The following is a 144,179-nucleotide window of genomic DNA, read 5'->3' on the forward strand; positions in this document are numbered from 1 at the left end:
GAATTCTCCAGAGACATGGAGGCATGTTATCTAAGTGCAATGGAGAACATGCATTGTATCATGAACCAGAGATGGACAACAGTAGGATATGTACAATAACACCCCAACATTTGGACATTAAACAAAATACTTCAGAAAAACCCATTGTCCAAGAAAAGTTTCACACACAAAAAAATAGTTTAAACTGAAAGAAAATTTTTTAAAAACTTAATAAAATGTGGGATGCAGATAAATCGTTTCTTAAAGGTACATTTATAGATGTAATATATTGAAAATAAAAGGCTTCAATCAATGACCTTTAGGTTCTTTTTTAAGAGGCTAAAAAATGAGCAAAGTATATCCAAATTAAGAAGAAGGAAGATGATAAAGATAAAAATGTAAACCAACAACATAGCAAATAACAAAAGGTGGAGCTAATTAATATACCCACAAATTGGTTCTTTGAAAAAAATTTTTTTAATAAACAATGGCTAGCAAGATTTATCTCGAAAAAAATTAGAGAAGCTACATAATGTAGATAATGGGAATTAAATAGAGGATGTAACTACAGAACCTACAGACATCAATATAATTATGAAAACTTTAGGCCAATACATTTGACAATTAAAATAACATGGGAAATTATTTGTAAAACTAATTCCTAAAACGGATGCAAAATGAAATAGAAAAAGTAATAGCTTCTCTATGTATTGAAGAATTTTTTTAATTTAAAAAGATTTCTATAATTATAGGCTACATGCTTTCTTAGGTGAATTCTATCAAACATTTAAGAAAGTACAGAGAATCCTCAACTTACAGTGGTTTGACTTGTGCTCTTCTGACTTGATAATGGTGCTTTCATCTGTGTACATTAATGATGAGCATCAATATGACCAGTTTTTCACTATCAGTATAGTTTTCAATAAATTTCATGAGATACTGAATATTTTAAAATGGGCCTTGTGGTAGATGATTTTGCCCAATTGTAGGATAATGTAAGTGTTCTGAGCAAGTTTAAGGTAGGTGAGGCTAAGTCATGATATTCAGTAGGTTAAATATATTAAATGCGTTTTAGACTTACAATATTTTCAATTTAGGATGAGTTCATTAAGACATAAGACAATTGTAAGTTGAGGAGTATCTATAATATCAATCTTGAACGGACTCTTTTTAAGAAATAGAATTTAAGGGCCGGGCACAGTGGCTCACACATGTAATCCCAGCACTTTGGGAGGCCAAGATGGGCAGATCACCTGGGGTCAGGAGTTTGAGACCAACCTGACCAGCATGGAGAAACCCCCGTCTCTACTAAAAGTACATAATTAGCAGGGCATGGTGGCGCTTACCTGTAATCCCAGCTCCTCGGGAGACAGAGGCAGGAGAATAGCTTGAATCTGGGAGACAGAGATTGTGGATAGCCGAAATTGTGCCATTGCACTCCAGCCTGGGCAACAAGAGTGAATCTCCGTCTCAAAAAAAAAAAAAAAAAAAAGAAAAGAAAATTTAAAGGGACACTTCCTGTCTTATTTTATGAACCCAGTATTGCCGATTCCAAATCGAGACAAAGGCATTATACAACTTTGATGTTTATCCCTCATAAACATAGACTCAAAAGTCCTTAAAACATAATAACCAATTGAATGTAGCAGTACATAGAATGGATAATAAACTGTGAACAAATTAAATTTCTAGCAAGATTGCAAAGTTAATTTATTATTTGAAAGATCAGTTTAATCAATTTTATTCACCTGGATGGTTACATCTGGCAAAACTCAGCAAACTGTACACTTTAAAATAGTATTTATTTTATGTAAATTATGTTTCAATACAATTGATTTTTAAAAAAAAAAACGTTTCCCAGAGTGATCAAAGTGGAGGGCAGGGAACAGTAAACATCAGTGCTTATGTTATAGCTACTAGAAGCCTCCCAATTCCAACGACATGCTTTCAAGCAGGTCTGATCCTTCCCCTGGAGGATACCTCTGACCCAGGGGTGCTACAAATGCATTGCCCCTAGTTGCTTCTGTCACCTTAGTGATGGAAGTGACAACAGGGTACTGGAGAAAGAAAAGGTGTACAAGGTTCCAAATGCACATTCTATTTCCAAAGGACATTTGTGAAGCCAGTGGAAAGCGAAAAAACAAGCTGCTAAATAAGTCACAAGTGTGTTCTCATACAGTTTTGCGATTAACTAAATAGGACATTCAACAGATAAAATTTGTTTTACATAGTTACTCCTCTAATAGGATGAACTTGTGGATTGTGAGATAGGGCTGATATAACCTGTTTTCTCTCTGCCTCTTTTTTTTCCCCCAAGTTTTGTGTGCAATACATTAGGAAAAATATAATTGGGCTACAAAGCTACAAAAATGGCTTCCTGGCAGTTCCATGCTTGTTTCCATGTGGTGCCTATGTTTGGCACTGTGTTCTCATTTGCAGTTTCCTACTTGATTAGTTAATGTATGAAGGACAAGCCTGATCTCTACTGTGAATTTTTACCAAGGTATTCTAGTAGAAAAATGAGTATGTAATGGTGCTGTGGAATGCTAAAGTGTGTAAAACATTAAGAATCTAAAAATATGCTCATTTCCAAGTTTTGTCCCAGAGCAACTGTGCACTCTGATTATATCGCTACTGCTATTTAAAGTTATCCATTTGCATGTCTAAAAAATAGATTCATACTGATTGTCCCATTTTGATCTCAAAAAACTCCTGAATATGAGAGTCGTGATCAAGGGACGCTTCATGAAATGTTCCAAAGTTAAAGTGTGCAATGAAACCAGATTTATCATAGCCTTATTTAAAATAATTATTTCTAAAATTGTTATTGTTTAATTATAAACGGTATCCTTTCAGGATACTTGGAAGATCCATAGCAGTGTTTGTATTTTCACAGAACAAGCATAAATTATTTATGAAATAATAACTCAGATACAGAGATTACTTCCTATTGGCCTTACATATGAATATAAATAAATACATATTATGAACATGAGCATACTTATTTTATAATTATGTAAATGTGTGTGTAATGTTATATATAAGTTCAATAAATTCATGCTTATACATGGTTTCAATTCATGCTTCTAAAAACCACTCAATGTAGTCATTATCATATGTTAATAAATAATCTCTGAAAATGTGCTTCTAGTAGTTGCACAATATCCCATCATAAAGATTGTCATGCTGTTTTTAAGTCATACTTTTGGGTATATAAGTTATATCTGATATTTTTCTGCTACATATATACTATTATAAATCTATTAGTAGCTGATTTTTTGTCAACTCATATGATTGTTTCCTCACAATAGTACAAGAGTTGGTTGTAACTTTATTTCCTTCCAACATTTATTTTAGGTTCAGCGGGTACATGTGCAGGTTTATTATATGGGTAAAATGTGTGTCAATGGGATTTGGTGTACAGATTAGGTAGTCATCCAGGTAGTGAACGTAGTATCTAATAGGGAGTTTTTTGATCCTCACTCTCCCCCCCACCCTCCACCCACAGTAGACCTTGTGTCTATTGTTCCTTTCTCTGTGTCCATGTGGACTCAATGTTTAGCCCCCACTTATAAGTGAGAACATGCAGTGTTTGTTTGGTTTTCTGTTCCTGCATTAATTCACTTAGAATAATGGTCTCCAGCTCCATTCATGTTGCTGCAAAAGACATCATTTCATCCTATTTTATAGGTGTGTAGTATTCCATGGTGTATGTACGCTGCATTTTTTTAATCCAGTCTTCTGTTAACAGGCATCTAAGTTGATTCCGTGTCTTTGCTATTGTGAATAGTGTTATAATGAAAATATGCATGCATATGTCTATGACAGAATGATTTATATTCCTTTGGGTATATACCCAATAATGGGATTGCTGGGTTGAATGGTAGTTCTGTTTTAAGTTATTTCAGAAATCTCCAAACTGCTTTCCACAATGGCTGAACAAATTTACATTCCTGATGAAACTGGAGAGTTCCCTGACTCCCCTTGGCAGGATGTGCAACAGGGGTGTGGCTTGTCTGGCCACCGTGTTTGCTGTCAAACCCCTTACTGGGCAGGGGAGCATGCAGACAGGCAGTTGCAATAGGCAGGGCAAGTGGCCATGGTACTGTCTTAGGGGTGGGTTCCTGCGACTCCCACAGCCCAAGTGGGCATGTGTTACAGTGCACTCTTTTAGCTTTGCCATCCACAGACGGTTTAAGTGTTAACCTGTTCAGTGCCCTCTTGGTACCCAGTTCCTTGTCCAGCATCCAGAAAGAATTAAGTTGCACACAGACTTGAGGATGGTGAATGTGGGGGCTTTATTGAGTGGTGGAGGTGGCAGTCAATGGGATGGATGGGGAGCTGGAAAGGGGATGGAATGGGAAGATGATCTTCCCTGGGAGCTTTGCCATCCAGAGGCTGATCTCTCCAACCACTGCCAGCCAAACTCCTCTTGGCATTCAGATGCTCCTTCTCTTCTTTCTGCCACATCATTCTGCAATTCTGCTCTTCTGTTCATCTCCTCATCTGCTTGTCTGCTTCTGGAGCCTGGGGTCTGGGGCATATATGGGTACAGGACAGGGGTTGCATGGTGAGCTGAAAGACAACTTTTGGGTGCAAAAGCAGGAATGCCTGTTCCCATTTAGGGCCATGGGTTTCCAGGCTTGTGGGCAGGGCTTTGCCAGGGAACCACTCTCTTCTACCCAGTATTTCCCTGTCTCCTTTCTATATCACCACCAGCAGTGTATAAGCATTCCCTTTTTTCCACAAACTCGGCACCGTCTGTTATATTTTGATTTTTTAATAATAGCCATTCTGGCCGGTGTGATATGGTATCTCATGGTTCTGATTTTCTGATGATTAGTGATGTTGAGTATTTTTTCATATGGTTGTTTGCCATACATACGTTGTCTTTTGAAAATAGAATCCACAGATGGCTTAAGTGTTAACCCGTTCAGTGCCCTCTTGGTACCCAAGTCCTTGTCCAGCATCCAGAAAGAAGTTGCACATGGACTTGAGGATGGTGAATGTGGGGGCTCATGTTCTTTGCCTATTTGTAGTGGGTTTGTTTTTTGCTTATTGATTCTTTATACATGCTAAGTATTAGACCTTTTTCAGATATGTAATTTGAAAATATTTTCTTCTGTTCTGTAGGGTGTTCTCTGTTGATAGTTTCTTTTGCTGTGCTGAAGCTCTTTAGTTTCGTTAGGTCCCACTCGTCAATTCTTCTTGTTGCAATTGCTTTGGAATCTTCATCATGAAATATTTGCCTGCGTCTATGTCCAGAATGATATTTCCTAAGTTTTCTTCTAGGGTTTATATAGTTTTGGGTCTTACATAAGTCCTTCATCCATCTTGAGTTGATTTTTGTATATGGTGAAAGGAAGGGAGTGTACATGCCCCTGTGATATTGTTCCTAATATCCAGGTTGGGAGAGGATATTATACTCAATAGTGCAGGAAGTGTCGACCACCCTGAATATTGCTTTTACTATCCGGGGAGAGAGGGTGATATTACTCCCAATATCATCCTCTCCCCCCACACCCTGCATAGTACAAGCAATATCAAAGGGGGTCTGTGCAACACGTGCAATATTGGGAGTAATATCCTCCCCCAACATGGATATTAGAAACAGTATCACAAGGGGTTGTACACCACCTGTGATATTGGGGAGTACTATCATTTTCTTTCCCCATGGATATGTAGAACAATATCACAAAGGTGGTGTACAACCCCTGCTATATTGGGAGTAATACTGTACTTTCCTCACCTAGATATTAGGAACAATATCACGGGGGGTTATACACCACTGCAACATTGGGAGTAATATCATCCTTTCCCTCCCTGGATATTAGGAACAATACCTCATGGGTGTGTACACCCTGTTCCATATTGGGATTAATATTTTCTCCCTTGCTGGACATAAGGAACAATATAACGGGGGGTATACACTCCTTATGATATTGCCAGTAATATTATAGACTCCCCAAAGGGATATTAGAAAGAGTATCAGAGAGGGGTGTACATCCCCTGCGATATTGGGAATAATATTCTTTCTTTCCCTGGATATTAGGAATAATATCACAAAGGGGTTGTATACCCCCCGTGACATTTTAATTAATATCATCTTTCCCACTGAATATTAGGAACAAATTCCCAGGGGGTGGTACACCATCTGCAATATGGACAGCTATATCATTGTCTCTCCCCCGAATATAAGGAACAATATCACAAGGGGGTTGTACAACCCCTGTGATATTGGGAGTAACTTTATACCCTTTCCACATGGATATTGGGAACAATATCACAGGGTGGGTGTACACCCACTGCGATATTGGGAGTAATATCATCCTCTACCCCCTGGGTATTATGAACAATATCATGGGGAGGGGGTGTATGCCCTCTCTGATATTGGGAGTAATATCATCCTGTCCCCTCTGGATATTAGGAATGATATCACAGCGGGGCTGTACCTTTTCTGCACTATTGGGAGTGGTATCACCCTCTCCGCCTATGGATATTAGGAACAATATCACAAAGGGGGTGTACACATCCTGTGATATTGAGAGTAATATTGTCCACTCTTCCCTGGGATATTAGGAACAATATCACAGGCAGAGTGTACACCCCCTGCTATTTTACCTGTAATATTATTCTCTCCCAACCTGGATATTAGGAATAATATAAAAGGAGGGGTGTACACCACCTGTGATATTGGGAGTAATATCATTCTCTCCCCCTATGGATATTGAGAACAATATCACAGGGGCGGTTTACACCTCCTGCGCCATTTAGAGTAATATCATCCTTTTCCCCCATGGATATTAGGAACGATATCGCATGGGAAGTGTACATCCCCGCCATATTGGGAGTAATATTTTCTCCCTTGCTGGACATTAGGAACAATATCACGGTAATGCACACACCCTGCGATATTGCCAGTAATATCGTAGTCTCCTCCCAGGATATTAGGAACAATATCACAAGTGGGGTGTACATGCCCTGTGATATTGGAAGTAATATCATCGACTCCCCCCACGGATATTAGTAACAATAACAGAAGGGGTGTACACCCCTTGCGATATTTATAGTACTATCGTCCTATACCCCCTGGATATTAGGAACAATACCACGGGGGTTGTATACCCACTGTGATATTGGGAGTAATTTCATCCTCTACCCCTTGGATGTTAGGAGCAGTATCACAAGGGGGGTGTGCACCCTCTGTGATATTAAAAATAATACCATTCTCTCCTTCTCTGGATACTAGGAATAATATCACAGTGCTGGTGTGCACCCTTTACACTATTTGGAGCAATATCACCCTCTCCCCAACTTGATATTAGAGACAATATCATGGGGGGTGGCGTGTAACACCCTGCACTGTTGGGAGTACTATCATCTAGTCTTCCCCTGGATATAAGAAACAGTATCACAGAAGGGGTCTACACCTCCTGAGATTTTGGGAGTAATATCATCCTCTCCAAATCTGGATATTAAGAACAGTATAATGGGGTGTGGGGAGTAATATGGTGGGAGTAATACAATCCTCCTCCCCACTTGATATTAGGAACAATATCGCAAAACGTGTGTACACCCACTGTGACATTTGGAGTAATATCAACATTTCCCCACCTGGTATCACGGGGAGAGTGTACACTCCTTACGATATTGGAAGTATCATTGTCTCTCACTCTCGATATTAGGAAAAATAGCACAGGGTGTGTATACACTTCCTGTGATTTTGGGAAGAACATCATACCCTTCTGTCTTTGATATTAGGAACAATATCACAGAGGGGGTTTACAACTTCTGTGATATTATAATATTCTTTCTTCCCATGGATATTAGGAATGATATCCCGGGGGGCTTGTTGTACACCCCCTGTGATACGGACAGTAATATCATTGTCCTTCCCCCTACATATTAGAAACAATATCACAAGGGTGGTATACATCCCCTGGATATTAGAAACTATCACAGGGGGGCTGTACAACCTCTTTGATACTGTGAGTAATACCATTGTCTCCCCTCCTGGGTATTAATAACAATATCATAGGGTGGGTGTACACCCCCTGCAATATTGGGAATAATATCATCCTCTCTTCCCCGGGATATTAGGAACGGTATCACAGGTGGGGTTTACACCCCCTGCAATTTTGTCAGTAATATTACTTCTGGATGTTATTGAATATATCACAGTGGGGGTGTACACCCCCTGTGATATGGGGAGTAATAGCATGCTCTTTCCCACTGGATACTACAAACAATATCGCAGATTGTGTACAACCTCCTGTGATATTGTTCACAATATTTAGGGAAGGAGAGGATGATATTACTCCACATATCGCAGGGAGTGTTACATCCCCTGTAATATTGTTCATAATATTTAGAAGACGACAGGATGATATTACTCCCAATATAGTAGGAAGTATACACTCCCCTGTGATACTGTTCATAATTTTTAGGGGATTAGAGGATGATATTACTTCCAATATCACAGGGAGTGTATACTGGTGATATTGTTTATAATTTTCAGTGGATTAGAAGATATTATTCCGAATATCACAGGGGTTGTACATCCCCAAGTGATATTGTTAATATCCAGTGGGAAAGAGGATGATATTACTCCCCATATCACAGGGGATGTAAACCCGTTTGTGGTATTGTCACTTACATCCGGGGGGGAGAGGATGATATTACTCTGCATATCATAGAGGGTGCACACGGCTGTAATGTTGTCCAAAATAACATCCAGAGGGGAAGAGAATATTATTCCCATGTTTCAGAAGGTGTACACACCCCTGTGATAGTCTCTGTAACATTTAGGGAAGGAGGGGATGATACTACTCCAGATATTGCAGGGGGTGTACACCCCCCTGTGATATTGTTCGTAACTTTTAGGGGGAAGAGGATGATATTACTCCCCATATCGAAGGGATTGTACATCTCCCTATATATTGTCCATAACATCCAGGGCAGGAGAGGATATTACTACTCCCCATATCACAGGGGGTGGACAACCCCCTCTAAATATGTCTAACATCCAGGCGGGGACAGGAGGATATTTTTCCCCATAACCCAGAGAAAGTAAACCTCCTGTGATATTGTCCATAACATCCAGTGGGGAGAGGATGATATCACTCCCCATATTGCAGGGGGTGCATACTCCACTCTGATATTGGCCGTAATATCCGGGGAGGTGAAGTATGAAGTCACTACACATATCGCAGGGATTATTAGTATCAGATTGTTTGAAGGGCTCACAGTAAGGGTAGTAGTAGGGCGAATTCTAACTCAAATGGGGAAATGTGATGGCTACTAGAAAGAATTTTATGGAGAAGGGAATGTGGGCAGAGGATAGAGGGTCAAATCTGCATTCATAAGGGCTAGATTTTTCTATATATATTTATTTTATACATATATATATATTTTTCTCTCTCTCTACATATATATATTAAGTTGTGGGAGCCAAAATGTAATAATTATTAGTAACAGGGCTAATAGGGTGTTGATTACTAGGGTTAATGTTAGGTGAATTACTGTTTTTCGGATGCTATCAAAACTTTGGAAATCATGGTACTATTTACACTAAAAGAGTAAGATCCTCATCAATAAATAGAAACATACAAGAATAGTCATACTACATCTACAAAGTGTTGATATCAGGCAGCGGCTTCAAAGGCAAAGTGACGACTAGATGTAAAGTGGTATTTTAATTGGCGGAGAAGGCAGATTGAGGAACGTTGATCCAATAATGACGTGAATTCTGTGAAAGCCTGTAGCTATAAAAAAATGTTGAGCCATAAATACCATCAGAAATAGCAAAGGGAGCTTTGAAGTATTCTGAGACTTGTAGGAGGGTGAAGTAAATATCTAATATAATTGTAACAGGTAGTGCTTGGCTTGCATGTTTTTGATTATTTTTTGTTAGGCTGTGATGGGCTCAAGTAATTGAAACTCCTGATGCAAGTAATACAGATGGATTCAGGAGAGGTACTTCCAGGGGGTCAAGGGGAGAAATACCTGTTGGGGGTCAATGCCCTCCTAATTCTGGAGTAGGGGCTAAGCTAGAATGGTAGAATGCTCAAAAGAATCCAGCGAAGAGGAATATTTCTGAGATAATAAATAGGACTGTCCCATATTGGAGGCCTTTTTGAACAGTTGTTGTATGGTGACCCTGAAATGTACTTTCTCAGATACAGAACACCCTTGGTCAATTGAATACAGATCAATCACTTTAAGTAAGCTAAGTCCTTACTAAATTGATGAGGCTTAAACCCATGAAAACTTAACAGCTAAACTCCCTAGTCAACTGGTTTGAATCTACTTCTCCAGCCACTGGGGGAAAAAAGGTGAGAGAAGCAGGATTGAAGCTGCTTCTTTGAATTTACAATTCAACATGAAAATCACCTTGGGACTGGTAAAAACAGGCGTTGACCTCTGTTTTTAGATGTACAGTCTAATGCCCTACTCAGTCATTTTACCCTTTTTTCTCACTTCATTTATGTTGGCTGACAGTTGACTAATCTCAACCAACCATAAAGATATCGGGACATTATATTTATTATTTGGCACATGAGCAGGGATAGTCAGTACAGCTTTAAGCCTTATTCGAGCTGAACTCTACTAGATGATCAAATTTATGTCATTGTTATAGCCTATGCATTTGTCATAATTTTCTTTATAGTAATACTATAATTGGAGGTCTTGGCAACTGATTAGTCCCCCGATAATTGGCGCCCCCGATATAGCATTTCTCTGCATAAATAATATGAGCTTCTGACTCCTCCCACCCTCCTTCCTATTATTACTTGCATCCACTATAGTAGAAGCCGGCACTGGAACCGGCTGAACAGTCTCTCCTCCCTTAGCAGGAAACCTAACACATGCAGGCGCCTCTGTAGGTTTCACTATCTTTTCACTCCACTTGACAGGTGTTTCTTCTACTTCAGGGGCTATTAACTTTATTACCACAATTGTTAATATAAAACCCCCAGCCATGTCCCAATATCACACACCCCTCTTCATCTGATTAGTCCTAATTACAGCAGTTCTTCTACTCCTTTGTCTCCGAGTCCTAGCCGCCAGCATCACTATATTGTTAACTGACTGCAATCTTAATACTATTTTTTTCTACCTGGCTGGCGGAGGTGATCCTATCTTATTTCAGCATTTATTCAGATTCTTTGGTCACCCTGAAGTCTACATCCTCATCCCACTGGGCTTTGGGATAATTTCCCACGTCGTAACATACTATTCTGGAAAAGAACCATTCAGGTATATGGGCCTAGTGTGAGCTATAGGATCAGTTGGATCCTTACGGTTTATTGTATGGGCCCACCGTATATTTACGGTAGGGATAGATGTGGATACATGAGCCTGCTTCACCTCTGCTATTATAATTATTGCTATTCCTACTAGCATCAAAGTTTTTAGCTGACTAGCTAGCTACACTTCACGGCGGTAATATCAAATGATCCCCCGCAATGCTGTGAGCCCGGGGATTTGTTTTCCTTTTTACAGTAGGAGGCCTAACCGGCATTGTATTGGCCAAGGCTTATATTATGGTTCATTCATATATTTAGAAACCTGAAAGTTTCTAAATAAGTTGTAAAAAAGTTGTAAAAAAACCCCAGCTGAAATAACTACGAAGGTGCCTTTAATATTCTGAAGACAAAATAGCTAAGATCCAAACTGGGAGTAGATACCCCGCTATGCTTAACTCTAAACTCAAATAGTTAGATCAAAAAAACTGTTCGCCAGAACACTACAAGCAACAGCTTAAAACTCAAAGGACTTGGCGGTGCTTTATATCCCTCTAAAGGAGCCTGTTCTATAATCGATAAACCCCAATTTACCTCACCACCTCTTGCCCAGCCTAAATACCCCCATCTTCAGCAAACCCTGGAAAGGCTGCAGAGTAAGCACAAGTATCTACACAAAAACTTTAGGTCAAGGTGTAGCCCATGAGGTGGCAAGAAATGGGAACGTTTTCTACATCCAGAAAAATGTCGCGACAACCGTTATGAAATCTAAGGGCTCAAGGAGGATTTAGCAATAAATTGAGAGCAGAGTGTTTAATTGAATAAGGCCATGAAGCATGCACACACCGCCCATCACCCTCCTCAAATATATTCTAGAAACTCATTCTATACCCCCCTGTGATATTGTCCATAATATCCAGGGAGGGAGAGAATGATTTGATTTTTTTTTTTTTTTTGAGACAGAGCCTTGCTCTGTCACCCGGGTTGGAGTGCAGTGGCCTGATCTTGGCACACTGCAAGCACCGCCTCCCAGGTTCACACCATTCTCCTGCCTCAGCCTCCCTAGTAGCTGGGACTACAGGCGCCCGCCACCGCGCCTGGCTAATTTTTTGTATTTTTAGTAGAGACGGGGTTTCACCATGTTAGCCAGGATGGTCTCGATCTCCTGACCTCGTGATCTGCCCGCCTTGGCTTCCCAAAGTGCTGGGATTACAGGTGTGAGCCACCGCTCCTGGCCAGAGAGAATGATTTTACTCCCCATATCGCAGGGGATTTACATTCCCCTGCATTATTTCTCGTAATACCCAGGGGGAAGATGAAGATGTTACTCCCCATATAGCATGGGAGAACAATTCCCTGCGATATTGTTCATAATATCTCTGGGGGGAAAGAACTGTATTTCTCCTTTTATCACAGGAAGTGTACACCCCCTTGTGATATTGTTTATAATATCTAGTGGGGGGGAGGATGATGCTACTCCCCATATTGCAGGGGGTGTACAACCCCCTAGAATATTGTTCATAATATCCACGCGGGGAGGAGATGATGTTACTACCCATATCGCAAGGGTGTACTGCCCCCTGCCATATTGTTTGTAATATCCAGGCTGGGAAAGGATGATATTACTCCCTGTATCACAGGGGATGTACACACCCCTGTGATATTATTAGTAATATCCATGGGGGAGATAATACTACTTCCAATACCATAAACACCCTGTGTGTACACCCTCTGTGATATTTTTTGTAATATCTAGGGTGGGAGAGGAGTATATTACTCCCTATAAGGCAGAGTGTGTTTACACCCCTCTGTGATATTGTTCATAATATCCACTGGGGGATATGATGTTACTCCCAATATCATAAACACCTCACATGTACACCGTCTGTGATATTATTTGTAATATCCAGTGGGGGAGAGGATGATATTACTTTCCACATCGCAGTGGGTTTACACCCCTCTGTGATACAGTTTGTAATATCTAGAGGGGGAGAGTGTTATATTACTCCTCATATCTCAGGACATGTACACCCCCCTGTGATATTGTTTGTAATATTGTTCCCAATATCCTTTTCCCCCATGGATATAGGAACAGTATTGCATAGGACGTGTACACCCCCTGCCATATTGGAAGTAGTAGTGTTTTCTCCCTCACTGGACATTAGGAAAAATACCATGGGGGTTGCACACCCCCTGTGATATTGACAGTAATGTAATCCACTATCCCCTAAATATAGGAACAATATCACAATGGGGATGTACACACTTGGCGATATTGAAAGTGATATGATCCTCTCCCCACCTGGATATTAGGAACAATATCACAGAAGGGGTGTACACCCCCTGCGATATTGACAGTAATATCCTCTCCCACCCCCGGATATTAGGAGCAATATCACAGAAGGGTTGTAAACTCCCTGCGATATTGACAGTAATATCCTCTCCCCCCCGGATATTAGGAACAATATCACAGAAGAGGTGTACACCCACTGTGATATTGACAGTAATTTCCTCTTCCCCCCCCCCCCCCGGATATTAGGAACAATACCACGGGGGGTGTACACACCCTGCTATATTGACAGTAATATCATCCTCTCCCCCCCAGATATTAGTAACATTATCACTGAAGGGTTCTACACCCCCTGTGATAGTGACAGTAATATCCTCTCCGCCCCCCAGATATTAGGAACAATACCACGGGAGGATGTACACCCCCTGTGACAATGACAGTAATATCAACCTCTCCCCCCACCCCGGATATTAGGAAGAATACCACGGGGGGTGCACACCCCCTGTGATATTGGGAGTAATATCACCCACTATCCCCTAAATATTAGGAAAAATATCACAAGGCGGGGAGTACACCCTCTGCGATATTGGGAGTAATGTCATCCTTTCCCTGCCCCTGCATACTAGGAATAATATCACAGGGGATGTACACCCCCATAAGCTATTGGGAGTAACATCACTCTTTCTTCCCATGGATATTAGGAACAATATCACAGAAGTGGTGTACACACGCTGCACTGTATAGAATAAAGCAGGCGGAGGAAGATGGGATAATCTTGCTAGGTGAAGCTTCTGGCTCTCTTTTTTTCTTCTTCCCGTGCAGGACACTTGCTTCCCTTCTTCCTGCCCTCGGACATGAGACTCCAGGTTCTTATGCCTTTGGACTCTCGGACTTGCACCAGCGGCTTTCCCGAGGCTCTCAGGCCCTCGGCCTCATACTGAAGACTGCACTGCGGGTTTTCCTGGTTTTGAGGCTTTTGGACTTGGACTGAGCCACTACTAGCTTCTCTCTTTCCCTACCTGGCAGACAGCCTATTGTGGGACTGCCTTCTAACCGTGTGAACCAATTCTCTCTCGTAAACTCCCTTATACATATACGTGTATCTTGTTGGTTCTGTACCTCTGGAGAACCCTGACTCATACATTTTGTTTATTTTTTCTCCATTGCCCTTTCCTCTGCTTCTAGGCTTACCTAGACCACCACCATTCTTTCCCCCTTTCTAAAGTAAAAGCTGTTTTTTTCTCACTAAGTGCATGGTATTCTGCCCGTTTTCCATGGCTTCCCTCAGCCCTGCTCTGTTTATTCTTGCTATCTTAAGAGGAAATCCCTGCCTCTTCCGTGGCTTTTCCCACTTGGTCTACATACTGGTTTCTGTTGTTCTCAGAGACACACTGAGACCTTTCACATCTCACTGTCACTTCTTGGAAGGGCTCTCTACCTCGCCTGCCTGCTGAGCAACCTCTTGGGGAGACGCGGGCCCTCTTGAGTCACTGAACTTGAGCTATATGGTGTTGGTATGCTAATTTATCTTCTTAGACCACTTACCACTTCTTTAACTTCAAAAGAGAAGAATAAGTATTATTTTCCATGGTTGATATGAAGAGTAGAAATAACTTATACAAAATGCATTGCAGTTAAGTGATAATAAATGGCCGTGAATGCCCTTATTAATGTTATTCTATCAGTCTCGGCTCAGATACCATCTGCTCTGTAAGCTCTGCTCTGAATCATATCTGCTTCTTCTCTGGGTTCCTTGTGCTCTGTTCTTAACTACTTTAAAGCAGTAATTGTTCTGATTCTAATTAGTGATCCTTCCCAATAAAATTTTAATTTTGTAGATCTCTTTCCCCTACCCCTGTCCCAGCCTAACCAGTGTTTTCTTACTTTTTTGTGTACAGGCTACATCACTGGTCTTTTATTTGTGGCTAAATAAATGTTGTGTTAGAAGAGTAAAGAGTTCCCAGTTACATGGGATCTATAGTTCTACAAAATGAATGTATACGGCCGGGCGCGGTGGCTCACGCCTGTAATCCCAGCACTTTGGGAGGCCGAGGCGGGCGGATCACGAGGTCAGGAGATCGAAACCATCCCGGCTAAAACGGTGAAACCCCGTCTCTACTAAAAATACAAAAAAATTAGCCGGGCGTAGTGGCGGGCGCCTGTAGTCCCAGCTACTTGGGAGGCTGAGGCAGGAGAATGGCGTGAACCCGGGAGGCGGAGCTTGCAGTGAGCCGAGATCCCGCCACTGCACTCCAGCCTGGGCGACAGAGCGAGACTCCGTCTCAAAAAAAAAAAAAAATGAATGATACATAATCCATGTAAATATTTCACTTATTTTAAAACAATTTTTTAATTTTTAAATTAAATTTAATTTGTGCATGTGTGAGAGACCAGAGTGAGACCAGAGATGGCAGCGGTGAGGGGCGGTGGTCTCACCATGTTGCCCAGGCTGGTCTTGAACTCCCCTTCAAGTGCCCCCCTCCTCACCTGGCCCCCCTCACCTTGCCTCCTCCCCCTCACTCCTATGCCAGCCCCTGCCATTCCCTACGCCCTCTGTTGACCGCAAGACTCAACAAGTGACTTGCTGAGCAAACCCTGCTGAGAAGAGATCTGTTTAGGGACACAGGAGGCCAAGTACACAAAAAAGCAAAAGAACTAGCATGCCTTTTTCAATGGATGTCTATTTTACAGGGCTGGCTTCAGATTATTGTTATAGCTTTAAATAAAAGGACCGTTTTGTCATCTCGGCCCATGGCCTACATTATTTCTTTACTGTCCATTGCCCTGGGCTCTTGACTAATAATTTAACAGCAATTTTTTTAAAAATTTTAAATCATGATTCATTGCATTGCTGTAAGAGTAATTAGAGGTAAATTAGGGCTTGAAACTGCCTGTAGTGGGTTACTTTCTGAGATCTTAACATAATTATCAGGTGAGAGGGTGAAGTTTTAATTAGCGCTAAGTGGGATAGAAATTCAATGCACTGAAACTGCAGTGTCCAATTCAGTAGGCACTAGCCACCTGTAACTGTTGAGCACTTGAAATCCTGGCTAGTCCTAATTGAGATGTGTTGTGTTATATATACTGGATTTTGTCATTGGAGTGGGAAGAACAGCGTAGAATATCTGCTTGATAATTTTTTATATTGATTACATGTTAAAATTATTACTATGATTACTATTTGGGACATACTGAGTTAAGTATATTTAAAATTAATTTCACCTTTTAATGGGGTTTACTAGTACATTTAAAATTACATATGTGGCTCACATATTTATTGGACAGCACGGCTCTAGAAGTTTAGGAAGAAATAAGAAAAATATTGAGAATAGGTAGCGACAGTAGGAAGTTTGACCTCCTGTAAGACTGATTCCAATAAAACTAATAGGTGATAGTTTTAATTGGCTTTTTCCTACTAGAAAAAGTAAGTGTACTTTACGTGTCTCTTTGTTCTCCCTCTTTCCCCTTCAATTTAGTGGTTAGCGTGTATTTACTATATCAGGCTTAATATTCACTAAGCAGTGTTAAGAAGACTTAGGTAAATGATTCCCTGATGAACACACTTGATTTTCAAAGCACTTTCCTAACCCATTTTTAATTGGAATAGAGTCAAAGGTAGATGGCTTATTAGTAGTCATCTCATTTAAACCTCATGGAATTTTCCTGCTAAATCTCAAAGTAAACAATTTGTTATAGGCTGTTTTGTCAAGTGCATGGAAGGGACAGCATAAGACATGTGGTACTTCATTTCAAAATTGCTTGAGATGGTTTTCATTATAATCATACATTATTTGCTTCTGGTTTTCCGGAAAAGCCAGCTAAACCTGTGGTTCATTTAGATATAAATGAAATATCTTCAAAGGATTGCTCAAAGTGACTTATGCAACTTGAATATATATTTTTTTCTGTAGGGTGTTTATTCCAAATTATCTGGCCATTTGTGGCAATTTGCAGTTTTTTAGAAAACACCAAATATTTTTCAAGTTAGAGATGTTTTAATAAAAACAGTCATATTGAACTGGAAGCAGCCAAATAAAATGGCCCTTTATTTCACAGTTGAGAATTTGAAATTGGAAGGTAATTAACATATGTAAGGATGATGTATTTGCTGCCTGGCTTATAGGAATGAGCCAAGGTGTTTTTTGAGGGATGTTGTTGCTGTGTATGTCCCACCTATTTTGCTTCCTTAATGAACAATGCAAGTTTGAGACAGAAATATTTGAGAACATTTTTATCAGTTGCGACATTTTGATAGTGAACATTTTATATCTTCTGTCAACTTAAAATGTTTGCATCTTCTGTCTGCTTAAAATGTTTAATTTGTTATAGCCAAATAATTTGGCTATAATTGATTTTAATTTATCAAATTAAATTGCTTTTTTTCCCTTTAGACTTTCTTCAGTCACATCTGAATAAATCACTTAGAAGTAAGCTAGATGTAATATAATGAAATGCTTAAAAGGGCTGTTTATCTTCATATTACACTTACAGTGATTTTCTGTTGTACCCATTATATTCTACCTGCAGCTAGTTGAGGTAAAGAGAGGGCATTTAACTGTCATGGGAACCTGTGAGGAGACTGTAGAAATCTGGAAAGTCTCTTGGGTCTTTGAGGGATTTTGGGATGCAGAGAGTGGGGCTGGGATCTCTGGCTAGGTTGGAGCCAGCCTGCATTTGTATCTTTATCTTGGAAGCAAACTTAGAATGCAGAGATAGATGTGGCCTGGATGCTGCTAATTCTAGCCAACCACTAAATCTTAAGGTGGGAGAGATGCAGGCTTTGGCTGGGTGCTAAGCTGCTGTAGCTGGTTGAATGTAGAGGTCACTATTTTTTCTGAATACTTGTAAGTAAATTAAATCATTCTCTACTCCTGTATGCCTGCCAACCAAATGGGAAATCGCTATAGAAAAGATGGTTTAAATTTTAGTCTTTGAAGTGGTTAATGCACGTTTCTGGAATCAAGATTTAATGTGGACTTGGATTGGATATTGAATATTTTTTATTTGTCTACTTTTCTCTCCATAGGGAGCTTATAGCTTCATTGCACTGTGTGTGGCATTTGGGTCCTGTTTGGCAGCAATGACTGCCTTTCTATTTAGTGTCTGTGTGCTATGAAGATTGCACACAGGGGTCCAGATGCATCCTGTTTTGAGAATGTTAATGGATACACCAGCTGCTGCTTTGGATTTCACCCATTGGCGGTTTCTATAAAAACTTTAGACACAGTGAGCCACTCTTCTCAGGGAATGGTGGAAACCCTCCCAATTCCAATTTCCTAAACACCAGCCAAGGGCCAGCCTTGCATGCAGGCCTTTCTAAGGATGGCAGTCTCTTGCCTGTTATATGAAATCTTTTCTGCACACTTTGTATAGCCCCAACTTAATTTTTGGTGTTGTTTTAAAATTTCATTTTAATAACATAATATTATAAGATAAGGTAACTTGGTACTAATTTCTGTTGTATGATCCATCTTAAGTTGCAGCGCTGGTTACTTTTTTGACTTTCAGTGACGAACAGCTATTTGTACATAAGTTACCATAGCAATGTTAGGTAATTATAATCTGTCCTATTTATCTCATTTACCTTTCAGTAAAATTGTTAAATAAGCAAAATAATTTCTGAGTTAAAATTAGAATAAAAATTGTCTTTTATTTGGATTACATGAATAATCTAGTTTTCATATTGTGCTAAAGCCCTGCTTAGAATTATGAAATAAGATAAAATATTCAATCATTTTTATCAATATTTTCTTACCTAAGCATGCAATTAAATTTATTTATTTTATATATTTTATATACTTCAATTTGAGAAATAATGACCACGTGTTGTTACTTTGGTCTTCAATGATCTCTAATTTTTAGGGTCACCGTGTCTTGCTTAAATATATCATAGTAACAGGTTCAGTGAATATCTTTATTTTTAATTTTATTTACTTATTTTTTTTTGAGACAGAGTTTTGCTCTTGTTGACCAGGCTGCAGTGCAATGACACAATCTTGGATCATTGCAACCTCCACCTCCCAGGTTCAAATGATTCTCCTGCCTCAGCCTCCCAGGTACCTGGAACTACAGGCATGCACCATCATGCCCAGCTAATTTTTTATATTCAGTAGAGATGAGGTTTTACCATGTTAGTCAGGCTGGTCTCGAACTCCTGACCTCAGGTGATCCACCCACCTCAGCCTCTCAAAGTGCTGGGATTACAGACATGAGCCACTGCCCCCAGCCATCTTTTTTATTTATTTATTTTAATTGTTGTTCTGGAGATCCTGGGATGCATAGACAGTGAATATCTTTTTTGTTTTTTGAGACAGAATCTCACTCTGTCTCCCAGGCTGCAGTGCAGTGGTGCGATCTTGGTTAACTGCAACCTCTGCTTTCTAGGCTCAAGCGATTCTCCTGCCTCAGCCTCCCAGGTAGCTGAAATTACAGGTGCCAGCTACCATGCCCAGCTAATTTTTGTATTTTTATTAGAGACGAGGTTTTGCCATGTTGACCAGGCTGGTCTTGAACTCCTGACCTCAGGTGATCCACCCACTTTTGCCTCCCAAAGTGCTGAGATTACAGGCATGAGCCACTGAGCCCAGCTGAATATTTTTTTTAAATCAATAACCTTATTTCTTAGAGTAGTTTTAGGTTCACAGCAAAATTGAGAGGAAGGTACAGAGATTTCTCATATATCCCATGCCTCCCACACACGCATAGCCTCCCCCATTATTAATATTTTCCACCAGAGAGTGGTCCATTTGTTACAACTGATGAACTTACATTGACATAATCACTTGAAGTTCATAGTTTACATCAGGCCTCACTCTTGATGCTGTACATTCTGTGAATTTGGACAAATGTATAATGACATGACATGTATCTATTACTGTAATATTATCGACAGAACAGTTTCACCGCCCTAAAAATTCTCTGTGCTATGCCTGTTCATCTCTCCCTTTCTCCCTAGCAACTCGTGACAACAATTGATGTTTACTCTGTCTTCATAGTTTTACTTTTTTCAGAAGAGTCATATAGTTGGAATAAGAAGAATGGATATCTTTTTGAGTAGTTAAAAAATTAAAGCTCCATGGCAGTTGAATGTAGTCATTTAAGATGTTCTTTGTCCTTTTGTTTTTCTTTTGCTTCTTTATCATTGTAAAGAATGATGTATTCTGTTGAGATATGATTTACATACTTAGAAAACATGATTTGTATAGATATGTGGCACATAATAGAAAGGGTTGAGGAAAAGGACACCACGCCGTACTACACAGCACAACCTGGAGCATCTTGCTCTGTGAGGTGGGTCCAGATAGACTTTTTAGCAATGGAAGGGGACAAGTGCAAAGGGTTGTGCTTTATAAAACTGGAATCACAAAGTCTTTCATACTTACCTTCGGTTGGAAATAAGACCAGGCAGTGAATGCTATTAGGTAAATACATAAGTTCCTCACTGATCCTCTTCCTTTGAGGGATGAGGTTGACAACAGCCTGTATTATGATGACATGACTCACCTACAACTAGATTCTGTCATGAGAGATGACAAGGGAGTTTTGCTTTATGCGAGGTGCAAAAGTTTTTTTCTCCTACTAGGGAGATGGGCAAGCATTAGAACATTCTGGTAGTAAAAGGGCATTGATAGTTTTCTTTCTATATATTTTTTCACATCAGATAATATTGCCCGGCAGCCTGCCATACCTCCCGAGTGTTTATTCAGCTTCTCTCTGAATGTGGATAAGCTCTTAACGGAGTGATCTTTCCAGTGGTTCTTTCGTGGGAGGTAAAATGGCAGGTGAATTTGGGCCTTGTTATACGTAGGCCAGAGCAAATAGCTACAACTAAGGAAACCACCCAGCACCTTACCCAGAAGAGTATTAGCCAGAGTAACACACTGATCTCTCTTGAGATCTTCTCCACTGGTGGCTGGAAAGTCTTTGCAAGGATTCCTGTTTCTGGTCTGATTCCTATGTTTTGTTGGTTTCTGGCGATAGCATGTTTAATTCTAAACTAAACAGTTTGAACTGAAGAGCTAGAGAGGCTGTGTTGTGTTATAACAAAATAAGTGCAGTAACTACATCTTAACTGTGGGAGATACATTCCAAGACCCCCAGTGCATGCATGAAACCATGAAGAGTACTGAATCACAAGCTGTTTTTCCCTATACATACATATCTATGAGAAAGTTTAATTTATAAATTAAATTAAATCTGATGTTATCTGTAGATAGGGTGTGAGAATTGAATTGTGTCATCAGCAGGAATGATTGCTTGTTTGTTGGTGGGGAAAAACTCTCCACACATTTGGTCACAGAAGCCTTCTTTGTTGATGATTGTTGCTGTGGTGTGACAACAGAGAAAAACGTGTCAAGTATGTCTTTCTGCGCATATAGTGGATAAGGGGTACTAGTGTATACTCTGTTGTAATGGCCCCTCATATTTTGGTCCAGAAATCATGCTCTTTGACACTGTTGACTCATCACACCTGTTCTGCTAACAATACCATTTTTACTCAATCTCATAGGCTTTGGCTAGGATGACTTGTATACTGCAGCTCACTTGTAGATACCAAATTTTAATAAATTTATTCTTCTTTGCATCTAATAAACACAGAGGGAAGAGTTCTTACTGCATTAATTACCTACCAATACGTATAATGAATGTTAATTCTAATAAGATCCCAGGCATGCTCCCAAAGGAATGCTTTGTAACAAAGCGTCAGTCTTATGCTTTAAAAAACCAAACCAAACCAAAACAACAACAACAACAACAACAACAACAAACAGGATGTAAAGCATACACACAAGTGTGCACAATTTTTTTATGAAGGTAGAGTCTTATTATGTTTCCCAAGCTGGTCTCAAACTTCTGAGCTCCTCAAGTGATCCTCCTGCCTCATCCTCTCAAGTAGTTTGGATTAGAGGCATGCATCACTGTGCATTCTTATGATTTTAATATTCTGTACATTTATTATTGATTTAAAATGCATTTTACCTTTTTCTTTAATAGATGTTGGAATTCCTGATGAATCTGCAGTCAGGTAAGATTTCATAGATTTAAAAAATTATGTTAACTAAGAAAATATAGATGGAAGAAACTAATATCTGTTGAGTGTTGTATTCTGGGCTAGACATCCTAATATGTTCTATGCATTTATCATCTCATAAAGCCATCATAACATCTGTGTTCCTATAACCTACTGTTAAATAAACAACTATGGATTAGAGCTGATTAATTGCCTCATGATCCCATAGTTAACAAAGTAGCTGGCCTACAGTTTGACCATCAGCCTACCTGCCTTCCAAATCCTTTCTCTTGCTCCTCAGCATAGATTGATAGATATCTGTGCAGTCCTTGGATCAAAGTATAGGTCTGAATCAGATCAATCGGATTCATTAATTTGATTAACTTCTAAATTAATGAGAGTTTAAATACCTTGAACTCTCATTTAAGTTTATTGTTAGAATGTGGTTAGTCCTAATAAATTTGACGATTTCAGTGGTAACCAGTATCTTATTTTTACCTTCAAAGGCTCTAGGGCAGATCTGACTTAGCTTTGGCCATAGGACTGTAAGTTTTACCAAAGCAAGTTTAGGCAAGTCTTAGAGACAAATTATTTGACTTCCCAGTTTGGTTTTCCATTTAGGCAAGTATTTCTGCTTACTTCCATAATACATTTTTTAGTCTTGTTGCTTTTTCCATGACTTTTATATAATCTTGTCTTCATTTTTTAAAACTTTCTTCTCTGTTTTTCTTGGTGTTTCTTTTGTTCTATTATTTTTTTCAAACTCTGCTGCCTATGTATTCCAAGTTTTTCTATAGACAGAATCAAGAGGACATAGAATTACAGAATTTTAAGGAATCTTGGAATGAATTAAAATACCTTCTAGTATTTTTATCTGCATTGAACATTCTGGTCAAGTGATTCTCTAGATAGAGAATGTGAGGCTCAAAGAGATTAGGAAGCTTTTTTTTTTAGACATAGGAATTGGCAGAAATGAGATTTGAACTCATGGTAAAGCCCAGTACTCTTGCTTCTTTTTATGTCCTATTGGCGTGTGTTTTAATAATACAAACGGGAGTGAGCCTGTGGATAGAATGAGAATGGAATTAGCTGGTGAACCCAATGGAAGTAGATAAGAATGGAATGAGCAGGGGAAGTCCAAGTTTGAAGATAAACAACACTGGACTGGATAGGAGTACGGACTCTTCTACAAGAGATCAAAGTATTGGGGTTTATGACAAGTTTGATAAAGATAAATTATAAAAATGAAGGACACAAGATGTTGGGAATTATCTACAAAGGCACATTAAAATAGAAGGTTCAAGGGAGCTCTAAAAATTTTGCTGCTTTTTTTTTTTAAATCAAGGACTGACAAACTTGAAGATTTTTACTGAAAGATGCCAAAACATTTTGAGACACTGGGAAGAATGTCTACAGCAGATAAAAATGTGGTGTCATCTACTTCCATCCTGACTTACAAAGGGGTGGCTTAGAGCCCCTGGAGTACTAAGGGGCTGGAAATTGCTGAACTACATAGATGTGTGGCACAGGACAGGTGTCTCCTCACCTCTGCCTCTTTTCACGGTTCACTGATGTCCTTCCCATGTCCATGTGGGCTGGGTCAGGGGCATGATTAGCTGGCAAATCAGTCATGGAGTTCAGTTGGGTAGTTGGTAGTGTGTATAGCTGGTGGCAGGTGATGGAGACTCCAGTTAGCTTGTTTTTCAGGAGCAGGGATATAGAGAGCTCCTACTCCTGGTCATTTGAGGCCATTCTTTCAGGAATCTGTGCTTTCATACACTGAAGATTTGAAGATTGGAGACTTCTGTGGAACCCTGCAGAAGTAGAATCTGGAAGTGGGTGTCCATAGGAAGAAATATACTTAGATAGTACTTAGGGAAATAGAGGTACAACTATCATGACTCTGTTTCTTTCCTCGCAGTCTCTCTCCTTGGGTGTCTGAGTGCCTATGAAAATTTTTAAGGGCTTGCTAGTTTATGTGGACCTGAATAAGGTAGGACCTATAGAGTGAAAATAATGGGATTTTATAATTGTTAATATTTTAATATTTCTGGGAAAAGTATTCTCAGTAAGAACATACACCTTTGCTATTTGACTTCTGTACATTTAGCTTTCATACATTTCAAATATTGTGGGGGCTTTCCTGTACCAATTTAGGGTAAAGGAAAGCAATAGGACCTTCCTAAGTTGGATCCATGCTGAGGAATCAAGACTACCATTTTGAAGTGATGTAGATTAGTCTTTTATCCAGAGACAGATCACAGAAAAGAGACAGTGGATCTTTCTACCTTGTTTTAGGTCATCAGTTTTATTCCAGTTTAGGGAACAAAATTTATGTCATCCATTAATTGAATTTTAAGTTCAGCTTCAGGACAGATAATTTGTGAGGGCACATTATTGTCAGGCTCTGCCAATATATTGACTGTCACTATTTGTTATAAACCTCAAGGTAAGTTTTCATTGAATATTTTATAGATTTAGACAGGTGGAGGCAGAAATAGGTAACTAAAATCTATTTTTAGAACAGAGGACATATTTTAATTATATCAAGAATCATAATTTAATATATAGATCACTGACCTTTCCCCAGATTATGTTTTCCTTTTTTTGAGGGGGAAGCTGGATATAAACTGGCAGTTAAAAAAATTGTAAAGAAATCAACTTGCTCATTTTCATTGTGTATTTTTGCTCTCAAGCATTTTGCATAAACTGTGTGTGGATTCATTGCCTACATTGGATGATGAAGACTTGAGTGTTGCTACTAAGGTAAAGTGGTCTCTTGTAAAATTAATCTTCTCACTCTGAGTGTAGTTTTGCATAGTATTTACTTTTCAAATTTAGCAGTGGTTTACCTATCATTGTTTTATGGTGGTAATGGAAAGCTGGTCAGAGAAAAACATACACATGGCTAGTTGATTCAAAAAATGTGTTTAACTTTGGTAACTAATAAAGATTGGTAAGTACTGTGACAGGGTGGGAGCTGAAAAATAAATGAACTGGAAAACAAGTAGTCACAGGAAAATCACATTAGGAAATGCTTTCTCCAATAGAGGAAATATGAAATTTGGTTAAAGTTTATTTGGATAAATACTACTACTTTGACTTTTAAATCATACGAGTGTGACTTTCTTAATATTTATTCCTGTATAAATCTTCAGTGGATCAAATTGTTTGCAGTAATCATGGAATCCTCCTGGTAATTTTTAGTGGCAGAAATGTTCAGCACATAGCATATAGCTTTTGTTCTTGGAAACTTATCATTTTGGTGTCATATAGTTTTTAGGAGAGATTGTTTCTCTACTTATATTATTGGTTCTGTAGTGAGACTAAAAAAGTATTAAAAATTGTAGAAAAATAGCTGAGTTTGGTGGTGTACACCTGTAGTCTCTGCTACTTGGGAGTTTGAGACAGTAAGATTGCTTGAACACAGGAGTTTGAGAACAGCCTGGGCAACATTGTATCTGATTTAAAAATATAAATTGTGGAAATGTAGAAATTTAAATTTATGTTCTCAAGATTTGTATTGCAAAGGGATTTTTATGTGATTTATGAGTTGTCCATGAAGAGTTTATATAAAACACTTCATCTAATTGAATAACTTGTATTTTCCTGCAAATAACCAGTTCTAGAAGCAGAGACTCTTAATACCAATATGGTAAGTCTTTATCATCATAATTTTGTCATTGTAGTTTATTTAAAATATTTACTTGGCCAGGCGTGGTGGCTCACACCTGTAATCCCAGCACTTTTGGAGGCCGAGGTGGGTAGATCACCTGAGGTCAGGAGTTCAAGATCAGCCTGGCCAACATGGTGAGACCCTGTCTCTAAAAAAAAAAAAAAAAAAAAAAAAGCACAAAAATTATCCAGGCATGATAGTGCATGCCTGTAATCCCAGTTGCTCAGGAGGCCAAGGCAGGGGAATCGCTTGAACCCAGGAGGCAAAGATTGCAGTGAGCCAAGATTGCACCATTGCACTGTAGGCTGGGTGACAGAGCAAGACTACATCTTAAAAAATAAAATAAAATAAAATAACCACTCAAAGTCCTTATATCATATTCTGAAAGTTTGAATGTCAGAAGGTTTTCTATTTAGTTTTTTAAATGATCATTGGAAGCTCCTGCATACCATAAGCTACTGGAGGTCAGTAAACATATTTGTGTGTATCCTGGAGTACCTAGAATACAGTCTTCCATGTAAGAAGCATTTTACTTGTTGTTTTTTGAGATGGGGTTTCACTCTGTCACCCAGGCTGGAGGGCACTGGTGAGATCTTGGCTCACTCCGATCTCCATTTCCTAGGCTCAGGTGATCCTCACACCTCAGCCATCCAAGTAGTTGAAACAATAGAGCTATGACACCATAGACCTGTGTCACCATGCTGGGCTGAGTTTTGTAGAGATAGGGTTTTGCCTTGTTGCCCAGGCTCTTCTTTAACTGTTGGGCTCAGGTGTTCTGCTCGCCTCAGCCTCTCAAAGTGCTGGGGTTACAGACATGAGACATTCAGCCTTAATAGTTGTTTAATCTGAATAAATAAACAAATGAATTTTTATATAATGGAATGTTATAAGTAATATAATAAACCTAATGTATCTAATCATTAAATATTGTATTTAAAATATTGCTTACATTGTATTATTTTTTAATATTTAAGGGTGTATAAGTTTTGACATGTTATGTTGAGAAATTATGCCATAATTAAAAAGGAAATAAAAGAGAAATAGGTCATCGGTAGCAAAGAGGGTTACAATATATTTTCTAGTATCATTCAACTGGAATCTTAACATTGAGATTTTAGATTAACATTTCTTAAGCTTTTTGTTAGACCCAACTCATGTTCCATTAAATATACTGTTTCAAGCCATACATTACTCTTTATTATTATTATTATACTTTAAGTTCTAGGGTACATGTGCACAACGTGCAGGTTTGTTAAATATGTATACATGTGCCATGTTGGTGTGCTGCACCCATTAACTCGTCATTTATATTAGGTATATCTCCTAATGCTATTCCTCCCCTCTCCCCCCACCCCATGACAGGCCCTGGTGTGTGATGTTCCCCATCCTGTGTCCAAGTGTTCTCATTGTTCAGTTCCCACCTATGAGTGAGAACATGTGGTGTTTGGTTTTCTGTCCTTGCAACAGTTTGCTCAGAATGATGGTTTCCAGCTTCATCCATGTCCCTACAAAGGACATGAACTCATCATTTTTTTATGCTGCATAGTATTCCATGGTGTGTAAGTGCCACATTTTCTTAATCCAGTCTATCATTGATGGGCATATGGGTTGGTTCCAAGTCTTTGCTATTGTGAATAGTGCCACAATAAACATACATGTGCATGTGTCTTTATAGCAGCATGATTTATAATCCTTTGCATATATATCCAGTAATGGGATGGCTGGATCAAATGGTATTTCTAATTCTTGATCCTTGAGGAATCTCCACACTGTCTTCCACAATGGTTGAACTAGTTTACAGTCCCACCAACAGTGTAAAAGTGTTCCTATTTCTCCACATCCTCTCCAGCACCTGTTGATTCCTGACTTTTTAATGATTGCCATTCTAACTGGTGTGAAATGATATCTCATAGTAGTTTCGATTTGCATTTCTCTGATGGCCAGTGATGATGAGCATTTTTTCATGTGTCTGCCATACATTACTCTTTAGAATTCTGGTGACCAATTCTTTTTCTGGGTGGAAAGTTGATGGAAAGTTCCAGTTTTCTCTCTCTGTTATAATAATGTTCTTTCAGGTAATGGTAGATGACCATATTTAGCTAATTGAATGTCTTATAGTAAGAAACACTATCACAGAAGTACTTACAAAAAACTAATTGCAGCATAAATATTAATTAGTATTATCAGAGTTATGAAAGACCGAAGGCTCTGTTATAGATCTATTTCCCCATGTACTTTATTATACTTCATGTTTTTCGTTTTCTTTCTTGGCTTAAGCTCATATTTCATTGACTAATTAGGCTTGTTTTTTGTTTGTATCTCTCTTTGTTCTCACATTTTAAATTGAAATTTTTGGGGAGGCAGGGTCTTGCTCTGTTGTCCATGCTGCAGTGTAGTGGCATGATCTTGGCTCACTGCTGTATCCACCTCTCAGGCTCAAGTGATCCTCCCACATCAGCTTCCCAAGCAGCTGGGACTACAGGCACACACCATCATGCCTGACTCCTTTTGGTATTTTTTGTGTAGAGATGTGTTCTCATTATGTTGCCCAGGCTGGTCTCCAACTCCTGAACTCAAGCAATCCACCCACCTTGGCCTTGCAAAGGGCTGAGATTACAGGTGTGAGCCACCATGCCTGGGCAACATTGAGATTGATTTAAAGAAATTGATTAGGGCTGGGTGTGGTGGTGCACACTGCTTATCTCAACACTTTGGGAGGCAGAAGTGGAAGATTTGCTTGAGCCCAGGAGCTTGAGACCAGCCTGGGAGGTATAATGAGGCCTTGTCTCTACAAAGATAACAATAAAAACATTAGCATGACATGATGGTATGCACCTGTAGTTCCAGCTATCCAGGAAGTTGAGGTGGGAAGATTGCTTGAGGTCTGGAGTTTGAGACCACAGTGAGCCATAATCAGGCCCCTGCATTCTAGCCCTGGGTTGACAGAGTGAGACCCAGTTTCATAAAAAGAGATTGATAAGAAACTCTTGATGCAACTCATTATAATTTTAAATGGAAACTAATTCTTGATATTACCTTAGCAGTGTGTCCCCGAGAAAGTGTCAGAGCCTTTACGTGGACCTTCTCATGAAAAAGGAAACAGAATAGTCAATGGAAAAGGAAAAGGTGAGAACCGTATTTTATTTAAAAAGTCATTTGATGGAGACCAGGCGCGGTGGCTCACGCCTGTAATTCCAGCACTTTGGGAGCCCAAGGTGGGCGGGTAATGAGGTCAGGAGATCAAGACCATCCTGGCTAACATGGTGAAACCCCATCTCTACTAAAAACACAAAAAATTAGCCGGGCATGGTGGCGGGTGCCTGTAGTCCCAGCAACTCGGGAGGCTGAGGCAGGAGGATGGTGTGCACCTAGGAGGTGGAGCTTGCAGTGAGCGGAGATCGTGCCACTGCACTCCAGCCTGGGTGACAGAGTGAGACTCCATCTCAAAAAAAAAAAGGCATTGATGGAATGTTTCTTTTAAAATATGAGCACTAATAGAGTTTAATAGCTAAAGAAAATGTCCTATTAACTGTATCATAAGTAAAAGAGAAATGAAATGGTGATAAGTGGTGTCTCTAACCAAGGGTCAGCAGTTGATTCTATTGGAAGTACCACTAAAGGAGCTGAGTTATGAGTTCCATTTTAACATACTCTAAGACCTGAGGCAAGTCAGGAGAGAGGGAAGAGGAAATGAATAAAAGAGAAAGAAAGAATGAGGAGGGAAGAGTGTACATGGAATAAATAAAAAAGAGTGGATGTATGTAATGGAGGGTAGTAAAGTCAAATTGATCTGTAGAAGAAGGAGGAACAGGGTGTTAGAAATAGGAAGGAAGATAAAGTGAGCTTCTAGTACCAAAATGTGTCATATAATTACAGTAACATTTTCCTTCTCTTGCTGTCATTCTCGCTACTGGGGAGGCATTAAGGATTGAGGTACTTTACCATGCAGACCTGTGTTTTATCTACCATAGATGAACATCACTGTAAATGGTCAGCCATGTATGGCTATAATTTGTTTTTATAGAAAATGAAAAGAATAGTGTTGGGTGATTTATTGGGAAGAAATTAATTAGAGAAGCTTTGCCTGATTAAAAGTTCATTAGAAACATTATGGTTTATAACGTAGTATTAAATTCAGGGACATAATAAGAAAGAAGTTGAGGCTAGGCCAAAAAGGCCAGTTAGGGTAAACCAATATGGAAGCACACCAGTGTGGAACAGGGCATTCAAATTGTCATGAATTCGTTGAGGAGCTTCTGGAAAGTGCACATTCTGACTCAGCAGGTATTGGAGTCTGCATTTCTCATGAGCACTCAGGTGATGTTTGTGCTGGTCCTTGGACACAGCTCTGAATAGCAAGGGAATAGCTTTCCTTTAGAGAAATCTGGAAAAAGAACCACTGGAGAGCAATTTAAAAAATAACAGAATCCAGGGAAAGCTTTAATTTCCTTTTATTTCTGAGCATGATTCTAGCCACAGGGGAAGGAAAATGAGATGAAAAAAGAGAGATTACAGGTGTATACTACTGCTGAATACAGATGAAAAAAGTGGTCACAATCATCCATAAAAAGCAGTTAGGAAGGGAAGCATCAGGATGACAGTTCTGATAATCATTTTTTCAAAGGAAGAGGGATGGTGAAAGGACACAAAAGGAGGAAAGAAGGACATTTGCTGGGGTCTTGGGAGTTAAAGCCAAGTAAACTTGAGACAACTCACTTCCAGTTGCTTCAGCATATGCCCAGTCTCACAAAAGAGGTTATTGCTGTGGAGAGTACTGGAGACAGGAGGGAGTGCTAGAGTTGGGGTAAACCACAGCAGCTCATTTCACTTGATAACTGTCAGGCCTCAGGGAGAGAAGTTTCACTGACATGAGTGAATAAGATATGATTAACTTGCATATAGATGCTTTGGTGAAATTTTTTTGAGACAGCCAGTTCTTTGATATGATAGCTGTTTTATAAAAGTCCTTTACAGTGTAAGATAATATACCAAACTTAGTTAATTTTAGAAGTAATCATAAAATTCATTCCATGAAAACCAAAATTATCATTTTCAATAAATACTGCACTGATTTTGAAATATAAATATGTATTAATATCCAGCAAGTCTGTGGTCATTCAATGTTTTCTTTTTTGATAAATATTTTGATATCAGAAGCTTATTCGACATGGTTTATTTGATGTGTTTTATGGACCACCTTGCATGAGTGGATCAAGGAGCTCTAATTCAAGGCCAAATGAGGGGATAGGAGAAATGTAGGTGCTGCAGTAGCCCATGTGATCATGGGAAAAATGAGTAGTTTGATTAGCTGTTATTTCATAAGTGTGTATCCTAGCTGATCAATGTAGAACCCTTTCTTTGATGAGAGGTGAATCCCACATTCATCTGAACTGTCATCCCAACTGCGTATTTCCTCAGTGACAAGACAAGGGGAATTTATTTGTGCTGTGCTGGCAGCAATGCCTCTGGTGTGTGGAGTTAAAATACTCTGTACATTCACCATCAGCTTTGACATTGATTCTCTCAGGTTTAATTTGCCCCTCTGTTTAATGGTCCCTTTTCTCCTTATCAGTCCACGTGTTCACGGTTATATCAATGCTTTTCTATTTTAAGTATAGGCATTTGAAACATAATCTCACTACCGAAATGTAAACTGTGCATTTTGGGAATCCTATATTCCTATTTTCCTCATTGTGTTTCTGTCATGTTGCTGTCCTAGGCAATGAAAAGAAGAAGCCAAGAAGAACCCTCAAAACCTTAAGTAATTATTTTTATAGCCAGGCCTGAGAATTCAGCTCGACAGTAACACTGCATGAATGTTTGGTTGGCCCTGTCATACTTACATATAATTGATGACATATCCCCTTTGCTTTGTAGGGCCTCCTGCAAAACATCCTTCCTTGAAGGTAATTAATTATGTATATTTTTGAATCACTAACTCCATGTTGTATAAAATATATATGATTTATGAATCGTTTTCTTTTAAAACCCATTCAGCCTAGCACTGAAGTGGAAGATCCTGCTGTGAAAGGAGCAGTACAAAGAAAGAATGTACAGACATTGAGAGCAGGTACATTTAATGGAATACTGTAAATAAAGTACATTCAATGATTGGATGTACTCATATTATTCTTATTCCTAATTCTATTTGTTCAATATTGAACAGAAGGCTTTGACATAAATGTTATTGTTGGTATCCATATTTGAATAAAAACAAATTTAGAAGCATAAAAAAGATTTTAAAAATGTAAGCTTTAGGTCAGATGTTTCTGTTTTAATGTTTTGAATAGCATGAAGTTTTCAGTATAAAATTTTTATACTTGTCAGGGATTCAAAGCAGTGAATTTTGAGACTCTTAAGATATTTCCAGTGAGTTAAGTGCTAGTTGGAGTTCTGATCTTTACCTAGAGGAAAGCTTTACTTATTAAAGTGTCAGTTTCTGTTTTAACTTCAGAGGCTTGCTGCTAGTGTTATTACACTGATGATCTGAAGCCTATCAGATGTTCTAATGAGTAAGACTGTGTGTGTAGGTGTATATATAGATGTGTGTATGCGTGCGCTTGTGGCATCTTTGACTACTACAAATGATGAAAGTAATGATTCATTTATGACTGGTAGACACAGCCTTTTAAAATGGTGATTTTGAGCCTTTTTGGTGTTAAAGTTTTTAAAACATGATTGCATAGAGGCTACCAACATCATAAGTTGGTTGTTTTTCATTTCAATGCCCTTTTGAAATCTTTAACTACATTGTGATGCTCAGAAATAATATGCAGAATTTTTTGTGTCCTAAAATGGTATGTGAGTGGTTATACAGTTTATATACCTTTCTGCCACTTTCTTTGGTGTGTTTTGTATTATACTTTCCACTTGTACCCACATTGGTGTGATTATCTCTGGTTTAATTCATTTTACACTGTTCATTGTATTCCCTCATACCACTTTACCACATTTAGTTAGACTCTCCTGTTGCTGATAAATGAAGAAATAAAAAGAAAAATAATGTCAGATTAAGAGGGCTTTTCTTTAATCGGTTTGTATCTATTAGCATTTACTATATGAGAGTTTAAACCTGAAAAGTTCAGAATACAAGCATGCACCACCATATTTTATTAATGCCCTTAGAACTATGACTCATGAGCCTTTAGCCTATGAAGTTAGGACAATTCATTTCTCTGAAGAAGAATGCTGGGCTGTTCTCAGAAAAGAAAACTGAAAATAGCAAATGATATTGTCTTATTTTACCTCTTGGACATCCTTGAATGAAACTGCTACTAAAGGGATACTCGGATCAAAATTCAGATCTAATGTTTTGAACAGTATAGTTTGTGAATGTCCAGTGATCATGAGCCCTTGATGGGGAAATGACCTTTCGAGTTTCACTTTTGCATTTTTTGCTCTTTTCGTTGACTTGTCTTGAAAGCTTAAATTCAACTATTTTATTTTTACAGAAACCAGGAATATAACTTTTAAAATATATGTCTGTCCTGTCTCACGGTGTTGTGTACTCTTCAGATCTTGTATGAACATAGACTTATATGGGAACAATTAGGTTTTTTGTTTGTTTGTTTGTGTTTTTGAGGCAGAGTCTTGCTCTGTCACCAAGGCTGGAGTGCAGTGGCTCAGTCTTGGTTCATTACCACCTCTGCCTCTCGGGTTCAAGCAATTCTCCTGCCTCAGCCCCTCGAGTAGCTGATACTACATGCACGTGCTACCATACCCTGCTAATTTTTCTATTTTTAGTAGAGATGGGGTTTCACCAGTTTGGCCAGGCTGCTCTTGAACTCCTGACCTCAGGTGATCTGCCCACCTCGGCTTGCCAATGTGCTGGGATTACAGGTGGGAGCCACTGTGCCAGCTACAAATAAGATTTTTAAGGCTATTATATTTTATACAATTCTTTGGTCTATGTGAATTCTGAAGGTATTCATGCATTGAGGGAAGATTATCTCAGTTTAATGAAAGCAGTTTTTAATTTAACGTATATTCATTAAATTTTTTTTGAAGTTTTTGTCTCTAGTACACAGAAACACACAATAATGTCATGGGTATTTGACCTTAATGTGTTTATGCACAAACTTAGTTATTCAAATATTTTCTTATCCCTGAAGAATCTTAATTACTAATAAACAAATTTCTCATGGAAAACAACATATATAACAGAGATGGTTGAGTGATTGAAAGTAAACTGTAGTAAATGCCAGAAGCTTAGAACAAGTTAAGTAAACTTGTCTGAGTTAATAGCAATTACAAGACTTTTAAAATACATTAGACCACGGGGGAGTAGTGCATTTGTGGGGTAGAGGACAACATGGTACTGCTTCAGTGAAGAAAGAACTTTTACACCTTATTACAATTTGTATTATTATTTACATTCTAATAAATAAAAACTTTATTTTCAGATATTTTACATCATGTTTCTACTAGTTGAACCATCAATAGTAAGACTTTTCAAAGATTTGGGAAGTTGTGAGTTGATGATAAATATCTGTATCACCATCAGTGATCAAAAATCAGACAGCAACTACCACAGATTTTGGACACGCGAACTTCATAGTTAAAGAAAGGATTAATCTTGGAGCTGTGTTTCTATCAAGGAATTACACTCTTCATTACCTGTGTGAATCGCAGTTATTAGAGTAGAAAGAGAGCAAAGAAGGAAAAGAAGCATAGAAAATTTTATTGTAGATTACCTCGTTTGGCTTCATGCTACCGTAGTTCTGACTTTTAAAGAGTCATTTTGTGGTCAAATGTACTTTGTGTTCACTCCCCTTATGCAGCCTACAACCAAACAGAATGGTTCTTAGCAAGGCATTTGTATTCTTCCCTTAAGGAAAGCAACATATAAATAACAAAAAGAATGAGAAGAAAGAGTGATTTTATTGAGGTTGGTATTTAACATAAATTTGAGTGCAGGTACCATGATTATATTTAGAATTTTTTGGCTGGATGGGAAAACCAGCTAGATGTCTATAGATTTCCTACTCAAACACAATGTGCCTTTGTTTTACTTTTACGTCTCTAATTTAGCAATTATTAGGTACAACTGTATGCAGTGTCACTAAAAATACCTCCCAAAACCAAATATTAAATAATGTCTATGGCTTTCTGTTTTATAGTGTTGATTTTCCCAATATTAATGGGAACCACTGAGCATTTGCCTTGTGGTGTCTCCTCCGCTGTATTCACATATTCCATCACCTTTTCTTAATGGATAATCATGCGCTATGAGTAAGGGTTTTCAGAAAAGCTGTGTCATTTAAAGATAACACAGGAGCATCAAATTTAATTCTGCTAGGACGCCTGGTCTACTGATTAACTGCAGCTAATATGAGGTCTACTTCACATCCAAGTTAAATTCAGTGCCCTTAATCAGTCATATGATGAGGTCAACAGTAATAAATTATGCAATATTTTTTCACCCACCCCTATAGTTTTAATTTCTTTTTCCCCTTGTGTCTGTGTTTAACATTTTGCTTTGCAAAACATGATGATAATCTTCTAGAGTAGTGAGGACAAGCTATAAATCCAAAGTTTCTAACCTATGCAAATGACTTGTTTGCTCTATTTTCTCATGAGCTTGGTAGATCCAGGAAACAGAACTTTTAAAACAAAATCACCATATGTTGCTGGGTGCGGTGGCTAGTGCCTGTAATCCCAGCACTTTGGGAGGCTGAGGCGGGCAGATAACCTGAGGTTGGGAGTTTGAGACCAGCCTGACCAACATGGAGAAACCCATCTCTACTAAAAACACAAAATTAGCTGTTCATGGTGGCACATGCCTGTAATTCCAGCTACTTGGGAGGCTGAGGCAGGAGAATCGCTTGAACCCAGGAGGCAGAGGTTGCCATGAGCTGAGATCACACCATTGCACTTCAGACTGGGCAGGAAGAGTGAAATTCCATCTCAAAAAACAAAAACAACCACAACCACAACCACAACAACCACCACAAAACCCAAATGCATTTCCTTGGCACAGTAAAACTGAAACAGAAAAAGGGTAAAGTAAATACAAGTAACTGAAAGAGTTTATGTATATTATTTTACTTCTCATTTGATTGATAAAATTTGTAAAGTAATGAGCAGAGTGTATTTCTCCAGGGACCCAGATATATACATTTATTTATTCAATAGAAATTCATTCTTATAATGGCCACTGATACCTATATCCTAAATATTTCTGAAAACATCTCCTCAGGCCTGCATCATCTTTGCAACATTGCCTTATATTTTATCTTTGTTCATTGATTTATATGCCTCAGAATTTTATGCTCCTCACAGTATTTAGAGTGAATTATCCCTAATGCAAATAGATCCGTGAACCGGTCCTGAATACCTAATGTCCAAGCATCTTAAAGGTTTATATAAGGATTTCAGAAACTGACTTCTGGGTAGGGCACGGTGGCTCATGTCTGTGATCCCAGCACTTTGGGAGGCTGAGGCAAGTGGATCATTTGAGGTCAGGAGTTCAAGACCAGCCTGGCCAACAAGGTGAAACCCCATCTCTAATAAAATACAAAAATTAGCAGGTGGTAGTGGCACGCACCTGTAATCTCAGCTACTCAGGAGGCTGAGGCAGGAGAATTACTTGAACCTGGGAGGCCGGGTTGCAGTAAGCTGAGATCATGCCACTGCCCTCCAGTCTGGGAGACAGAGTATAACCTTGTTCCAAAAAAGAAAAGAAAAGGAAACTGATTTCTGCCCAAATCTCCATCTGTATCCCTTTCCCCATCTGCCTTTTTCTCTGGAATTACCGAGCTGCTGGTAATGGCCCCCTCACCATTCCTCTTCTGCAGAGAAATACATACTCTCTTGGAGGCTTCTTGTCTTCTCTTGTTGCTGCCTGGCATGTGCTCACCCTTTCCTGCCCTCTGCCTCGCTTAATCTGGCTAACCTCACTCTCTAAGTCTCAGCTCATGGATGATCTTTAGGAAAGCCATCCCCGACAGCTTCTATTTTCCTTCCTTATTCCCCAGTGCCTAACACTTAGCAGGAACTCAATAAGTAATTATTTAGCAAAATTAAGACTGTTTATACAAAGATGATTCAAAAGATTGTCCTCTACAGTCTAGCAGCAAAGGGGTCAACATGTAAAGACATGATGTGCATGTCAGGTGGTAAAGTGACACTAGAAAAATTGACAAGGTACTAAGGGACCCCAACGAAGCAGACACCTGTGTGTGTGGAGAAAGATAGCTAGAATCAAGGAAGATTTCACAAAGCATTCTGAGCCTTTTTTTTTTTTCCTCTTTTTGGAGACAAGTTCTTACTCTATCACCCAGGATTGGAGTGCAATGACATGATTGAGACTCACTGAAACCTCAGACTCCTGGGCTCGAGGGATCTTCTCATCTAAGCTTCTTGAGTAGCGGGGACAACAGGAACATATCACCATACCTGTCTAATTTTTTGTAGAGTCAAGGTTACCTATGGTTCCCAGGCTGGTCTTAAACTCTTGGCCTTGAGCAATTCTCCCATTTTGGTCTTCCAAAGTGCTGGGATTACAGATGTGAGCTATTATGCCCAGCCTACTTTCTGAGTCTTAAAAGATGAAAATAAATTTTTCAGAATAGCAGGGGAAAACATTTGTGATGTAAAAAATGGGGTGCACACTAATTGAGGTATAAAGAACAATAATTTTGCAAATTATTAGTAACTGCCAACTCAATTAGTGTCTTGTTAAAAAGATACTGTTATGAAGTATAGTAAAGCATTACATTGTATATTTTGACTGTATTTCAAATTTCTGTTTTGTTTCTAACAGTTTTGTTGACTTATGTTGGGTGGAACAATTTGTGAGTGACCCTGAGATTTTGCATGGCTTGAATCTGGTGATATCTGGTGTCTCCCCAAGTGGTTTGTTGAAGTTTTGGATAATTAGAAGTATTTCTTACAGAAGTAAATATTTCAGTAAACATTGTTTCATTCAAACTCTCAAAATATAAAATACAAAGAAATGTTATTCTCTATTTATTTTTATAAAGATTATAGTCTTTAACTCTTCTTAGTTCATTTGAACTAAATCAATGAATTTGTCAACAGAACAAACCTTACCAGTGGCTTTAGAGGAAGAGCAAGAAAGGTGCAAAAGAAGTGAAAAGAAGCAATCACAGGTATATGAAAATTTAAGTTCTTGTTTAATATTAGGTTTTTTTTTTTTGCTTTACTAACAAAGCATAGTCCAAATGACATGACCTTTCAGACTATACCTTTAGAATCCAATAGATCATAATTTTATATGTAATTTTTAAAACATCTTAATCAGTTATGAAACTTAAGATATTCTTACTATCTCTAGTAACTATTAGTTATTCTAGTAATTCTTAGTATCTCTAGTAACTCATAGCTGTCTTTACCCTTGGAATTGAGGCAAGAAATTTTCAGAATTATCTTGCTGTTTTATTTATATAACCTTACTCATAATACACAAGGTAACATGAAGTATTGGGTCATATTACTGAGGAATAGAAATTATGAACAGTTTAACAACAATGGCCACTGAGTTAAACTAGTGTTAAAGGAGTCATCATTGCCAGTGCTTCAAATGTTGCAGTTTTATATTTCTGGACACCAGTGCCGAGGTTAAAGATTTATTCTGTTTTGTGGTCACCAGTTGACTTCTGTGTCTGTGTTCAGGGAGTGAATGGGGTCATAAAAGTCAATGCAGTTGCCTATTAAGAGAATCCTACCTTGCAGAATGGGATCTTTGGTGTCAGGGTGTGAACAATAACTTTATTTCAACATAAATACATAGTAAACATTACTAAAATTTAAAAAATCCAAACCCTATCACTACCGGAACTTAAAATATATTAGAAGTGGATATAAGCAGAAATTCTATCTAGATACATAACACTATCATAGTATATCATTTGAATTAGAATTTAAAATTTTGCTTCTCTTTCTTATTGGTGTTCAGTTTAGCTCTTAATAATTTAGTGTTTGCCTAGTGCTCTAGTTAATCTTCAGAAATAAACATGCACTGTAGGGGCTCACTCTTTCTGGTATGCTGAGGTAAAGTCTTTGTAAGAGAGGAAGCTTTTATAATACTACCTATCATCTTTGAATTCATTTCTGGTAGATTTTACACAAATGCATTAAGTTTAGTCCAAACAGACACTGAGAGTTCAGCTTGCTGGTTCATGTTTCTGTCCTATGTTAAGCCAAGGCAAATTATTTTTCACTTTTTAGTTACAATCCTATAATTTAAGAGTAGCAACACATAGATTAAGTTTCACAGTTAAATTTTAATTATTTTCTAATATTTCTTTGTTTATACTTGATTAAAGCTAATTTTAAAACATGCACTCTGACAGAAAAGACATCTGAGAAACAAAACAAGCAAATTTGTTTTCCATTTTGCACCTGCCCTCCACCAAAAAAAGTCTCAAGAATCAGAACTGGGTAAGAACAGTGATAAGGGGAATCAATCTATATATTCATGACTTTCTTTAAAATTCATTACAAACAAGTTCAAGCTGAATATTGGTAAAAGTTCTGAAAACTCCAAAATTACTGCTTGCCCTGAGGAAGAGCTCCTACATGGTAACTCTAAAGAGGGATGAACAAAAAAGGAGTGCCCTCTAGTCTGATGAATCATGTCCCTGATTTTGAGGAGAAAAATGTATCTGGAGGGTCTAGCTCTGTGGCAGTCCAGGCAGCGCCTGAACAGAGGAAGCCCATGTCAAATGTCTTTTTATTCCATTCACACTCCAGGTCCCTGAAATACACTTACCAGTCATCTTCTAAGCTTCATTTAAATTAAAATAAATCAGACTATAAAAATGATAACAAACCAGACACACAGCTTGTTTCTAACACAGATGATGAAAATTTTTGTTATGATATAGAAACTGAAAAAGTAAGGAACCCAGTAATTATGATTGAAATGAAAGATGATTAAGAGTTTGACATGCAAATGGAAAAATATATAAACCCAAATACCACTAATTGGAAATTAGACATTAGGCATTGGTCTCAGTCTAGAGATCCAGAAAGTCTTTTTGATTTGTGGTTTACCTTCCCCAAAGAAATGAAGCATATGATTCAGATAGAAAGCCACAGTATTTCTGCTGCTACAGATACTTATAAAAACAGAAAGCCAACACAATGCTTATTCCAGAAGCCACTGAATGACAATCCCAGTGTTAATAACTACAAAACCATGAATCTTGAATTATAAAATCCGGGTTATTCTTTGCCACATAGTGAGAGAACATCAAAAATAGAGCTAGAAACTTACAGCAAGATATTTCAAGGTCACTAACATAGCACATGTATACATATGTAACAAACCTGCACATTGTGCACATGTACCAGAATTTAAAGTATAATAATAGTAAAAAGAATGAGGTAGGCATGTTACAAGTAGAGTTCCTGGCTTTGGAGAAAGAGAAAGTCCAACTTCAAAAAGACAGAGGTTCACTTGCTGCTTCTTTTTTCTCTTTATCAATTATTTGATTTAGTCAAATTTTCTATTCAAGAAAATCCCATGTGTACAGTTACAGCGGGGTTTTCTAAATGTGTAATTATGTGTCAAAGTAGACTAGTCCTGCTATCTAAACAACGGTTCTGGAGAATGTTCTCATAATGTTTGTTCATTAATCAACCTAATTCTCACTCTCAGTCTTCCAAGTGGCATATGAGCTGGGAAACTAATTCAGCCATATACCATGTGACCTTCTGAACCAGATCAACATAAAGAAATTGCTAAAGAAATAAGTTTTAGATTCTAGATTCTTTTTACTATAGTCATTTAGAGATGAATTACATTTATTTAATGATAGAATGGGAATACAACGGGAGGGAAGCAATGACTGAGATGAGCCACAAAAACACTTCTAGCCTTGAGAGTTGCAATGAATATTCCCAGCCAAATGAGTCTGTTTAATGTGTTTTCATGCATGCAAGTTTATCTGCTTAGCTCAAACTGTTTGAATTTATAGTTCCATCATGGTTATTTCTAATATTTTGAAAACAAATATATACTTCCACATATTTTAAAAAATCACCACTCCAATATTTCTGTTGAATCAGACCTTACATTATGTTGTTTAATAAAGTATGGTAAGTTTTGGCATGTATGATTTTTATCATGTAAGAAGCATAATTTCTTAGCTAAAAATTTAACCTTTGACTCTTTAGTAGAAAGTTGAGTTCTGTACACTGTGTTCTAAAGATAGACAAAAATCTAGAGATTTTCTTCTTTCAAAGTAAAAGTAGATGAGGCCTTTTTCCACCCTCTGAGGTGTTAAATTGCTTTGCTCAAGTTAGACTTTTAATATATCTGACTAATTTGATAAATTTATCTGGTAATTTATGTAATTCAGTAACATGGAAATGTATCATGTTATTTGGTGCCATGAAATGCTAGGGAATGCCGCCTCAAGAGCTCTGGATGAAACATTTCATATGTCTTGGTTGGTTTGACTCCCGTTTTCAGTAGATAATATGGCTTAAGTAGATAACTGTACCATATGTGTTCCACCTATAAACATTTGTGGTAATTGAATGTGAAATCTGGGAAGCATCTCGTTTTCCAGAATTCTGCACTAGAAACTCAGCAGTTTCACTCTGCTTCTTGTGTTGTGGCAAACAAACATTGGTTCCCATAGTTCAGGGAGAACTTTCACTTTTTTGATATCCCAGGATTCAAAAAAAAAATAAAAAGAGATAAAAGGCAGTGGGGAAAAGAATAGCTCAGTGCAGAAAAGGGAAAACTTCTTTACTGTTCTTGAAGGCCTACAAGGTTACTTCCTCTTAATCTGGCTATTTCATGTAAAATCCATGTGGCAATGACAGAAGATATATGTTATGCCTGTGTCTTTTTATTTCTCTGTTTCTGCCAGTCAACTAGCATAAACATTTATATCAGATAGCAAAGAGTGGATGCGAATAAAAGCACAAAATGGAGAAGAGTCCTTTTTGAAATTTTGGAAAATTCTTCCATTCACTCAAACAGAAATGAGCAGACTTGACAAAAATTTCAATGATAAAATGATGAGTATCTTATAATTATTATGTATAATGATAAAATTAAAGTAAGCACAAAATATTTTTATCATTAAAATGGCGATAGTTAACCTGAATCAAGTTAAAAAATCAGGGAAAAAGTTTTTTTTATTGAATAAAATAATAATTATTGTTCATATTACTTTTATTAAAGGTCAAAGAAGGAAATAATACAAACAAAAGTGAAAAAATACAACTATCAGAAAATGTATGTCATAGTACATCTTCTGCTGCTGCTGACAGATTAACCAAAGAAAGAAAGATTGGGAAAACGTATCCTCAGCAATTTCCCAAGAAACTGAAGGAAGAGCATGATAGGTAAGTAAGCCTATAGCAGTTTTTTTTTTTTTTTTTGAGATGGAGTTTCTCTCTTGTTACCCAAGCTGGAGTGCAATGGTGTGTTCTCACCTCACTGCAACCTATGCATACTGGGTTCAAGTGATTCTCTTGACTCAGCCTCCCTAGTAGCTGAGATTACAGACATGTGCCACCATGCCTAGCTAATTTCTTGTATTTTTAGTAGAAATGATGTTTCACCATGTTATCCAGGCTTGTCTCGAACTCTTGACCTCAGGTGTTCTGCCCACCTCGGCCTCCCAAAGTGCTGGGTTTACAGGAATGAGCCACCGTGCCTGGCCACCTATAGCAGTATTTCTCAGCAGATAATTGTCATTGTGCTATAAACTAATTCAAAATCGGACTAATGTTCATTATGATTAAAAAGTTTTATAGTTTTACCAGGGATATTTAGCCCTGCCTGGTAATCAGAAAAATGCAAATTAACATAAAATAAGATATATTTTGTAAAGTCATGCTGATATTGAAAAAGTAATTCCTACCATTGAAAATGAGAGGAAAAAGGCATTCTCATACACTGTTGGTATATGAAATTGGTAAATTATTTCTGAAGGGTAACTTAGTGCTGTTTATCAAAATTTCAAATAACCTGACATCCCCTTAACTCAACAACTCCACTTCTGGGACTAGATTTCACAGGAAAACATAACTTGTGTAAACATACACACACTTATTAAGGGCATTAATTATATATTACACATAATGAACAATAGCTTAATAAATATATAAAATATATGTAATAAGAAGGTGAATTGGAAGTATTAAGAAAGAATTAGAAAAAGTGTGGGGTAACAGATGTTAGACTCTTTAGCCTAGTTTTAGATGACAATAATCTGCAGATATAGTTTGTGTGAGAGACATCTTACTCTGTAAATCATTTGGAGAGACACCTGCAATATTTCATAGAGATGAAAACTTATTTCTAGTGAACTTATACGCTTGTCAATAAATAGTAACTTTAAAAATTTAGTTGATTGTAAATGACCTTTTCTAATCAGGTAGTAATTATGACTGTGTGATTTGAAAAGGTAGTTTTGAACTTCTAACTATACTGAATTATTTCCAGTATCTTTTTGTATAATACATACTAGAGTGACTAGTAATAAAAACTTTAGCAGAATATTCTTTCCTTACTACTTTTCAAGTATATGCATTCGTTTGAAGATGTTGAAGTGAGAAATTAAATATTTGAGAACTACAAAGGAAAAATAATCCAGAACAGAAATTTTACTAGGATGATAAAGAGCATCTGCAGAGGTAGATCACAGGATGATCTCTTTATTTTTTAACAAAATGAATTTTAAGATAAATGTCTTTGTCTGCAGATGCATCTTAAGACAAGAAAGTGAAGAAAAAACAAATGTTAATATGCTGTACAAAAAAATAGAGAAGAATTAGAAAGGAAAGAGAAACAATATAAGAAAGAAGTTGAAGCAAAACAACTTGAACCAACTATTGAATCACTAGAGATGAAACCGAAGACTACAAGAAATACTCCAAATCAGATAAATCAATCTTTGGTAAAAATTCTATATTTTAAACTTTATTTTATCAATGTTACTTATAATATCCTCTTGATTTAATATATAATATTTTGGTCTAAAACAAACCAGAAATGTTATCTCATTTTTAAAAAATGAATGATGACACTTACAGGTACAATTATTTTTATTATAAATCTTGGCATCCACATAGGATATTATTTTATTACAAAGAGCTTTTGAAAACAATAATATGCCATAATATATACTTAGTGATAACCTATTGATAAAGATTTTGTTCCCAGTAAAATTGTTCCTTGTACTTCCCGCCATTTCATATTGATTACTGTACCTAATACTATAAAGAGGAAACAAATTATTGCAATCACAAATAATCTCATGATATTCTAAGAAGAGCTCTATAAATTTTATCTTATTTACCATTGGTGTTTTGAAATAAAAGTTTTCTTTCGTATTGATACATTTACACCACAGAAGTAACTGTGATCTGTCAGAGAACTAGAAGTAGAGTAAGAAGTCCTGGGGAAAATCCTGTAGCTTGCTTATATTTTTAACATTTCTTTTTCAAATTTGTGGTAACTAGATGAGCTCATCAATGAATGTATATAGGAGTGACTAGTATAATGTCTAGATTTACGATTTAGTAAATGTAATTCTTTCAACTGACTATAAAAGTGTTAAAAGAGTCAAATTAAAATAGAATGTTATCAGTGAAACAGAACTGTAATAACTCTGGGAAATTTTATCTGTCCAAATATGTGTGAAATAAGGTTCTTACTATAGGGTGGTGTATGGGTTAGATATCAAAGTGTAAATGCAATTTTTGATATATTTTAATTTAGTCAAATTTGTTAATGCTTTAATTTATGCTTTTGAGTTTGTTGTAATTCAGGGAAAGGCTTTTCCAATTCTGAAATTCTTAAAAATTCTCTGGTGTGCGTGTGTGTGTGTGTGTTTACTTTTATAAATTCATTGACTTTAAATAAATTTCTGAACTTTTTGGAACTTATGCTCTATAAAGTACAAAGTTTTGCTTCAACTTTTTCTCCAGTTGGATATCCACTTACAGTAACCTTTTTAGTATGTGGATGTGCAGGTTATTCTTTAACTTCAGAGGTAATCATGATATTTTATTGAGTACTAGCTAAAACTTTCTTTTGTTTTATTTAGGATTTTCATAATCAGGAAGAAATGAAAGATCTGATGGATGAAAATTGCATTTTGAAGACAGATATTGCTATACTCCGACAGGAAATATGCACAATGAAAAATGACCACCTGGAAAAAGAAAATAAATATCTTAAGGACGCTAAAATTGTTAAAAAAACAAATGCTGCCCTTGAAAAGTATATAAAACTCAATGAGGAATTGATAACAAAAACAGCATTCCGGTATCAACAAGAGCTTAATGATCTCAAAGCTGAGTATACAAGGCTCAATTCCGAACTGTTGAAGGAAGAAGAAAGCAACAAAAGACTGGAAGCTGAAATTGAATTATCAGTCTAGACTGACTGCTGCTATAAGTAAGCACAGTGAAAGTGTGAAAACAGAAAGAAACCTAAAACTTGCATTAGAGTGAACACAAGATGTTTCCTTACAAGTAAAAATGAGTTCTGATATTTCCGAAGTAGAAGATAAGAATGAGTTTCTTACTGAACAACTTTCTAAAAAGCAAATTAAATTCAATACCTTAAAAGATAAGTTCCGTAAGTAAAGAGATACTCTCAGAAAAAAGTCATTGGCTTTAGAAACTCTCCAAACGACCTAAGCCAAACACAGCAGCAAATAAAGGAAATGAAAGAGATGTATGAAAATGCAGAAGCTAAAGTGAATAATTCCACTGGAAAGTGGAGCTGTGTAGAAGAGAGGATATGTCAACTCCAACATGAAAATCCGTGCATTGAACAGCAACTAGATGATGTTCATCAGAAAGAGGATCATAAAGAGATAGTAACTAATATCCAAAGAGGCTTTATTGAGAGTGGAAAGAAAGACCACATGCTAGAAGAGAAAAATAAGAAGCTAATGAATGAATGTGATCATTTAAAAGAAAGTCTCTTTCAATATGAGAGAGAGAAAGCAGAAAGAGTAGTAAGTATCAAGGAAGATAAATGTTTTCAAACTTTTAGAAAGAAAATTTAAACATTTGGTTCTGGATACATGTTGAACTTAGTTGAATATAAAAATCAATGGATAAAAAGTGTGTTTACCATACTGTATAATTCCATTTACATGAAGCATCCAGAAAAGATAAACGTATAGGGACAAAAAGTAGACTAATGTTTGCAAAGGGCTGGGGCTGAAAGCTGGTAGTGACTGCTAATGGGCGTGAGGGATCTTGCAGTGATGGAAATGCTGTAAAGTTGGATTGTAGAGATGGCTGCACAACTCAGTAAATGGACTAAAAAATCTTTTAACTTTAAGTTAAAACAGATACATTCTATAGTATGTAAATTATATTTCAACAAAGCTGTTTTAATAAAAAAAAAGGAAAACCGTGTTTACTATACCAGCTTAGAAACGTGCCCCATTTCTAGGAAATAAAAGGTAGAGGTGAGAGATGATTTACTTTGAGAAAAGACATTGTGTCACCTATGAAATTTTATTAGGCACAGAGTCATATTTTAAGATAGATAGTTCTGTACTGGTGAAATAATAATTTTAATGACTTTATGTTGCCACATGTTAAGACCATAATGTAAGTATAAATGGAAATGTTTACACCTGAAATGAGTATTTTCAAATTAAAATTTAATTGATTTTCTTTGACACTTAATTCTAGATTTCCCAGATGAACTGAAGTGTATTGCTGTGTCTTGTAATACCTTGCTTTAAGTAGCTTTTTATGTATTTTAGTTGGTATATCTTTGTTATTAATCATATTAATTTAACAAATCTGAAAATATGTCAAATTACATATTTTTATGACTATGTAATGTTTTAAAGGCACCTACTTGTTATAAAATCATAATTTAGGATACATGTGGTAATATTTAGCAAAAGTATATTTGGTTTAGTCTTCCCACTGGTATTTATAGTTTACTTTGAATATTTATATTAATAATTAGCTCCTAATTTTTATTTCAAGGCTCAATGGCTATCATTGGAATATAATTTTGTTCAGTACAAAGATACTTGTAGCTGCCTGTGATTTATGAATAAGGCATTAGATCCCTATTTTCAGACTGAGGGGTGGCAGGCTTCACGTACAGTGGGAATGGAGTAATTACAGGAGGGAGTTGTAGGAGCTTTGAAGTCAGAGAGGGAGGTAGAGACCTGTTTACCTAGGACCTCAAAGGCCATTGGAATTTTACTTTTATTCTGAGATAGGAATCTGTTGGAAGGATTTGAACAGGTGATTGAATATGTGAGGAACTTTGAGGTTGAGTTGAGCTTCTAAGATGATTGAATGGTGGGATGAATCTGTTATGTAAGTAAGAGAATACCAATTTGGCAGGAAGAGAACATATTGTGCATCCCTCACTGAATTCAGTAATAAATAAAAATGTGTACATGTGATTAAAAGAAGGTGAATCGATATGTGTGGTGATAATTTTCAAAGTACGTATGTTAGAGTTAAATATTATTAACATAATTTAATAATAAGGCAATTTATAAAATCAGTAACAAAACTATTTTCTCAGGTGGTTGTGAGACAACTTCAGCAAGAAGCAGCTGACAGCCTAAAAAAATTAACTATGTTAGAGTCTCCACTGGAAGTATATCACATTATCACATTAATTTGGATGAGACACAGGTCCCAAAGAAGAAATTATTTCAAGTGGAAAGTCAAGTATGTATGGAACTTAGCATGTCAACGGTTATTCTGTAGCTTGTTGAATTACATAACATGTTTTAGGATACTAATTATGGCAGAAGCTTGATTTTTTATTTTCATTACAATGAATTATTTCCATTTTACTATCTCTATAATGTACTTATTTTTTTATATAGTGACTTTCATTCTACCATTTTGAAAAACCATTGCATACCTTTTCTCTTACAATATGTACCCTTGAAAAAGTTGAGAATTATACATCATTCCTCATAGAAAACTGACTTTTGTCCTGTTAAAACAGTATTTTTAAGTAATTTTTGTATTGCTCTGATGAGGCAGGCCAGATTAAATCAGAGAAGAATGTTTCATGGAATGTTCCAGAAAATTGTCTTATTTCTTCACTTTTGTGAGTGGACACAGAATCTGTGTCTATTTATTTCACAGATTCTAGGTTAACTTGTACAGAAAGGCCATTATACTATTCTTTTAAAAGTGCATGTTTTAGGTTAATTTACAAACTATTTGAAAAGTTAGGCATTTTCTTTATCTTTTATTTAAAATATACTATAAAACTGTGGAAATATTTAAATTTGAGATAACATGTACATCAAAAATTGAGAGTTGAGAAAATTATCTTGATCCTGCCTTTGGATTTTAAAGACAGTTTCACTGAGATATCATTCACATTTGAGAGAGTTCAACCATTTAAAATGTACAACTGAGTATCTATTAGTATATTCACAGCATTTTCATCACCTGAAAAGCAACCCCACATCTCCTAGGCATGACTGCAGCCTTCCTCCATGTCCCTCCACCTACCTCTGTTGTAGGCAACCACCATCTATCTACTTTTGTCTCCATATGTTTACCTGTTCTGCTTATTTCATATACATAGAATTATACAATACGTAGTCCTTTGTGACTGGCTTTTTCACTTAGCATAATGTTTTCAGAATTCACTTAGCATAATGTTTTAGCACACATTGGTAGTTTATTTCTTCTTATAGTTAAGTGATATTCTATTCCATGTCTATACTGGTTTTCCATTCATTCATCGGTTGATGGACCTTTAGGTTAGTTTCCACTGTTTAGCTCTTATGAAAAATGCTGCTGCGAACATTCACTTACAGGTTATTATGTGGACAAGCGTTTTTATTTCTCTGCCATTGGACTTTATCCTCAGAGTTAATTGGGCAGATTTCAGCACTTGTCTTGCTCATGCTATCCTTTCTGCCTTCTCAGTTTCTATTCATCTAGCCTCATTCACTCAGACGTGGCAGACAATTTATTGTTTTCATGAAGCTTTCTCTGAGTGTTCTCTCATTGACCTCATGTGTTAGCAATCGTTGTCTAGTCTGTGCAGAAAAACTTAGTTCTTAATTTTACATGGCTTTTATTTTTTTATGGAAGATAGTTTTCTCTCATTATAAATTTGCTTAATGGGGGAATAATATATAATATGTATGCCACCTATCCTTGCATACATTGAAAATATTTTAGCTTAGAAGTTTGTAGCATACAATTCAATACTTTATACCATACCAATTATTTCTTCTTTGAGACCTTGACACAGTAAGGTTTGTATTCTAAGTGTGTTTTTAGCAATTAAATATCAAAGCCAACCCAATTAGTCTAATACAGGAGACTCGTTCAATCACATGTTTATGTTTTTCTCTCTATGAAAAATAATGTAAATTGGCCTTTTTTCACTATGCAGCAGAACTGTGTTTCTGGACTGCTACCAGTTTGTCAGCTGAACAGTTCTGGGTGCAGCTTGTCCGATGACGGATAGCACAGCCCCTCAATCTGTGTGCTCAGCAGAGTGCTTGTGAAGGCAGCACCACAGCAACAGTTGCTCAGAGGGAACGGATTCAGGAGCCTTGATTTAGCAATAGAGTCCAGGGTTTTCAGCTCAGTGTCTTTAGCCTGTCTCTGCTGGTCATGTCAGTTATGTACTATTCAATCCAGGAGGTGCTGTTTACATTGTAGTACATACATAGTCATTGCCTAATGAGTCATACAGAGAGAAAAGTAAGTTATAAATTATGTCCCCCATTTGCTGCAACTCTCAGTGGTAAGAATGATTCAGTGCAGCTATAGGAGAGTACTTCCATTGGCATGCCACCTGCCTAAAATACACAATTTTGTTAAGATATACAATAAAATTATTATGCTAATAGCAAATATTTTATGTAGCTCACTATGTTCCACGTAGTCTTCTAAGTGTTTCATGTTAGTCCCCAGTTAAACACCTGGTTTTGGAAGGCTGAAGCAGGAGGATCGTTTGAGCCCATGAGTTTGAGACCAGCCAGAGCAATATAGTGAGACCCTGTCTCTAAAAAAAAAAAAAAAAAAAAAAAAAAAAAAAAAAAAAAATTTAAACACTTATCTGAGGCATGGTGGTGCACGCCTGTAGTCCCAGCTACATTGGGAGGCTGTGGTAGGAGGGTCGTTTGAGCTTGGAATATTGAGGCTGTAGTGAACAGTGATCAAGCCGCTGCACTCCAGGCTGGGTAACAGAGGGAGACTCTGTCTCATAAATAAAACGTTTTGTATAGATTCCCTTAGAAGTGAGTTAGACATCAGTCATAGAATTATTAGCCACTTTGATGTCTACCTTGGGAGTAAAACATATAATAAGGGGCAGCATTAAACCATCTCAATCACTAGCCTCCAACTTCTCAAGAAGGTTCTTATTTCATGAATTTCTACACAAAAGACTAACTGGGTTAAGACATTTGGTGGACACCATTTTGAGATGAAGAATCTTGAGTGAGAAGAAGGGAGATCTCTACTTACTGAAGCTTCCCAATGACATAGTTAAATGTCCCCCAAAAGAAACTTTAGAACAAGACTTTCATCATGCCATATCTCTATGGAAAAGGAATTTCTTTAAAAGAAAACAAAGGCAAACAATTGATAATATGATTCTCATGGGAAAGTTTTCATCATAAAAGAAAAAGAGGGCTGGGTGCCGTGGCTCACGTCTGTAATCCCAACACTTTGGGAGGCTGAGGTGCGTGGATTACCTGAGGTCAGCAGTTCAAAAACAGCCTGGACAACATAGTGAAAACCTGTCTCTACTGAAAATACAAAAATTAGCCAGGTGTGGTGGTGTGCACCTGTAGTCGCAGCTACTTGGGATGCCGAGGCAGGAGAATCACTTGAACCCAGGAGGTGGAAGTTGCAGTAAGCCGAGATGGTGCCACTGCACTCCAGCCTGGATGACACAGTGTGACTCCATCAAAAAAAGAAAAAAAGAAAAACAAAAAAAGGGACAAAGTATACTGGTCCAAAAAAGAAGAAAGCAAGAAAAAAAGGACAAAGTATACTGGTTAGTATCATAACAGTGAGATAGTCCCCCTTTGAGATTAGAAAATAACAGTATACTCAAAGTAACATTAATGAGAACCAACATAAAATAGACAACATTCACTATCTACAAAAGTAATCTGCACCAATTAGCAATGTATGAGCATGTGGTTGAGAATATTTTCTATAATATGGGTACTAGAAGGAAGAGACCTCAAGAAAATGGTCAGAGCTGGAAATGTAGATTAGGGAATCTAGGTCAAAGTTTTGAGATTTTAGGAGTCCTGAGAGAATTTAAAAAGAGAAATAGCCACCAGGCATGGTGGCCACACCTGTAATCCCAGCACTTTGGGAGGCCAAGGCAGGAAGATCATGAGGTCAGGAGTTCAAGACCAGTCTGGCCAACAAGTTTCTTATATAGGTAAACGTGTTCCATGATGGTTTGCTGCACCTATCAATCCATCACCTAGATATTAAGCCCTGTGGGCATTAGTTATTGATCTTGATGCTCTCCCTCCTGACCCCAACAGGCCCCAGTGTTTGTTGTTCCCCTCCCTGAGTCCATGTGTTCTTATCGTTCAGCTCCCACTTATAAGTGAGAAGATGCAGTGTTTGGTTTTTTCTTCCTGCATTAGTTTGCTGAAGATATCAGCTTCGGGTTCATCCATATCCCTGCAAAGAGCACGATCTCATTCATTTTTATGGCTCCATAGTATTCCATGGTGTATATATACCACATTTTCTTTATCCCATTATCACTGATAATGTCCATCTGGGTTGATTCCATGTCTTTACTATTGTGAATAGTGCTGCAGTGAACATGCAAATGCATGTATCTTTATAATAGAATAATTTATATTCCAACGTATGGTAATTTTAAATCAGTTTTGGTATTAAAAATCATGCATTTTGGAAAATATTGATAATGGAAAAATCCAAATTCTGCCAAAATATGTTGAGAAAATAGAGAGTAAATATATCTTTTCAAACTTTAAATGCCTCAGGCTTTTAGTTAATCTTCCCCAGATCTGGGAAGACCTAGAAGGGGAGATTGGGCTACCTTAATGAGGGCCATTTCAATCTCTTGGCCCTGCAGCAGCCATTTCAAAATACGTCAAACAATATATTTGGGGGTAAATTATTTTGATTTCCTTCAGCTTCTTCTCTCTGTGATGTTGCACCAGAATCAGATTAGAAAGGAAGCCACATTATAAGTGTTAATAAAACCCATCTGATGAGATTTGATAGTTTGAAGGGTGTGTTTCCCAGACCCTTTAGATAGAAATTAGGGCCAAGGAAAACAAGGTCTTATTCCTCTATATAAATCTGTCAGTGCTTTAAGCAGTGAAAGAAAGATTTTTCATTGAATTTTACAGACTTGATACTAATGAAAAGGATAGCTTGTAAAATATAAATCTATTTTTCTATAAAAAGGACATGTTGTTGATTCTCTTAGACCTTGAACCCTGGCCAGTGATTTGAAACCAAGCAGTACCTATCTGCAGATCTCTAGTACCAAATTAATTTGGGGTGGGGGGTAACAGGTTTATTGAGAAATAATGAACACGCCATGCAATTCACTCATTTAAAGTATAGAATTCATTAACTTTAGTATTTTCAGAGAGTTATGCCGTCATCATTACAATTAATTTTAGAACATTTTCATCACCCTAAAAACAAACCCCACATCATTTAGCCATCTTCACTAGTTTTCCCTTCCTCCCTCAGCCCTAGGGAACCACCCACCTTCTTTGTATAGATTTGCCTATAAGCCTCTGAAATAAAAAGCAAGTGGTCTGCTGGGACTGGCTTATTTCACTTAGCATAATTTTTCATGCTGCATCTGTGCTGTAGCAGGTATTGATGCCGGGTTTTTGCTCCTTAGTTCAGCTACATCTGTGTTCTTCTCTCATGACCAGGAAAAATTAAGCCTGCAGACACATTGAGGAGGGCAGAATTTATTATGTGAAAGCACAGCTCTCAGCAAAGAGAGGGGTCCTGCAAAGAGGTTTCCACCTCACAATTGAATACCAGGAGCACATGAGCTGAAGCGGCCAGGCTCCTCCTCTGCATAAGGTGTGAATTCCTGGTGACTCCACCCCATCCCCCCACTGCATGTGGGCCTCCAGTCTGCTGTGGGCATGTCCAGGCAAGACAAGTCCAGGTTCCCTTATCTGCACATAACATCAGGTGTAAACACTTGTGGGGCTCGTTGGAGATTCTCCGGGGACCCTTCCGTATCTGCCTAGGCATTTTGCTGTCTCCTCCTAATACGGTATCTGTACTTAATTTCTTCTTATTGCTGAGTAATATTCCATTGTATGGATACATCAAACATTTTATTTATCCATTCGCCAGGTGATGGACCTTTGGGTTCTCTCCCAGCCAAAGGTGACAGACGTTCTGGTTCTTTCCACCTTTTGACTACTATTAATAATGCTGTTGTAAACATTTATGTATGAGTTTTTGTGCTTGCGTATGTTTTTATTTTTCTGGAGTATATACTTATGACTGGAATTTGTGTGTCATATGGTAACTTCATGCTTAACCCTTTAAAGAGCTGCCAGTTTGTTTTCCAAAGTGGCTGCATCACTTTACATTCCCAGCAGCATTAGATAAGGGTTTTAATTTCTTTACATTTTTCCTGACACTCTTTTTTCTTGAACAAAGATTTTATCCTGTGGTGTGAAGTGATACCACATGTGGTTTTGATTTACATTTTCCTAATGACTAATTACATTAAGCATCTATTAATGTGCTTTTCCATCTTTATATCTTCTTTGCAGATATATCTATTCAAAATCTTTGCCCATTTTTTAAAATTGGCTTATCTTGTTATTTATTAATTGCAAGAGTTATTTATATTTCCTATATATGTAAGTCCCTTATCAGATACACACTTTTCAAATACTTTCTTCTACTTGGCGTCTTACCTTTTCATTTCTTCATGCTGTCTTCTGAGGCACAGCAGTTTTCAATTTTGAAGTCCATTGAATCCATTTTTCCTTTGGAGTCATAGCTAAGAAAACACTGGCAAATGCAGTCACAAAGATTTATGCCAGTGTTTTCTTCTGAGGGTTTTATAGTTTTAGCTTTTACAGTTAACTATTTTATTTTGAGTTAATTATTAAATAAGATATTTGGTCGAAATTTATTTATTTTTTGCTTATGGATACCCAGTTGTCCCAGCACCATTTGTTGAAAAGACTATTCTTTTCCCATTTTGTTCTTTTGTGAAGCTTGTATAAAATCAATTGACTGTAAAAGTGCAGGCTTATTTTTAGATTGTCAATTCTTAGCTTGTTTATGTCTATTCTTATGTCAAGGCCCAATCGAATTGAATGAGAAGTTTTTTTCAATCATGTTGCATATTACCAGTTGTCTTATGTCATAATAAAAATTAAATTTAGTGGAATGTCTGTAACTTCACCTTTTGTGTCACAAAGGAGTCTCTGGCCAGCTTATACCTTACTTCCTCTAAGACATGATCAGACGCCAGGCTTACAAGACACACTTAATTTCTTTTTTTCTCCATTCAAGCCTTTAGTCTCTTTTCCATTGCCTCCCACTATAGTTATATTTTCAGTAAGTTTTGGTTACAGGATCTGCTGACATAGTCTAATATTCAGTGCATTATGTTTTACTAACTCATTATAATTCATAGAACCTTCCATAGATGTCTACCATCTAGGAAGGAGAAGTTTAAGTCTGAGCCGCCAGCTTTCCTCAGTGGAAATCAAGTGAAGTCATCATCTTGCAGTTTACAGACCCTCTTTTCTCCTGGTAGCTGGTTCTCTTGGGTAGCACTGTGGCTAATCCTTTTATTAGTGCAGATCTTGCATTCTCAGAAACCACAGTTCCCTATATTGACCTCCTTTTACTGAAACAGAGATGCACAGCTCTGCTTTCTAGCTCAGTAGAGGATTCTTGGAATAAAACGTTTAACTCATTCCAAGAAAAAGTCTTAGGAGTGCAGCACTTCAAAGTCAGGTAAGGTTCAGGCAATTTATCAGAGACACATAGTAGATTAGTATTTTGACTTTCAAAATTTCAGAGCCAAGTTGTGTGCTATAGAGAAGCATTGTGGCATAACATAGAGATGGGATGGTCTTAACTTCTCCATACAAACAAGCTTGGAGTAAGGTAAAGGAGAAATTGCATTTGTGTCTTAACACTCAAAACACACTATGCTTATTTTACTTCTGTGAAGAATAAAAATCATTCCATAATATTCTCCTTATTTCCTCATTTAGAAAAGAAAATGAAAATTGAATACTAGGTTGATTAATAAATACTCAAAACTTCTTCTTTTAGAATTTTAGTTAATTGAAATCAGGTAAATGTCTGATTTTGCCTATGTCACCCAGTATTTCTAGTTGTTTTTCAAATCATACATCTTCTTGCTTCCCAGTCTTACTTCCTAACTTGAGGGGAAATTGTAAGAAGACACCCTTGCCTTGTTATCAGCGTTCATTATTGAAGTTGTTTTAGGAAAATTCCTCCTCAGCAGCTTATGTCTCTCTCCTGGTTATCTACTGCTTCTCAATAATGTTTGACATCAATAAATAAATATCAACCTTTATTAGATCCTGCTTTAAAGGAGACTCTTTTCTGCTGCATAAGTTATGTTTCCTGTTGTCTCTTTTTAAAACTTATTTTCCTAACAATTACCCAGAGTCTTGTGGCTTGAAAGAAAAACATTTATTTTATTCATGAACCTGTGGTTTGGGAAAAACTTGGCCAGGACAGCTTGCTCTGCTCCCTTCAGCTTCCCTAGGAACAGCTGATCAGTTGCGGAAATGGAATCCTCTGAAGCTTTGGTCCCCCACTTGTTTGATGGTTGATGCTGGCCATCGGCTGTAAACTTGGTTGGGACAGGCAGCATGAACACTGACACAGGCACTTTCAGGCTCTCTTTGTGGCCTGATGGCTCTCACAATAGGGGCTGGGTTCCAAGGGAAAACAGTCTGAGATAGGGAAGCCACATGGTATCCCTTTCACTACATTCTACTCATTAGAAGGAAGTCAGTAAGGCTGGCCCATATTCTGTTTTTTAAATGGGATGAATGTAGCTTCTCTTTTGTTTTAATTGACACATATATACATAATTATGGGCTATAGAGTGATATTTTTATACACGTATATAGTGTGTAATGATCAAGCTAACTAGCACATTTACTACTTCAACCATTTTTCATTTCTTTGAATTGTGAACATTCAAAATTTTCTGGCTTTTTAAAAATATACAATAAGTCATAGTTAACCATATTCACCCTACAATGCCACAGAACACCAGAACTCACTCCTCTTATCTAACTGTAATTCTGTATCCATTAACCAGCCTCCCCTCCCCTACTTCTGTGAGCTTTTTTTTTGTTAAGAGACAGGGTCTTGCTAGTGTAGTCTGGGCTCTGGGCAACTGTAGTCACCCAGACTGGAGACAGTGGTTTGATCATAGTTCACTGCAGCTTCAAACTCTTGGGCCCATCAGATCCTCACACCTCAGCCTCCTGAGCAGCTGGCATTATGGGCATGCACCATTGCACATGTCTGATTTTTGACTTTGTAGAGATATCTCCCTATGTTGCCCAGGGAGCTCTGGAACTTTTGGCCTCAAATGATTCTCTTGCCTTGGTCTTACAAAGAGCTAGGAAATTACAGGCATCAGCCATATTGCCCAGCCTTTAATTTTCCTTTAGCTCCCACACATGAGTAAGAATGTGCAGTATTTATCTTTCTGTGTCTGCACTTAACATCCATCAGACTGATCCACATGGCCACGAATAACAGGATTTAATTCCTTTATATGGTGAATAGTATTCCACTGTGTTTGTGTGCCACAGTTTTTCATCCATTCATTTGGTGATGGACATGTATGTTGATTCCATACACAAGCTGTTGTGGATAGTGCTACAGTAAACATATGAGGACAGATATCCTTTTGATCTATTGTTTTCTTTTCTATTGCCTGAATACCCGGTAGTGGGGTTGCTGGATCCCTCGCCAGTCCCATTATTAGTTTTTTTGAGAAAACCTCCTGTTGTTCTCTATAGTGGCTGCACTAATTTACCTTCCCACCAACAGCATGTAAGAGTTTACTGTTCTCTGGAGCCTCACCAGCATTTGTTATTTTTTTTGTCTTTTCAATGACAGCAATTTATTCAAATTGAAGCAAGATTATATCACATTGTAGATTTGATTTGTATTTCCCTGAGGATTAGTGATACTGAGCATTTTAAAATTTATTTATTGGCTATTTGTATTTCTTTTTCTAAAAAAAAGTATAGTTAGATATTTTGCCCAGTTTTAAACTCAGATTTTTTTACTGTGATGTTGTTTGAGTTTTTTTGTATATTTTGTATATTAGTCCCTCATTAGGTGAATAGCTTGACAATATTTTCTCCTATTCTACAGGTTTTCTCTTCACTCAGTTGTTTGCTGGACAGAAGCTCTTTAGCTTAATGTAGTGTCTTTTGTCTATGATTTGTTGTTTGCCTATGCTTCTGATGTCTTACCCATAAAAATCTTTGTGCAGACTAATGTCCTCAAGCCTTTTCCTTATATTTACTTAGAGTAGTTTGATACATTTGGGCCTTACATTTCAGTCTTCAATCGATTCTGAGTTTATGTTGTTATATGGTGTTACATAGGAAGCTAATATCATTCTTCTCCATATGGATATTTAGTTTTCCCAGTGTCATTCATTTGAAGAGGCTGTCCTTTCCCCAGCGTACGTTCTTGGCATGTTCGTCCAAAATCAGTTGGCTGGAAATATGTGAATTTATTTCTGGGTGCCATATTCTATGGTCTTTACCCCAAGAATCATTACTTCTTAAAATGCAATTCAAATTAGCATGAAACATTTGCAGTTTAAGGAAAGGCTTATAGCATCAGAATCCTTAATCATAGATTTCATTATTTTGTGTTGTTTTTTGAGATAGGGTCTTTGTCTGTCATCCAGGCAGAAGTGCAGCGATAATAATTCACTGCAGCCCTGAACTCTGGGTACAAGCCATCCTTTTGCCTCAGTATCCCAACTAGCTGGGTCTACAGGCATGAGCCACCATGCCCGGGTAATTAAAAAAATTTTTTTTTTGTAGAGATGGGGGTCTCACTATGTTGCTCTGGCTGATCTCAAATTCCTGGCCTCAAGTGATCTTTCTGCCACAGCTTTTTAAAGTGCTAGGATTACAGGCATGAGCCACCATGCCTAATATAGAGTGTAATATCACTTTCAAAGTCTTATTCCTAGACCCATTTATTGACTTTGGCCTAAATAACTCAATATGATATCTCTGAAACTTTTTTTGACATACTGTGGGGAATGATAATGAAGGAAGGGGGTTAGACACTTTTTACTAGGAGATAACTTTGTGCCATTTAAGGAGGAACAAAAATGAATTATCAGAAAAATAAAAGTAAAATGAAGTACAAAAATTCTGTGGCAAAGATGATGATAGTAAAGAATATATTTTTATGACTCATGGTAGCTTTAACTTTGTTCTTAAAATTCTGAGTAATTTAAGGGTTCACATTTGAAGAATCTGCTGCATTACAGATAACATTTTATTGCAAGTAAATGCATTTCAAAATTTGCTATTGGTTTTGTATTAGATTATTCTCAGCCTACTTCATTATCAAGCTATACTATTTTATTCATGCAGTTTGATGATCTTATGGCGGAGAAGGAAGCTGTATCTTCAAAATGTGTCAATTTGGCTAAAGAGAATCAAGTTTTTCAACAGGAGTTATTATCTATGAAAAAAGTACAACAGGAATGTGAAAAACTTGAGGAGGATAAAAAGATGTTGGAAGAAGAAATATTAAATCTTAAGACACATATGGAAAACAGTATGGTAGAACTTAGTAAACTACAAGAATATAAATCAGAGCTAGATGAAAGGGCAATGCAGGCAGTAGAAAAATTAGAAGAAATCCATTTACAGGTGAGTTGTTTAAATCAGGTAAGTTTACTTGTAATGTGCTTTCATTTATTTCACTGCAAATTATATTTTGGAGATATATATATATATATATATATAGAGAGAGAGAGAGAGAGAGAGAGAGAGAGAGATTACCTCTCTTGTAGCAATCTGCTTTGTAGAGTTCTAGAAAAAAATGGTATCTGTTTTTTCTTTTAAATATTTAAATTTCCATTATTATTATAACAAAATCAATCTTTCAGAGTAATGATTCTCATTATGGAGTAATTTGATGATTAAGACCAGTTGGCATAGGAAAAAATTGTGATTTAGAAATTATGTGATAATTATGAATTGGTCTTAAGCTACAGTGTTCATTGATCACTTTTTAAAACTATGAATGGATTCTATTACTTTTTATATGACCAGATTACATTAATACTAGCATAATTATGATTTCAAATTTTTACAAATCAGACTTAATTCTGAATTCAGTTATTAGTTTTGATATTGCTGAAATATTTTAAACTTCATCCTCTTTTTTAACATATTCAAAAATACTCTTTGAATCGCTGACTCAAAATGAAAGGCAACAAACATAATAATTAGGTTATAATTGTTTTAAAAGTGTATTCTTTTCCTCTGTTTTAGGAACAAGCACAATATAAAAAACAATTAGAGCAGTTAAACAAGGATATAATACAGCTTCACTAAATAAGAAGGAACTCACACTTAAAGATGTGGAATGTAAATTCTACAAAATGAAAACTGCTTATGAAGAGGTTACAACTGAGTTAGAAGAATATAAGGAAGCCTTTACAGCAGCATTGAAAGCTAACAGTTCCATGTCAAAAAAATTAACTAAGTAAGTCAAAACATACACTCATAGAAAATGAATTAAGCTCATTAATTTGTTTCAAAAGCATAATTTTTAGTGAGATGGCTTCAGATTAGAAGGAAGTGAATGCTAATTTGACAATGTAATTTTGAAAAATAATGTTAGTAAATAATTTTACCTTTAAAATGTTAGTCAAAGATAGTTTTTGTCTCTCCTCTCATTTTTTTTTTTTTTGCTTTTGTATGGCTTTTTTTCCTGAAAAGTCTCATGTAATTAACCTGATCTGTTAGTTTTTTTCACTAAGTATTTTTGAAGCTTTATAATCAATGAAGTGACCTTGTTATAAAATTACTTGTCAGAATTTCCCTAAATAGAAATATTAATGTGTTTAATTTACTTTTCAGTGGATCACAACCTAAATGCAAAGTGGTACTTCTACTCTGGGCACAATTGTTTTTGATTGTGATCTTTAGTATTATCACCAGAGGGTGCCTCAAGAAAGACTATTTGTGTAACATATTCAAGATGTTACAGAAAGGCACCCTTGTGAAATAGGGAATAATTATCACAGGAATTTAAAGAAGTGTAATTCACAAAGCGGTTAAAAAATAACACCTTGTTCAGCCTGAAGCGGTGTGTGGAAGGCAGAAAGAACATGCCCCACCTCCAGGGCCTTGGTCACAGTGTTGGGGACTAATTGCCTTCAGAGATGCTTTAATTCTTTTTGATCACCAACCAGACAATCTAGTTCTCCCCTAGGAGTTGTTGCTCTGAATTATTCCTCAGTGCCAAATGTTTAATTGGTCCTAGATAATGGGTGAAATGTACAAGAGTGAAATCTAAAACTGGTTTACTAAACACAAGTGTTCCTAGATTTTTTTTCGTTCATTTTAGTTTTCTTAACGTACATTAAGGAGTACAACATGATGTTTTGATATAATTATTTCTAGTGAAGTGGTTCTTATAATCAAGCAAATCAACATATTCATTTTCCCACATTATTACCCTTTAAATACAAGTATTTCTAATGGAATCTTCAGAATCTTCCAAGTACAGCCATTTTAGAAGGCAGGAAGTTTTACCTGTTGAGCCATACATCACTGATAGCCATTTCTCTTCCCTGTCTACTTTGTTTGAACTGCTAGTTCAGTAGAAATCACCTTAGAAACAATGGTGCTTCTTTAGAATGATTTTAAAATTATAATTCCTTACAACAGGTATGCTCTTACACATCTTCTGTGTGAAAACACTATTTAGTGGGTAATGTGGTTTACTCTCAGGGTAAGTTTTTAAAAACTGCAAGTCATTAAGAATCATTTAAGGAAAAATGAAATATTAAGCATTTGTCTTTGCTACCTTTACAGATCGAATAAGAAAATAGCAATGATCAGTATCAGCTCTTTATGGAGAAAGAGCAGGTGAAATATTTTCTCAGCACTCTTCCTACAAGGCGAGGTCGAGAGTCACCTTGTGTTGAAAATCTTACTAGTATAGGACTCAACAGAAAATATATTCCCCAAATGCCCGTAAGAATTCCTACTTCAAACCTCAGACTTCAAATAACTGCCAGAACTACTTGACTGAGGTTAGTTATATGACCGTTTCTCTTTAGGGTTTCATTTCTCTAGCGTAATTCTTGTTTATAATTTGGTGAAATACTGAGTTGTTCTGTTGACTTTTGCATGTGAAGTAAAGATCATAATTAGCTGTGTTAACACAGAAAGGAAATGGGAACTTTACATTTTTTAATTCCCTGGAGCTCTCATTTTCAAGAGATATCCATTTGCTAACTTTATTCAAGAAATGTGACTAAACTGACATGTTTGAAATGTCTTTAAAACCTGCATTTAAGTTAGGTTTTAGAAATTGCATGTTATTGCCTGATAAGTGATGATATACTTTGAGATGGTCTGGCTTACTCTCTAATTGATTATAGTTTAGCTGTGGTTCATACCACATTTTTTTTTCTTTTTTTTTGAGGCAGTGTCTCACTCTGTCACCCAGGCTGGAGTGTCTTGGTGCCATCTCCACTCACTGCAACCTCCACCTCCCGGGTTCAAGTGATTCTCCTGCCTCAGCCTCCTGAGTAGCTGAGACTACAAGCACCCACCATTACACCCAGCTAATGTTTGCATTTTTAGTAGAGACAGGGTTTCACCATATTGACCAGGCTCTTCTTGAACTCCTGACCTTGTGATCTGCCTGCCTGAGCCTCTCAAAGTGCTGGGATTACAGGCATGAGCCACCGCACCCGGCCCATGCCACTTTTAAAGTTTCTTTGCACCAGCCAGGTGTGGTGGCTCATGCCTGTAATCCCAGCACTTTGGGAGGCTGAGGCAGGTGTATCACGAGGTCAGGAGTTCAAGACCAGCCTGGCCAAGATGGTGAAACCCCAACTCTACTAAAAGTACAAAAAAAAATATTAGCCTGGTGTGGTGGTGGGCACCTGTAATCCCAGCTACTAGGAAGGCTGAGGCAGAGAATTGCTTGAACCTGGGAGACGGAGGTTGCAGGAGCTGAGATTGCACCACTGCACTCCAGCCTGGGTGACAGGGCAAGACTCCATCTTGAAAATAAAAAAAAAATTAAAAAAGTTTATTTGCACCATCTCAATTCTTCCCACCCATAATCACAACTGAATGATTAGCATCCACTTTGCCACATATGGATGTTTATTATTTAGTAGAATCCAAAATAATTGCATTTTATGAATTAAACAAAACACTAAAATGTTCATTTCCCTTTTTATTTTAAAAGCTTTGTGCTTGGCCAGGCATGGTGGCTCACACTTGTAATCCCAAAATTTGGGGAGGCCGAGGCAGGTGAATCACCTGACGTCAGGAGTTTGAGACCAGCCTGGCCAACATGATGAAACCTGTCTCTAGTAAAAATACAAAAATTAGCAAGGCGTGTTGGCAGGCATGTGTAATCTCAGATACTCAGGAGGCTGAGGCAGGAGAATCACTTGAACCCAGGAGACAGAGGTTGCAGTAAGCCAAGATCATACCACTGCACTATAGCCTTGGTGATGGAGACTCTGTCTCAAAACAAAACAAAAAAAAGGTTTGTGCTTTCTTTACATAAGAGTACATCTTCTGACTATAAAAATCCTGGAAAAAACCTAGGAAATACTCTTCTGGATATCATATTTGTCAGTTAATTTATGGCTAAGTCCTCAAAAGCAATTGCAAGAATAACAAAAATTGACAAGTGTGATCTAATTTAGCTAAATAGCTTCTGCACAGCATGAGAAACTATCACGAGATTAAACAGAAAGCCTAAAAGAATGGAAGAAAATATTCACAAAGTATGGATATAGCAAACGCCTATTATCCAGAATCCATAAGAGACCTAAACAAATCAACAAGCAAAAAATAAATAAGACCATTATAAATGGGCAAAGGACATGAACAGACAGTTCTCAAAATAACACACGTAAGTGGCCAACAAACATTAAAAAATGCTTACCATTGCTAATCATCAGAAAAATGCCACACAAAACATCAATGAGATACCATTTCACACCAGTCACAATGACTTTTGTTAAAAACAAATAATAAATAAAAACTTAAAAAAGGATGTTGGGGAGGCTGTGGAGAAAAGGGAACACAAACCGTTTGTGGCAATGTAAATTAATTCAGCTACTATGGAGAGCAGTTTGGAAATTAAGAACTAAGAATGACTGTTGGATGCAGCAACCCCATTACTATACTAGGGGTATACCGAAAGGACAATAAATCATTGTAACAAAAAGATGTATACACATGTATGTTCATTGCAGCACTATTCACAATAGCAAAGACGTGGAGTCAATCCAGGTACATCCAAGGTAGATTGAAAATCCAAGGTAGATTGGAAAATTCCATATATACCATGGAATACTATGCAGCCATGAAAAGAACAAAATCACATCATTTGCAGCAACATGAATACAGCTGGAATCCACTCTCCTAAGCAAACCAACGCAGAAACAGAAACCAAATATCTCATGTTTTCACTCATGTGGGAGCTACATATTGGGTGCACATTGTCATAAAGGTGGGAATAATAGACACTGGGAAATAAGAATGGGGAGGGACAGAGTGGGCCAGGGTTGAAAAACTACTTCTTGGGTCCTATGCTCACAACCTGTGTGATGGGTTTAATTGTACTGCAAACCTCGGTATCCCTCAATATGCCTTTGGAAGAAACTTACAGAGGTACCACGTTAATTTAGAATACAAACTAGAAAAAAAAAAGAAAAGTTTACTATAAGTAGAGAACAGAAATTTCTTTTTAAGATAAAATTTATTGAAGTAAAAAATGGATTAAACTTTTATAAAGGGCAGAGTTTTCTAAGAATTTCAAAGCAATGCATTCATTGCAAAAGATGGCTTTAATTACTTAATCTTTTTTTTTTTTTTTTTGTGAGACAGGGTCTCACTCTCTCACCAGGCTGGAGTGCAGTGGTGCAGTCTTGGCTCACTGCAACCTCCACCTCCTGGCTTCAAGCAATTCTCCTGCCTTAGTATCCCAAGTAGCTGGGACTACAGGTGCACATCACCACGCCCAGCTAATTTTTGTATTTTTAGTAGAGATGGGGTTTCCCCATGTTGGCCAGGATGGTCACGATCTCCTGACCTTGTGATCTGCTTGCTTTGGCCTCCCCAAGTGCTGGGGTTACAGGTATCAGCCACCATGCCTGGCCATTGTTTAACCTTTGTACTAATAAAACACTACCTTTCTAAAATCATGTATATGCAATAGATCAATATTAACTGCATTTTTGTCAGATTACTCTAAACAGCATTACACATATACATCCTCTGTTATCTAAACTTAAAATAAGTAGAAATTTTATTTTATTTATGTGATTATTTTTCTATTTAAGCAAACTTCAAGTTATGTCTAGTCACTAAAAATACTAAAGGCCACATTTTGTAAGTGATACATGATTTTCATGATAATGTTTCTTGTTTAATTTAGACATTATTATTATTTTTACTTATTTTAGATGGGGCTGGACTGTGTAGAATAAATAATTAGAGAAACAAAGAGAAGTACGTTGACAAAATTTATTAATTAAATTTAGGTTTATTTTAGAAATAAAGTGTAAATAGCAAATGGCATTCCTTTTCATTCTTGGGTTAGTAGATACTACATCAATATTTTTTTCTTACACACATCTAATGAAAGATGTGAAAACAAAAACTTTCACAGAGAAGACTGTACTTATGCACCATAAATTCATCATGTTCCTAAGCTTAAACAGTTCCCAAGAAGTCTGTGCATCTCTTTTTCACTGGCTTTACAGTTTCTTAAGTTTTGCCATCCTCATGGAACTGTCAGCCAGCACACTGAAACGATTCTCAGAAAACAAAAGCATCATCAAGTTCTCAGGGTTTCGGTAGAGATTGAAGGCCAACAGACCTAAGACTCATTCAGAAATACTTAGCTGAGCAATAACCCTTCATAAGCAGTCACTTGACAGGTGACATTTTAAATCTCCTCTAATTTAATGTGTCATTGGCTTACACTTGTTCTCAGGAAAAGTTCCAAATTTTTCACCATGAAATAAAAACACCCATGTCAATGTAATTCTTGCCAAGTTACTCAGCCTTGTTTCTCACCACTTACTGCACTCTGCCCTTTGCTCTAGCACCAAACTGGATGGAGTGGAACTCTGCAGGGCTCTTCCTCACCTCAGGCTCTTTGCCTTTGCCTCTTTCCTCTATCTGGGAAGCTTTTCCTTGTCCTTCAGGTATCAACCTATGTTATCTCCTCCACCAGAAAGCCCATGATATTGACATAAAAGTGGGTAGATGTCCCTTCTCTGTGTTCCAGTAGTGCCCTGCTGTATACCTGTCACGGTATCTATGACTCTATATGGACATTGTCTGCCTGTCTGTTTTTTAGGTTATAGCTTATGACTGTTGAGAGGTGGACCATGCCATCTTCATCTTGTAATTCCAGTGCTGGTTCTAGTACCTTAGCATGTGGCTGTTGATTACATGAATGAAGACTGAAAAAGTTCTGATATTTAAACACAATTAGAATTAATGCCATGTGTAAATTATTAAATAGTAATTTTGTATTGTAAATGTACATACATATTTCTCATTCTTATTAACTCTGATAAAGTTCTCAAGTCTTTAGTTTTTAAACTCACACTTAGTTAACTGAAGTGTTTTAGGTAAAGAACAAAATTCTTTATTTTTCTTTCCAGCTGTTGCTGTATTGGACACTTGCTCCCATCTACTTTCTTCTCTAGAATCCACGGGTAAGCCACATCTAATGAAGAGAATATTTAACCATAAAGTCTTAAGGAAAAATTCTATGATGATTTAAAAGATTATAAAACTTTATTACTGGGCTATTTACACATTTTAATTGTTTCTCATAAAATATATAACATTCCAATATTTACTGAAGTAGGATATTTTTGTATCATATGTATGATTATAATTTATAGGGTATTTTAAATGATGTTTTTTGGCCTCCTTAAGTTTTAAGTGGATCTTGCAAATGAAAACCAGTATTATTGAGTTTGACATACTCAAATTGCCCAAATGTCAGCTGTTTAAACAACCAAGTCATCACTGATACTTTAGTAAAGGTTAGTAAAGGTCATCGAAGGCTTATTTGCATTTTACAGTTTTTATTACTTAGGAGAGTTAAGGAGTACCTGCCAGGTTTGTCCATGTTAATGTTACAATTTTCTTTTTGTAGTTCAACTGTATTTTGTATGGAGATACTTTGAGGCTCTGTAAATATCTGGTTACTCCTCAGAACCCACTAGATTTAGCATTTCATGGATGACTTGTGTTTGAACAATTATTACTATGATGGTTACCAGATGATTATTTTCTTATTCTCTTCTTTGTTCTACATGGAGAAATAAAACCAATAAATAAGGGAGAAGGAAAGCTCATGATTCTGATGCTCCAATTCCCCAAGATTAGGCCAGTAGTAGACATTCCAAGCTGACTTTATGTCTCTTTGATTTGTCTCCATTACTCTGTCGGCACTTTTTTACTTTCTGGCAGAAGATGTTCTAAGCTCAGCTTGTATTTTCTCTGCGCCAGCTCTGGAATGAGTCATTTTTTTTAGAAGCAGAGGTGGAGCCACTGAGGAAGCACAGGTGAGCCCTCCCCAGTGTGTACTCACTGGTCCCCAACAGAAGAACCACTGCCACATCCACTGAAGTACCAAGAAACTAGCAAAGGGCCTTCTGGCTGTCTGGGGAGAGTCCTCATGTGGTCCCTGGCTGTCTCAGAGGTTCTGGATTAGTCTTCCTGTAGCCTCTGTGTTCTGTCTTTAGATCGGGGCTCTGTGGGAAGGGCCCTGAGAGACCCAACAGCACAGCGTGCCTTATCTGCCAAATGTCCCTCCCTTCCTCACACCCTGACACTCAGGAATAGGGTAGATGGTGTGTCCAGGCAGTGTCAGGCCACCTCACTTTCTCCTTTGAGACGGGCCCAGAGGGCCTTTGGGGTGAGTGTGGAGCTGGGAACCTGGAGCCTGAGGCCAACTGTCTCTCCCTGTGTCTTGGAGGAAAGGCCACGTCCCAAAAAAAAACCCCAGGGCCTGACCTCTGGGCACACATGCAGGGAGGGAGGGTCTATGAGCTGAGGGGGACATTGTAATGAGACTTTGAACCCCGTTGCTCCGAGGCCTGGTCAGTGGACCATGGTCAGAGATGACCTGGTCATCAGGACCTGGTCATTTGGGACCTGATCAGCAGGGGCCTGGTTAGTGGCAGCCTCCTCAGTAAAGGCCTCATCAGTGGGGACCTGGTGACCTAGTCATTGGAAGCCTGGTCAGTGGGGGGACCTAGTCAGTGGTGGCTTTATTAGTGGGGCCTGATCTGTTGGAACATAAACAATGAAAAACTGGTTGGTGGGGCATACACAATATATCACGGGCCTGGTCAGTGTGGGGCCTTAGTGGCTTGGAGCCTGGTCAGTGAGGGCCTGGTCAGAGGGGGCTCAGTCAGCTGGGTACTCGTTCATGGAGAATTGTTCAGTGGGGGGTCGGTTGAGCAGCAACCTGGTAAATTGTGGTCTTGTCAGTGGGAACCCTGTCTTGTCAATGGGGACCAGGTCAGTGGAAAATTGGTCAGTGGGGTCTGGCCCATGAGGCCTATTAAGTGTGGGCCTGGTTAGGAAGACATGGTCAGTGGGGACTTGATCAGTGGGACCTGGTCAATGGAGGAGTGGTCATTAGGGGTCTCATCACTCATCACTGGGAACCTGGTCAGGGGCAGTTTGTCAGTACCTGGCCTGCTGGCCACTATGTGACCTCAGGCAGGGGGGTTGTCTGTGGAGCCTCCTTGCCTCCATCTGCAGGGAAAGTGAGTCGGGGCACCCTGGAGGGTGGCTGGAAAGAGAAGGTGAGAAGATGTGTTGAATCCAATACTGCTTGGCAGACCTAGAACTTTACAAATGACCTGTGTTCCACCTAGAGAGGGTGCCAGCCCTCTCAGCATTATGCAGTGCCCCTCCTCTGTCCGCATCCCCAGGACCACCATGGGTGGGGAGGGCAGAGATTGGGGAGCACCTATAGAGGCTCTAATGCTCTAAGGTGACAGTGATGAGGAACTGGGTGCACCCATGAGTGGAGAAGCTAGGCCTGTCCAGAGAAGCAAGACAAACACACACATACACACTCACACACACACAGGCACATATGCATACACAAATACATTGCATACACACATGTCAGTTCAGGGGATAGAGGACACTGACTCTGGGCCCTGTTGACCCAAGCAGACTCCCATGGTGGTGGGTTGTGTCACCCCACAATGTCACTGTTGCTGAGTCCCCATCGCCTCTGTGTTGTGGAGCAGTTAGAGACACACAGCAGTGTCTGTGAGTAGCTCTGCGTGAAGGACCATTTTCTAGATGAGAGGCACATCTCAACACAGCTCACTGATCAGATTCAGGTGAGTGGGACCTGCTCTTTTCTCTTCCTTCTGGCTTGGGAAAAGTCACTATCAGGTGGATGGTTTTGGTCTCTGGGCAGCTACTGAGGGTAATCCCTGAACACTCACCAGCTGCCTGTTATGTGCTGACAGTCATCTCATTCATCCTCGCAGCAATTCCATTCTGCATCTTTCCTGATCACCTCCGTGACAACACAGGACAACCCCATCAGGGCCCTGTCACCAGGCCCAGTCTAGCTCCATGATAACCAAGACACAGGCCCAGAGACAATCGTCCTACATTGTGCCTGCATCTGACACCCCTTGGTAGGTAGTGACCAGCACAACATGGAAGAAGCCAGGGCAGCATGCAGCCAGCTGCTCTGCAGCCCCAAATGGCTCCTGGGCCTTGGGAAGTCACTCATAAAGGGGAAGCTGGTCACTTTGAGGTCCCTGAAGGGAAGGGTGAACGTGCATCCCAACAGCCCTGGCAGCCAGCAGCATGCCATACATATTCTCACCCAACGTGTGTGACAGAGGTCCCCTCCTGGGGCACAAGTCCCATACCTAAAGCATTCTGTCCCAGTCGGACCTCATCCTGAGCCCTGGGAGGGGAGGGGGACCATGGGCCCCCCTGCAGCAGGCTCAGAACTGGGGTGTGTGCCGCCTTTGGGGCTCCAGTCCAAGCATCGGGGCTTCTACAGCACTGTGGGCTTCTCGGGTGCCAAGAGGCAGACCACAGGCCATCTTGAGGAGGACTCTGGTAAGAGCTTCCTTGTGTACGTGGATGATGTCCAGAATGTTGGTCTGGTGTCCCTGAGACAGCACTAACAGGTCCATGACTGGGTCCAGATCCTGCCTGGGCTGATGGGCAAAGAGCTCACTGACAGTGTGGAAGGCATCTATGGTGAAGTGGATCTATGTTCAAGTGCAGAAAGGGCCCAATCTTGTAGATGAACCACACAGCCAGCTTCTGGATGCAGGTGCAGTGCCACATTTTTTGTCACTTCCTGATGTGCCCCACCAGCACTGAAGAGATAGCCTGGAGACAGGGCAAGAGGAAGGCTGAGAAGGATGAGATGGTGAGTGCCAGATTCTTCCTGGCCCTGAGCCCACCCCCAGTGTGACACTCAACTTTTAGGAGTGGGAGAGCAAGATTGATGGCTTCAAGTGCTTCACCAAGAAGATGGACAACAGGGCACTCAGGTCAACTTCACAGCCAATGAGTGGTGGCAGGCTTTGAGAAAGAGCATCAGAAGCCTGACAGTTCTTCTTCAGCCTCAGCCAGGCCTTGGAGCTGGACCAGGCCATCCACTTCAGTATAGATGCCTTCCACTCTGTCAGTGAGCTCTTTGCCAGTCAGTCCAGGAAGGACCTGGACCCAGCCATGGACCTGTTAGTGCTGTCTCAGGGACACAAGACAAACATCCTGGACATCATTCACATACACAAGGAAGCTCTTACCAAAGTCACGGAGAACAGACAACATGTGGCAGAAGGGAAGACAGAGGTGCAGAGGCTGATGGAGTCATTATCACAGGAACAGGATTTCTTTGGCCACTTTGGCTGAAATTCACCACTTCCATCCAATTCACTCAAGTGAGAGACTTGAAATCACAGATGGAGCATTTCTTGCAACAAGAGATACTATTTTTTCAAAAAGTCACCTAAAATTTGATAGTGTTGAATGACTAGCTATTCGAGTGTGGACTTTTTCCAGTTCACGGGTACTTTCTACAGCAGAATGATAACAGTATCAAAGAGCTGGTGCCAGCTATCGGTGGTAGTACAAGGATGACTTTGTGCTCAACTGAAACCCAGCTGAATATAGAATTGTGTACGAAAGTGTTAATATGGTGATAGAATAGAAACAGTAGCAAATGAACTAAATCATACTATGAATGCCTACACTACCATTATAACTTTTTGAAGAATGATAATACCACTTACTTTATTGCCTTTTGAAGTAGGAATATTTTAGTGGATATCGTATAGATCTGAAACCCTATAAAGAATCCCAAAGAAGCTGGCTGGATAAAGCCTGCTATGGATGTCTTTATACTCAAAGACTGATGAGGCAATTCGAATATGTGTCCCTGTGTCCCCACCAAATCTCTTGTTGAATTATGCTTCCTAATGTTGGAGGTGGATCCTGGTATAAGGTGATTGAATCATGAAGGCAAATTTCTCATGAGTGGTTCAGCACCATCCCCTTGGTACTGTCCTCACAATCATGAGTGACTTCTCGTGAGATCTGGCCACTGAAAACTCTATATCACTCCCTACTCTCCGTGATTTCCTCTTGCCATGTGAGACAATTCACTCTTTCATTACCTTGCACAATGATTGAAAGATTTCTGAGGCCCCCCAGAAGCAGAAGCACTAAGCTTCCTGTCCACTCTGCAGAACCATGAGCCAATTAAACCTCTTTTTCAAGATAAATCTTACCAAAAATGGCAAATGAGGACTGGAGCACTGCTATAAAGATACCTAAAAATGTGAAAGCAACTTCGGAACTGGGTAATGGGTAGAGGTTGGAAGAGTTTGGAGGGCTCCAAAGAAGACAGGCAGATGAGAACATTTTTGGATCATCTTAGAGACTGGTTAAATGGCTGTGACAAGAATGCTGACAAAAACATGGACAGTGAAGGCCAGGCTGAGGGGGCCTCAGATAAAAATAAGAAGCTTTCTGGAAAATGTCTCTCTTTTGGATATGGAAAGCTTACACAATGCCTGTACCATCATTGTACCTTAGACGCAGTGAACTTGCTTTTTATTTCAGAGACTTGTAGGCAAAAGAGAATGTAGCCTTGACCCAGATGAGACTTTGCACTTTGTAACTTTGAGTTAATGCTGAAATGAGTTAAGACTTTAGGAGACTGCTGGCAAGGCATGACTGTATCTTGCAATGTGAGAAGGACATGAGATTTGTGGGGTCAGGGACAGAATAATACGGTTTTTCTCTATGCCCCTTCCAAAGCTCATGTGAAAGTACACTCCCTAATGTTAGAGTCGGGGCCTAGGTGGAAAAAGCTTTAATCATAAAGGAGTGGGAGTGGATCCTTCACAAATGGCAAAGCGCCAAGCCCTTAATGCCATCCTCCTGATAGTGAGTGAGTTCTCATGAGATCTAGTAGTTTAAAAGGCTGTGGAACCTCTTTCCTCTCTCTGTCTTGTTCCAACTTCTGCCATATGAAACATGTCATTGCCGCTTGGATTTCCAGTGTGGTTAGGAGGGGCCTGATCAGTGTGGGCCTGGTCAGTGGACCTAGGTCAGTGAGGACTATTTAGTGGGATAGTGGTCAGCAGGGGTCTGCTTAGAGAGGGTCTCATTAGTGGGGTCTAGTAGTGGGGGTTTTGGTGAGTGGGGACCTATTGGCTGCCAGTTGTTTGGTGTCTGGTCAGTGCAAACCTGGGCTGTGGGGCTTGATCAGTGGAGACCTGGTCAGCTGGGGCTTAGTGCTGGCCTGGTCAGCATGGGCTGGGGCACTGGTGACCAGGTCAAGGGGTGCTATTCAGTGGAGGACTGGGCACATGAGACTTAGTCAGCAGACCCTGGTGGGCGTGTCCTCATCAGTGAGGCCCTTGTCAGTGGGGCCCTGGTCAGGGCAGCCTTGTCGGTGGGACCTAATCTGTATTGTCCTGGTCAGAGAGGACTTGGTCAGTGGTGACTTTTGTAGCACCGGTCTACAGGGTGACCTGGTCAGCGGGGATCTCAGCATTTGGTGCCGGTTCAGTGGGGTCTACTCACTAGGGTCCCAGTCAGGGGCATCTGGTGACATAAGGCCTCGTTATTAGGGGCCTGATCAGTGGCAACCTGTTCCCTGGAGGCCTGGTCAGTGGGGCCTCATCTTTGGGCCAGGGAATGAGTTCATGATCAGTGGAACCTGATCAGTGAGGCCTTGTCAATAATGACCTAGTCAGTGAGGACTTGTCAGTAAAGACTTGGTCCGTGAGGCCCTGTCAGTGAGTCCTTGTCAGTAAGGTCCTGGTCAGTGGAGTCCTTGTCATTGTGTGCCCGGCAGTGGGGGCCTTGTTACTGGGGCCTGATCATGAGAGTCTAATCAGTGAGGGTGTCATCAGGGAGGACCTGATGTGTGGGGTCTGGTCAGCAGGGACCTGGTCAATGTGGGCTGCTGAGCACTGCTTGGATAAGCCAGGTGCATTGTGCATTATTGAAGGCCCTGTGGACAGCTGGGATAGCCCAGTGATGCCCAAGGGCCTAGTCAAAAGTGGACAAAGCACGTATTTGGATGGACCTGGGAGATCCTGCTCAGAGATTCTGACAGGACAAAGGTAAAGGAAGGGCCAGAGTGGCTGGAGAGATGGTCACAGTCTATGGGCTGCACAGGATGGAGGAGGCCGGGGAACAGGCAGGGTGGGCAGTTGGGGTTCAGGGAGAGGCAGGTGCATGCTGGGAGGTCAGACCCTGTGAGGGCTTTGGGGGCGTCAGGTTGGGTAGGCTCAAGGCACTCTCACTCACATAGGATTCCAGACCACTGCTACAAGGCTCTGAGTGTTTGTCCCTCACATAAGATTCCAGAACACTGCTGCCATTGTCTGAATGTTTGTCCTCCACATAGGATTCCAGAAGTCTGCTGCTGGGGTCTGAATGTTTGTCCCCCATCTAGGATTCCAGAACACTGCTGCGAGGGTCTGAATGTATGTCCCTCACATATGATTCTAGAACATTGATGCTAGGGTCTGTATGTTTGCCCTTAACATATGATTTCAAAACACTGCTCCTGGATTCTGAATGTTTGTCCTTCTCATAGGAATACAGAACACTGCTGCTGGAGTCTGAATGTTTGTCACTCACATAGAATTCCAGAACACTGCTGCGAGGATCTGAATGTTTGACCCTCACATGGGATTCCAGAACACTGCTGCGAGGGTCTAAATGTCTGTCCCTCACATAGGTTTCCAGCACAATGTTACGAGGTTCTGAATGTTTGTCCCTAACATAGGATTCCAGAGCACTCCTGCTGTGCTCTGAATGCTTCTCCCTCACATAGGATTCCAGAACACTGCTATGAGGGTCTGAATGCTTATAACTCATATAGGATTCCAGAACACTCCTGCTGTGGTCTGAATGTTTGTTCCTCACATAGGATTCCAGAACACTCCTGCCGTGGTCTGAATGTTTGTCCCTCACATAGGATTCCAGAACATTCATGCTGGGGTCTCAATGTTTCCCTTAACATAGGATTTCAGAACACTGCTCTTGGGGTCTGAATGTTTGTCCCTCACATAGGATTACAGAACACTGCTGCTGGAGTCTGAATGTTTGTCAGTCACATAGAATTCCAGAACACTGCTACAAGGGTGTGAATATTTTTCCCTCACCTAGTATTCCAGAACACTGTTGCAAGGGTCTGCATGTTGGTCCGTCATATAGGATTCCAGAACACTGCTGCTGTGGTCTGAATGTTTGTCCCTCACATAAAATTCTGGAACACTGCTACAAGGGTCTGAATGTTTGTCCTTCACATACCATTCCAGAACACTGCTGCCGTGGTCTGAATGTATGTCCCTCACATAGGATTCCAGAACACTGCTACTAGGTTCTGAATGTTTTTCCCACACCTAGGATTCCAGAACACTTCTGCTGGTGTCTGAATGGTTGTCCCTCACATATGATTCCAGGACACTGCTATGAGAGTCTTAATGTTTGTCCTTCACATAGAATTCCAGAACACTGCTCCCGTGGTCTGAATGTTTGTCCCTCACATAGCATTCCAGAACACTGCTACAAGGGTTTGAAAGTTTGTCCCTCACATAGGATTCCACAACACTACTGCTGTGGTCTGAATGTTTGGCCCTCACATAGGATTCTAGAACACTCCAGCTGGCTTCTGAGTGTTTGTCCCTCACATAGGATTCCTGAAGACTGCTGCTGTCGCTATAGTCGTTGAGAGTGTCTGAATGTTTGACCTTCACCAAACACCAAATATCCTGGCCCTTTAGTCTTGTACTTTCCAGCCTCCAGATCTGTGAACAATAATCTCTGTTGTTTATGAATTACTCAGTCTGAAGTATTTTGTTATAGTAGCCTAAAGAGACTAAGAGAGCATCACCTGCCCTGTCACCTCATCACCGCATTACTGAAGCTATACTAACAACAGTCACTTTTAGTGGGTACTTCATGCATCAGAATAAAGGGAAAAAATTGCAAGGCATACTAAAATCCAAAAAAAGAAAAAAATACAATTTGTGTCAACAGAGCAAGCTTCAGAAGCAGACAAAGATATGATCTTGGAATTTTTTTTTAAACCTCTGGAGAATATGCTAAGGGCCTAATGAATGAAGTAGACAGTATTCAAGTGTAGATGGGTAATGTAATGAGAAAGACAGACATCGTAAGAACTTTCAACATAATGTAGTGATGAAAAACGTGGTAAATAACTGAAGAATACCTCTGATGGCTTATTAGTAGACTGGACTCAGCTGAGTAAAAATCTCTGAGCTTGAGGATTTATCATCAGAAACTTCGAAAACTAAAGAAAAGAAACACTGAAAAGAACAGAAGATGATATTCAAGACTGTGGGACAACTACAAAAGGTGAAACAGTAATGAGAATACCAAGAGGAGAAGAAATAGAAGAAAGTTCTGCAACAACCATGTCTGAGAACTTCCAGTATTAATGTCAGACACCAAACCAAAGATCCAGGAAGCTCTGAGAACACCAGGCAGAATAAATACCAACAACCTACACTTGGACATATAATTTTCAAACTATATGAAATAAAAGATAAAGGAAAACTCTGAAAGAAACCAGAGGTGGGGCAGAAAACACCTTACCTACAGAGACACAAAGATAAGAACTGCATTCAACATTTCAGAAACTGTGAAAGTAAGAAGACAGTGAAATGAAAAATTCAAAATGTTGACAGAAAAAACCCACCAACCTAAGTTTCTGTACCCACTGAAACCACCCTTCAAAAGTGAAGGAGAATTAAGGCCTTCCTCAGAAAAATAAAAATTCAAGAAACTTGTTGCCAGGAGACCTGTCTTGCAAGAAATGTTAAATGAAATTCTTTAGGGAAACAAAAGATATATAACTGAAACCTGGATCAACATTTTTTTAAAAAGAACATTAAAGAAAGAATTGTGGTACAATAAAAACCTATGTATTTATTCTTAATTGATCTAACCAAGAAGATCATAGACAATAACAAATACAGATATATTATGTATGCTTATATACAATTGAAATGAGTAACACTAATACAAGGAATGGAATGGAAGGATGGTAGGGAGGCATTGTGGTACAATAAAAACATGTATTTATTCATAGTTGATCTGACCAATAAGTTTGTAGATAATAATAAATACACACAGATAGATTATGCATGCTTATACACAAGTGAAATAAGGAACAATAATACAAGGAATGGAATGGAAGGATGGGAGGGAGGAATCAGGTGTTTTCTTTGTTAAGCAGGTAGTCACCCGTGAAGTGGGATAGTGTTATCTGAAAGTGGACTTGAATTGGTTGTAAATGTATATTGAGGAATTAGGTGTGTTCTTTGTTAAGCAGGTAGTCTTATTTGTGGGATAGTGGGATAGTGTTATTTGAAAGTGGACTTGAATTGGTTGTAAATGTTACTGAGGAATTAGGTGTTTTGTTTGTTAAGCAGGTAGTCTTATTTGTGGGATAGTTGGATAGTGTTATTTGAAAGTGGACTTGAATTGGTTGTAAATGTATATTGCAAATTCTGTGGCAACTAGTTAAAAAAAAGTTTTAAAAAGAGAAGTATGTACTAAGAAAGACAGGGAAAATGGAGTCATCTAAAATCATCAATGAAAACTGCAAAAGGCAGAAAAAGAGTGGTAGACAAAAGAATGAAGACTGAGGAGAATGAATAGAAAACAGTAACAAATATAGTAGATATTAATCCAATGATATCAATAATCACTTTGAATGTTAATGGTATGAATGTACCAATTCAAAGGTAGAGATTGTCAGAGTCTATCAAAAGACAGACACATCTTGTTTCACTGCACTTTGCTTTATTGTGTTTTGTGACCATGTGTTTTACGTATTGAAGGTTTGTGGCCACCCTGCAATAAGCAGGTCTCACTGGCACCATTGTTCCTACAGCACGTGCTCACTTCACGTCTCTGTGTCACATTTCGGTCATTCTCACAGTATTTTAAGATTTTTATTATTGAATCTGTTGTGGTGATCTGTAATCAGTAATCTTTAATGCTACTGTTGTCATTGTTTTGGGAACCACAAATCACACCAGGATAAGACAGCAAACAATTGACAAATGCGTTTGTTCTGACTGCCCAACCAACGGGCCATTTCTCTTTCTCTTTTTCTCAGGCTTCTTTTTATTAATATTAAAATGTGGCCAATTAATAACCCTACAATAGCCTCTATATGTTCATGAAAGAAGAGTTGCATGTCTGTCACTTTAAACCAAAAGGAAGAAATAATTAAGCTTAGTGAGGAAGGCATGCTGTAAGCAAGACAGGCCAGTAGCTAGACCTCATGCAACAAACACTTAGCCAAGTTGTGAATGCAAACGAAGTGTTCTGGAAAGAAATTTAAAGTACTGCTCCAGTGAACACATGAATGATAAAAAGCTAAACAATCTTGCTGCTGTTATGAAGAAAGTTTAATTGGTCTAGATAGAAGATGAAAAAAAAACAAAAAACATTCCATTAAGCCTAAGCCTAACTCTCTTTTTACTTTTTTTTCTTTTTTTTGAGACAGAGTTTCATTCTTCTTGCCCAAGCTGGAGTGCAATGGCGTGATCTTGGCTCATCGCAACCTCTGCCTCCCAAGTTCAAGCCATTCTCCTGCCTCAGCATCCCAAGTAGCTGGGATTACAGGCAAGCACCACCACACCTGGCTATTTTTTTGTATTTTTAGTAGAGACGGGGTTTCTCCACATTGGTCAGACTGGTGTCGAACTCCCGACCTCAGGTGATCTGCCCGCCTCGGCCTCCCAAAGTGCTAGGATTACAGGTGTGACAGCCACCGCACCCGGCCTCTCTTCAATTCTATGAAGACTTAGAGTGGTGAGGCAGCTGCAGAAGGAAAGTCTGAAGCTAGAAGAGCTTGTTTCTTGAGGTTTAAGGAAAAAAGTCATCTCCATAACATAAAAGCGCAAGATAAAGCAGCAAGTACTGATGGAAAAGCTGCAGAAAGCTATCTAGAAGATAACTGATTAAGATGGCAACACTAAATAGATTTGCAATGGAGACAAAACAGCCTTCTACTAGAAGGAGATGCCATCTAGGATGTTCCCAGCTAGAGAGGAGTTGATGCCTGGCTTTAAGGCTTCAAAGGACATGCTGACTCTTTTGTTAAAGGCTAATGCAGTTGGTGATGTTAACTTGAAACCAATGATGATTTACTATTCTGAAAATCCAAGGGCCCTGAAGAATTATGATAAAACACAGCTCTGTCTGTACTCTACAAATGGGAACAAAGCCTGGATGACAGACTATCGGCTTACAAATATGGTTTACTGAATATCTGAAGCCCACTGTTGACACCTACTGCTCAAGAAATAAGATTCCTTTCAAAGTATTACCGCTCACTGACAATGCCCCTGGTACTCAAGGGCTTTTACAGAGATGTACAAAGAGCTGAATATTGTTTTCATGCCTACTAACCCAACATTCATTCTGGTGCCCTTGGATCAAAGAATAATTTCAACTTTCAAGTCTTATCACTTAAAAATATATTTCATAAAGCTATAACTTCTCTAGAAAGTGATTCCTTTGATGGATCTGGGCAAAATAATTGAAAACCTACTGGAAAGGATTCACCATTCTAGATGTCATTGAGAACATTCATGATTTAAAAAATAAGATCAAAATAGCAACATTAGGAGAAGTTGGGGCCGGGCGTGGTGGCTCACACTTGTAATCCCAGCATGTTGGCAGGCCAAGGCACGTGGGTCACGAGGTCAGGAATTTGAGACCAGCCTGGCCAACATAGTGAAATCCTGTCTGTACTAAAAACACACAAAAAATTAGCTGGGCCTGGTCGGGGGTGACTGTAATCCCAAACACTTGGGAGGCTGAGGCAGAATTGCTTGAACCTGGGAGGTGGAGGTTGCAGTGAGCTGGGATCGCATCACTGCACTCCAGCCCAGGCAAGACTTCATCTCAAAAAAAAAAAAAGAGAGAGAGAGAGAGAGAAGTTGGGAAGATTATTCCAACCCTCACAGATGACACAGGGGTTCACGACTTCTGTGGAGGAGGTAACTGCAGATATGGTGGAAATAACAAGAGCACTAGAATCAGAGACAGAGCCTGAAGATCTGGCGAGACTGCAGCAGCCTCCGGAGAAAACGTGAGTGGATGAGTTGCTTCCAAGGATGAGCAAAGAAAGTGGTTTCTTGAGATGAAATCTACTCGTGGTGAAGACAGTGTAAACAATGTTGAGATGACAACAGATTTAGAATAAACTTAGTTGGTACAGCAGAAGGAGGGCTTGACAGGATTGACACAATGATTTACAATAATACATAAACTTAGTTGGTACAGCTGTACGAAGGTTTGACAGGATTGAATCCAATTTGAAAGTTCTACTGTGGGTAAAAAGCTATCAAACAACATCGTATGCTACAGATAATTCTTTTGTGAAAGGGAGTCAATTGACACAGCAAACTTCAATGGTGTCTTATTTTAAGAAATTGCCACAGCCACCCCAACGCTCAGCAACCACCACCTTACATTAAGGCAAGACCCTCCATCAGCAAGAAGACTGAAACTTGGCCAGGTGCAGTGGCTCACACCTGTCATCCCAACACCTTGGGAGGCCAAGGTGGGTAGATTGCTTGAGCCCAGGAAGTCAAGGCAACATGGCAAAACCCCATCTCTACAAAAAAAAAAATACAAAAATTAGCTGGTCATGGTGGCATGTATCTGTAGTTCCAGCTAGTCAGGAGTCTGAGGTGGGGGTTTGATTGAGCATGAGGTTGAGACTGCAATTACTCTAGCCTGAGCCACAGAGTAAAACCCTGTCACGCACACAAAAAAAGATTGCAGCTTTCTGAAGGCTCAGATGACTGTTAGCACTTGTTAACAATAAAGTATTTGTAAATTAAAGTGTGAACACTTTGTAGACATATGCTATTGCACACTTTATACAGCACAGTATAAACATACTTTTACATGCACTGGAAAACCAAAAGAAATTGTATAACTCACTTTATTGCAGTGGTCTGGAACCAAACCCACATATATCTCTGATGCATGGCCGTCCTGTATTGTACACTTAAAATAAAACTTAAGAGGGTATCTTTTAGGTGAAATGGTCATCTCATTTTTTTTTTTGAGACGGAGTCTCACTCTGTTGCCCAGGCTGGAGTGCAGTGGCACGATCTCAGCTCACTGCAAGCTCTGCCTCCCGAGTTCATACCACTATCCTGCCTCAGTCTCCCAAGTAGCTGGGACTACAGGTGCCCGCCATCACGCCCAGCTAATTTTCTGTATTTTTAGTAGAAACGGGGTTTCACTGTGTTAGCCAGGATGGTCTTGATCTCCTGACCTCGTGATCCACCCGCCTCGGCCTCGCAAAATGCTGGGATTACAGGCGTGAGCCACCACTCCCGGTCTCATTTTTTAAAAAGGGTCAGAATGAGAAATATATGGGGAGTGATGGTCAAGTTTACGGCATTATTTGTTGTGATGAGTCCTGGGGCGAATACTTATCTCTAAACTCATTAAGATGTATATATTCGGTGTCACACACCTGTAATCCCAGCACTTTGGGAGACCAAGGCAGGTGGATCATCTGAGGTCAGGAGTTCGAGACCAGCCTGGCCAACATGGTGAAACCCTGTCTGTACTAAAAAAATACAAAAATTAGCCGGGTGTCGGGGCGCACGCCTGCGATCCCAGCTACTCAGGAGGCTGAGGCAGGAGAATTGCTTGAACCCGGGAGGTGGAGGTTGCAGCTAGCTGAGATCGTGTCACTGCACTCCAGCCTGGGCAACAAGAGTAAAACCTCCGTAACACACACACACACACACACACACACACACACACACACAAAGGTATATATTAAATATGTGTAATTTTTGTATGTCAACCACACCTTAGTTTTATTTTATTTTATTTTATTTGAGACAGAGTCTCGCTCTGTCACCCAGGCTGGAGTCCAGTGGTGCAATCTCAGCTCACTGCAAGCTCCACCTCCCAGGTTCACACCATTCTCCTGCCTCAACTTCCGGAGTAGCTGGAACTACAGGCACCCGCCACCACGTCCGGCTAATTTTTTGTATTTTTAGTAGAGATGGCATTTCACCGTGTTAGCCCGGATGGTCTCGATCTCCTGACGTGATCTGCCTGCCTCAGCTTCCCAAAATGCTGCGATTACAGGTGTGAGCCACCGTGCCCAGACAATTTTTTTTTGAGTCAGAGTCTCACTCTGTCACCAAGGCTGGAGTGCAGTGGCACTATCTTGGCTCACTGCAACCTCTGCCTCCCATGTTCAAGCAATTCTGCTGCCTCAGTCTCCTGAGTAGCTGGGACTACAGATGCATGCTATCACGCCTGGCTAATTTTTTGATTTTTAATAGAGATGAGGTTTCACCATGTTGGCCAGGCTGGTCTCAAACTCCTGACCTCATGTGATCTGCCCACCTCAGCCTCCCAAAGTGCTGGGATTACAGGTGTAAGCCACTGCACCCGGCAATTTTTAAATATATATAATTAAAAATTAATTAAAAAAGGTATTTGCAAGTTTCCGTTTTGTTATATACTTATTATTCTTTATCTTTATGTCAGGTTGCTGTGTCAATACACTTAGGAGATCATAGTTTCTAAATTGAAATACAAATAAATATGTCTCAAATTTTTTCTTTTTTCTTTTTTTTTTTGAGATGGACTCATTCTGTCACCCAGGCTGGAGTGCAGTGGTGCAATCTCAGCTCACTGCAACCTCCGCCTCCCAGATTCAAGTGATTCTCCTGCCTCAGCCTCCAGAGTAGCTGGGATTACAGGCACCCGCCATGACACTCAGCTAGCTTTTATATATTTTTTTTCTATTTTTAGTAAAGACAGGGTTTCACCATGTTGGCCAGGCTGGTCTCCAACTCCTGACCTCAGATGATCCTCCCACCTCGGCCTCCTCAAGTGCTGGGACTACAGGTGTGAGCCACTGTGCCTGGCATGGAATTTTTTTCTAAAATTTACATTTCTGAGTTAAGAATGCTTAAAATATTATAAAAACAGAAGCACAATTCATTATGTGTTTCATTAATTACCTCTATTGAAAACAACACAATTATATTACAATAGGACAAAAAAAAATGTTTAAGCAAATGAAAACAAAACCATGACATACCCAAACTCAGGAGGAGGCAACAAAGGCAGTGCTAAAGGGAAGCTTACAGCCGCAGATGCTTAAATTAAAAAGAAGAAAGATCTCAAAGCCATGCTAAAGGGAAGCTTATAGCTGCAGGTGATCAAATTAAAAAGAAGAAAGATCTCAAATCAATAACCTAACATTACACCTAAAGGGAAAAAAAAAAAAAAACTAATGACAAACCAAGCAAAAGGAAGAAAATAACAGATTAGAACAGAGATAAGCAGAATAAGACCAGAAAAAAAGGAAAAAAAAAACCACTGAGTTTGTTTTTTTAAAGATCAATAAAAATTTTAAAACTCACAGCTATATTAAGAAAAAAAGAGAAATCTCAAATACTAAAATCATAAATAAAAGAAGTGACAGTACAACAGATTCCACAGAAATGAAAAAGATTACAAGAGACTAATGTAAGCAACCATATGCCACAGAACTGGGCAACCTAGAAAAATTTATAAATTCCTAGAAACACAAACCACCATACTGCATCATGGAGAAATAAAAAATCCAAAGAGACCTGTAACTAGTAAGAAGATTCAACCAGTAATCAAAAACCCCCCAAAAAAGAAAATTCCAGGTCCAGATAACTTCACTGGAAAATTTTACCAAACATTTCAAGAAGAATTAATGCCAGCCCTTTGCAAAATATTCCAAAAATGTTCAAAAACCAGAAGGGGACATTCCAATCCATTCTATCAGGTCAACATTTATCTGGTTCCAGAGCCAGATGAACACCTTTTGTAATAAAAACACTCAAAGAATTAGTAATATATGGAAACTCCTCAGTAAATAAAGATTGTACATGAAAAGCTCACAGCTAACATCATACTGAATGGTGAAAAACTAAAATCTTTTCCTCTAGGATCAGGAATAAGATAGCAACATCTTTTCCTGCCACTTCTATTCACCACAGTACTGGAATTTCTACTCAGAATAATTAGGCAAGAGAAAGTAATAAAAAGCATGCAAATTGGAAAGGAAAAAGTACAAAATTTTGTTCACAGACAACATGATGTAATGTGTAAAAATCCTGAAATTCCACAAAATACTGGTAGAATAATGAAATTCAACAAAGTTTCAGGATACAGTAACACACACAAGTCAGTTCCATTTCTATAAACTAACAATGAACAATCTGCAAATAAAATTTTAAAAAGAGGCCAGGTGCAGTGGCTCACAGTTGTAATCCCAGCACTTTGGAAGGCCAAGGCGGGTGGACCACCTGAGGTCAGGAGTTCGTGACCAGCTGGGTCAACCCCATCTCTAATATAAATAGTAAAACTCTATCGCTATTAAAAATACAAAAATTAGCTGGGCATAGTGGCAGACACCTGTAGTCCCAGCTACTTGGGAGGCTGAGGCAGGAGAATTGCTTGAACTTGGAAGGTGGAGGTTGCAGTCAGCTGAGACTGTGCCACTGTGCTCCAGCTTAGGAAACAGAGTGAGACACCGTCTCAAAAAAAAAGAAAGAAAGGAAAGAAAGAGAGAGAAAGAAAAGAAAAGAAAGAGAAAACAAAAGAAAAGAAATTTTTAAAAAGAATGACATTTGGCTGGGTGCAGTGGTTCATGCCTGCAATCCCAGCAGTTTGGGAGGCCGAGGTGGGCAGATCACCTGAGGTCACAAGTTCAAGAATAGCCTGGTCAACATGGAGAAACACTGTCTCTACTAAAAATACCAAAAAGTTAGCTGGGCATGGTGGCGCGCACCTGTGATCCCAGGTACTTGAGAGGCTGAGGTTGGAGAATCGCTTGAATAAGGAAGGTGCAGGTTGCAGTGACCTGAGATAGTGCCACTGCACTCCAGCCTGGGAGACAGAGCAAGACTCCATCTCAAAAAAAAAAAAATTATATTTACAACAGCATTATAAAAATTAGAAATAAGCTTAACCAAGAGGGCAAAAGATTTGAACACAGAAAACTACAAAACACTGTTAAAAGAAATTAAACACAAATAAATGAAAAGAAAAGCTGGGTTTGCAAATTAGATGATTTCATCTTGAAATGATGTCAACACTACTCGAAGTGACCTAGATTCAATACAATCCTTATAAAGATTCCAATGACATTTTTGATAAACAGAAAAACCTATCCTAAAACTCATATGGAATCTCCAGGGCCCATGAATAGGCAAATCAATCTTGAAACAGAACAAAATTAAAGGTCTCAAAGCAATTACAAAACTGCAATAAGCCAAAAAAAAAATGTGGTCATGGCATAAAGACACTCTTGACACACTTATGGACCAACACAACAGAGACCTCAGAAACCAACCCTGGCATATATGGTCCGATGATCTTCCAGAAGGATGCCAAGACCACTCAATGGAAAAGCACAGTTTCTTCAACAAGTGGTGATGGGAAAATTGTATAACTACATGCAAAACAATGAAGTTGGACTCTTACCTTACACCACGTTAAAATCAATTCAAAGTGAATTATAAACCTAAATGTAAAACTAGAACTATCAAACTCCTAGGGAAAACAAATTTGGAAAATGCTTTATGACGATGAATTTGTCAATAATTTTTAGGATATGACATTAAAAGCTCAGGCAGTAAAAGCAAAAATATATCAAACCTAAAAACTTCTGTACCTCAAAGGTCACAACCAACAGGGTAAAAGGCAAACTGTAAAATAAAAAAAAATACCAGTTGAGTGTCCCTTATTTGAAATGCTTGGGATGTGTTTCAGATTTTGTAATATTTGCATTATTCTTACTGGTTGAGCATCTCGAATTCAAACACCTGAGTCTGAGATGCTCCAATAAGCATTTCCTTTGAGTGTCATGTTGGCACTCAAAAAGTTTCAGACTTTGGAGCATTTGGGATTTCAGATTTTTGGATCAGAGACATTCAACCTATAGTTGCACATCATGTATCTCATAAGAAGTGAACATTCAGAATGCGTAAAGAACTCCTACAGAGAGACTACCAGAAGCAGAGAGGAGCAAACACATTTTCACACTAGGGAACCTGCTATCTCTCCTGGATTCCAATTAGGGCAGAGTAAGTGCTTGTTCTCTGCCAATCCAGGATTAGGCCCTGCAGCTGCAGTGAAAATAATCACAGAAGAAAACTAAGAAATAAAAAATGGAGAAAGTGAGACATCAAACTAGAATTACTAGAAACCCCCAGGAAGAAGGAAAAAAAATCCAAGAAAACAGAAAAACAATCAAACCAGTTAATTAAACCTTGGTGTGACCAGAAGATCAGGGTTTCCTAAAGGAGTGGAAATTTATTGACTTGAAGGCGATTTATTGATTACTGATTTGAAGAGGAAGAAAACCATGAATGGTCTAAAGCAAAAGCCTAGTGTCTGAAGAAGTCAGTAGGGTGAAAACAAGAGCTGGCCAGAATGTCCACAGATGGTGACAAGTTTGCAAAGCCTTTACTAGACTACTTGTGAAGCTAACTAGAGGCCAAGGAGCCAACACTGCCCCTGTCCTTACAGAGAGACCCTACACAGGATTCCCAGATATACATGGAAGGACAACATCTTATCAGGTCCTCTCTGTTCAGATGTGGTTATCATTCCAAATAATGAGCTCCAGCCCCAAGACTGTTCCATCCTCAATTGCTTTGAGTGGGCAATGTAGGCTCTCCACACACGAGCTACATGTAGGTTCCTTGGGTACCCAGATGGGAGCCGTGAAACATAAACCCTCCATGGTCAGGTCAGTATCTGTTTCCTGCCTTTTTCCCAGCAATCCCCAGGCCTCAGCAGCAGTGGTCTACCTCTGCTGATTCTCATTCAGAATCTAAACTTAGAAACAATTAGAACCTAGACCCGAATTCTACCTGAAAGTAACAGAATAACATAATCTATACCCTGCAGCATGACTGTTTGCCCAACGTAATGAGGATGAACTGAGAGATAATGAATGATCATGACCCTGGCCCAAGTAACAAGAATGAACTGTGAGATAAATGAATGCTCATGACCAAAAAACCCAGCTACAACACAACAAAATAAAGTGATTAAAAAATGGACAAAGAACATTCATCCAAAGATGCAAAGATGATATACAAATAGCCAACAGATACATGAGATATATGAGAAGATGTGTAACTTCACTAATCATTAGAGAAATGCAAATAGAAACCACAATGGGACATCACTTCAAACCCAACAGAAAGTAACAAGTGCAGGTGAAACTGAAACACTTGAACACTGTTGGTGGAAATATTAACTGGCTCCTCAAAAAAATAAAATAAAATGACCATATGATCCAGCCATCCAACTTCTACAGAGACAGAATAACTAGTAGCAGGACCTCAAACAGATATGTGCACACCTGTGTTCACAGGAGCATTACATAGCCACGAGGTGGAAGAAACCAAAACGTCCATCCAGGAATAGATGGATAAACAAAAGAATATACATATATATATATAGAGAGAGAAAATATATATATATGAAGAAATATTATTCAGCCATAGAAAGGAAGAAAATCCTGACACATCTGCACATAACATGGAACCTACTTAAAAAACAAATATTATATAACCCTAGGTATATAAGCCAAATTTTTAGAAACACAAAGTAGAATAGTACTTGCCAGGAGGTGGAAGGAAGGGGAAATTAATAGTTGTTGAATGGGTATAGAGTTTTCTAAGATAAAAAAAAATCTAGAAATCTGCTACACAACAATGTAAATATTCTTAACTCTACAAAACTGTATACTTACAACTGGTTATGATGGTAAATTTTAAGGTATGTGTTTGTTACCAAAATTCGAAATTATAAATTATTTATAAAAAATGATCTTTTTTGACACACAGTCTTACTCTGTTGCCCTGGCAGGAGTGGAATGGCATGATCACAGCTCATTGCAGCCTCAACCTCCCAGGCTCAAGCAACCCTCCCACCTCAGCCTCCCAAATAGTTAGGACTACAGGTGCACACCAAGATGTCAGGCTAAATTTTGGTTTGGTTTTTTGTAGAGAGGGTTTTGCCATGTTGCCCAGGCTGGTCTCAAACTCCTGGGTTCAAGCAATCCACCTCCCTTGGACTCCCACAGAGCTGAGATTATGAGCATAAGCCAACATGCCCAGCCTATAAAAAATTATTTCCAAAAGCCAAAAGATTAATCAAACTGGAATATTTAGAAATATTTAACCCAAAAGAAGTTAGGAAAGAATATATAGAAGATCAAAAGACAGACGAAGGCCAGGCATGGTGGCTCATGCCTGTAATCTGAACACTTTGGGAGGCCAAGGTGGGTAGATTGCTTGAGCTCAGTAGTTCAAGACCAGCCTGTGCAACATGGCAAAACCCTATCTCTACAAAAATATAAAAATTAGCCAGGTGTGGTGCCATGCACCTGTAGTCCCAGCTACTCAGGGGGCTCAAGTGAGGATTGGTTGGGCCTGGGAGGCAGAGGTTGCAGTGAGCCAAGATTGCACCATTGCACTACAGTCTGGGTGACAGAACAAGACCCTGTCTTAAAAAAAATAAACAAACAAATAGAAAATAAGTAGAAAAATGGCAGACCTAAATCCAACCTTAGCAATGATTAGTTACAATGTAAGTGGACAAATACTCTACTTAAGACAGAGACTGCCAGACCTGAGAGGAAGGCAAGACCCAACAATATGGCATCCACAGAGACACAATTTAAACACAAAGACACAAAGTATGAGAAAAAATATGCTATGCAGATTAAACATAAAAATATGCTATCCAGACACTAATCATAAAAAGCTTCAACAGAGATGTTAACACTAGATGAAAGAGGCTTCAGAACAAAATATATCACCAGAAATAAACAGGGTAATTTAATAAAAATAAAAGAATCAGAGAGGATGATGTTACAATTATAAATTGTGCCTCAAAGTGCACACAAACTACACACACACACACAGAGCCTCAAAGTATGTGAATCAAAAACAACAGAACAAAAGCAGGAAATTGACAATCCAAAATTATAGCTGGTGAATTAATACTGCTCTCTCAGTAACTGACGGAACAACCAGATAAAAATATAGGAAAAATACGGATCTAAATGACAAAATCCTGACCCAAATGGTACTTGGCAGTGCCAAGATAGACTGTATGTCGATGGATTGAGAAAAGGTTCAAGCCTGAAATAGTATACAAAGGATGTTGTCTGAACACTTGAAATTAAATTAGAAACCAACAACAAATTGATATCCAGAAAAGCCTCAAATGTCTGAAAACCAAGTAATAAACTTTGAAATACCCTGTGAGTCAAAAAAGTATTCACAAGGGGAACTGGAATGTATTTGGAATAAACTTGTTATAAAAATCTCATTTCTGGTAGACTAAAGGTGACAAATTCTTTCCTGCTCCTCTCTCTGTGAGAACCAATTCCCCTTAAACCTTGACCAGACTACAGACTTATTTGGCCAACAGAAGGTGACAAAGCTGGTATTTGGGGACTTCAGAAGCCAGGCTGAGAAAACAGAACACTTACCCAGGAGAAAGCCAGTCACCAGGCAGGAAATCCCACTCCCCTGAGACCTCATGATGGAAACCACAAGGCCAGTCCATGACTAGCTACACGCATTGACATCCCCCACTGAGCCTCCAGCAACACCGACTCCCAACAACTAGTGAGCCTCCAGCAACATCCACTCCCAACCACTAGTGAGCCACCCTGCACACCACCCCACTGTGCTTTCACACAATCCAGCTTGGCTGCAACTGTGTGTGAGATGAGCTGGCCACCAAGACTCTCTAAGCCAAAAAACAAGTAATAATGAGTTGTTTTACTTCAGAATAGATAACTGGAACAGAATATGGCAGCTGGAAATGAGCTGCTGTGGTAATCAGAAGCTACAATATGTGACACGACTGTGAGGCTGACCTGTAACTGGGCCTCAAGGAGACCATTCATGCAACCTGGAAGGGCATCAAGACTCTTGGTCAGGGCCTGAAGGACGGTGAGAAAATGTCATTGGAAACTGGAGAAAAGGTCTGAGAGTTACTTGCTGAGGGACTGTGGGAAAACTATGGCCACAACATGGAAACTGAAAGGGCACTGCACCATCTCAGGGATCTGCCTAAGGAGACATCTGGGAAGAACATGGAAAGTGCTACCAGCCTCCCCTAACTGTCACTGAATAAATATGACAGGAGAGGGACATGATCTAAAGAAGAAGGTTCAGTTTTCAAACAGAATTTAGAGAAAATATAAAGAAATAATTTCTTGTCTCAAAAGGCCAAAGTAAAAAAAAAGAAAAGAAAAGAAAAGGAAAAAAATGAAAAAGAAGCCATTGAATACCCTATTGACCATAAGAAAAAGGCAGGGAAAGCTGGTCAACGGCAACCCAGGCACTGAAGGAAAAAGAACATGGAGAATGACAAAAGCCCAGAGGGAGGAGTAAAAGGACACAAACACCATTCTCAGGGACCAGGACTGGGCACCGTTTTCAGGGACCAGGACTGGGCACTAATCACAGAACTGTAACAGGCGCCCCATGGGAATGACCAACTGTTAGACGGGGCCTGCAGGGCAGTACTTCCCTCTTGCCTCCCACCAAAGCTTCTAAAGGGAAATGTCGACTGTTTTCACAGCAGTCCCCTCACTGCGGCTGAGTTTGTGGGCTCAGATGATAGCTCACAACAACCTGATTCAGTCCCCACTGTGGCTGTGTGTGGGGGGTCAGATGACAGGCCACCACAACCTGATTCAGTCCTCACTGCAGCTGAGTGTGTGTGGGTGCAGATGACAAGCCACCACAACCTGATTCAGGATTCAGTTGGGCTACTAGCCAGTGCCATAAGGAAAACCATTCTGGGGCTCTTTAGAGGGGCAAAGCATAATTTGCATGTGGGAGAAACGTTAATAGTTTGTGGCCAGAGGACAAGCTGTGGTTTATTAAAGACTGCTGCAGGTTCCTACTATGCTTCTCATCAAGAGGTGGAATCTAATCACCTTTCCCCCTTGAATCATGGCTGGTCTCAGTGATGAGTACAACTGGACAGTGTGGCAGGAGAGATGCTCTGGGACTTCTGAGGGATGATCATGAGAGACCTTACAGCTTCTGCCTGGGCCTCTTGGACACACACCCTGGGAGAAGCCAGACAAACCTGACTACCTGATGCTACCAGACTGGAAGGAAGTCCGTGCTGGCCACAAAGAGAGGGCTGGGTGCCTGCTCCATGTTCCCAGCCACTAGAGTCCTTCTGGGTGCCTGCTTCACATCTCCAGCCACTAGAGTCCTTCCAGATGAGACCAGGGACATCATGAAGCAACCAACCCACACCGCTCTGTCCAGTGTCTTGACCCAGAAAATTGTGACATGTAAAAAGAATAAATTCCTGGTTTAAGCCAGTAAGGTTACGGGTACATTGTTACATCTCAGATAATTAAAACCTTGAAAAACTCATGAGAGATCACAAGTAGAACCTTGATCTGAAACATGGCATGTGGCGATTTATATTGAGTATTAGGTTAAAAATGCAAGAATGGAGCATAGTTAATATTTTACATTAAAGCTAAAACCATAATTGCCTACTTAAAATTTTCAGTTAATTAGGTTGTCACTTTTTGTTCTTAACCAAGAAATCAACTAGTTTTAGTCCATAAACAGTTAGAACTGATGCACACATCCGTTTTTCCTTACTCATTTTAAACAGCTATCTGAAATAGGAAGTGTAATGTAATCTTTAAAGAATCTGAAAACATGACAGAAATGTTTAAACTATAAACATATATTGTATATGTTAGCATATTGTATACATTGCATATTAACATAAGCTAGAATCATTGACATAAATTTATATAAACAAAAGGTATAAAATATGATAATGTTCTTCTTGTTTTTTGTCTTTGCATATTTCTTTATTGGCCCTTGTCAAACGTGACCCACTAACTCCTGAATGCTTTGTCTCTCCCCATGGATTCCTAAGGATGTCACCACAGTGTTGGCCAGATGCACAGGTCACAGGGGACTGAAACTCATCACCCCACAAACATACCATTCAGGTTTTGCCAAGAATGACACTGTAAATGTAACAAAGCTTCTGTGCTTGTTAGTGAACACCAACTCAGCTCCTCTCCTGTATTCAGAAATCAGGATGAGATGAAAACAACAAGCAGGCCAGGCACGGTGGCTCAGGCCTGTAATCCCAGCACTTTGGGAGGCCGAGGTGGGCAGATCACCTGAGGTCGGGAGCTCGAGACCACCCTGATCAAAACAGAGAAACCCCATCTCTACTAAAAATACAAAATTAGCCAGGCGTGGTGGCAAACGCCTGTAATACCAGCTACTCAGGAGCTGAGGCAGGAGAACTGCGTGAACCCGGGAGGTGGAGGCTGCAGTGAGCCGGGATCACACCACTGCACTCTAGCCTGGGCAACAAGAGTGAAACTCTGTCTCAAAAGAAAAAAAATTAAAAATAAAAGAACAAGGAAACAAAAGTAACAAGGCTTGACACCAGATGAGCCTGAATCTAAGCAAGAAAAGCCCAGAAAAAATCCCATTTTGGGTCACTGGCTGCATGGTAGTAATACCATACACATAAGGGAAGAGAGGAGGATGTGGCTTTCACTTTGAATTTTTTTAGCTTAAGGTAACATTTGCGTAGCTACAAATAAGAATTCAACAGAGAGTTAAACCTATGATGGAAAGATTGAAGGGGTCCAAGCTGTAGAGAAACAGGACTGCAAACCACAAAGAGCAGAATCAGTCAAGGAGAGCTGCAGGGCGGGATGAACAGGGACCAATGGAACATTTGGACAAGCTGTTGAGAAGAAAGGAAAATTCAGAGAAAAAGAACTGTCAGTGAGGTAATAATAGGAACTGTTACAGTGAACTAAATATGGCCTGGGAAGGACTCTGTACTTCTAGATTTGAGTCCCTGTGGACAAACTGCAACCTAACTTAATAGGTAGAAAGACTGATAACCTAACTTTGGAGTATGCACCTGTAACTATAGCTGAGTCCTGGCCAATCCCAACAGCCAAACTTCTGCCACTCACACACTACTGAGTGTTCAGCTGTGTTCAAATAAGGCAAATGCTGAGCACTGTAACCAGTCCAGTTGTTTCTGGACCTCACTGCTGAGAACTGTAACGGACCCAGTTGCTTCTGGACCTCACTCCTCACTTCAGATTTCTGTACATCACGTTCCCTTTATTGTCTATAAATCTTCCACCATGTAGCTGTGCTGGAGTCTCACCGAATCTGCTGTGATTCTGGGGGCTGCCTGATTCGTGAATCATTCATTGCTCAATTAAGTTCCTTTAAATTTAATTCAGCTGAAGATTTTCTTTTAATAGATGGTGTCAGAAGTGGGATCTGTGGGAGCAGGACTGCTAGGGCCTCCGGAGCTATAGTGTGGTGAGCAGTGTTGCTAGGGCTTCTAATGACCCTCAGGAGTGCTGAGGTACAAGAAAGGCACCTGCAAGGACCGCTCTATGATGGCAGCAGTGGCCCATGTGGAGCAGTTGCTACAGAGACACTGGCTGCAGTGGGGAGGAGTGGCTGGGGCTGTGAACTCCTCAAAGTTAGTGGGAGCCAGGAACAGGTGAGAGACCCACCCCTTCTAAATTGGCAGGCAGGAGCCCCACCCTCCCAGGCACAGCTGCAGCCATCCACCCATGACAGCAAGCCCGGGCATCTTTGCACTCTCAGAGGCCCAGCAAGCCCCCCTGCCCCCGTAGGCCCAGTCATACCTGCTCCCACCACCTGGCATGTCTCCGCTCCCAGAGCCCACTCCAACTTCGGATCCAAATTGAGGTTGAACCCAGGCACAGTCGCAACCCAGCCCAGTTTGTGCAAGCTCAGGGCAGTGCTGACATGCCAGCCCCCTGCCACCTCGGCCCCCTCCACACTTTGGGAACGGATGAGCACAGGAGGGACGTTGAGGTGGGGCTAAGAGTGGCTCAGCACTGGCTTGAAGGCACTCCTCAGCTCGAAAAGCCTGGGCACTGTGGGCATAGCTAACCACCATGCATCTCTCTCAGCTGCTGAGAGCTGAACAGACATTGGGATGACCTGCCTGCTGAAAGGAGCTACCCACTGCACGTCTCCTCTGAGCTGTACTGTTGCTCAATAAAGCACCTCTTCACCTTGCTCACCTTCTACTTGCCCACATACCTCATTCTTCCTGGACTCAGGACAAGAACTTGGGACCTGCCAACTAGCAGGGCTGAAAGAGGTGTAACATAAACAGGGCTGAAATGCACCCCTTGCTTGCCAAATTGCAGGCAAGAAGAAGAGAAGAGAGAAGGAGAGAAGAGCTGTGGCCCTTCAGGGAGCCCAGACCTAGGAGCTCCCCAAGCCAGGGCTGTGACACCTTATTTGGGGCTCTGCAGTTCCTGCATCTCGAAGCTTCCAGGCACCGCTGCATTCCCTGATACCCACAGTGGAAGCTGTTTGCAGTCAGCCTGGTCCAGCTGCAGCCTCACAGGGAGCTGGCACCTGTGGCGGTGCCTGGAGCTGCCCACCCCACTGCAGCTGGCATGCTTGGCTGTGTGCAGTGGCCAGATCCCATGCTCGCTTGCTCACACACCCTTCACTGCTCTGTACCCAGCTCACCCTTGGCAGGTGTGGGATCCAGACCACTAGCATGAGCCAAGTGGACAGAACGAACCCAGTGGGCCCGAGCAAAACACAGGTAAAGGCGCCACCAGCCAGAGGTTTCAGGCAGAAAAGTGACGCCTCAGGATTCTGTAACACTTGTGCCCTTTGACCTCTCAGAGCATCTGGGGATCGTGGTAAATTCTCTCTCGGATTTCAGAGCTCCATGAATTTGTGTTTTGAGCTGAGTTTCTCTGAGCAAATTTCTGTTCCAAACTGCTATCCAGCCATGACTGGCTGGATGTTTTAGAAGTTATGACAGAAACGGGACCGGGTCCAGGATCAGATTTGATCCAGTAATTAACTGGCTTGAATCCAGTTCCAGTTAGAGGCCTCCTACATCTGAATGGGTCAGAAGGAAAGTGGTAGTAAATGATAATATTGGAGGGTTGTAAAATTTGGCTTTTGGAAATTCACGGGGATTTTTGTGTTCTGCCCCTTTGTTTCATTTTCCTCACACGCTTAGGTAGGAAAAAAAATCATTGGCTAAGTCAATCAAGGGAACCTGAGAGTAAAGCCAATATATTAGGTAAAAATAGGATCCTTAATTTCTGGAAAACTAAGTTCTTTCTGGCTAATTCATTAGGCCTGGGAAGCAGCAAAGTCTTACAGAAATGGCAAAATCTTACTAAAGATAACTTATAGTGTAACATTCCAAATGAATAATGCCCTGAAGTGCATTTAAAAATGATGGCTCCCAAATTAGTCTCATCTAGGGATGCCTATTAACATGCAGAAGCTTCTAAAAAGATTTAGAGATGGCATGGCCTATCTGGGAGCAAGTTTGAGTCTTACCAGTTTGACACTGGGTGCTAAGCAAAGTGGCTCGTGTCTATGTTTTGTCACATATATTTTGCTCTGAGCAGAATGAAAAATGTTAATTTGGTTACTCCAAGCAACCCCTTGGGCAGCATCTTGCAAAGCTAAGTGGATTCTTCCTGTGGCTCCATGATTTCCATTGTGATGCAGCTTGGCCCCCAGAGCTATAATGTGGTGAGGAGGGTGACAGAGCAAGACGCTATCTTTAAAAAAAAATGGCCCGGGGCAGTGGCTCACAGCTGTAATCTCAACACTTGGGGAGGCCGAGGCAGGTGGATCACATGAGGTCAGGAGTTCAAGGCCAGCCTGACCAACAAGGAAAAACCCCGTCTCTACTAAAAACACAAAATTAGCTGGGCATGGTGGGGCATGCCTCTAATCCCAGCTACTCAGGAGGCTGGGGCCGGAGAATCACTTGAACCTGGGAGGCAGGGGGTTGCAGTAAACCGAGATCGCACCATTGCACTCCAGCCTGGGCAACAAGAGGGAAAATCCATCTCAAAAAAGAAAAGAATAATAGATTTGCCTGTAAGGTTTTATGAAAAAGTGGGTGACATTTGGCTTTCTCTCTTTAAAGAAGATTTTCAGAAAATATTAAAAAATAATGGGAGGAGGAGCCAAGATGGCCGAATAGGAACAGCTCCGGTCTACAGCTCCCAGCATGAGCGATGCAGAAGATGGGTGATTTCTGCATTTCCATTTGAGGTACTGGGTTCATCTCACTAGGGAGTGCCAGACAGTGGGTGCAGGACAGTGGGTGAAGTGCACTGTGCACTAGCCAAAGCAGGGCAAGGCATTGCCTCACTCGGGAAGTGCAAGGGGTCAGGAAGTTAGTTCCCTTTCCTGGTCAAGGAAAGGGGTGACAGATGGCACCTGGAAAATCGGGCCACTGCCACCCTAATACTGAGCTTTTCTGACGGGCTTAGGAAATGGCACACCACGAGATTATATCCCGCTCCTGGCTCAGAAGGTCCTATGCCCATGGAGTCTCGATGATTGCTAACACAGCAGTCTGAGATCAAACTGCAAGGCAGCAGCGAGGCTGGGGGAGGGGCACCGGCCATTGCCCAGGCTCTCTTAGGTAAACAAAGCAGCCTGGAAGCTCGAACTGGGTGGAGCCCACCACAGCTCAAGGAGGCCTGCCTGCCTCTGCAGGCTCCACCTCTGGGGGCAGGACACAGACAAACAAAAAGACAGCAGTAACCTCTGCAGACTTAAATGTCCCTGTCTGACAGCTTTGAGGAGAGCAGTGGTTCTCCCAGCACACAGCTGGAGATCTGAGAATGGGCAGACTGCCTCCTCAAGTGGGTCCCTGACCCCTGACCCCCGAGCAGCCTAACTGGGAGGCGCCCCCTAGCAGGGGCAGACTGACACCTCACACGACCAGGTACTCCTCTGAGACAAAACTTCCAGAGGAACGATCAGACAGCAGCATTCGCGGATCATGAAAATCCACGGTTTTGCAGACACCACTGCTGATACCCAGGCAAACAGGGTCGGGAATGGGCCTCTAGAAAACTCCAACAGACCTGAAACTGAGGGTACTGTCTGTTAGAAGGAAAACTAAAAAACAGAAAGGACATCCACACCAAGAACCCATGTGTACATCACCATCATCAAAGACCAAAAGTAGATAAAACCACAAAGATGGGGAAAAAACAGAACAGAAAAACTGGAAACTCTAAAAAGCAGAGCGCCTCTCCTCCTCCAAAGGAATGCAGTTCCTCACCAGCAACGGAACAAAGCTGGATGGAGAATGATTTTGACGAGCTGAGAGAAGGCTTCAGATGATCAAATTACTCTGAGCTATGGCAGGACATTCAAACCAAAGGCAAAGTTGAAAACTTTGAAAAAAATTTAGAAGAATGTATAACTAGAATAACCAATAGAGAGAATTTCTTAAAGGAGCTGATGGAGCTGAAAACGAAGGCTCGAGAACTACGTGAAGAATGCAGAAGCCTCAGGAGCCGATGCGATCAACTGGAAGAAAGGGTATCAGCGATGGAAGATGAAATGAATGAAATGAAATGAGAAGGGAAGTTTAGAGAAAAAAGAATAAAAAGAAATGAGCAAAGCCTCCAAGAAATATGGGACTATGTGAAAAGACCAAATCTACATCTGATTGGTGTACCTGAAAGTGATAGGGAGAATGGAACCAAGTTGGAAAACACTGCAGGACATTATCCAGGAGAACTTCCCCAATCTAGCAAGGCAGGCCAACATTCAGATTCAGAAAATACAGAGAACGCCACAAAGATACTCCTCGAGAAGAGCAACTCCAAGACACATAATTGTCAGATTCACCAAAGTTGAAATGAAGGAAAAAATGTTAAGGGCAGCCAGAGAGAAAGGTCGGGTTACCCTCAAAGGGAAGCCCATCAGACTAACGGCGGATCTCTCAGCAGAAACCCTACAAGCCAGAAGAGAGTGGGGGCCAATATTCAACATTCTTAAAGAAAAGAATTTTCAACCCAGAATTTCATATCCAGCCAAGCTAAGCTTCATAAGCAAAGGAGAAATAAAATACTTTACAGACAAGCAAATGCTGAGAGATTTTGTCACGACCAGGCCTGCCTTACAAGAGCTCCTGAAGGAAGCACTAAACATGGAAAGGATCAACTGGTACCAGCCGCTGCAAAATCATGCCAAAATGTAAACACCGTCGAGACTAGGAAGAAACTGCATTAACTAACGAGCAAAATAACCAGCTAACATCATAATGACAGGATCAAATTCACACATAACAATATTAACTTTAAATGTAAATGGACTAAATGCTCCAATTAAAAGACACAGACTGGCAAATTGGATAAAGAGTCAAGAACCATCAGTGTGCTGTATTCAGGAAACTCATCTCACGTGCAGAGACACACATAGGTTCAAAATAAAAGGATGGAGGAAGATCTACCAAGCAAATGGAAAACAAAAAAAGGCAGGGGTTGTAATCCTAGTCTCTGATAAAACAGACTTTAAACCAAGAAAGATCAAAAGAGACAAAGAAGGCCATTACATAATGGTAAAGGGATCAATTCAACAAGAAGAGCTAACTATCCTAAATATATATGCACCCAATACAGGAGCATGCAGATTCATAAAGCAAGTCCTGAGTGACCTACAAAGAGACTTAGACTCCCACACATTAATAATGGGAGACTTTAACACCCCACTGTCAACATTAGACAGATCAACAAGACAGGAAGTCAAAAAGCAAACCCAGGAATTGAACTCAGCTCTGCACCAAGCGGACCTAACAGACATCTCCAGAACTTTCCACCCCAAATCAACAGAATATACATGTTTTCAGCACCACACCACACCTATTCCAAAATTGACCACATACTTGGAAGTAAAGTTCTCCTCAGCAAATGTAAAAGAACAGAAATTATAAGAAACTATCTCTCAGATGACAGTGCAATCAAACTAGAACTCAGGATTAAGAATCTCACTCAAAACTGCTCAACTACATGGAAACTGAACAACCTGCTCCTGAATGACTACTGGGTACATAAGGAAATGAAGGCAGAAATAAAGATATTCTTTGAAACCAATGAGAACAAAGACACAACATACCAGAATCTCTGGGACGCATTCAAAGCACTGTGTAGAGGGAAATTTATAGCACTAAATGCCCACAAGGGAAAACAGGAAAGATCCAAAATTGACACCCTAACATCACAATTGAAAGAACTAGAAAAGCAAGAGCAAACACATTCAAAAGCTAGCAGAAGGCAAGAAATAACTAAAATCAGAGCAGAACTGAAGGAAATAGAGACACAAAATCCCTTCAAAAAATTAATGAATCCAGGAGCTGGTTTTTTGAAAGGATCAGCAAAATTGATAGACCTCTAGCAAGACTAATAAAGAAAAAAAGAGAGAAGAATCAAATAGATGCAATAAAAAATGATAAAGGGGATATCACCACCAATCCCAGCAAAATACTAAATACCATCAGAGAATAATACAAACACCTCTACGCAAATAAACTAGAAAATCTAGAAGAAATGGATAAATTCCTCGACACATACACTCTCCGAAGACTAAACCAGGAAGTTGAATCTCTGAATAGACCAATAACAGGAGCCAAAATTGTGGCAATAATCAATAGCTTACCAACCAAAAAGAGTCCAGGACCAGATGGATTCACAGCCGAATTCTACCAGAGGCACAAGGAGGAACTGGTACCATTCCTTCTGAAACTATTCCAATCAACAGAAAAAGAGGGAATCCTCCCTAACTCATTTAATGAGGCCAGCATCATTCTGACACCAAAGCCAGGCAGAGACACAACCAAAAAAGAGAATTTTAGACCAATATCCTTGATGAACATTGATGCAAAAATCCTCAATAAAATACTGGCAAACCGAATCCATTAACACATCAAAAAGCTTATGCAACTTGATCAAGTGGGCTTCATCCCTGGGATGTAAGGCTGGTTCAATATACACAAATCAATAAATGTAATCCAGCATATAAACAGAGCCAAAGACAAAAACCACATGATTATCTCAATAGATTCAGAAAAGGCCTTTGACAAAATTCAACAACCCTTCATGCTAAAAACTCTCAATAAATTAGGTATTGATGGGACGCATTTCAAAATAATAAGAGCTATCTATGACAAACCCACAGCCAATATCATTCTGAATGGACAAAAACTGGAAGCATTCCCTTTGAAAACTGGCACAAGACAGGGATGGCCTCTCTCACCACACCTATTCAACATAGTGTTGGAAGTTCTGGCCAGGGCAATTAGGCAGGAGAAGGAAATAAAGGGTATTCAATTAGGAAAAGAGGAAGTCAAATTGTCCCTGTTTGCAGACGACATGATTGTATATCTAGAAAACCTCATCGTCTCAGCCCAAAATCTCCTTCAGCTGATAAGCAACTTCAGCAAAGTCTCAGGATACAAAATCAATGTACAAAAATCACAAGCATTCTTATACACCAACAACAGACAAACAGAGAGCCAAATCATGAGTGAACTCCCATTCACAATTGCTTCAAAGAGAATAAAATACCTAGGAATCCAACTTACAAGGGATGTGAAGGACCTCTTCAAGGAGAACTACAAACCACTGCTCAAGGAAATAAAAAAGGATAAAAACAAATGGAAGAACATTCCATGCTCATGGGTAGGAAGAATCAATATCTTGAAAATGGCCATACTGCCCAAGGTAATTTACAGATTCAATGCCATCCCCATCAAGCTACCAATGACTTTCTTCACAGAATTGGAAAAAACTACTTTAAAGTTCATATGGAACCAAAAAAGAGCCCACATCGCCAAGTCAATCCTAAGCCAAAAGAACAAAGCTGGAGGCATCACACTACCTGATTTCAAAGTATACTACAAGGCTACAGTAACCAAAACAGCATGGTACTGGTACCAAAACAGAGATATAGATCAATGGAACAGAACAGAGCCCTCAGAAATAATGCCGCATATCTACAACTATCTGATCTTTGACAAACCTGAGAAAAACAAGAAATGGGGAAAGGATTCCCTATTTAATAAATGGTGCTGGGAAAACTGGCTAGCCATATGTAAAAAGCTGAAACTGGATCCCTTCCTTACACCTTATACAAAAATCAATTCAAGATGGATTAAAGACTTAAACGTTAGACCTAAAACCATAAAAACCCTAGAAGAAAACCTAGGCATTACCATTCAGGACATAGGCATGGGCAAGGACTTCATGTCTAAAACACCAAAAGCAATGGCAACAAATGCCAAAATTGACAAATGGGATCTTATTAAACTAAAGAACTTCTGCACAGCAAAAGAAACCACCATCAGAGTGAACAGGCAACCTACAAAACGGCAGAAAATTTTCGCAACCTACTCATCTGACAAAGGGCTAATATCCAGAATCTACAATGAACTCAAACAAATTTACAAGAAAAAAACAAACAATCCCATCAAAAAGTGGGCGAAGGACATGAACAGACACTTCTCAAAAGAAGACATTTATGCAGCCAAAAAACACATGAAAAAATGCTCATCATCACTGGCCATCAGATAAATGCAAATGAAAACCACAATGAGATACCATCTCACACCAGTTAGAATGGCAATCATTAAAAAGTCAGAAAACAACAGGTGCTGGAGAGGACGTGGAGAAATAGGAACACTTTTACACTGTTGGTGGGACTGTAAACTAGTTCAATCATTGTGGAAGTCAGTGTGGCGATTCCTCAGGGATCTAGAACTGGAAATGCCATTTGACCCAGCCATCCCATTACTGGGTATATACCCAATGGACTATAAATCATGCTGCTATAAAGACACATGCACACGTAGGTTTATTGCGGCATTATTCACAATAGCAAAGACTTGGAACCAACCCAAATGTCCAACAATGATAGACTGGATTAAGAAAATGTGGCACATATACACCATGGAATACTATGCAGCCATAAAAAATGATGAGTTCATGTCCTTTGTAGGGACATGGATGAAATTGGAAATCATCATTCTCAGTAAACTATTGCAAGAACGTAAAGCCAAACACTGCATATTCTCACTCATAGGTGGGAATTGAACAATGAGATCACATGGACACAGGAAGGGGAATATCACACTCTGGGGACTGTTGTGGTGTGGGGGGAGGGGGGAGGGATAGCATTGGGAGATATACCTAATGCTAGATGACGAGTTAGTGGGTGCAGCACACCAGCATGGCAGATGTATACATATGTAACTAACCTGCACAATGTGCACATGTACTCTAAAACTAAAAGTATAATAAAAAATAAAAATAAAAAAATAATAAAAATTTTTTGTCATGATTTTTGGTAAATGAATGACTTACGGTGACGTGGAATTCTATTTCATAACATCAAGTGTTTAAACCTTTAATATATTTAATAGGCTTCCCAAAATCAAATTTCAACTTCAAAATTGTCTTTTCTGACCTCTAATTTTGGGATACTACAGAGACCCCTGAAGCACCCAAAAGAGAGGTAAACAGGACTATTTAACATGTTAAGTCACATGGGTAGCACTGTCAAAATAAAAAATAATGTGGAACCTTCCTCAGGTTATATTTAGTGTGTGTCATCAATCCATTCTAAAATAGTGTAGGATTTCTAAAATTCTTGTATTTTTTTTTTTTCTGAGATGGAGTCTTGCTCTGTCACCCAGGCTGGAGTACAGTGGCGCAATCTCGGCTCACTGCAACTTCCGCCTCCCGGGTTCATGCCATTCTCCTGCCTCAGCCTCCCGAGTAGCTGGGACTACAGGCACCCACCACCATGCCAGGCTAATTTTTGTATTTTTAGTAAAGATGGATTTCACCGTGTTAGCCAGGATGGTCACGATCTCCTGACCTCATGATCCTTCCACCTCGGCCTCCCAAAGTGCTGGGATTACAGGCATGAGCCACCACATCCACCCTAATTATGGTTATTAAGTTATTGTAGACCACAGAAATAACCAAATTTCCTTGTCAATTGTCTTTAACTATAACTAAAGTCATTTCACAGTTAATTGCTTAATAGTGATGCAGTTTCTAAAAACTTCACAAGCATGCAAAATTCTAGAGTATGGTGTCTCTTAGAAGATTCATGAAAGAATGAAAATGACCCTGAAAAACACTCGTGAACACAGATTTCTAATAACTTTAATATCATGGGTAAAAATTCCCCATAAGTTCCCCGATACCCCAAGAATTGGACTGGCTAAGAATTCTCAACAGTTAGGCTGGGTGCAGCGGCTCATGTCGGCAATCCCAGCACTTTAGGAGGCCAAGGCCGGTGGATCACTTGAGGTCAGGAGTTTGAGACCAGCCTGGCCAAAGGTGAAACCCCACCTCTACTAAAAATACAAAAATTAGCTGGGTGTGGTGGTATGTGCCTGTAATCCCAGCTACTCGGGAGGCTGTGGCAAGAGAATTGCTTGAGCCCAGGAGGCAGAGGTTGCAGTGAGCCAAGATTGTGCCACTGCACTCCAACCTAGGTAACAGAGTGAGACTCTGTCTCAAAAAAAAAAATATCAAAAATTTAATAAAAAGACCAACTGGTTTGTAAAACTGCTAACCCAAGTAAAACAAAAATTGTATACCAAGGAAATATTATGCCACATTTTCATGCTAAATCACCAATATTGAAATTGTTTAGATATATAATTTAAATAAACTCCATGGTCTAAATCAAATTACCTATAACTACTCATCAGTTACCAGTGCCATGCACCTAATTTGGAGAAACAGCTGGTATTCAAGAGGATGTAAGTCTGATGTTAATTAAGCACAGACCTATAAAGAACCAGGATGGCCACCTTATCCTTCTTAAGTCCTAAAAACTTTTGTTATTAAAAGTTCTGCATTCCATAACTCATCACAGAAAGAGAAAACGATCCAAATTAAATATATTGGTGTGGTGATTTCTAAACTGCTAAAATAGTTTATAACCAATGTTTGGTTTGTGAAACCTATATTCCTAGGAAAACAATCAAAACTTCAGGTACATTTGGTTATCTGATGGGCCATTTAAACATTTTATAAAGGGATTTCATTCAGTTGTCATTTTCAGTGCATGTTTTCTGATTGTATAAAAGCTCTTCCATGCGAGAGAGTTGATGTTAAAACAGTAGATTATTACCCTGAAGTGTATTTTCACCAGGTAAAGAAAGCCTTTTATGGTTCACTGAGGACAGTCAAACCCTTCAAAATCTAGAATCTGATGACTGGATCTTCTGAGAACATCAGAGAAGGACTGCCCTCGCCATCCACATGACAACAAAACTTTAAAACCTTAAACTTTGGGTTCATAGTCTCACAACTCAGAAGGGTCCCTCCACACTCAGAACCATATGCCTATTGGAACCCTTAAGGTAAAGCTAACACGGACAGTTCCCCCCAGAAGAAGATGGCATCCTTAATGTGAACAGCTTTTCCCAAGATCACAGATCAAGACTTCTCTACTATCATGAGACTCTTATCTTAAGTATCTGTGCAGCTGCTAACACTTACAGCATGTGGAGAAAACATGGGGTATTATAAAGATTTGGTTGTAGGGAATTAACAAAAAAAAACCACTTAGTTAAGCAAGTAAACCCTTTATCTAATTCATTCTTTAATCTATTTGATTTTTGGTGGTTTGATTTATGGGGACCCTGAGTAAGGAGCATATACCACATCTTGGTGTTATCCCAATAGTCATAAGAGTCTCCCTGGTGTACTGTACTTACTCAAATGTTTCAAGAGTTTGCATGCAGCCATCTCTAAAATGTCAAATGGTATCTCTTCAACTGGAATGACAAGAGATTAAAAGAAATGTGCAACCATAAGGCCACCATAACCTATGAGTGACATGCTAAACTGGAAACCCAAAACAATGGGAGTGACATGCTAAACCAGAAACCCAAAACAATGGGAGTGACTTGCTAAAACTGGAACCCAAAACAATGAGAGTGACGTGCTAAAACCGGAAACGAAAACAATGGGAGTGATGTGCTTAAACTGGAACCCAAAACAATGGGAGTGACCTGCAAAACCAGAAACCCAAACAATGGGAGTGAGGTGCTAAAACCAGAACCCTAAACAACGGGAGTGATGTGCTTAAACCAGAACCGAAAACAATGGGAGTGACCTGCTAAACCAGAAATCCAAAACAATGGGAGTGATGTGCTAAAACCGGAACCCAAAACAATGGGAGTGATGTGCTTAAACCGGAACCCAAAACAATGGTAGTGACCTGCTAAAGCAGAAACCCAAAACAATGGGAGTGTCCTGCTAAACCAGAAACCCAAAACAATGGGAGTGACGTGTAAAACCAGAAACCCAAAACAATGGGAGCGTCCTGCTAAACCAGAAACCCAAAACAATGAGAGTGACATGATAAACCAGAAACCCAAAACAATGGGAGTGACGTGCTAAAACCTGGAAACCCAAAACAATGGGAGTGAGGTGCTAAAACCAGATACACAAAACAATGGGAGTGACATGCTAAAACCAGATACCCAAAACAATGGGAGTGATGTGCTAAAACCTGAACCCAAAACAATGGGAATGACGTGCTAAACCGGAACCCAAAACAATGGGAGTGACGTGCTAAAACCGGAACCCAAAACAATGGGAGTGACATGCTAAAACCAGAAACCCAAAACAATGGGAGGGTCCTGCTAAACCAGAAACCCAAAACAATGGGAGTGAAGTGCTAAAACCAGAAACCCAAAACAATGGGAGTGTCCTGCTACACCAGAAACCCAAAACGATGGGAGTGACGTGATAAAACCAGACACCCAAAACAATGGGAGTGACGTGCTAAACCAGAAACCCAAAACAATGGGAGTGACGTGCTAAAACCTGGAAACCCAAAACAATGGGAGTGAGGTGCTAAAACCAGAACCCAAAACAATGTGAGTGACGTGCTAAACCAGAACCCAAAACAATGGGAGTGACGTGCTAAAACAGGAACCCAAAACAATGAGAGTGACGTGCTAAACCAGAAACCCAAAACAATGGGAATGACGTGCTAAAACCGGAACCCAAAACAATGGGAGTGATGTGCTAAACCAGAAACCCAAAACAATGGGAATGACATGCTAAAACTGGAACCCAAAACAATGGTAACTAAGAGTGATGCTAAGGCCCTACATTTTGGTCACACTCTCAACTAAGTGAGAACTTGACTGAAAAGGAGGATTTTTTTTTTCTAAGACAGAGTTTTGGTCTGTCCCCCAGAGTGGAGTGCAGTGGCATGATCTTGGCTCACTGCAAGCTCTGCCTCCCAGGTTCAGGCCATTCTCCTGCCTCAGCCTCCTGAGTAGCTGGGAATACAGGCACCCGCCACCACACTTGGCTAATTTTTTGTATTTTTAGTAGAGATGGGGTGTCACCATATTAGCAAGGATGGTCTCAATCTCCTGACCTCGTGATCTGCCCACCTCAGGCTCCCAAAGTGCTGGGATTACAGGTGTGAGCCACCACACCCAGCAAAAAGGAGGAATTTTTAAAGCAAAATTATGGGAGGCCATTGTTTTGAACTAAGCTCATGCAATAGGTCCCAACAGACCAAACCAAACCAAACCAAAATGGAGTCACTCATGCTAAATGTAACATAATGAAACTAAGACTTTAGGGAAACACATAAATCCTAGAACAAACCAGGTTTTGTTTTTCTCCTGTAAACAGGATGTTCCAGCATAAGAAGATACCTTCTACTCAAGTCCTTGTTCCACCTTTTCAAATCTCACTGGTCTATTTCCCAGTGGGTTTCTAAACCAAGTAAGTACATTTGCAATGGTAATAGTGACACCAGTGACTGAAGTTTCGGCCAATCTCTCAAAATTGAGAAAATAACCAAAGGGAAGGCATTGTTAAAGTGAACTAAGTATGGCCTGAGAAGGACTCCATAATTCTATATATGAGTCCTTGTGGGTGAACTGCAACCTACCTTAATAGGTATACAAGAATGAAAAACTAACTTAAGAGTATGCACCTGGAACAACAGCTACATCTTGGCCAATCCCAATGGCCAAACTTCAACCACTCAGGCACTGCCAAATGTTCAAAATGTGTTCAAACAAGGCAAACGCTGAGTTGTTTCTGTACCTCACTTCCGATTTCGGTATGCCACTTCCCTTTTGTCTATAAATCTTCTTCCACCACATGACTGCACTGGAGTCTCTGTGAATCTGCTGTGATTCTGGGGACTGTCCGATTCATGAATCGCTTTATTGCTAAATTAAACTCCTTTAAAGTTTTTCTTTTAACAGAACTAACACAGAAGAATTTCCAGATCATGAACAGACGTTTTGTAATACCCAACGTTGTATTAACATGAATAGACTCTTCCTTAGACAGCTAACCTTGTTTTTAATATGAATAGACTCTCCCTTAGCTGAGAAAACCAGACAAACTCCATTTGGCTCCTTCATTAACAAGACATCAAGGACTCCTTACCCACCCCCTTTCCTCAAGGACTTTAACTTGTGCAAGCTGATTTTCAACATATCAAAGCGTGCAATTAACTGATAAAGTGCTGAGACAAGAGATGTCCCCAGTTCCCAGCAATTTACTCAGAGATAGTATCATAAAGCCCCCACATTTGTCCGGCAGATAATGCCCAGAGCCCCCTCACCTATCACTTTGTGGTGAATTTAAAGACCCTACACCAGGAACAGTTTGTTTTCCTGTAACCATCTGTTTTTCTAAGTTTTTTGTCTGTTTTTTTCTTCTGTAAAGTTGCTGCAGCTAGAATCCCCCCTCCCCTCTCTAAACCAAAGTATAAAAGAAAATCTAGTCCCTTCTTCAGGGCCGAGAGAATTTCGTGCGTTAGCCATGTCTCAGTCGCTGGCTAGTAAAGGACTCCTGAATTCGTCTCAATGCGTGGCATTTCTCTCTAACTCACTCGGGTACGACAGTTTCAACTATGGTAGAAGACTCGAGTAAGGCAAATACAGTCCCCCTAAATTTGACTATTATTCAGATTAATGGTGAGTTTAGAAGAAATAAGGCTACACAGAGTGGGCTAAAGTGCAAATAAACACTGGAAATATTTCCCAGAAAATATGACTTTGAACAGGCTGCTGCACACCCTGCATGTAGAGATAAACTAAGAAAAACGTGTGGAGAGTTATTTAAGGACCTATGGTTAACTCAGTCCTCAAGATGTTCCAGGTTTCATCCATGAATCAAGGAGGACCTCCCAAAGGCTGTTTGGGACCACACTCTTTGAGTAAGGAGCATACATTACGATGGAAGCTGTGTTTTAGCAGCAGATGACCATTTCCGCTGCACAACACGCCGTGCTTTAGCGGAAGATGACCGTTTCCACTGCACAACACTACAAGTGTTTACTGCCAGGCCGGTGTGAAATATGTTCCAGCACATAATCTATGTCACCAATGAAGGTGGTGGTTCAGACTTGGTGCACGCAAGCTTTCCTGTCCCACAAGAACACAGCATGCTCTCTTCTCGGGTTCCATTCCAATCACATAACAAACATGACTGCCTTTTTTGTCTCGGCATCAGAAAGATCAGAGGAAAATTTGCACTCAACTTAGACAACTCTAAGCTCTTATAACCTGCCTATATCTACAGGTCAGCTTTATCTTATTTATGTATATTTCCTTCAACCTGAGTTTTACTTATTTCTACTTTTCCTTTTTAATTCACAGACACCCATAAACTCAGAAAATACAGTGTAAAACAAAGTGAAGAACAAATAAACAACTCACCAGAGATTTATTCATTTCTTGTTGCTCTTGGAAACACCCAGAGGACACTGGAAACATAGCTGGGATAGAAGGCAAATGACGTGGATTAAGGAGAGAACTGGTGTGGTGTGGTCCCAGATTCTTCTGCCCAACACTCTAGACACATTACCTGGGAAAGCCCTCCTCCCTCCTGAAAAAGAAAAACTTCCCCAGGGGAGAAGAGTCCTTCACACCTCATTAGGGGCAGCAAAGACTCAAGTTAAGATAAGATACATCTACAAGTACATTAATTGGTAGACATTAGATGCACAATTTATTTTTGAATAAAAATATATATTACCTACTAATTTAGTAACAATATTATCTAAAGATATAATCTAATAATTTAATACAAAGAAACATTATAAGTTCACTAAAATAAATGTTATAGAAATATACTGGGCTGTATTAACTATTTTCCTATTAATATGTAGATTCCACAAATAACTTCATATGAGTGTTCCCATGACAGTACATCTTGCTTTTCTATACCTGAACATCATGGAAAGTGCATCTTGCAAACCAGCAATTTTGGCCTACAATTACGTTTTTTAAAATGTACATAATATGTATTTCCTGCAGTACACCATTCTACTCATGTTTCCCAATAACACCTTTCCTTCTATCCAAGCCCTCATATTATGCTCTGACAATAAATTGGGCTTTTCCATCTGACTTGTCCAGTGAATGGAAAATGGAAAATGTGATGCAAATATCCATTGGTTCTTTCCTTTTTGGGGGAAATTGTGAAGAGGTCTGGAGCTACCCTGTTGGAGACACAGGGCCTAGCCAAGAGTCACCACAAACCACCAGATTGTGAAGTAAACTATCTTAAACCAACCAGGCTCAGTCAAGGCACCAGGTGACTGAGGCCTTTTTGTGATCCAGGCAACACAAATATATTAACTACCCAGCTGAACCCACCACACCAAAGTGCAGATCCACAGAACTTCGAACAAATAAAATGGTGGTTGTTTTTTATAAGCCAGTAAGGTTTAATTAGTTCCTTAAACAGCAAGTATTAACTGTTACACCTAAGTGAACAGAATTCACTTCTGTGTTTTTAACAAAATTACGTAGGGGGAGAAAATGTTAAATTACAAATCAAATACAATCAATAGAACTTCGCAATCTAATGTTAAATTTGGGGATGGACTAGGTTTAATATATCTCAGACGCTGGAAAAAACGAGCTAAGGTTGAAGGAATGGGACTGTGTTTGGAGAGTATTTTAATCCTCTCAAGTATGACAGGTCACTGCTGTACCCCAGACCACACTTTCAGGCCCCTTCAAATAAGGAATATTTCCTAAGTCCTTGCCTGTTCTTCTTAGCTGAATTCACCTCAACCTTCTGAAAGTTCGTCCAAACCTTCTACTATCACCTAGTCTTTGCAAATCTTGTGCATTCTAGGGAGTAGAATTAATATTTCCTGAGCAAGGAAAACTGGGATCTTCACCTGTGACCTTTTTTCCTCCTCTGAAGCACCAGTGAGAGGTTAGACCAGATGGCTGTTCTTTCAAGTGTGCTTCTTATTCATAGGGAACCCTCCCTTTCAAACTTTGTAACACACAGTTAAGACTGAAGTATCCTTAAGGCTGACGACCATCATCCATTAAGCCATCTCCCTCGCGGAATCAGTGAGTTCTTCCCTGGAAACTAGGTCTCGTATAAACTTCTGTAAATGCGACCCAGGAGGACTAGGCAGGTCACACAGTGAAGAAGGGAACCAGAAACTTCACTTGCTAAAGAGACACCAGGAAACCCAACTAATACAAACGCCAAGTTTAAGACTAGAGGCGCACGCGTTTCACACTACTCCTCTGGGAATGGGGAACGTCTCCCGAGAACTGTGTGTTACCACTGGGACAGATGGGCAAACTGAGCGTCATGCAGGTTGGTAACCGGGTCCCTCAGCGGCAGGACAGGAGCGCGGCCTGCAGACTCCGGGCCCAGGGCCACCGGCCTCTCCTACCTGCTCCTGCGCCTCTAGAACCCGTTTCACTGCCGGGACCCCACGCCTGTCCTCCCAGCCCCCGCCAGGGTCCACTGCCCGCACCTGCACTTCAGGCCCTGCCCGCCCGCAATGTGCCCACGCGTCTGCTCCCACAACTAGGGAACACTGGTCCGGCCCCCCGGGATCCCCTGAGGCCCACGGGTTCCTCTTCGCCCTTGCACCGACCCGCAGGGACATAGAACCAAGCCCCAAGCCGGCCCGGCTACAGGACCGCCTCTGGGTGCCGCACTTCCGGAGGAAAATGGCGGAGTGGGCCGGGCGGCGCAAGCGCAGAGAGAAAAGCTGGTTCCCAAGGTCCTTGATGGTAACATCATTGGAAGGTGACACTACAATTCCCATGAGACTTTGCGGTACCCCGTTAGGAACCCAAGCCGGACATTCTGTTTTGCCCAGCAGTTGAGTCCAGTTACCCAGAGACCCGGACTTAATGTATCAGGACTGGTCCCTACCCAGGTGACACAGATGTGGCATTCTGGTTCTTTATTAAATCCTGGTTTCACAGCCTGGGACATTGTGAAAATAATGGAGAAATTTCAATAGAGGCCAATTGGTCTATGCTATGAATAAGTTGTTTTTTTTTTTTTTTTTTTTTTTGAGAAGGAGTCTCACTCTGTCGCCCAGGCTGGAGTGCAATGGTGCGATCTCGGCTCACTGCAACCTCCGCTTCCCGGGTTCAAGCGATTCTCCTGCCTCAGCCTCCTAAGTACCTGGGATTACAGGCGCGTGCCACCACACTCGCCTAATTTTTGTATTTTTAGTAGAGACGGGTTTTCACCATGTTAGTCAGGCTGGTCTCCAACTCCTGACCTCGTTATCCGCCCTCCTCGGCCTCCCAAGGTGCTGGGATTACAAGCGTGAGCCACTGCGCCCAGCCCTCAAGTCTATTTTTTATAGATGCATTCGAAAGCATGAAAAAAATAATGTCTCTATTTTACTTTAAAAATTTTAAAACACAACTAATGAATATGGTAATTCTCTTCCAATCCGTTATCTTTTCTCTCACTAAACTAATTTGTGAGCCTTCAATTTACACTGTTAGAAAATATGCTCTAGTGCACATACTAGGATAAAATAACAGGGTCATAAGACAGGTGCACTCCATAATCTTTGTGACAACTTACACTTCCAGTGTCTGATAAATATTTGCCCGTAGACTCCCAGGTTTCATCCATCCATCCATCAATCAAATCTACCTATCTTTATTTATTTATTGTGAGAAAGACCTGAAATTTGCCTTTCCTTCCCTGATGTCTGCCACAAACTAGGCAAGGAGTTCTGCCTAGGGGTTTCTCAGAGCTCCGGCTACCACCGAGGTTCCTAACAGGGAAATGCAGGCTTGAATGCTCAGGGTTGATGTGGGAGTGCGTGTGAAACGGGGATGGGGTGAAAGGGCAGTGACGTTTGTAGGTGGGCAGATGGGGGTGTGATGGGCTTTCAGGTAAGAGGCACGCAGGAACCTGGGAGAGGCAGCGAAAGCACCTCACGCCTCAGATCACCAGAAGACGCTCCCACCAGTGCCATGACAGTTTGCCAATGCCATGTCATCACGAGAATTCCCCACCCCTTGCCATGGAAACAGATGGAAGTTACTGCCCATTTCTAGCTATTTCTGAATAACCCGCCCCTTAATTAGCATGCCATTAAAAGTGAATTATAAAAATGACTACAAGCCACCCCTAGGCTGCTGCTCTGGGAGCACAACCCACGGAGGGCTCCCTGCCCTGCCGGAGTGGACGCTGTGCTGTAACACCGCCAATGCCTCCGTAGAGCTGCTTTCTTCCACCACAGGCTTGCTTTTGGATTTCTTCCTAAACGACGCCAAGAACCTGCCCTTCCTCAGTGTGACTCTTGCCTAAAACCTATCCCTGGTATTCTCTTTTCCTAAGCATGCCCTGACTTGTTCTTTCATCTCCTCTGATCTTGCAATTGGTCCTCAGTGACTCTATTCTGCAGATCCAGAAAACTCAACCTTAATCTTCCCAGAGCCCTGTTGTCTCCAATATTGGAATCTCTAGCCTTGTTTTCTCAGACGCCTAGATTACAGGCCTCTCTCTTGAACACCTATTGGTATGGTATCTGGGGATCCTTTAAATACATGATGATTGGCAGGGGTTAAATAGCGGAAATCAGTGCCTGACAATTCGCCTTCCAGGATATGGACTGTCATTCCCTCTCTTGGTGGGCCTCAGTCTCTTATCCATAAAAGTAGAGATTGTAATACTCATTTGAAATGCAGATACCTCAACCCGAACCCACCTAATATAATGTAAAAGCCAAGAATGCAACCCCTTTCCTCACCCCGTGAAGGTAAAGCCCTCAGAGCCAAGGAGAGAAGGCTCAGGGATGGTATCTGGGTGTTTCCAACGCTAACCATGTATTGTAGTTTTTAGTGTTCAAGTTTAAGCTTCCCCAGCTTTAATTCTATTGTAACAAGATTTATTTTTTTAATTCCATTTTTGGATTCTTGATTTATTGGTAAAGAAATACAGTTATTTTTGTATACCAATCTTATATAGTGTTACATTCTTAAGTTTGTTCATGAGTCCTAATACTTTTTAGTAAATTTCTTACGATTTTCTAAATGCAAGATCATGTCATCTGTACATAAAGATAACTGTACTTCTTCCTTTCCAATCTAGATGTTGTTTATTTATTTACATTGCCAACTTGTCCCAGCTACCACTGTTATCAAGTAAAAGGGTCTCACTGCCCAAAGCACAAGAAGCCGGTACCATGACACTGAGTTTTCGAGAAAAGAAAAAGTTTAAAGTCAAACCAAAACCTAGGGTACAGGCCGGGCGCACTCGGTGAAACCCCGTCTCTACTAAAAATACAAAAAACAAAAATTAGCCGGGTGTGAAGGCAGGCGCCTGTAGTCCCAGCTACTCGGGAGGCTGAGGCGGGAGAATGGCGTGAACCTGGGAGGCGGAGCTTGCAGTCAGCCGAGATCGCGTCACTGCACTCCAGCCTGGGCAACAGAGCGAGACTCCGTCTCAAAAAAAAAAAAAAAAAAAAAAAAAAAAAAACCTATGGGATACAGTAAAAACAGTACTACAGTACTAAGAGGTAAGTTTATAGATAAAAGCACCTACATCAAAAAAAGTAGAAAAGCTTCAAATAAACAACCTAATAATGCATCTTAAATAATTAGAAAAGCAAGAGCAAGCCAAAACCAAAATTAGTAGAAGGAAACATAGCAAAGATCGGAGCAGAAATAAATGAAATTGAAATTTAAAAATATAAAATATCAATGAAATGAAAAGTTAATATTTTTAAAAGACCAACAAAATCAACAAACACTTAACCAGACTAAGAAAAAAGAGAGAAGATTCAAATACATAAAACCAGAGATTAAAAAGGAGACACTATAACTGATACTGTGGAAATTCAAAGAATCATTAGAAACTATTATGACCAACTATATTCCAATAAATTGAAAAACCTGGAAGAAATGGCTGGGCACCGTGGCTCATGCCTGTAATCCCAACACTTTGGGAAGCCAAGGCAGGTGATCACCTGAGGTCAGTAGTTCAAGACCAGCCTGGTCAACATGGTGAAACCCCATCTCTACTAAAAATACAAAAATTAGCCAGGCATGGTGGCATGCACCTGTACTTCCAGCTACTCTAGAGGCTGAGGCAGGAAAATCACTTGAACCTGGGAGGCAGAGGTTGCAGTGAGCTGAGATTGTACCACGCTGCAGTCTGGGTGACAGAGCAAGATTCCATCTCAAAAAAAAAAAAAAAACCTAGAAGAAATGGATAAATGAAATTGAAGCCGTAATAAAACATCTCCTAGCAAAGAAAAGCCTGGATTCAATGGCTTCACTGGCTTCACTGATTAATTTTACCAAACATTGAAGGCAGAATTACTATCAATCCTACTCAAACTATTCCAAAAAAACAGAGAAGGCTGTAGTATTTCCAAACTCATCCTATGAAAAAGACCATTCATCATGTCTAAGTGGGATTTATCCCAAGGATGCCAACATGGTTCAATGTATGCAAATCAATCAATGTGACACATCATATCAACAGAATGAAGGACAAAAACCATATGATAATTTCAATTGATGCTGAAAAGGATTTAATAAAATTCAACATCCCTGTGATAAAAAGAAACCCTCAAAAAAAAACTAGATATAGAAGGAACATACCACAACACAATGAAAACCATATGCAACAGACCCACAGCCAGTATCATCCTGGACAGGGAAAAGCTGAAAGCCTTTCTTCTAAGATCTGGAACAAGACAAGAATGTCCACTTCCAACACTGTTACTCAACATAGTACTGGAAGTCCTAGCTAGAGCAATTCAGACAAGAGAAAAACAATAAAAGGGATCCAAATTGGAAAGAAGTAAAATTATTACTGTTTCTTGTTTGCAGATGATTAGCTCTTATATTTGGAAAAACCTAAGGACTCCACCAAAAAACTATTAGAACTGATCAACAAATTCAGAGTCACAGCATACAAAATCAAACTACAAAAGTCAGTAGCATTTCTAAATGACAAAAATGAACAATCTAAAGAAGAAAATCAAGAATGTAATCCCATTTACAATAGCTACAAATAAAATAAAATAACTGGGAATAAACATAACAGAAGAAGTGAAAGATCTCTACAATGAAAACTATAAAACATAGATGCAAAAAAATTAAAGAGGACACCAAAAAAAAAATGGAAAGATAGTCCATGTTCATTTATTGGAAGAGTAAATATTGTTAAAATACCCATACTTCACAAAGCAATCTACAGATTCAATGCAATCCCTATTGAAATACTAATAACTTTCTTCACAGAAATAGAAAAAAAATCCTAAAATTTACATGAAACCATAAAAGACCCAGAATACCAAAAGCCATCCTGAGCAAAAAGAACAAAACTGGAAGAATCACATCACCTGACTTTAAATTATAGTACAGAGCAATTATAAACAAAACAGCATGGTACTGGCATAAAACAGACACATAGACCAATGGAACAGAATAGAGAACCCAGAAATAAATCCATACATTTACAATTAACTCATTTTCAATGAAGGTGCCAAGAATATACATGGGGGAGAGTACAGTCTCTTCAACAAATTGTGCTGGGAAAACTAGATATTCATTGGCAGATTTTTTTTTTTTTTGAGATGGAGTCTAGCTCTGTTGCTCAGGCTGGAGTGCAGTGGCGCGATCTGGGCTCACTGCAAGCTCCACCTCCCGGGTTCACACCATTCTCCTCCTCAGCCTCCCAAGTAGCTGGGAGTACAGGTGCCCACCACCACGCCTGGCTAATTTTTTTTTTGTACTTTTAGTAGTGACGGAGTTTCACCGTGTTAGCCAGGATGGTCTCGATCTCCTGCCCCCATGATCCGCCCACCTTGGCCTCCCAAAGTCATTGGCAGAATAGTTAAACTAGAACCCTCTCTTGCACTATATACAAAAATCAAATCCAAATGGGTTAAAGACTTAAATCAAAGACACGAAACTACTGAAAGAAAACATTAGGGAAACTCTCCAGGAAATTGGTCTTGGCACAGATTTCTTGAGTAATACTCCAAAAGCTCAGGCAACCAAAGCAAAAATGAACAAGTGGTATCACATCAAGTTCAAAAGTTTCTGCACAGTAAAGAAAACAATGGACAAAGTGAAAAGACAATCCACAGAATGGAAGAAAATATTTGCAAACTATATAACTGACAAGGGATTAATAACCAGAATATATAAGGAGCTCAAACAACTCTACAAGAAAAAAACTAACAATCCAATTATTTAAATAGGCAAAAGATCTGAACAGACAGTTCTCAAAAGAAGGCACACAGGTCAGGCGCAGTGGCTGACACATGTAATTCCAGAACTTTGGGGAGCCAAGACGGGTGGGCCACTTGAGCCCAGGAGTTCAAGACCAACCTGAACAACATAGCAAATAATTTTAAAAACTACCTGGGCATGGTGATGCATGACTGTGGTCCCAGCTACTCAGGAGGCTGAGGTGGGAGGATTGCTTGAACCCTGGCAGTCAACACTACATTAAGCCATGATCATACCACTGCACTCCAGCCTGGGTGACAGAGTGAGACCCTGTCTCAAAAAATGAGCAAAAACAAAAAAGAACATATATAAATGTCAAATAGGTATATGAAAAGATGCTCAATATCATTGATCATGACAGAAATTGAAATCAAAACTACAAAAATATATCATCTTACCCCATTAAAATGGCTTTTATGCAAAAGACAGGCAATAACAAATGCTTTCAAGAATTTGGGGAAAAGGGAACACTCTTACTCTGTTGGTGGGAATGTAAATTAATATATTCACTATGGAGAACAATATGGAGGTCCCTCAAAAAATTAAAAATAGAACTATCATATGATCCAGCAATCCCACTGCTGGGTATATACCCAAGAGAGGGAAAATTAGTATATCAAAGAGATATCTGCATTCCCATATTTATTTCAGCACTATTCATAATAGCCAAGATTTGGAAGCAACCTAAGTGTGCATCAACAGATGAAGGGATAAAGAAAATGTAGTACATATACACAATGGAGTACTCTTCGGCCATGAAAAAGAATAAGATTCTGTCATTTGCAACAACATGGATGGAACTAGAGGACAATTATGTTAAGTACAATGAGCCAGGCACAGAAAGACAGACTTCGCATGTTCTCACTCATTTGTGGGAGCTAAAAATTAAAACAATTGAACTCATCAAGATAGAGAGTAGACTGAGAGTTTCCAGAGGCTGGGAAGAGTAGCGGTGTTATGGGATCTTTGGGGTGTTACTTTTCTGGACAGAAACCTCTATGACTGGTGGCACCTTTGCCTGAGTTTTGCTGGGCCCCGCACACTCAGCCTGGCAGGCTGTGCTCTGCTCATGCTACCACGTTGGATCCCATGCCTGCCAAGGGAGACTGCATGGAGTGGCAAGGGGTGTGTGAGTGAGCATGGGGTCTGGCCACTGTGCAGTCAGATTTGCTGGCTGCTGAAGTGGAGCAGGTAGCTCCAGGTGCCAACACGGGCGCCAGCTCTCCACAAGGCTGTGGCTGGACCACGGGCACCTCAAGAAGCTTCCACAGCTGGCACACTGGGAACACAGTGGCACCCAGAAGCTTGGAGATATCAGGAACCAAAGACCCCAAAGAAGGAATCACAGCTCTGGCTCAGGGAGCTCCCAGGTCTGGGCTCCCCAAAGGGCCATAGCTCTTCTTTCCTTCTCTTTGCCCACAATGTGGCGAGCAAGGGGCATGTCTCAGCCCTGTTTGTGTTACAGCTCTTTCAGCCTCTTCCCTAGGATTTGTCATAATTAATTCCCATATCGTCTTATTTTTTTACACGTGTTTCAACTTCAGAAGATGTATGGATCTAAACACAACATGAAGTGTTAGCTAGCTGCCATATGAGTTTCTCCCTGTTTCACCACTATGTAGCCTAAAGTTATTCCGTCATCCATGACTATCCTGGCTAAAGAGTCTGAAGATCTTTATTTGGTAGCTATGGCTTCAGCTAGTTCATTTGCTAAGTTACCTAGAGTGGTTGACAGATTTCTAATTATACGTTCATGAGAGGTTACTCCCCACCATTGCAAGAGATTTCTGCCAAACATAGGCCAAAATTCATCTCCTTGGTTTGCAGGTATGGTTTGTCTAATCCTGGAAAATAATTTCGATGAACTACTTCAGCGTTCAGAAACATTGGAGTTATAAATAGGAAGAGGAAGAGCCACATAACCTAATAGACAATTACCTCTCATATGCCAGCGGTCAACACATTCATAAGCCCATGTGTGCTTGATCCAGGGACCACACAGGGTCCCTGACGGATTCTGAAATTTAAGGCTTTGGTTTACTGGTAACAGAGACAGGTTAAAGTACATGTCTTCAGTCTTGAGTAGAGTGCAATCAGTCTGATTTCTTTTTTTTTTTTAATGAGACAAACATCAGGTAAAGACCTTGACAAGAAGGAAGATAAATCCCGAGATTCTATAATCATAATAATCGAATTGTAATTGCTAGTTTAAGTAGTCCTACAAAAATACATCTCATTACTGACAGGATAAAACAAGTTTTTTAAAAATATATTTTATCTGGGTTCACTAGGGAACACTTGGAGCCAGAAAATAATTCAGGATTCAGCCCAAATTATAGGCAAATAATAAAAACTCGGAAAAGAATGATCAGGGCTGGAATCTAATAGCATATGTCACAGTTTTCATTTGAAACATGAATTTTGTCTCTCTAGTCCATCATTTTATCAAAGACAAACCATAGTAGGACAAATTTCTGTGCAAAATAAGTTTTAGTCTTATCATACCTGGTCTGATTATTTGCATAAAGTGCAGCAAGAATATTTATTGACCATATAGGCTTCTTAAAATTGGCTTTGTTGGAACTTTCTAATAAGGAATCTTAGACTTTTAAAAGCCTTGAGGCTAGCCAAGTCAAAGATTTGCATCATACTGTGTCTGTAATACTTTTTTTTAACCTACGTTTTTATTATACTTTAAGTTGTGGGGTACACGTGCAGAATGCTGAGGTTTGTTACATAGGTATACATGTGCTGTGGTGGTTTGCTGCACCCATCAACCCATCACCTATATTAGGTATTTGTCCTAATGCTATCCCTCCCCCCGCCCCCAACCCCCAACATGCCCCAGTGTGTGATGTTCCCCTCCCTGTGTGCTTGTGTTCTCGTTGTTCAACTCCCACTTATGAGTGAGAACATGTGGTGTTTTGTTTTCTATTCTTGTGTTAGTTTGCTGAGAATGAAGGTTTCCAGCTTCATCCATGTCCCTACAAAGGACATGAACTCATCCTTTTTTATGGCTGCATAGTATTCCATGGTGTATATGTGCCACATTTTCTTTATCCAGTCTATAATTGATGGGCATTTGGGTTGGTTCCAAGTTTTTGTTATTGTGAACAGTCCTGCAATAAACATACGTGTGCATGTGTCTTTATGGTAGAATGATTTATAATCCTTTGGGTATATACCCAGTAATGGGATTGCTGGGCCAAATGGCATTTCTAGTTCTAGATCCTTGAGGAATAGCCACACTGTCTTCCACAATGGTTGAACTAATTTACACTCCCACCAACAGTGTAAAAGCCTTCCTATTTCTCCACATCCTCTCCAGTATCTTTTGTTTCCTGACTTTTTAATGATTGCCATTCTAACTGGCATGAGATGGCATCTCATTGTGGTTTTGATTTGCATTTCTCTAATGACTAGTGATGATGAGCTTTTTTTCATATGTTTCTTGGTTGCATAATTGTCCTCTTTTAAGAAGTGTCTGTTCACATCCTTTGCCCACTTTTTGATGGGATTGTTCTTTCTTATAAATTTGTTTAAGTTCTTTGTAGATTCTGGATATTAGGTCTTTGTCAGATGGATAGATTGCAAAAATTTTCTCCCATTTCGTAGGTTGCCCTTTCACTCTCATAGTTTCTTTTGCTGTCCAGAAACTCTTTAGTTTAATTAGGTCCCATTTGTCAATTTTGGTTTTTGTTGCCATTGTTTTTGGTGTTTTAGTCATGAAGTCTTTGCCCATGCCTATGTCCTGAATGGTATTGCCTAGGTTTTCCTCTAGGGTTTTTACGGCTTTAGGTATTAGGTTTAAGTCTTTAATTCATCTTGAGTTAATTTTTATATAAGGTGTAAGGAAGGGATCCAGTTTCAGCTTTCTGCCTAAGGCTAGCCAGTTTTCCCAACATCATTTATTAAATAGGGAATCCTTTCCTCAGTGCTTGTTTTTCTCAGGTTTGTCAAAGATCAGATGGTTGTAGATATGTGGTGTTATTTCTGAGGGTTCGGTTCTGTTCCTTTGATCTATATATCTGTTTTGGTACCAGTACCATGCTCTTTTGTTTATCATAGCCTTGTAGTATAGTTTGAAGTCAGGTAGCATGATGCTTGAAGCTTTGTTCTTTTTGCTTAGGATTGTCTTGGCTATTCGGGCTCTTTTTTGATTCCATATGGAATTTAAAATATATTTTTCCAATTCTGTGGAGAAAGTCAATAGAGTTTAATGGGGATAGCAGTGAATCTATAAATTACTTTGGGTAGTATGGCCATTTTCACGATATTGATTCTTCCTATTGATGAGCATGGAATGTTTTTCCATTTGTTTGTGTCCTCTCTTGTTTCCTTGAGGAGTGGTTTATAGTTCTCCTTGAAGAGGTCCTTCACATCCTTGTAAGTTGTATTCCTAGGTATTTCATTCTTGTTGTAGCAATGGAGAATGGGAGTTCACTCATAGTTTGGCTCTCTGTTTGTCTGTTATTGGTGTATAAGAAAGCTTGTGATTTTTGCACATTAATTTTGTATCCTGAAACTTTGCTGAAGTTGCTTATCAGCTTAAGGAGATTTTGGGCTGAGACGATGGGGTTTTCTAAATATATAATCATGTTATCTGCAAACAGAGACAATTTGACTTCTTCTTTTCCTAATTGAACACCCTGTATTTCTTTCTCTTGCCTGATTACCCTGGCCAGAACTTCCAACACTATGTGGAATAGGAGTAGTGAGAGAGGGCATCCTTGTCTTGTGCTGATTTTCAAAGGGAATGCTTCCAGTTTTTGCACATTCAGTATGTTATTGGCTGTGGGTTTGCCATAAATAGCACTTAATATTTTGAGATACGTTCCATCAATACCAGTTTATTGAGAATTTTTAGCATGAAGGGCTGTTGAATTTTGTCAAAGGCCTTTTCTGCATCTATTGAGATAATCATGTAGTTTTTGTCATTGATTCCGTTTATGTGAGGGATTACATTTATTGATTTGCATGTTGAACCAGCCTTGCATCCCAGGGATGAAGCCAACTTGGTCATGGTGGACAAGCTTTTTGATGTGCTGCTGGATTCAGTTTTCCAGTATTTTATTCAGGATTTCTGCATTGATGTTCATCAGGGATATTGGCCTAAAATTTCCTTTTTTTGTTGTGTTGGCCTCATAAAATGAGTTAGGGAGGATTCTCTTTTTCTATTGTTTGGAATAGTTTCAGAAGGAATGGTACCAGCTCCTCTTTGTACCTCTGGTAGAATTTGGCTGTGAATCCGTCTGGTCCTGGACTTTTTTTGGTTCGTAGGCTATTGATTAATGCCTCAATTTCAGAACTTGTTATTGGTCTATTCAGGAATTTGACTTCTTCCTGGTTTAGTCTTTGTAGTATTCTCTGATGATAATTTGTATTTCTGTGGGATCAGTGGTGATATCCCCTTAATCATTTTTTATTGCATCTATTTGATTCTTCTGTCTTTTCTTCTTTATTAGTCTGGCTAGTGGTCTGTTTTGTTGATCTTTTCGAAAAACCAGCTCCTGGATTCATTGATGTTTTGAAGGGTTTTTCATGTCTCTATCTCATTCAATTCTGCTCTGATCTTATTTATGTCTTGTCATCTCCTAGCTTTTGAATTTGTTTGTTCTTTCTTCTCTAGTTCTTTTAATTTTGATGTTAAGGTGTCAATTTTAGATCTTTCCTGCTTTCTCTTGTGGGCATTTAGTGCTATAAATTTCCCTCTACACACTGCTTTAAATGTGTCCCAGAGATTCTGGTACGTTGTGTCTTTGTTCTCATTGGTTTTGAAGAACATCTTTATTTCTGCCTTCATTTCGTTATTTACCCAGTAGTCATTCAGGAGCAGGTTGCCCAGTTTCCATGTAGTTGTGAGGTTTTGAGTGAGTTTCTTAATCCTGAATACTAATTTGAATGCATTGTGGTCTGAGAGACTGTTTGTTATGATTTCCATTCTTTTGCATTTCCTGAGGAGTGTTTTACTTCCAATTATGTGGTCAATTTTAGAATAAGTACAATGCGGTGCTGAGAAGAAGGTAAATTCTGTTGATTTGGGGTGGAGAGTTCTGTAGATATCTTTTAGGTCCACTTGGTCCAGAGCTGAGTTCAAGTCCTGGATATTCTTGTTAATTTTCTGTCTCATCTATCTAATATTGACAGTGGAGTGTTAAAGTCTCCCACTATTATTGTGTGGGAGCCTAAGTCTCTTTGTAGGTCTTTAAGAACTTGCTTTATGAATCTGAGTGCTCCTGTATTGGGTGCATATATGTCTAGGATAGTTAGCTCTTCTTGTTGCATTGATCCCTTTACCATTATGTAATGCCCTTCTTTGTCTCTTTTTATCTTTGTTGGCTTAAGATCTGTTTTATCAGAAACTAGGATTGCAACCCCTGCCTTTTGTTGCTTTCCACTTGCTTGGTAAATGTTTCTTCATCCCTTTATTTTGAGCCTATGTGTATGAGATGGGTCTCCTGAATACAACACATTGATGGGTCTTGACTCTTTATCCAATTTGCCAGACTGTGTCTTTCAACTGGGGACATTTAGCTCATTTACATTTAAGGTTAATATTGTTATGTGTGAATTTGATCCTGTCATTATGATACTAGCTGGTTATTTTGCTCATTAGTTGATGCAGTTTTTTCATTGTGTCAATGGTCTTTATAATTTGGTATGTTTTTGCAGTGGCTGTTACCAGTTGTTCCTTTCCGTGTTTAGTGCTTCCTTCAGGAACTCTTGTAAGGCAGTCCTGGTGGTGACAATATCTCTCAGCATTTGCTTGTAAAGGATTTTATTTCTCCTTCAATTATGAAGCTTAGTTTGGCTGGATATGAAATTCTGGCTTGAAAATTCTTTTCTTTAGGAATGTCGTATATTGGCCCCCACTCTCTTCTGGCTTGTAGGCTATCTGCCAAGAGATCCACTGTTAGTCTGATGGGCTTCCCTTTGTTGGTAACTCAACCTTTCTCTCTGGCTGCCCTTAATATTTTTTCCTTCATTTCAACCTTGATGAATCTGATGATTTTGTGTCTTGGGGTTGCTCTTCTTGAGGAGTATCTTAGTGGTGTTCTCTGTATTTCCTGAATTTGAATGTTGGCCTGTCTTGCTAGGTTAGGGAAGTTCTCCTGAATAATATCCTTAAGAGTTTTTTCCAACTTGGTTCCATTCTTTCTGTCACTTTCAGGTACACCAATCAAACGTAGATTCAGACTTTTAACATAGTCCTCTATTTCTTGGAGGCTTTGTTCATTTCTTTTCACTCTTTTTTCTCTAATCTTGTCTTCTTGCTTTATTTCATTGAGTTGATCTTCAATCTCTGATATCCTTTCTCCTGCTTGATTGATTCAGCTATTGATACTTGTGTATGCTTCATGAAGTTCTTGTGCTGGGTTTTTCAGCTCCATCAGGTCATTTATATTCTTCTCTAAACTGGTTATTCTAGTTAACAATTCGTCTAACCTTTATTTTTCAGGCTCTTAGCTTCCTTGCATTGGGTTAGAACATGCTCCTTTAGCTCGGAGGAGTTTGTTATTACCCGCCTTCTGAAGCCTACTTCTGTCAATTCATCAAACTCACTGTCTGTCCAGTTTTGTTCCCTTGCTGGCGGGGAGTTGTGATCTTCTGGAGGAGAAGAGGCATTCTGACTTTTGGAGTTTTCAGCATTTTTGCACTGGTTTCTCCCCATCTTTGTGGATTTATTTACCTTTGGTCTTTGATGTTGGTGATGTCGATACTATTCCTTTCTGTTTGTTAGTTTTCCTTCTAACAGTCAGGTCCCTCTGCTGCAGGTTTGCTCGAGTTTGCTGGAGGTCCACTCCAGACCCTGTTTTCCTGGGTATCACCAGTGGAGGCTCAGTTGGAAATGCATGAACCACCTGACTTCTGTGTTGATCTCACTGGGTGCTGCAGGCCGGAGCTGTTCCTATTCAGACATCTTGCCAGCTCTCCTGTAATACTTTAATGAATAGGTGTAGTCCTCTCTTCTCAAGGTCCCCAAATATCTTGAGGTTCCTGGCCCATCAGAAAGTGACATTCTTTATTTCTTACCACAAGAATAGCAACTTTGTAAAGGACCTTTGTATACAGGACATCAAGCCAGTCATTCTAAGGGGCTTTGTATTGGTGCTATAAAGTCAACCTCAATTCCTTAAAGTGGTCTGGTTGTATCTGCCATTCGAGTTAAAGCCTTGATAAAACAAACAGTGTCTCCAATTGAATCTTGTTACCAAAAACAGATTCTTATTGAAATTATGCAAATAATTATATTGCCATAATTTAAGAATGCTCACGAATGGCTTCTGAATTCTGGAGAAATCAGCTAGAGAGACAGATAAATGGCTCAAATTTTTGTTCACAATGTAGTTTATCTAATGTATTGTAAGTTAAAAATAGCTGAAAAGAAAAAAAATTATTGACTTTGGAAAACAAAACATAAAGAGGATCAACAATGTTTCTAATGGGAGGGCCATGGATAAAATCTTTTCCTTCTTTTATAAGTTCACTCCCATGTAACTAAATCTTGTTCTGCTTGATTTCAAATAGCAATTCTCATTCAGTTTTTTGTGTTTTGCTTGATTTCAATTAGAAATTCTCATTCAGCTTTTTAGAGTCCTGGAAGATTTTCCTAGTCCAATGGTTTGATCCCCAAAGTTATCTGAAACCATATTTAAGAGAACTTGTCAGAATCCTTTCCATTAAAAGTAATTTAGATGATAGCTGATTGTAAAGGCTTTTTTTTTTGAGACACGGTCTGGCTCTATCACTCAGGATGGAGTGCAGTGGCATGATCTTGGTTCACTGCAATCTCTCCCTCCCAAACTCAAGCCATCCTCCTACCTCACCCTCCGAAGTAGCTGGGACCATAGGCATGCACCATCATGCCTGGCTAATTTTTGTATTTTTGTAGAGATGGGATTTTGCCATATTGCCTAGGCTGCTTTCAAACTTCTTAGTTTAAGCAATTCACCCACCTCAGCCTTGCAAAGTGCTGGGATATTTACACGCATGAGCCTCCATGCCCTGCACCATGCCCAGCACCGTGCCCTGCATGGCCTCCAGCACTGTGCCCGGCCTGTAAAGGGTTTTAGAGAAGAACTTTAATCAATCACCGTGGATGACAAAAACTTAGAATAGCCGTTGGTTAAAATCCAGTGGAAGTTCTCAAATCTCGAGAAAATTTAGTTATTTGTATTATATGTAGCATTTTAAGATAACAGCCAGAATCATGACTGATGGCAACACATCAGATCCATCAGACTTCCACAAATTTTATATAATCTTTAGAATATTTATATTAATAATATATCTATACACATACAACTTTAGAAAATATTTAACATCATCAAAATTATGACTGAAACCCTATTAGATTTTTATAATTTATATAACTTTTAAAATATTTATATTAATAACATACCTATAAATGTAACCAAAAGAAGATTTAAGCTGGGCACAGTGGCTCATGCCTGTAATCCCAACACTTTGGGAGGCCAAGTTGGACAGATCATCAGAGGTCAGGAGTTCGACACCTGCCTGGCCAACATGGAGAAATCTTGTCTCTACTAAAAATACAAAATTAGCCGGGTATGGTGGCACTTGTCTGTAGTCCCAGCTACTTGGGAGGTTGAGGCAGAAGAATTGCTTGAACCTTGGGGCAGAATTTGCAGTGAAACTAGATCATGCTACAGCACTCCAGCCTGGGTGACAAAGCAAAATTCTGTCTCAGAGAAAAAAAAAAAGAAGATTTAGTGTTACTTATCTTTTGGCAATGCTTCCCATACAATGTTATCAACTAAGTTTTAGCAAAGATGTCAAAAAATTGAAAACATTTGACCAAAACGGAATGGCAGTTTATTGTTTTTTATTTTATTATTTTTTTGAGACAGGGTCTCACCCTGTTGCCCAGGCTGGAGTGCAGTGGTGAAATCATGGCTCACTGCAGCCTCAACCTCCCAGGCTCAGGTGATCCTCCACCTTAGTCTCCCAAGTAGCCAGGACTATGAGCACTTGCTACCACACCTAGCTAGCTTTTGTATTTTTAGTAGATATGGGGTTTTGCCATTTTGCCCAGGCTGGACTTGAACTCCTGGGCTCAAGTGATCCACCCACCTTGGCCTCCCAAAGGGCTGGAATTACAGACAAGAGCCGCTGCACACAGCCACATGTCATTTTTAAATAACATTCATTTAATTAACATGACAACCAAAAGACATCAAAAGCAACATAGAAGGTTACATGGATGTGAAAACTGAAAACCCTCAGTTTTCCCAAGTAATTAAAAAAACAATAAAGGCAACACATGGATTATCTTGATAAAACCTAAAATCTTTATTACAGGCCAGTCATTTAAAGGGTAAAAGCTCCTGTGGCATAATTGTGTCTTCTTATGGGAAGCTAATTTAAATCACTTGGAAGTCAAACCGATGACACGGAGACTTGAATTTAATTAGACATAGAAAGAGTGTGTCCACGGTCATGAGTGAGCATAATATTACAGAGGAATGTAAACAGGAAAACCAGAGCATAGAGCAGTGGGGATCCATAGCTCACAATGATAGCATGGAAGTTTCCTGCTGTATCCTGGTTACATGAAGTAATTAAGACATATTTAAAGGCCAAGAGTACAAAATTAGACCTGATGAAAAAGCTGAAGGAGTTATCATCCCAGCCAAGCAGGAAACCCAAGCCTTTTATTCCTTCTCAAGAAGAAACAGAAGACAATGATGTGATCTGTGAGTCATGTGTAACATGAAAGTACAGGAAACGTTGAACTTCTGATATACAAATCTGAAAAAATTTTATAGTAACAGATATCAGGATTAAAAGTCAATATTTATTACCTCTTATTATGAGCAAATAAATGCATTAAGAAAACCTTGTTGTTTTAACCAAATTTTTTTGTTTTTTATCACTATGTTTTTAATATTACAGCTAATTTAAATAAACTTTATAAACAATCTATCTGATCTCAATCAGTTTTGACCTCGAGGTAAGATTTACATAAACTTTTAATAACCTTGTATAATTTTTTCCATCTTTCCCAACTTTTTATACACATTTAGTTTTATCTATCTTTTTTATTCCTTCAATTTAAAATAATCCTTAAAAATCTCTAAGCGAATTTACTTTCTCTGAAACAAAAACCCGTATAGATTTTGCATACAGAATTGTTTCTCTTGTATCTAGTAGTCTTAATCACATATATCTACCAAGATATTAACACTTAGTAACCCTTATTTTAATAAAAAACTTAGGAAGAAAGAAATCTTGAATTGTCATATAGCAGTATCTTACATATGAGAATGATTTCATAATTTAGAATTATGTGTTCCTAAAACATATTTTTTAAGGTGGATTTTCGCTCTTGTTGCCCAGGCTGTAGTGCAATGGTGTGATCTCAGCTCACTGCAACCTCCGTCCCCCAGGTTCAAGCAATTCTCCTGCCTCAGCCTCTCGAGTAGCTGGGATTACAGGAACCCACCACCACACCTGGCTAATTTTTTGTAGTTTTTAGTAGAGATGGGGTTTCACCATGTTGATCAGGCTGGTCTTGAGCTCCTGACCTCAGGTGAGCCACCCGCCTTGGCCTTCCAAAGTGTTGGGATTACAGGCATGAGCCATAGTGCCTGGGCTAAAACATAAGTTTTAAATTGGAAATAACCCAGATATTTAATGAGTATCTATTATTTAATTTAACATAACTAAAATTTCAAAAATAGGCTGGGCATGGTGGCTCACACCTGTAATTCCAACACTTTAGGAGGCCAAGGCAGGAGTATCGTGAGACCAGCCTGAGCAAATAGCGAGATGCTGACTCTACAAAAAAAATAAAAGTTAGCTGACCATGGTGTTGCATGCCTGTAATTAACAACTTCTTGGGAGGTTGAGGTGGGAGGATCCCTTGAGTGCAGGAGGTCAAGGTTGCAATGAGCTGTGATCATGCCACTGCACTTCAGCCTGGGTGACAGGCAGAGACATTGGCTCAAAAAAATTTCAAAAATACATTAAAATGTCTTGTATAGACATTTATCCATTTACATTTACTTATTTTTGACAGTTTATCTAGAGTATTTGTGAGAACTGAGGTATTAGACAAAGCTAGTCATCATTTCTAGGTTATTTTCTTGTTAACCATGTTATAGCCTGTGAATATCAGGTGTTCACATAAGTGAGGATTTCAAAGTTAAATACAAGGGTATTTTACCAATAACTCAGAAAATTCCATTATTTTTGTTCAACAAACCGTATTAAATTGGTCTTATGTATTTAAAAAATCACATAAACAAATATTCTTTTTTTCCTGTGTTTATAGCTTTATAACCTTCATGCCAAACCCTAGCACCTTAAAATACCTAGCAAATGTAAATATAAAACACAGTCAAAAATGTATGCTGACAATTCTGAAGACATTTCTATTTTTATTTTATCAATACTTTTTAAATTATTTGCATTTATAAAAGAACTCTTTTGTCTGGGCACAGTGGTTCATGCCTGTATCCCAGCACTTTGAGAGGCTGAGGCAAGAGGATCACTTGAGCTCAGGAGTTTGAGACCAGCCTGGGCAACAGAGTGAGATCCAATCTCTACTAAGAATAAGATAAAAAATTGCCAGGCATGGTGGTGCATGCCTATTGTCCCAGCTACTAGAGAGGATGAGGCAGGAGGATTGCTTGAGCCTGGGAGGTTGAGATAACAGTGAGCTATGATCCCACTACTGCACTCCAGTCTGGGGAACAGAGTAAGACCTTAGAGTAAGACCTTGTCTCAAAAAGAGAAAAAAATAAAAAATTGTTTCATTCTTTTGTTTTTCTTCAGCCAAGTAACCTTGAATTGGTAACACCACAGACAGTAAGTCTTATCTCAACACCAGTAGACAAATCAGCAGATTCAAAGTAGGCAGGGAAAAAAAAAAAGATAGGCAAAAGAACTGAGACTTTTTCATTTTAGGGTTTTTAAAAATAGTAACTATTTGAGTTCTGAATTTTCTTTCATGTAATTTGGCCGTCAGGTTTAAAGTGTGCACTAGAGACCAGGTGCAGTGGCTCATTCATGTAATCCCAACACTACGGGAGGCTGAGGCAGGTGGATCACTTGAGGCCAGGAGTTTGAGACCAGCCTGGCCAACGTGACAAAACCCCATCTCTATTGAAAATACAAAAATTAACTGGGTGTGGTGGTGTGCACCTGTAGTCCTAGCTATTCAGGAGGCTGAGGCAGGATAATCGCTCAAACCTGGGAGGTGGAGGTTGCAGTGAGCCGCGATTGTACCACCATACTCCATCCTGGGCAACAGAGCAAGACTGTGTGTCAAAAAGAAAAAGAAAAAAAATATAAATATAAATATATAAATATAAATATAAATATATATATATATATATATATATATATATATATATATATATATAGGCTGGGCACAGTGGCTCATGCCTGTAATCCCAGCATTTTGGGAGGCCAAGGTGGGTGGATCACTTGAGATCAGGAGTTTGAGACCAGCCTGGTCAACATAGTGAAACCTCATCTCTACTAAAACCACAAAAATTAGCCGGGTATGTTGGCGTACACCTGTAATCGCAGCTACTCAGGAGGCTGAGACAGGAGAATTGCTCGAACCTGGGAAGTGGAGGTTGCAGTGAGCCAAGAGCGCACCACTGCACTCCAGCGTGGGCAACAGAGCAAGACTCTGTCTCAAAAAAGTGTGTGTGTGTGTGTGTGTGTGTGTGTGGCTAGAATGGTCCATAATATATAGCCAGCTCGAGTCCCAGAAAACCTAGCAAGCTAAAGGTTAGAGCTTCTCATTTTGGCCTTTTCAAGATTAAATCTCCTTTAGTAAGCCCTTCCCCTCTAGGGAGGTACTTGCCGGAGCGCTGCCTGAAGTTGGTTTTCTGATGCCCTGTTGTACCTGATCTGAATAGTTTATTTCTCATTATAAGAGCTCAGCAAAGCAGGCAGAGTTAAAAAGCAGAGACATGAAGGCTTTAAAATCATGGACTTCACTCCTACACTGAATCTCAGGTCCCCGGAAAGACAGAAACACCATGGGACCACAGCAAAGGCAGAAGGAGGAGTGAGAGAGGGAGGTGGACAGAACAACAAACAGGAGTTGGCTCTCAATTTTTCACGTGTGCCATTTTCTTTAGGTTTTTCTAGTTTATTGAGTCTCTTTGTTCCAATTGAGCACACAGATAAACTAGAAATCTCACAAGGCTTTTGCTGAGAACATCAAAGCCTTTAACCTCTGTTGGGCCAAATATTTAGACCAAAAATACAGATAGACACACAAAAGCCAGAACCAGACCAGATTGAGTAGCTCAGTAGCTACAGCCTTTATTCCCTTTATTCTTTAGGGTTCGAACTCAAACGAGATTCAGGATTCTAACCCAACCAGGACCCCCCTGGGGTGAAACTGAAACCCCACAGTCTAGACAAGGTTGGGGGTCTTTTTTTATTTTTTATTTTTTTGAGATGGAGTTTCACTCTTGTTGCCCAGGCTGGAGTGCAATGGTGCAATATTGCCTCACAGCAACCTCCCCCTCTCAGGTTTAAGCACTTATCCTGCCTCAGCCTCCAAAGCTGAGATTACAGGCTTGTGCCACCATGCCCAGCACATTTTGCATTTTTAGTAGAGACGGGGTTTCTCCATGTTGGTCAGGCTGGTCTCAAACTCCCAACCTCGGGTGATCCGCACACCGAAGCCTCCCAAAGTGTTGACATTACAGGCATGAGCCACCGCGCCCGGCCTGCTTGTTCTTTTCATTTCATCCTGATCTCCGAATACAGGAGAGTAGCTGATTTGGTGTTCACTAACAAGCACAGAAGCTTTGTTACATTTACAGTGTCATTCTTGGCAAAACCTGAAGTTTTGCCTCCCGGGTTCATGCCATTCTCCTGCCTCAGCCTCCTGAGTAGCTGGGACTATAGGCGCCCGCCACCTCACCCAGCTAATTTTTTGTATTTTTAGTAGAGACGGGGTTTCACCGTGTTAACCAGGATGGTCTCGATCTCCTGACCTTGTGATCTGCCCACCTCGGCCTCCCAGAGTGCTGGGATTACAGGCGTGAGCCACCGTGCCCAGCCAGAAGCTCTAATTTCAATGATGATTGTGCTTTTTATCTCTTCCTCAGCATCTGACTCATGATAAAATTTCAGGTGTCTTGATGGTATCTAAATCAGTTGTTGATTCAGTCCTGGAGAAACACAAGCATAATCTCTATGCCAAGTTATAATTTTACCTATTTCCCAACTTTTTGTTATTGGATCTCTCCACCAAACCAGTTGTTCTGCTTCTCTCTTTGCAGCTAGTTTCTGTAGATGCTGTTCAGCTGCTGGTAACATCTGGCCTTTGGGCAGGCTCAAAAATTTGAAAGTTAATAATGATAGATTCAATTGTGTATGGGCTACCCGTAATCCCTGTTTCTCCCCCTTTTTTTGTTTTTATTATCAGTTGTTCATCTGTATGAAATCGTAACTGAGCATTTTCAATTAACTGTGTGGAATGAACCATGTATGAAGAATCAGAAATCACATTAACAGGCATATCAAAAGCAGTCAATACCTCAATTACAGCTACAAGCTCCGCTTTTTGAGCTGAAGTATAGGGTGTCTGGAAAACTTTACCTTTTGATCCAGAATAAGAAGCTTTACCATTACTAGACCCATCTGTGAAACAACGAAAACGCTTAGCAGGCTGCAGGTTGTTTACTGCAGGAATTGTAAATGCAAACCGTTCACAGTCTTGCTCAGCTAAAAGGGTAGTAAAGTAACAGTCTTTTAAATCTGTGACTATTAAAGGCCAATTTTTTGGAATTATAGTAGGAGAAGGCAATCCTGGCTGTTATGTTTCCATAGGTTGTATAACTGAATTGATGGCTCTTAAGTCAGTTAACATTCTCCATTTACCTGATTTTTTCTTAATTATGAACACTGGAGAATTCCAAGGGGAAAATGTTGGAGCTATGTGCCCATTTTCTAATTGTTCAGTAACTAATTTCTCTAAAGCATCCAGTTTCTCTTTGCTTAGCAGCCATTATTCTATCCAAATTGGCTTATCTGTTAACCATTTTAAAGGTATAGGTTCTGGAGGCTTAACAGTGGCCACCATCAAAAATGGTATCCTAATCTTTGGCAGGAACTTTGTCTTTCCGTTTGAAGCAGTTCTTTCAAACCTTGCAATTTTTTTCTACTCCTATACCAGGGACATGCCCCATTTCGTGCATCATATGTTGACTTTGAGGGCTGTATAATTGCTATGGAATTAGAACTTGTGCTCCCCATTGTCATAATAAATCTCTCCCCCATAAATTTATAGGTACAGAAGTTGCAATTGGTTGAACAGTCCCAGGTTGTCCATCGGTCCCTTCACAATGCAAAATATAGCTACTTTGATACACTTCTGGGGCTTTAGCAGTTTCCACTGTGTTAAATTGAGTGGGCTGAATTGGCCACATGGACGGCCAGTGCTGTAGAGAAATGATTGAAATGTCCACTCCTACCAAAAAAAAAAAAAATTGTATCTACCAAACCTTTAAAGTTCTTTCCCTGGATAGTTATTTCACAGATAGGATGTTTATCAGTAATTTGATTTACCCAATAAGCTGCCTTGCCTTTTTTATTTGTGCTTCCAAATCCTCCAGTTCATTTAATTTCACTTTTTCCCATTCCCACATACTTCACACTCAGGAGCTGTGCTATGCCCACTCCTGGCTGTGCTTTCCAGGGAAAAGAAGTAGATATCACAATTTGAATTTCCTCATTGTAATCTGAATCAATGACTCCAGTGTGTATTTGTACCCCTTTTAAACTTAAACTAGACCTTCCTAAAAGTAATCCCATTGTCCCTCCTGGCAACGGTCCACAGACTCCTGTTGGAACCTTTTGCGGGGGTTCCCCAGGCAGAAGGCTCACAGCTTTTGTGCAGCATAAGTCTACTGCGACACTATGGGCTATGGTGGGGGACAGATAATGTACGGGTGTGAGGGAATGGCCTGAGCTAGAAATGCCCTGGTTTAGAACAGGGCCTGGGATGGGCCCCCCAGGGAGTTTCCCGAAATCGGGTTCCCTTGTTTATCAAACTTAGAGTGACACTGATTAGCCCAAAGTTTTCCTTTTTTACATTTTGGAAATATTTCAGGATCAGCAGTTTTCTTTTTTCCTCTATCTGGTGACCTGACTCGCTGATTTTTTTTCTACATTCTTTTTAGTATGACCATGCTTCCCACAGTTAAAACAAGCTACAGGAAATGGAGTATTTCCTTTATCCACTCTCAGTCCTGCCATTGCCTGTGCCAACAAAGTAGCTTTATGTAGATTACCTCTGATATCATCACAGCCGTTGATATAATCAACTAAATGTGCTTTCCCTCTGATAGGTCACAGAACAGCCTGGCAATAGGGATTAGCATTGTCAAAAGCTAATAACTGCAACACTATATCCTAAGCAGCCAAATCTGCAATCATCTTTTTAAGAGACTCCTGTAACCAAACTATAAAATCCACATATGGTTCTCTTGGTCCCTGTTTTATAGCACTAAAGGAATGGTATTGTTCTCCACATGAAGTGATTTTTTCCAAGCTCTAATGCACACTCCACTAAGCTGTTCTATGGCATCATCTTGCATGACCACTTGTACATGTAAACCAGCTCAGAAACCAACCCCTAAAAGTTGGTCTGCAGTTATATTAATTTGAGGTTGGGCCCAGGTATTGTGAGCAGCCTGAATGGAAGCTTCATCTGCCCACTAAGTTTTAAAGTGTAAGAAGTGAGCAGGAGTTGACAAGCTCGAGTAATAGTGTCCCAGTCAGTAGGAATCATCCGACTGGAAACAGCAACATTCTTTAACGGTCCCATTTCAAAAGGAGAACCTGGTCCATACTGATTTATAGCTTGTTTAAATTTTTTGAGTAATTTAAAAGGAAAAGGCTCAAATGTAGCTATAATATTTCCCTGTTGATCTGGGGGGTGTATTCTAACAGGGAGCTGCCAAGCCTCTAAATCCCACTTTTGTTTTGCTTGCTGTATTCCTGCCTGAATAGAACTAAGAGCAGTCGCTCAAGGCGCTGCTCGAACAGTCACCAGGGCAACTACTTTTCACCCAGTGTCCTCCAGAAAAGAAAGATCTGGTGGGTCGTTTTCTTCAAAATAATAATGAGGGGGTGCAGAAGGGTAGGGATGAACCTCTCCCTCCTTTTCTGCTTTAGCTTTAGGTGGCAAATAAACCTGGTCTGTAACCTCTACTGTTACTTTGTTATACTCTCCTTCCTCCTCATCATCAGTGTGAAAAAGTTCCAAGGTAGAATGAACCACAGCCCACACTTGTCCCATTGTTACCCTGATGCTTCCGAGCTCCCCTTCTTACTCACCACGGGGATTGCTTTAAGAGTACTCAGGTGTCCTCCAGCTAGTTCCACATTCTCCAATCGTTGCTCCAGCGATCCTTTGACCTGTATTCGAGCCCCCATGAATGGGCACCACTTGCTGAGACCAGGTCGGTCGGGGAGACCCTAATCCAGCAGCGCTAGAGGAATTAAAGACATACACACTGAAATATAGAGGTGTGAAGTGGGAAATCAGGGGTCTCACATCCTTCAGAGCTGAGAGTCCTGAACAGAGTTTTACCCACGTGTTTATTAACAGCAAGCCAGTCATTAGCATTGTTTCTATAGATATTAGATTAACTAAAATTATCCCTTATGGGAAACGAAGGGATGCGCTGAATTAAAGGAATAGGTTGGGCTAGTTAACCGCAGCAGAAGCATGTTCTTAAGGCACAGATCACTCATGCTATTGTTTGTGGCTTAAGAATGCCTTTAAGTGGTTTTCCACCCTGGACGGGCCAGGTATTCCTTGTCCTCATTCCGATAAACACACAATCTTCCAGCGTGGGTGTTACGGCCATCATGAACATGTCACAGTACTGCAGAGATTTTGTTTATGACCAGTTTTGGGGCCAGTTTAAGGCCGGATATGAGGGGGCTTGTTCCCAACAGTTCCTCAGGGTAAGGGTGCCGTAACTCCTGTGGGGACCTCCTTTGGTGGCTCCCCAGGAAGTAAGGAGATGGGAATTGTTCTGTAGAGGTCTACAGCAGCACTGCTTGCTGAGGCGGGGGACAATTGTTGTACATTTGTAAGGGCAGTGGCTGTGCTGGGTATGCCTCGGTTTGTTGTGGGGCTCGAGGCAGGTCCCTCTTCCTATTTCCTGAAAGAGGTTGTCCATCTTTGCTAAATTTAGAATGACACGGACTTGCCTAGTGATTGCCTTTCTTACACCAGGGACATACACTGGGACTTTTCTGTTGATTGATGGTAGTAGTTTTCATCTTTTGAATTCCTTTCTGCATTCCTTTCTTGTGTCCAATTTGCCCACAATTAAGGCAAGAGCCTGAGAAATGAAGCATATTTTTTCTTACTCTTAATCTAGCCATAGCCTGAGCTAAAAGAATGGCCTTATGTAAATTACCTCCAATGCCATCGCAAGCCTTAATATATTTAGTTAAATGAGCCCTCTCTCTCAGGGATCTAATAGCAGTTTGACACTCTGCATTAGCATTATTGTATGCAAGAAGCTGTATTACAACATCCTGAGCTGTTTTGATCATTTACGGCTTTATACACAGCCTCTTGGAGCTGAGCAATAAAATTAATATATGGTTCTTTAGGTTCTTGTCAGACAGAACTGAAATAAGGATACTTTTCCCCTGTAACATTTATCCTTTTCTATGCCTGTAAGCACATGAAGCACAGCTGAACAATGGCAACATCTTCCATTACTGCTTGATTCTCTAATCAAACCCAGTTAGGGCCAACTCATATTAACTGATCAAAGAAAACAGGCACAGGTGGCTGCACGTGTGTGTTTTCTTTTGCCTGAGTTTGAGCATAATATTACAGAGGCCATTACAGAGGCCTGGTTTTCTTGCTCCAATTCGAGGTCATTAGGTAAACTCACCAAGATCTTGTAGAGTTTTAAACTGCAAGTACTGAGATGGAGTGAAAACAGGTTTTGTCAAAGTATCCTAATTATATGGTAGTAATGTATTATCAAGAGCCATATTTTTTAATAAAGATTGCACAAAAAGACAGTTCAGTCCATATTGACTAATGGCTTGCTTAAATTCTTTAGTAACTTAGAAGAAAAAGCAGGCTAATTAGCTATATTCTGTCCTACTTGCTGGATTATAGTAACGGGAAATTGCCATGCTTCAAGGTCTCCCTTGGCTTTAGCTTTTTGAATAGAATTTTGTCTAGCACCACCAACTGCTCCAGGTTTTAATGTTGTAACTACAGGAGCAGTAAGTTTTTCAGCTAATTTATTTTCTCACCCATTTAGGGGAGAGAGAGGAGGTGGCCATTCACTTAATTCAGCAGGTGGAGCCAACGGGCTAGTAAAACATACTTTTTAAAGTTTTTCTTTCTTTTCTTTAATCTCCTCCGGTAGCTGCTCCTCACACTCAGAATTTGAAGTTAGTTTTTTACACTCATCCTCCTCTTCCTCATCTGAATCTGCCTCATCATCTGTTTGAAATGGCTGAAGGGCTGCCTTTATTAGTGCCCACACTGACCATATATAAACTGGAATTTCTGCTCCATCTTTATATGCCTATTAAAAATCTCTTCCAATTCTCTCCCATTCATCCAACTTCATAGTCCTTTGTTCTGGAAACCATGGGCAAAACTGCTTTACTGTACTAAAGAGTAATAACAAATTCTAAGTACTAACTTTCACTCCCCATCTTTGTATGTCCTCGGGTGTCTTTTGATGATGTGTCCTCTGCTTTCATATGCTCTAGCCTTCCTTCACCGGGTCTTTGTCACCCCATGTTGGGCGCCAGGAATGTTGGGGTGATCAGACCCAACACTAGGTCATGGGGGTGATGAAGTCCGGCAGAGTCAAAGGAATGAGAAAAAGACAGTTTGAGAGAGAAAGTGGGACCAGGAGACCATCACGAGTATGGAGTCTGCAAAGTCCCCAAGCTCTGGGAGCCCACGCTATTTGTTGGTGCTCAAACAAAGAAACAGGTGGTGAGGATGTGGGGGTTGAAAGGAAATGGTGTATCAAGTGAATGAGAAACATATGGCCCTGCCTCAGCTTCTCTTCCAACACTCAGCTTTTCTCCCAACACATTCCCCTTATGAACAGGAATAAAATAGGGATGCCTGTTCTCCCCATTCCTGTTTAACAAGTCCTAGCCAGAGCAAGCAGGCAAGAGAAAGCGATAAAAAGCATCCAAATAGGAAATGAAGTCAAATTATCTCTCTTCACTGATGATATGATTCTACACCTAGAAATACCTAAAGACTGTGCCAAAAGGCTCCTAGAACTGATAAAAAAAACTTTAGCAAACTTTCAGGATAAAAAAAAACAACATATAAAAAGAAGTAGCATTTCTGTTCACCAAAAATGTTTAAACTGAAAGGTAAATCAAGAGTGCAATCCTGTTTACAACAGCAACCCCCAAAATAAAATAAAATAAAGGAAGAATATGTCTAACCAAGGAGGTAAAGGATATCTAAAAGGAGAACTACAAAACACTGCAGAAAGAAATCATAGATCTCGAAACAAATGGAAAACCATTCCATGCTCATGGATTAGAAAGATCAATATTGTTAAAATGGCTATACTGCCAAAAGCAATCTACACATTCAACACTATTCCTATGAAACAACCAATGTCGTTTTTCACAGAATCAGAAAAAAAAATATTCTAAATTTCATATGGATTTTTAAAGAGCCCAGACAACCAAAGGAAATCTAAGCAAGAAGAACAAAGCTGGAGACATCACATTACTTGACTTCATACTATACCCTAAGGCCACAGTAGACAAAATAACATGGTACTGATATGAAAACAGACACAAAGACCAATGAAACATAATAGAGAACCCCAAAATAAACACATGCACCTATAGCCATCAGCTTTCGCAGGATAACACAAAGAGAGCCAAGTGGCACCTGCACATTACACTGTGGAAGAAAAACCCAAGCTCAAGAAACCCCAACTTGTGTTATTGGAAGTTCACTTGGCTGTATGCTTCCCAAGAGGGAGAAATTATCTGCATTATACTAGACAGTAAATAAACTTTTCCTTTGTTCCAGAAGGAGGTACTGGTTTTCTATTCCAAGGCTGTTTTCTATACAAACATGCTTGAAAACAATCATTTGGAACAATAAATTCAGCGTCCATACTTGCAAAATGTGCGTAAATTAAAGACCCAAAAATTGTTTCTCTACCAATTTCTATTTTTTAAAAATCAAATTTTCCCCATATAATATGCTTTTAATATGTGATCATATTCTGAAATTGTCTTAGCATTTACCCCCATTTCTGAGTCCAGAAGGATACAATAGATTTAATTTAATTTAGTAACACTTCAAATAGTAGTGATTGTAATAGCAGAGCTAGTTTGTAGCATAAAGAAAAAATAATAATATTATTAGGTGACACTTACAAATAATGCTAGTCACCATTTCTAAGTGTCTTGGGAAGTACAGTGATTATTTTCTTTCTTTCTGACTCTTTTTTACTTTATTTTTTATTTTTTTCCATAGGTTATTGGGGTACGGTGGTATTTGGTTCCATGGGTAAGTTCTTTACTGGAGATTTGTGAGATTTGGGTGCACCCATCACCCGAGCAGTGTACACTGCACCCTATTTGTAATCTTTTATCCCTCGCCTCCCTTCCTATTAAATAATAGACCAGAAATAATGGGTTTAGAATAAATGAGTTCAAATGAATTGTCAAACGTATGTGGGAAAAGTGGAATCAGTTTTTGAGAAAAAGCAAAAAACTCAACAGAAATGCTGATAAAGCATCATCCCTTCATGGCTAGAGCTGCCAGTACCCCAGAACACCAAAATCAGCTAGGGAAATTTTGTAGAAGTCCCAGATGTACTAAATGTTCTGTGAATACACAGAGATATAATTATAACTGTTACCTGCATGTAGAGTAAAGATGAGAAGGCATTGGTCATGGTGGCAGCTACCTCAGGAGTTACAAAGCAGACGTGGTCCCAGGACAGTATATGTCAGGGCAAAGCTGTCCTCGGAGGCTATTAGGAGCTGGTTATGGCACAGACATTGTAAGTCAGATGGTCTCATTACTTTCAATGACAAAACCAAAATTACTTTTGCATCAGCCAATACAACGGCCTGGCCAGAGCACAGAAAAAGGCCCTGTGCTGTTAGGTGGGGACCTCTGATGCAGCACAATTCCTTCATTCCCTTCTCCGAAACCCCCTCTTCCAATTCCACTGAAGAGAGAATCTGATGGAAGTGCTGTGTAAGCAGGCTCAGATATATCTACCACTATAGACAGTAGAGGTGATTCACAAATCCAAGCCTATCAAATACATCATAAATAAGTTACACGTTTAATTTTTTTTGAAATTAGGGATCATGATATGAAAGTTATCAGAATCAAAACTGTCACTAATGTTTAAAAAGAGAAGAAGAAACCTGAACAAATAGATTCAGAGAAGGCCTTGAAGAGAGGGTTCTCATGCTTCTAGGCCTGATAAAAACTATTACAAAATACCACAAAATCCACAACCTTGCACAAAGGCCATAGCAACCTTACACAAAATACACTTCTGTGAGGACATCTATCCAGGAACCGCCTGCCCAAACTTCAACTGATATTGACCTTGTTGTTGATCTTTATAGTCAAAGGTAACTATATCAAAACAATTATAGAAGCCTCTTCATTTTCCCTTATTTATTTTTTTCTACTCCCCCATACTTCCAGGTTGATCGCTTTTCTTTTAAAGACCTTGTCTTCCTTTACCATTTGAATCTATATAGTTTGCTTTGTCATGCATATTCCCATTGCAGTGCCCTCCTCCCTAAGATGTGTCTTTTTCCTTTAGAGAGCCTTTCTCTGTTTGTTATTTAGGTTTACAATGAGAAGGCGTGTAAAGTATTTTTACTGTCTTCCTAGGAAAAAATCACTGACTTACAGTATTTATATTTATTTATTTACATTCCTGGGGATGAGGAATTAAAGATTTCACAAATTTTCTTATTGAGAAGATCCAAGTTTTCATGTGAGCAAAACTGAATATGTAAATTGATATGTAAATTATGCTGCAGATAATATGGTCAAATGTTTACTTGTATATAATTTGTTACACATGAATATTGCATATGTAAGATAATATACTAAGAAATTATCACATTTAATGAAATGCTTTAATCAAATTACTGATTGAACTTTTGATATCAATATCTTTTTCATTGTTTAATCCATCTTTAGGGTGAACAGGGCTTTATAGGCCAAAGTTATCACTTCTATCTAAACTGTCTGAGTTACAGAACTTTTTGAATTTATTATGTTGTCACAGGAAGTTTCTTATTGCTGTTTAAAGGAGTGTCTCTCAATATGATGCAGAATGCAAACTCACTGAAGGGCATATATCCTGAGTTTCTGTTACTGAAGCCAAAGGTTGCCAATTTCTTGTAGATCCTGCTAGAGTTAAACTTCATTTAAGTAATCATTAAAAGCTGCATTTATTCCCTCACTTGAAATTTTGATTTCACACTATTAGGACTAATCCTCTAAGTCTTTGCTAAGTTATGTTCCTCTTTTTCTTGTAGCTTGACTCTGATGATCTCTATATGCAACATCAATTGACATAAATTAAAGTACATTCAGGGCAAGAGAGTTTCTTTAAATATTACTTTGTTATTCAAAATAATCACAAAAGCACTCATCGTAGGAAAACTTGTGAGGACTCAAATACAGGGAAATACTTTTTCTTTCTAAGGCACAATTCTCTAAAGAAGTTCACCTTAATTTGAATATACATGGGAAAATATCCTTGTTCACTAATAGTCTATATTCACTCTGTTTTCTTCCCTCATAGACTAGCCGGTTCACTATTATTCTCCAAATGATGTGTGCTTCTCTAGAGTCCAGGCTATCTGCATATCTAATTTTTCCCACAAATTACTGTTTTGAATTGCACTGAATTCAATTCAAGGGGATGTCATTTATAAACAGTGCAAATATATACTGCACGAGGGATCTTAGAAATCATACACATGGTTTGATCCATAAGCTCATATGAGCGTGCAATGTCAACTTTTTTCATGTTTTTTTAAATCCACTTAAATTCTATTTTAAGCCATCATCTGTCTGTGCTGTTAGGGCAGTTAGCCTTCAATCATTTTAAGATGCTCCCCTCTAAGTACTGTGATAGTGATAGAGATATCACCAGTCAGGTGTCCTAGGAAGCCGACTCCGAGTTGGAGATTTGCATGCAAGGAGGTTGAAATGATATTCCCAACACCTGTGGAAGAGTGAAAGCAATAGGATTGGGTGGAGCAGGAAGTCGGCTGGAATGCAATCACTATCATGGCCGCAGTCCACTCTACAAGATCTTGGTGAGTTTACCTAATGACCTCGAATTGTAGCAAGAAAACCAGGCCATTATATTTCTGTACCAAGCAGTTCTCGGATGTGGGATGCCTTGAGAAGGGACATGAACTTGGATGAAGGAACTTTACTGTGCTGTGAGTATTGTTGCCAGGAGTCAGCTGTCAACACTCCCAGGAGACGGGAAATTATGCTTTAGTCACTGAGGCGGCATGTAGTGTCAGACCACAGCCTTGTTAAACAGAGCCAGAATTTGGAGGATGGTTGGTGGGTTTAACATTTGGGGCTTGACATCTTGTCACCACAAGCTGCTGCTGGCCTCTTCCTTGTCCATTTCTGTGTGACCTGTTAAGGAGCCCCAGCTTCCTGCTTCTTCTTTACCATATTTGGAATGCAAAAATCTACACGTAATTTGGCCCATGGACCCTTCTGCTTAGACATATCCTTGTAGCTATTTTTTTTTTAAAAGATGACTATGCCTTCTAGAATATTTCTAAGAAACTGCCTAAGTCACCACTGCTCACCAAGAGGCCTTTGTTTTTTCCTCTTCTTAACCATGGGAAAGGAATGTAGGAGGGTAGGGAGTGGATATTTTCTAACCTGGAAAAAACTCATTTTACCCTATATGATTTTTGTTAACAAATTCCTTCTTTGCACTTACTCCACAATCTTTCCAAATTCTCCCAAATGCTCAAGCTTTTAAAAAACAAAAGACAGAAAGCAGGTTATTAGGTTTTCCAACAAACCTTTTCTTTCTATTCCTTTACATCAGTGGGCTTAGAATAACTCTGCTCCTGGAACTGGGAAAGGCACTTGGGAAAAGAAAGAAAAAAAAAAAGCTCTCAAAGTTTAACATCACAAAACATTATAGTCACTGCTATTTTATTATTTATTTATTTATTTATTTATTTATTTATTTATTTTTAGATGGAGTCTTGTTCTGCCACCAGGCTGGAGTGCAGTGGTGCGATCTCGGCTCACTGCAACCTCAGCGTCCTGGGTTCAAGCGATTCTCCTGCTTCAGCCTACTGAGTAGCTGGGACTACAGGCGTGTGTCACCACACCCAGCTAATTTTTGTATTTTTAGTAGAGACGGGGTTTCACCATATTAGCCAGGATGATCTCGATCTCCTGACCTTGTGATCCGCCCGCCTTGGCCTCCCAAAGTGCTGGGATTACAGGCATGAGCCACCGTGAGTGACCTTGCTTTGTAATTTTTACATCATATATCCCCTGTGTTAGACCAAGAGCTTGTAAAAACCAGAAGACATACACCATTTATAGTTCAATTAGAGATGTTCACTGATAAAACTTATTCTTCCATCTGAGGGTGGTATTTGTAGTTACAGTAATGTAGATGACAATCTAAGTTATGTTCTATGAACTGTGTCACTGACATCTCAATCTACAGCTAACTTTAATTTTTTAAAAGCAGAGGAGTGGGTTGTATAGGTTTAGAAATACATTCATCAAGCTAGTTAAGTGAGATATTCAAACCTTCAACTCACTTGAATATTTACCAAATTGACTATTCATTAGCTAAAGGAGCCATATAAACAAGGTACTTTTTAAAATTCAAAATTATGTAAGGTTTTGTTTCCTTTTTATGCTGTTATGAATTGGATTGTAGAGGTTATAAGGTAAAATAAGGTTACTTTTACAGTAAAGCATACAACACATTGTCACAAGAGGGCAGCCTTTGAACATGAATTTCTTCTCAGGCATTCCTTGAAATTTTGAGACAGTTACTTTAATTAACACAACTAAATAATAAAACACTACAGAGGATCTAAGAAGATACTTTGACTTATGCATATTGTTACTTTTTTATTACTGCTAGTGGAAGATGTAATCTACAAGGAAGGCAAGGGCTGAATTTGTTTTATGTAAGAAGACAAATTTCTTTGGGTTTTAGCTTTCAAACAAGATAGTAGGTCAATGTCTAAATGAGTGTATCAAAGTTCTCACACTAGCACATGTAAATCCACCTCTTATCTACCCAAAACTCTAACCAAGCAAAGGCAAGTTGGAAGAATCAGACAAATGTAAGTGCCTAGGATACATAAATGCCACTGGATTTTATGTTTTTAACTTGCAACCTCCCAAGTTTCACTAAGAGACATGTTATTTGGAGAGGTTGCTAAAGTGTAGTTGTATGATGTCTCTGTGTATGGTTGGTCTGGACCTCTTTCTGTCCAGTGGTTGCCCTCAATTGATTAGAGTCACCTCTCTAAAGATCATGCTTACGTCCCTGGAGCAGTCCACAGCACTATCAATGTCTGACCTCCACCTTTTTCCAATTAATATTTCTGTACTTACTGAATTGGAAAACATACAGGTGTTTTTTGCCTGGTCACTTGTGGTTTTACAACACTCCCCCCGCTTCCGCACCACTGCCCCAGGTGATTTTGTTGCCAGCCAAAGTGTGAGAACTACTGGCAGCTGCTGGCAGACAGCAGCAAAGGCCCAAATCCTCGGTGTGATTTCAAGACCCCTATCTAGTTTTCAGCCATATTTCCTTCTCCTTCTCACAGCTGAGCCCACTCCTCCTGCCTCACCACCTGTAGGCTATGCTTTCCAGCCTGTGTCCAGGATTAGTCCTGATGTAAGGCACGTGGGGTTTAAGGATCTCTCTCTTCAGTCTTATTTCCGCACCATCGCTGACACATATATTCCAGTTGTAATCATGGGGCTACCTCCTTTTCTTTCCAGTCCCATGCTCATTTTCTCTATCACATTCTACCTTGTAATAACCTAAATCTTCTGGTGGGCAAGCTTCTTCCTCAATCAAATTTGTGTTTATGATTGTGTTGGGGATTGGCTTAGTAATCCAGGTACTGCTGCTGCCTTGAAAGCGGAGACTGCATCCTTCTGTCTGGATATCTTGAGTTTCTGGATTGTAAACCTTATTAGGACCCATTTTTCCTAGAATTGGAGCCTCTACTTTGTTCTTGCTACTTTAGTTCACCCAGAAATCACGATCTCTGCCTGAATTTCAAAGTGTTGGCTAGCTTAAATATCCTTTTGTGAGACTTTCGTCTTCCAGCGGGGTGATTTTTTCATCTTACATACCATTGCTAATCTTTTTATCTTGAATGTAATTGAAATAGTTTTAATCTGTGTTACAAGCAACAAGAACCCCTTTTATGAGATGAAGAGGCCAGGTCAGTCTCATAACATGTGTCCCCCTCCGTGTGTTGAATTTATGTCAGAGCCAGGTTCTTTCCTATTTGACGTCTCTCACCAAATTCCAGTGTTTATGTCCTAGGAGGTGCCCAA

General features: G+C 39.6%; 2 long non-coding RNA genes and 3 pseudogenes across 7 annotated transcripts, besides 7 other annotated features; 4 read left to right on the forward strand and 1 right to left on the reverse strand.

Moving 5' to 3' along the window:
- Positions 11,707 to 12,001: a silencer, noted in NCBI's record as "tiled region #3850; HepG2 Repressive DNase matched - State 22:ReprW". NCBI's record gives its function as "represses a minimal TATA promoter and a strong SV40 promoter by Sharpr-MPRA in HepG2 cells {active_cell/tissue: HepG2}" and the evidence as "EXISTENCE:reporter gene assay evidence [ECO:0000049][PMID:27701403]".
- ASNSP5 (ASNS pseudogene 5) lies at positions 18,565 to 18,717 on the forward strand (annotated as a pseudogene).
- Positions 20,561 to 21,547: an enhancer, noted in NCBI's record as "OCT4-NANOG hESC enhancer chr1:142801583-142802569 (GRCh37/hg19 assembly coordinates)". NCBI's record gives its function as "activates a minimal SCP1, AML or CMV promoter by ChIP-STARR-seq in primed H9 embryonic stem cells {active_cell/tissue: H9 hESC(primed)}" and the evidence as "EXISTENCE:reporter gene assay evidence [ECO:0000049][PMID:30033119]".
- Positions 42,363 to 46,410, forward strand: ANKRD20A14P (ankyrin repeat domain 20 family member A14, pseudogene; annotated as a pseudogene).
- A 1,679-nt stretch (positions 46,411 to 48,089) lies between these two features.
- LOC105379566 (endogenous retrovirus group K member 18 Pol protein) lies at positions 48,090 to 109,986 on the reverse strand. Its single transcript, XR_001756184.2, has 5 exons — positions 109,792 to 109,986; positions 109,192 to 109,432; positions 107,717 to 107,775; positions 103,724 to 103,783; positions 48,090 to 49,856 (listed from the first exon to the last, which is right to left on the reverse strand). It is a non-coding gene; the product is annotated as an endogenous retrovirus group K member 18 Pol protein (long non-coding RNA).
- LOC107987401 (uncharacterized) lies at positions 49,854 to 77,587 on the forward strand. Of its 6 annotated transcripts, none has more exons than XR_007068559.1 (4): positions 49,854 to 53,436; positions 61,286 to 61,506; positions 66,127 to 69,150; positions 77,550 to 77,587. It is a non-coding gene; the product is annotated as an uncharacterized LOC107987401 (long non-coding RNA). The 6 variants fall into 6 exon arrangements; XR_007068562.1 differs by lacking the exon at positions 77,550 to 77,587 and adding an exon at positions 73,599 to 73,638 and having other exon boundaries at positions 66,127 to 67,041; XR_001756176.3 differs by lacking the exon at positions 77,550 to 77,587 and having other exon boundaries at positions 66,127 to 67,041; positions 68,672 to 69,392.
- Positions 69,750 to 70,699, forward strand: SNX18P17 (sorting nexin 18 pseudogene 17; annotated as a pseudogene).
- Positions 95,155 to 95,656: an enhancer, noted in NCBI's record as "H3K4me1 hESC enhancer chr1:142876177-142876678 (GRCh37/hg19 assembly coordinates)". NCBI's record gives its function as "activates a minimal SCP1, AML or CMV promoter by ChIP-STARR-seq in primed H9 embryonic stem cells {active_cell/tissue: H9 hESC(primed)}" and the evidence as "EXISTENCE:reporter gene assay evidence [ECO:0000049][PMID:30033119]".
- Positions 95,657 to 96,156: an enhancer, noted in NCBI's record as "H3K4me1 hESC enhancer chr1:142876679-142877178 (GRCh37/hg19 assembly coordinates)". NCBI's record gives its function as "activates a minimal SCP1, AML or CMV promoter by ChIP-STARR-seq in primed H9 embryonic stem cells {active_cell/tissue: H9 hESC(primed)}" and the evidence as "EXISTENCE:reporter gene assay evidence [ECO:0000049][PMID:30033119]".
- Positions 109,271 to 109,772: an enhancer, noted in NCBI's record as "H3K27ac hESC enhancer chr1:142890293-142890794 (GRCh37/hg19 assembly coordinates)". NCBI's record gives its function as "activates a minimal SCP1, AML or CMV promoter by ChIP-STARR-seq in primed H9 embryonic stem cells {active_cell/tissue: H9 hESC(primed)}" and the evidence as "EXISTENCE:reporter gene assay evidence [ECO:0000049][PMID:30033119]".
- Positions 109,773 to 110,272: an enhancer, noted in NCBI's record as "H3K27ac hESC enhancer chr1:142890795-142891294 (GRCh37/hg19 assembly coordinates)". NCBI's record gives its function as "activates a minimal SCP1, AML or CMV promoter by ChIP-STARR-seq in primed H9 embryonic stem cells {active_cell/tissue: H9 hESC(primed)}" and the evidence as "EXISTENCE:reporter gene assay evidence [ECO:0000049][PMID:30033119]".
- Positions 140,516 to 141,017: an enhancer, noted in NCBI's record as "OCT4 hESC enhancer chr1:142921538-142922039 (GRCh37/hg19 assembly coordinates)". NCBI's record gives its function as "activates a minimal SCP1, AML or CMV promoter by ChIP-STARR-seq in primed H9 embryonic stem cells {active_cell/tissue: H9 hESC(primed)}" and the evidence as "EXISTENCE:reporter gene assay evidence [ECO:0000049][PMID:30033119]".

Source organism: Homo sapiens, unplaced genomic scaffold (genome assembly GCF_000001405.40).
Source record: "Homo sapiens unplaced genomic scaffold, GRCh38.p14 Primary Assembly HSCHRUN_RANDOM_CTG42".
Lineage (NCBI taxonomy): Eukaryota > Metazoa > Chordata > Mammalia > Primates > Hominidae > Homo > Homo sapiens.